At 44.4% G+C, this 144,179-nt stretch overlaps 2 protein-coding genes and 1 long non-coding RNA gene across 5 annotated transcripts; 1 reads left to right on the top strand and 2 right to left on the bottom strand.

The window, feature by feature from the left end:
* Positions 1-8,468: 8,468 nt before the first annotated feature.
* B4GALNT2 (beta-1,4-N-acetyl-galactosaminyltransferase 2) lies at positions 8,469-37,583 on the top strand. Its single transcript, XM_033170708.1, has 10 exons — positions 8,469-8,632; positions 13,218-13,355; positions 18,696-18,802; positions 20,384-20,421; positions 21,962-22,142; positions 29,172-29,258; positions 31,361-31,548; positions 34,042-34,182; positions 35,090-35,309; positions 36,955-37,583. The coding sequence occupies exons 1-10, from the start codon at positions 8,523-8,525 to the stop codon at positions 37,164-37,166; spliced, it is 1,422 nt and encodes a 473-aa protein (XP_033026599.1). The 5' UTR covers positions 8,469-8,522; the 3' UTR covers positions 37,167-37,583.
* A 13,100-nt stretch (positions 37,584-50,683) lies between these two features.
* On the bottom strand, positions 50,684-51,732 carry LOC117059184. Its single transcript, XR_004427897.1, has 2 exons — positions 51,519-51,732; positions 50,684-51,485 (listed from the first exon to the last, which is right to left on the bottom strand). It is a non-coding gene; the product is annotated as an uncharacterized LOC117059184 (long non-coding RNA).
* A 5,224-nt stretch (positions 51,733-56,956) lies between these two features.
* On the bottom strand, positions 56,957-128,105 carry IGF2BP1 (insulin like growth factor 2 mRNA binding protein 1). 3 transcript variants are annotated; one of them, XM_033169582.1, is made up of 15 exons: positions 127,776-128,105; positions 125,989-126,049; positions 87,061-87,118; positions 86,179-86,230; positions 84,645-84,708; positions 81,257-81,538; positions 79,857-79,991; positions 79,291-79,413; positions 78,650-78,785; positions 65,810-65,932; positions 65,438-65,554; positions 64,250-64,324; positions 61,766-61,897; positions 59,491-59,604; positions 56,957-57,332 (listed from the first exon to the last, which is right to left on the bottom strand). In XM_033169582.1, the coding sequence occupies exons 1-15, from the start codon at positions 127,948-127,950 to the stop codon at positions 57,240-57,242; spliced, it is 1,740 nt and encodes a 579-aa protein (XP_033025473.1). In that variant the 5' UTR covers positions 127,951-128,105; the 3' UTR covers positions 56,957-57,239. The 3 variants fall into 3 exon arrangements, with proteins under 3 accessions (XP_033025473.1, XP_033025474.1, XP_033025475.1); XM_033169583.1 differs by having other exon boundaries at positions 65,810-65,926; XM_033169584.1 differs by having other exon boundaries at positions 87,070-87,118.
* Between the last annotated feature and the right edge of the window lie 16,074 nt (positions 128,106-144,179).

Below are 144,179 nucleotides of genomic sequence, written 5' to 3'. Positions count from 1 at the left end.
AAGCCGCTGAAAGGGGGCGGGAAAGGAAGACAAAGCAGGCGCTTTCAAGTGCCTGCTGTGTTTTCCTCCCCCCCCCCTTCAGCGGCTTTTTTCGCCACTGGGCTCCCTGGGCAGAGCCGGGCGGGGCAGCGAGGAGGGGCGTCACGCCAGCCAGAAGTGTGACACCCCTTGTCGCTGGCCCAGGACGGAGGCGTCGCTCCGTGTGCATGCGTCATGACGTCATGCGCACGGAGCGACGCCCCGCTCCCGGGGGTGCCGCTTGGCTTGCCGCCCCCGGCAGCCAAGCAGCTCGCTACGCCCCTGGCTGCACCGATCTTCTTGGTACAGTGGAACCTCGTTTTCTGAGCGTCTTGGAAGCCGAATGATTCGGAACCCGAACCCCCAAAACCCGGAATGAATGCTTCCATTTCTGAACGCGCCTCAGAGGTCGAAGGGCTTCCAAGGCGCGTTTCTCCATTTTCTTAATGGAATTTGCTGGCCACCCATTGCGCCTCGGTTGTCGAACGTTTTGGAAGTCGAACGGTCTTCCGGAATGGATTACGTTCAACAACCGAGGTTCCGCTGCAACAAAATCCAGGCAGATTTGAGCGACACTGATTCACCCCGTACACTGTTTTTCATAGAAACACAATTCAATATACAAAAATTAAAATTCGTGACTGCCCTGTTGCAGGCTAAAAAAGAATGGCTGTATATTGCTGGAACACGCTCAGAAGAAACAGAAATAAATGATTCAGGACGCAAAAGTGTGTTTTATATAATCAACTTTTTATTTGTGTTCTTTGTATATCGCATTTTTGTTTTGTTGCCATGGTCGATGGCTGACGCAAATAAAGATTCATTCATTCATTCAACAGAAATAATTGTGTGAGAGAAAGAGTGTTGTGGCCCACAACAGGGTCAAGAGGCCTCTGCAAGTAGAGTGTTGATTTTATAAGTAAACCCAAGATAAGTACTGCTTTTAGTCCTCAAGTGGTACGATGAGTACCCCTTACGACAGTTTGTTTTCTTTGGATATTATAATGCTGTGTTGAAACTTTTAACACCACCACAGAAAGCCCCAAGTCTTACATTTTAACACTGGATAATTGTTCTGTGGTGGGTGGTGGTGGATCTAGGGACAGCTAATTGCAACATCGCAAGAAAATTACTTCACCAGATCTTCCACCAGGATTAAGGAAGAGTTAAGCCAAGGGTGATGCGAAGTTTGCTTCTCAAAATAAGAAATAATATCTTATTTTGACAAGCCTATGTATTAGCAATGACCTGACCCTGTTTCTGCCATTCATCAAACCCTGCATTAACAAAATGCAAGATCAGCCGTTCTGCTGTTAACTTGCCAAAATATACTTTAATGTGAATAAAACTATTAAAAATGTTCATTGTTCATTATATCTAGCACTGCTTCTGTAACCACACCTTTTCCGAATATTTTTTTTTATATAGCTTTGGAAGCAAAATCCTGTAATCAGATAGCTGGTATCCTTACATTACCATAAACAAAACTGTGAATAGCTTTGTAAGTATTATAACTCTTAGTGTGGAATTTGTTGAATTAGTTATAAATTATAAGTATTTCAACAATCTCCACATTAAGAGGAGTGTTAAGTAAATTTTTTGCTTCGATTTCTCAAGTTACGGTTACGAAACAGGCATGCTTGCAGTTGAGTGGCACAGAGCTGAGGTCTGCTGAAGACCTAAGGATCAAAATTCATGTGACGATGAAACAGCGAGTCACTCACCTCACCAAGTGACTTTCATAGAATCTTAACGACATAGAATTGTAGAGTTGGAAGGGACCCCAAGGGTCATCTAGTCCGACCCCCTGCAACACAGGAATCTGGGCTAATGCATTTGGGTCGCCATACCAAAAAGGTCGGGGAGCACTTCTCTAGCCCATAATAATAAGAGGTCCAAAATTAACCCTATAATGTTTTAATTAAGAGAGAGGTTTAAAAAAAAACAAAAGAATGTGTGAGAAACTACAGCCATGTCTCTGAAAGTCACAGTTCTCTGTTGCATGACTAGTTATACAGTGGTACCTCTGGTTAAGTACTTAATTCGTTCCAGAGGTCCGTTCTTAACCTGAAACTGTTCTTAACCTGAAGCACCACTTTAGCTAATGAGACCTCCCGCTGCCGCTGTGTCGCCAGAGCACGATTTCTGTTCTTATCCTGAAGCAAAGTTCTTAACCTGAAACGTTATTTCTGGGTTAGCAGAATATGTAACCTGAAGCGTATGTAACCTGGAGCGTATGTAACCCAAGGTACCACTGTATTTTAAGTTGGGTTTGGTTGCACACAATAGAAGCCTTCGCAGGATCAAAGGCAGCCAACTCTCTTTTGAAACACCACTTGTTTTCCCTATTAACACATTTTTAAGGCTGAGATATCAGCTTCAACATCAGATTGTCGCATGAACAAAGAACCAGGAATGGAGATAAAATAGCTCAGCAATGCACAATGCTGTAGGGAGTGGGGGAGAGGTAATAGCGGTGAAATAAGTGTTGGAGCAATCCTAACTCTGGCCAGGCAGCATCGCAGAACACCATAACTGCTACTGCATCGACTGCCCCCCTGCTCATGCTGGCTGGGACAGAAGGCAAGGGATGGGTGGGCAAACCCTTGACTTGCACTATATTAGAGTCAGGTCAAGTGTTGTCAAGTGACAGCAAAGTTGCTCAGCAGATCCTGCTGGGCCAGTTCAGCCACTTTGAACAATACCCGGAGTTAATGCCATGGGAAATCCTGCCATCCGTACTTCTGCCTGCCCTTTCAGTGGGTGGCATGGGATTCAGGTGAGGCAGCGGTGCCACGTTGTAATGTGTTGGCTCTCTTGACTTGCTGTCGTTGGAATCGGCGAATCAGCACTCAGCCAATGAATAGTTTTAAACCAGAAAGGTGTATGCAGCCTAGATTAATAGGGGGCTGTTGGCACCCATCTGTCTCGAAAGACAATGGAATTTTATATCCAGGAGTGAAGTGAAACTGAAGTGACCTTTCAATTGTTTACAGAGGTCCTCAGCTGCCTCGCTGATGTGGTCCAAAGGAAAGCAGAGCATTGTGTTTGGCACCAACTTGGCTCGGGCAACTTTGTGACTACATAGCACTTTTCCCTTGGCAAGGTGCTCCCGGGTATGTTCAGAGGCTGCCTCTTCTGGCACCACCCATAGCTAATGACTGATACCAGTGTCCGCTTTACTTTACCGCAAGACACTTCTCATGGTATAGTGCTATTGGAATCTCCCTGCCCTGGCACTCAGCAGGCATGGATTTATTGAGTGAAGAGTACAAAGAAGTGGGGGGGTGGCACTTCAGGCTTTCAATATATCTGCTCCGTTTGACTTCAGCCCCACAGGCACACTCCTCCATCAATGACAAATTACACCAATTAATTCAGCAAGAATCACTGTGGTTTCTTAAAGGGCAACACCCCAAAGGGCGTGCCTCGAATCTGTTAAGTCACCACCACCATAAGCAGTCAGGCAATACATCTCTTCTCTTCCTTACCTGCAAAAAGAAGCTAGCCATTTACATAAGGAGTGGTGGTGGAGATGCTGTGGCATCATTTGCATGTGTGTCTTGGTGGTGCATGGGTATATCCCTGAATCAGACCATAATATCTCAAGGACCACTTCTTTCCATATGAACCTACCCGGACCCTGAGATCATCTTCTGAGGGCCTCCGTGTGCCTCCTCCTCGGGAGGTCCGGAGGGTGGCAACTCGAGAACAGGGCCTTCTCTGCAGTGGCTCCCCGTCTGTGGAATGCTCTCCCCAGGGAAGTTCACCTGGCACCTTCATTATACACCTTTAGGTGCCAGGCAAAAACATTCCTTTTTAACCAAGCCTTTTGGCTGACCTGATTTACAGTCACCATTGGGGAGGGGGTACCATCGCGGTCACCTCCTTGGACATGTGCCGCACACACACACACCCCACCGTCCCAGGTGCCACGCCCCTGCGGGCGGTGCACCACACCCCCAGCATGCAGCCATGCCCCCAGGACACGCACCAGCCATGCCCCTGCCTGCTCTCCGCCCCTGGTGCCGGAGCATGCAGCTTCACCACTGCATGCAATGTGCCATCCAACCATCTTAGGGACTCCACTCTGGATTTGTGTAGGGTTTACTCCTGAGCCTTTTCTTCTCCCGAAGATGCCCCACAAAGCAGAGGGGGTTTAGGATCAGATTTTTCCTTCCCCTAGATGGACTGCATTCGCAGATTGACAAGTGTGTCGCCATTATTCTGAGTGCCTGGGCAGAGTTGATATTATTGTTCCTGACTGGTGGAGACAGATGCCATTTCCCCATCTTTTCAAAGTTTCCTAGTGTGCTTTTCTGCTGCCCTCCTGAGCTGGGTGGACATTGGGTACTCTGGCTATTTAGTAGTGGTGTAGCAGGTACGTAATGCAAATACAGGGTTGCTCTCTTAGTTAACTGGAATTGAGGCCACTGATTATTATGGTGAATACCAACCTTTGGACTCAAATCCCATTTAAAGGAGATGGATGTAGCTTTGCAGATTAGACCAGGATCTTGTGGGAATGTTCAGGGAGGCAGGAGAAGATATATTGTTTAATAGTATCCATCCTAACTTGTGTTTGAAAGTTCCTTTACTCAACAGAGTTTTACATTCCCCTTTTAAACGCACAGCAGATAGCTGGTTGCATTCTCGCTTAAGCCTCTTAATATTAGATTCCTGGTAATTCCCTTATATCCTTCTTAAAAAGAATAGACACGACACGATCTAGTGTAAAGTATATAAAATATGTTTACTCACACATTCAGTTCACAGATGGATCCCTGGAGGCAGACTTAGTTAGAATATATACATGTGGAACTACCCCATATGGGGGTTAGCCCCAGTGACTGCAGACTAGCAGTTACTGCAACTCACACGACAAAAGCAAGATGCTTGTCTTGCCCTTTTGTTACCTGGGCAGGTAAGGTCACGCCCACCTCTAGTCACTTGCTAAAGGAAGTTTGTCCCAGCCCAGGAGGAAACAGGAAGTTCTGGCTGGCTGGACCAAACATCCCCTTGCATGTCCACTCTAGGAATGTTATAGTTGCCTGCTATCTATGTATCACATCTCACAGACATCTCTGCAAGTTATCCAACACTTTATTTAACTTCATTATCCACTTCTTCAGTGTCCTCTTATTTCCTAATCCAAGGTTGCTTTAACCAGATGACCCATTTATTGAGCATTTGTCCTTACTTGTTTGCAACAAAATTTGTAGGGATGTTAGAAGAGGTCAGCTATTTATTGCACCTTCATTCTCATTTGTTTGCACAGTGATCATACAATGTTGTGTCATACAAGTGTTATCCCACACTTTCCAGTGTGTTGCCCTTATCGCAAAAACACCATTTTACTTTCCTGCCTGAGATCTACTTCATTTAGGTATAAAAAAATATTTACATAATGGTATATTATTAAAAAATTGAAGTGGCTTACAACAGCAATGTTCATATAGGGAAAAAAAGCCATATCAAAGTTTAAAATCAATGACCATCGACTAACTATTAAGGCATGTTCTTAATTGCCTGCATAAGCTTGGCAGCATAGAAAAGTTTTCAGCAAGGTGTTTAAAGGTGAAAACGGACAGCATTTGCTGAATCTGAATCTTCTTCTTCTTTTAATAACATAACAACAACAACAACAACAACAACAACAACAACAACAACAACAACAACAACAACAAAAAGGATGAGAAGAAAAATTAAAGAGAAAAGTTAAGGTAAGAAAGAAGTACATAAAATAGGTGGGTGATAATACACTTTTGTGACTTCCCCTCACCAATGCTCATCAGTTTTTCATTCAAGTTCTTATTTACATTGCAAATCATGTATCACTACATTATTTCTTTTAGTATACTATTGTATTATATTATCAAGACAACTTTACGAGCTTAGTCTAAGCATATCAGCATGTCAACTTTAGAGCAGTGTTTACTCGTGTACTCTTCGAACCATAACCATTGTGACCTTAATTTCTGATGTGTTTGGTATCTTATTGCCGCAGTTAATTTTGCCAGTTGTATAAATTCTGTTAATTTATATAGCCAATCCTCTATTGTGGGTATATAATTTCTTTTCCAGTTCTTTGCAAGGAGCAACTTGGCTGCTGCAGTTGCACAAAAGAATAATTTTTCCCCTCTCTTGTGGCATCTCATCTCGTACTGTACTCAGTAACTGCTGAATCTTCATTGCACAAACTGAATTTGCCAATATGCGGCTCAGTCCCACCTGGAAACACCCTAAAAATACGTTTCTAGCTAGTGCGAGTAGAAAGGGAGGTCCTATAGTGGGTTTCTTGCAGACATCAGGTCGGCCACTGTGAGAGCAGAATGCAGGACTTGAAGTGGCATTGGCTGGATCCAGCAGGCTCCTACGTTCCCACAGGTGTTCAAGGTATTGAGTCACAACAAAACGTAAAACTTCTGTGAGATTAGCTTGCAATGTGCATTGTCTCAATAACATTATTTGCCACACCTGGGGATGGGTTGGGTTGGAGACTCACAGGTGCTTAGAGGCTACATCCCTGGGGCTGGAGGTGGAGCATGTTATTCTTTAGTAGGAGATGCAAGGATATTGTTCTGATTGACCCGTCTTAGTGGAGGTGAGAGGTACTGTATATGCTTGGCTCTTGTCCAGTGGGGAGTTTTCTCAGAATGAATGCAGGTTGTTTTCAGATCTTCCAGAAGTTATGGAGGTGAGTGGCTTTTGAAATACTTATGTGGCACTTGGTGTTCTTTATGCAAAAATAGAAGAAGAGGAAATAACAGGAAGGGCTCCAGTTTCTTTCCAATATAAGTGGATTTTTAACTATGAGGAAATGCAACATTTTCACTTACCTTGGAAGGCAGTTACAGGTGGGGAGCCGTGTTGGTCTGCCATAGTCGAAACAAAATAAAAAATTCTTTCCAGTAGCATGTTGGCTCAAGCTTGAGTGGTTCTTTGTGATGTTATACTAGCCAAAAAATCCCTTACTTTGGGACATTTTCTTAACTCACATTAGTTGGTGTCGCCATGTATCTATTGTACGCTATCTGATTGTAAATTAAGATACAATTCAGTAGTGATATAAAAGTGTTGTAATCATATTATTAGCCTGCTGTGTTGCTTTTGGGTTGTCATTTGTGTTGTATAGCTGAATGAGGAGTGGGCTGCTGTGGTGGGGATATTTAAGAGCTGCAACTCTCACGAATTGAAGGTTGGCTGAAAACACAAAGTCCTGCGGAGAATGATGCCCATTTGCCTGGAGACTTTTTTGCATACAGTCCCGTTTTCTTGGCATTTGAGACTTCAGCTGGAATTTGGAATTGCAGAGAATATCAGGCGCTTGTTTTACGTGTTTAACTTTAAAACTGCTGGTTTTCCCGTGTGGGAGGTTTTATCAAACTCAGCGATGCATAATAATAATAATAATAATAATATTTATTATTTGTACCCTGCCCATTTGGCTGGATTTCCCCAGCCACTCTGGGCGGCTTCCAACAAAAATCAAATACACTTTCTGAGATGCATAGAAGTTGCTTTCGGGTCTTATCTTTGTTTCCCTCTGCATGTTAAACAAAGGTGAATGGCAAATATCTTTGACTTTGGTTGCATGTGGTGGGAGAGGCATGCACTGCTTGTATAATGCATACACATAACGATCAGAAATTACGCATGTAAATAGGATCCGAAATGCAGTTTTTGCCACATGCAGGTTACCATTTTCTGGGTATAAAAGAAAATGTTATTGTGACTGCTTGTAAAATTTAAAATGATTCCTTTTCCTGCTTTTATGAAAGTCACCTCAAGACATTTTGGAGCTAGAGGTGGGAAATCAAATGGCAACTTCTCCTGCTAATTTAATATGGGGTTATGCACAATAACTAAGCGGCACCCAGGGACATGGAATCAGTGTAATGCTCCTATTTGTATTTTCAATGTATAGGGAATTTCCAGATTTCGATAGGAGAAATTGTGGAGATTTAGAAAGGAGAAATTGTAGGACAGCAGTACTTTAAGAGCACCCAATGAACAAGGAAGAATTAATGCTGGCACAAGGGCTCACAACCCATAATACGCGGGATGGTATGGATGAACCATAAGTAAAATTCCAAATGTGAAGGTTGCAAATATTCTGAAATGCCAAGAGTAGTATTCTGAAATTTCAGACTTGCCCCCCCCCCCATGGTGTTGGAATTGGTATGATTATTTGCATACTGGCTTATAAGAACATACAAAGGATAAGTATGTTGCAAACTGCATTTTCTTATTTGCATTGTCAGCTTCCCAGCTGTGACTGCTTACCTTTTAATCTGCAAAAAGGTGAGTGAATTCTCAGGAACCAAATTTATGACATTGTATGCACTGCAATGACAAAGAGTATTGTTACTTCATAAGAACATTTAGCTGAACAGTAAACACTGGGCTGGCTTGGAAACTGATCCTGTGCTCTTCCTTCTTACAGACCCAAGTACATCTGTGTGATAATATTCAGTTTATGTGTTGTATTCTACGTCTCCGTGATGAAAGGGAAGCTAACCGAAATCAAACTGGAGTGGGGTGAAACTCCATTGTCCTTGAAGCTTTTGCCAGAAGAAAAATACAAGTCCATGTTCTTGTTTGATGGATTTTGGTAAGCTCTGCAAACGCAATTTCTCATTTTTAAAAAGGTTTTTTTTTTTCTTTTTCTTTTTTAAAGGCATGAGACCAGGGAAATCCAACTCTTCCTCACTTCTGAATCCCAAATCTTTCAGCTGAAATGTTGCTTTTCACTGTGTGATTAAGCCAATGCTGGTGCCAGGCTATTCTCCACCCTAGGCAAGGCTAACTACTTGTGACCACGCTAATCCCCCCCCCCAACTTCAGTTTTCAAAACAGGTGTCTTGTTAAAAAAAGAAAAGAAAAGCACAAAACCTGAAACTGCTAAATTTAATTTAAATTGCAAGAATAAGTAATGCAACAATCTTTCATTATATTTCTCAAATGCAAAACGAAATGTTTTAGCACACAGATCATTTTGAATAGTCTTGTGAATTGTGATGGTTTCTCTTTTTTTTAAATCGGCCACAGCTCACTAGAAAAATGAATACATTAAAATAAGATTAAAATGTGACTAAGATTTAAAATTAGGTGCATTTTCACTTATATTTGGGAGAATTTCATCAGAAATTTATAAAATATAACAAAAACTGCACACATAAAAAGAATTCTAATTGTGGATTACTTTAAAAACGATGATATTCTTCAAAATATAAAGTAAAAGTAAAATATTATCAGAAACAACAAAAACTAATTGGTATAAAACTGTACCCCTCAAAGGTCAGTACTGCAACCCTCTGAGTTCTACATCATAGGCACCAACCGTGGATGAAGCTGTTATATTTACTAGGTTAAAAAGGCAAAGGACCCCTGGACGGTTAAGTCCAGTCAAAGGCGACCTAGGGGGTTGCGGCGCTCATCTCGCTTTCAGGCCGAGGGAGCCGGCATTTGTCCACAGACAGCTTTCTGAGTTGTGTGGCCAGCAGGACTAAACCACTTCTGGTGCTGCAGTTGCTACTCAGAATGGTGGTCTGTGGACCGGCACATCAGCTGCTGGTTCTTGGCAATTTTACCACAACCCAGGTTGGATGGGATGCTTAAGAGTACCAGACCCTGGCAGTTGGAGGGAGGCGGGGTTGAGAAACACTGATTTACTAGAAAGGAGGAGCACTTGCTTCAAACTTGCTTCAAAGGAATAAGCTGTTACACTTCTACAGTACAGTTAACAACTTATTCCTTTAAAGCAGGGGTGGCCAACTTCCAAGAGACTGTGATCTACTCAGAGTGTTAAAAACTGGTAGTAATCTACCCCCTGGGGGGTTCAGGTCAAAGTTGTTGAGCTTTTTTTTTACGAAGGAAAGCCCTGTTTTGGGGGGTTGACATAAAAGTTGTTGAGCTTCTTTAGGGAAGAGGAAAGCAACATTGAGCTTTTTTTTAAGGAAGGAAAGCCCTGTTTTTGGTGGTTCAGGTCATTTTAGGGGTGCAGGGCAAAGATGTTGAGATTTTTTTAGGGGAGCCAAAGTTTTTTAGCTTCTTTGGGGGGGGGAGCCACTGATCTACTGGTGAGCTACCACAGACATCCAGTGATCTACCGGTAGATCACGATCTACCTGTTGGACATGCCTACTTTAAAGCAAGTTTTCAGCCCATCACAAGTGCTTCGGGCCTTCCTCTTCCTCCTTGGTCAGCTTGTTTGTTTTATTATTATTTTCAAACTTTATTAAGTCAAAAACACAGCTCTGACTCTCAGCTTCTGCCTCCCAACTCCTAGCTTGCTCTTGGCTCACGCGGCCGCTGGCTTTTGTCCTTCTCACTTCCAGCCAGGTGAAGGAGGGACACTTCAGAAGCTTCCAAATAAACTTGCTTGACTAGTTCAGCAATGGAATCCTCCATTCAATTTTAACCTTTCCTAGTTCCGGGACTCCGGGGAATTGGAAGGGACTTTGGCATCATGCAGACCACACACAGCCTTGCCCCAAAATCGCAGCAGCGTCATAAAATTGTTATTGACGTCCTTGTTAGGCAATAGTTTGTGGTGATGGATATGCATCTGATAAGCTCAGTTTGCCAGTTGCTCCCTGGCACATTAGGATTTTTATATTGGCTATCATTGGATCGACGGTCTTCTAAGTGACTCCTATGCTCTTGTTTTGGTATTAATATTTTATTGAAATAATGTCAATTATGAAGATCACATGTAAAAAGTGATACGGGGGGGGGGGGAATAAGGAAAGAAAAAATAACAAAAATGTGTAGAAAGGAACAATATACAAAAATGCAATGTAACGTACTCCCATACATTCTCATATAAATATATATAATGTTATTATCCTAGTACTTATGTAGAGAATAATAGTCTACTACACTCTGTATAAACTCATTCCAAATGTTGTCGTATTTATCCAAAGGCTACGCCTGTAAGTATAAGTCTGTTCATAAGTTGCGAGTGTTGTCATATAGACAATATATTCCATATCCTTCTAACTGAGTTAGTTGTTTCCAGAATCGCCTGGGATTTCAAATATTTTGATCCTAGTATTGTCCAACCAACCAAAGGTATATTCTAGGGTTGTCCACGTCAAAAAATTAAGACCAACAATGGGTTTCTAATATTTTATACTTGGCATAGTGGTGTAGTTCCAAATTTTTTAATTTGTAACTGCATTCTCTGCAGGGATATTCTTGGTGTTATTGAGCCCCAAAGACATTTCCTAAACAGGCACTTCATCTTTTGGAAATATGATCCAGATATAAAAAACTGGAAGTCATTTCGGAATATAAATAAATCTGGGAATAATACTCATTTTGAGAGCAATCACCCTTGCCCAAAGGGTAAAGTTCAATGACTCCCACCTATCAATATCTGAAGAAACCTCTTTTATTAATTTATATTACCTGTGACTGTGTTGTGCATCTCTTGGTATTAACATACCTAGATATTTAATAGATTCGGAACAAATCCGGAATTTATGCCAATACCTGTAGGTCAAAATCTGATTACACATTCATTCAAGGAATAGCGACTCCTGTGCTGTTCTTGTTGTGATTGGGAATTTGTAAATATTGTTCGTGTATTTTTGTTTACACTCAAAGCTGGTTTGGAAACCAGAGTTTTCAGTTCTACCAGATGGGAGAAAAACATTGTCTGGTGCCCAGTATCAGAAACAAAAGGGCTGGAAAGGAAAAGGCAAAATCTGAAAAAGATGGTGCTTTTTTAAAAAAGTGTCTCCAGCTACAATTAAGCAAAAGTAGTTCCAAAAACCAAACTGAGACTGAAACTGAAATGAGTTTTGCATACTGCCTCAAAAGTTGAACAGTTTTCAGAACGTAACTTGGCTCTAGAATATGAACCAAATTAAGTCCCTTCTGGGTTTCTGCCAAAACCCAATTTTAAATTGACCAATCTGTGGTGGCTGGGGGGGGGGGCAGAGGAGCAGATTGTGAGTGAGCAGACTTCACTCTGGTCCGCTTCAAAGATTTAAAAGGGGGGCAGAACTGACTCGGGCAGTGCAGTCAGCCCCGAAGCATCACCCACTCAGCCCTCCCTCTAATTGTATCCTTCCTTACAGGCCAACCTTTCTCAGTGTGGTATAGTGGTTAAGAGCGGTAGACTTGTAATCTGGTGAACCAGGTTCGCGTCTCCGCTCCTCCACATGCAGCTGCTGGGTGACCTTGGGCTAGTCACACTTCTCTGAAGTCTCTCAGCCCCACTCACCTCACAGTTTGTTGTGGGGGAGGAAGGGAAAGAAGATTGTTAGCTGCTTTGAGACTCCTTCGGGTAGTGATAAAGCAGGATATAAAATCCAAACTCTTCTTCTTCTTCTTCTTCTTCTTCTTCTTCTTCTTCTTCTTCTTCTTCTTCTTCTCCTTCTTCTCCTTTCCGGGTTCATGGGTGTTGCTATGTTCGGTTGATGATTGCTGTTTTTTCAGAACCGGGAAGGAATTTTCCCTGCTCTGCAGGTTTTGCCTTCCCCGTAGCAATTGTCACAACTTTGGCAGTTTTAGGCCTTGGGCGGAAACCTTTAGTCCAACCATCGAAGGGGTGGTGTGGTGACTTTCTCCTTTTGCAGCGGCGATATCGGGGTTCCCCGTTAAAGGGGTCTTGAGGGGAGTCTCTGACCACAAATGCACAGCACTGAGCCATAGAACTCCCCTCAGCAACACGGAAGGGGGGCCAGCTGTGTAAACACACAAAAAGAACTTGTACTTTGAACTACATTGATCCTGCCACTTGGCCTAATTTTCTAAACAAATGTGATGGCCACATGCAACAAATTTTGGTGGGATTTTGGTGGACTTCCACAAGAAAATCATAAAAGAAAATTCTCCGTCTATCTTTCTACACGGAGAGTCGCCAATGAAGAAATTAACAGCCAATAGTTTCAGACTTCCCTGTCAAAGAACTGGGTGGGGTTTTTTGTTGCAAACTGTTCTTGTAGCATTTCTGGAATATAAAAATATGTATTTAATATAGGAACATTTTTCTTAAATTATTTAAGTTTTATACTTTGTGGACAATTCCTTTTATTTTATACAATTTCAAGCATGGTTGGGTCTCCTTACAATGTAAGATGTTGTGCAGCTACTCACAAAAAGTAACTTCATTTTATATTAATGGCCCATAACTCCCCCCCCTCCTTTCTCTCCTGCCTGCCCCTCTCCAACCCTGTCCAAAACAGGCTAGGACCAAAAAACAGCTGCGAGTGTGTCGGAGCCAAAAAGCTGACAGTCTATCAGTTGGAGAACTATATTGATAAGGATAAGCTTGCTGCTGTCACAGAAAGACGTGAAAAGGAATTCGTGGATTATCAGCGAAGGTAATGTTAACTTACCCACGTGCACAGAACGGCATTTTCAATAACTATACAACATAACTGGAAGGGTTGTGGTGGGTCATAAGGCTTATCTTCATGGATTTGACCAGGGATGGGGAACCTGTGTTCACCCGCCCTCCCTGCTGAAATATGTTATTGTACTCCAGCTCCCATCAGCCCCAGCCAGCATGGTTGATGTTCTGGGATGGGGGCAATCACATCTGGAGTGTCACAAGTTCCCCATATCTAGATTAGGCGCAAAAAAAGGTGGTTGCCTCCACATCAGATTATTAGAGGACCACGCAGCAATTTCCCAAAAGTTTCAGTTCCTTGCAGTTATAATTAACTTGGTCTCCCATATAAATGCCACTTTCCCCAGCAGCAACAGCATCTCAAAATAAAACCTGGACCACAGTTAAAAAGCCTCTTGAAACCAACCTAGTTCTATGAGGTTCATTTGCGCTCTTCCTTGAAACAAATGCTCCTTTACAAATGGGTGTCCCCAAATCAAAATCCAGTGGCTATCATCGCATCTGATGACATTCAGTTCTAAAAGTTAGTAGTACTAAAAGTTAGTTTGTCATGCTTTTGGATGCAAATTCCCACCATCCCCAACCAACCAACGTTGAGCAGAGATGATGGGAGTTGTAGTGCAGAAACATTTCAGAGTGCCACAAGTTTCTAGAGATGGGAAGGCCTGGAAAAAACCGGAAAAATTGGGGAACCCCCCCCCCGGTTTCCCCCCATTTCCCCCAAAGCCTTTTTCCCCTTGGAAAATTTGAAAAAAATGGTTTGATATAGTTTGAATATTCCACACACTATTATTATTTTCAATTTTCCCTGGAAAAAAATGGCTTTGGAAAAAGACAGAAAAAACCCTGTCTCCCCCCCCACCCAATTTTTCCGTCCCCCCCCCCCCAGGTCTTCCTGCACCCACACTTTGGAGCTCCCTGTCGACTGACACAAGGCAGGTGCTCTCACTGTACTCTTTCTAGCAATAGCTCAAAGCATTTCTGTTAGGGCCAGCCCATCTGAACATGTAGAAGCTGCATGTGATTTACTTCCTTTTAACCACTGCTGACTTTAATCATCTTTTGAATACTCTTAAACACCTGCTTTTAACTGTGTTTTAATGTTCTGTTGTATATTTTTGTAAACTGTTTAGAAAGCTCTCTTAACATCATGTGGTTTATAATATATAATAACAAATTCAATTTAAAAAACACACACTCATTTTCCTTTCAAACAGAGTTTGAGCCTTAGTGCAACATTCTATTCAGTAACTGGATGTTGGTTACCTCTGGGCCTGGCATGCAAAAAATTTGCCTTATGCTTTGCCCTGGCTGTCCTCAAGTAAAGATGGGAAGGCCTGGGGGGAGGGGGAACCGGAAAAATGGGGGGGCAGGTTTCCCCCCATTTTTTTCCAAAGCCATTTTTTAGAAGTCCATGAGAAAAATGACGAGGAAGAAAAAAATGAAAATGATAGCAGTAGTTCAAAAAATGAGATAGAATAAACTGCATGTATATGTTGTGTCTTCTTGTTTTTTGTTGTTGTTTTAAAAAGCACTACTCAAAGGGGTAGACTTTCTATGGAGCTTAAATATTCAGGTGGACCTCAACTTTATTTGCTGTTGGTGCTAAGGGGCAAATTTGATTATTTTTTATGTTGATGGTTTCTTGCTTTTTTGTTGCTTTTGAGGGAAAGGGGGTGGTTACCTGTTTTATTGCAAGCATAATACTTTTATATACACTGTGTTTCATGCAATTTGTAAAACTATTTCACACTGAACTCCCCCCCCCCCAATTTTTCCAAAAATTTCATTTTTTTTCTGGGAAAAAACGGGGTGAAGCGTTTTTTTTTTTTTCTCGCGGCTTCAAAATTTATGGAAATTTTACATCTCTAGGTTTCCCACCCCTGGTTATAGGGGAACTCTCCAGTTGGCACCAGCAGGGGCAGGAAAGGAAACAGAATGGAAGGAGACATGCTTGAGGGAACTGAGATAATGGAGAAGATTTGGCTTAGTTCTCCTTAATTACACACCCCTTTCATTATTATTATTTTAATTAATGAACTTTTTTTGCAAATTTATAAAGAAAGAGAAAGCAGTGAAAGGGGGAAACAGGGAGAGGAAGAACCCATTGGTTTGCAATAACAAATACAATTAGCATCTCTAGGTCCATCTTAAGTTACACATACAAACTGATATATGCCATCCAAATGTCTTTATAGGTAGACAAGTGAAATTTAGGTGGCATGTAACAATGCTTTTTATAAACACCAATCCCCACATATGTGCGGCTTTCCAAGGGTCTGGGTGCTCACTCAGGGTTTGTGTTTCCTTTTGAAATGAGGCACAGCGGAGACCGGGGTGTCCTTAGTATATATGGTTTATTTACACACATATACAACCTAAGCCTACGATGGAGGGGCTTACAGCGTTACACCCAGGAGTGTTCCTGTTTCTCCCATTCCTGCAGCCTTGGATTCCAACTACTGGCCCACATCGCGTCCTGACTCCCCACCCCCTCTTCAGCTTGCTGTGTTTACCGAAACACACCTTTTCACATTACAGTAAAACTGTAATCTTAAACCTCTACTGCTACAGCTGCTGCTGCTGACTTTTGTCTCTGCTAAAAAACACAAAGCTAAGGGAGGAGGGGCCACACCCCTTTGCCATCTCAGCTCATGACTCATCTGCCTGTTTTTGTTCCCTTCCAGTGGACCATTTTCTCCCAAGCAATTTCCTGGTAGGGGACAGGAAACGTGACCTGTATTTTGACACGGTTGAATTCTGTACCTGGCAGCCCATCCAAGCATTGGTTAACACCCTCTAGATCCGGCACCATTAGAGTGAGGAATCAAGCACTCATCATACCCTCCAATGAAAATAGGGATGTCCTTGTCACGCAGCGTAAATTAATAATGCAGAGTTTTTCCGTGAATGAATAAGAGCTTTACTGAGTTAAAGTGAACTTCTTCATAAACAACATGGTTCCAGACAGTTTGACTGAGATTACATACAGACTCTGCTCACAACTGAGGCAGACTGACTCTGCCTGAAATCTTACTGAGAACACAGAGAGAAAATGGCTGCTACTTATAAGGAGAATGAGTTACATGTCAGAGTGACTCCACAGTTAGCAGTTAGGCCTGAATAACTTTAGTAGGCCTGAATGATTGTGCAAGTCCCAGCACTTCCCAGCCTGCTTTGCTGCTTCTGCTCTCGTGTCTTTGTCACATGACAGTCCTATTACTTTTACTATTTTACTTTTACTATTCCCCATCCATCTGACTGGTTTGCTCCAACCGCTCTGGGCAGCTTCCAACATACATAAAAACATAATAAGACATTAAACATTAATCAAAATTGAACATACCCTATGCAGGTATGTTCCCTTCAGATATCTTCTAAAGGTTGTCTAGTTACTTATCTCCTTGACTCGAGGGTTGCATAACTCCATACCTTCCAACATTTTTGGGATGAAAATAGGGACGACTTAAGGAAATAGGGGTGTCCTAACCGCAGGTGGCGCTGTGGGTTAAACCACAGAGCCTAGGGCTTGCTGATCAGAAGGTCGGTGGTTCGAATCTCCACAACAGGGTGAGCTCCCGTTGCTTGGTCCCTGCTCCTGCCAACCTAGCAGTTCGAAAGCACACAATGCAAGTAGATAAATAGGTAACACTCCGGCGGGAAGGTAAATGGCGTTTCCGTGTGCTGCTCTGGTTCGCCAGAAGCGGCTTAGTCATGCTGGCCACGTGACCCAGAAGCTGTCTGCAGACAAACGCCAGCTCCCTCGGCCAGTAAAGCGAGATGAGCGGTCGGGGTCCCTTTACCTAAGGAAAAACAGAATCAAATTCCAGAATCAAATCAGAAACTGGGACAGCTTCTGTAAATCCAGGACTGTCCCAGGAAAATAGGGTTTGCACAATTATACCACTTTAAACAGCCATGGTTCTCCCTCCCCCCACCCCCCAATTCTGAGAGCTGTAGTTCATTAAGGCTACTGAGAGTAGTCTGGAGACCCCTGTTCCCCTCACAGAGCTACAATTCCCAGAGGGATTGATTGTCAAATCACTCCCTGCACCTGACATAATGAAACACATTCTAGAAGAAGGGATGGGGGAAGGATAATACGGTATTTAACCACTAGATGTTGCAATCTAGTTTGACTTCTTTTGACTCCACACTTTTGTGTGTTTGCCAGAATGTATCTACATCTTTCCTTCTCTCTGCTGTATGAGAAATGTGCAAGTTCTGTTTGGTGCTTATGATAGATTGGAACTTGTCCCAACCTGATGCAGCCTACGTTCCTTTGCACTGAGTGAAAAAAGCTAAAAAGGTAAAGGTCCCCTGGGCAGTTAAGTCCAGTCAAATGTGACTACAGTGGTGCCTTGGGTTACAGACACTTTAGGTTACAGACTCTGTTAACCCAGAAATAGTACCTCGGGTTAAGAACTTTACCTCAGGATGAGAACAGAAATCTCGCGGCAGCGGGAGGCCCCATTAGCTAAATTGGTACCTCAGGTTAAGAACAGACCTCCAGAACGAATTAAGTTCTTAACCCGAGGTACCACTGTATGGGGTTATGGCACTCATCTCGCTTTTAGCTGAAGGAGCCGGCGTTTCTCCACAGACAGCTTTCCGGGCCATGTGGCCAGCATGACTAAACTGCTTCTGGCGCAACGGGACATCGTGACGGAAACCAGAGTGCATGGAAAAGGCCATTTACCTTCCCTTCGCAGCAGTACTTATTTATCTACCTGCACAGCCATGCTTTTGAACTGCTAGGTTGGCAGGAGCTGGGACAGAGCAACGGGAGCTCACCCTGTCTCGGGGATTCGAAACGCCGACCACCTGATTGGCAAGCCCAAAGAGGCACAGTGGTTTAGACCAAGGCACCACCTGTGTATAAACTAACCTGAAAGTAATTTCTTGAAACAGTATGCCTGCAAAACATCATATTTTATGTCGCTAACCATAGTTAATGTGTAACCTGCCTTGCCTTGTGAAATACTGTGTACAGATGCATTTTTTCCACAAATCACCTTCAATCCTACTTGAGAAAAAGAAAGGCCTGGCTGTGTTTTAAGTTGTCAATTTCTACGCAACCTTTCATTATGATCTATAGTTGGACCGAGTTGCTGTATTTTGACACTGTTCAAGCCTGTATGTTAATTATCCCAGAGAAACCAGGGCCAGTTGCTCTGCTCAAAGTGTGTATTTCGGGCAGGGGGGATATTTTTTATTTTATTTTTTAAACAGACCATTTTCTTACCTGTGATTCCCCCACTCGCAACATGGCTTCTGAAGACTCGAGTCCTGTCTCTTTGGTTTTACCTAGGTATCGCTTCAAGACAAAAGATGTCCTTATTGCTCAGCCAAACACTCCTTTAAGCTATCCAATTCAAGGAGCTGAGGTGATGCCTTTGCACACCATGGTAATTCCAGGTATGTTAACAGACGTAGCTGAATGACATTTGGAAACATTAAACAGTTAAGGAAGGTTATTGACCTAAGGCAGGGGTCAGCAAAGTTTTTGGGGGAGGGGGCCGGTTCACCGTCCCCCAGACCTTGTGGTGGGCCAGACTGCGTGCGGGGCGGAGGAGGCTTCTCTCTCTCCCTCTCTCTCCCCCAGCATCTTTCCTCTCCTCCCCTCCCCCTGCCTACCTATGCTGCTGCCATTGGGCTGCTCGCCCCTCTGCCACCTCCGACAGCCTCTGCCACTCGCAAGGGCAGGCACAGGAGCCACGGTTGGGAGAGGCGCTGCACTGTGCTCTGCCAACCATGGCTCCTGTGCCTGCCCTTGCGAGCGGCAGAGGCTGGTGGTGGCACTGGAGGGACCAGTGGCCCAAAAGGGCTGGCTGGCTCCGGAGAGGCGCTGCCCAAAATGGCACTCAGCCAGCTCAGCCCAGTTCCCTTCCTCCACTACTCAGGGTGGGGAAAAGCCGGGAGGAGGCGCCGCGGTGTGTGAAAGGGAGAGGAGGAGGAAATGGCGCTGGGGGGGGGGGGAATGGCACAACCGGGGGGGGGGGACAAACAGATTTCCCGATCCACAGAATGCCCGCGGGCTAGATCCTGAGGGCAATTGGGCCGGATTCAGCCTGCGGGCTGTAGTTTGTCAACCCCTGACCTAAGGCTTTAGCTGGTTCTGTACTGCAGAAGTTCTAAGTTGACTAGTTGACATTTCACTTGTGTAAGGTTCGCGTGAAGGTGCTTCACAAGTAACGGAGCAGGAACCCAAACACTCTTTTGCAGTTTTATTGTGCAAACTATTTACAGTGCAGAGCTACAAAAGGCATGTCTGTCTCAGTCGCTGGCAGAATCCGGGAGTGGCCCCTTCCGGCTTCTCCCCCAGCATAATAACTTCGGCACCCCAAGTCTCCTACCTTCCTTGCATTTCACCCCTCTGTGCAACTGAGGTGCTGGAAATGGCGTGCCTCCCTCCTGACCTGCTGGGCGAGGTGAGTGCAGGGTCTCAGCAACATCCCCAAGCCCTCTCCCGGCCAAGCTCCCTGCTTGTGGCTTCTGGCTAGAAGAGGCACTGGGGTTCTCAGTGGCATCCCTAAGCCCTCTCCCCGCCTGGCTGGTTCCTTCCTTCTCCTCCCTACTGGAGGTGTGGCGGTTTTCCCCGTAAGGGACCCTCCGTTCCCCTCAGCGGGCCAGGTGACAGTTCCCTGACAACTTGGTATCAAGGAGACCATAGACAGGGCACCCATACCATGTGTGTCTGTGTTCCTTAATATTGAATAAACATATCATACAAAGCCCTCTGTTTGGTGTCCGGTTTTAGGTCCTCTTGGCAACTAAGGAGCCTGTGTTTGGCAAACTGAGGCAAGAGAGTGAAAAATTAGATGAGCAGTTCAAAGGTCACAGAAATGCTTGTGTTTACGAACCGAAATGTTTTGTTTCCTTTCAAACCTTTGGACACAGTGGCCTGTAAATCAAGCTTTGCTGGACTTGCATGGGTGTGGGGAACAGAAAATTGGAAAAGTATTAATGTCAGACCTGTGCTTGCTTTTGTTCTTGAAGGGCTTGGTTTCCATGGAGCAAGTACAGAAAACCTCCAGGTAACTTTGTGTTTTCGTTATGTTTTTCATTATATGCTCCCACTTTCTGAATTATCAGACAATGCATCTGAAAGAGTCAATGCATAACAATGGAATGGATAGCATGGTTGAGATGGTGTCTGGTGACAAGCATGGGACATACAAGACTAGTAGTCCTGTTTCCTAGGCTCTGAAACCTGGGTGGGTCTTGAATGTTGTTTCAGTTTCCCTGAGAGAAGCAGGCATCCATGACCCATCTAAAACATTTTGTTGCCCCAGAAAGAACATATTCTTTATTCCACTGCTTTAAAAAAGAGAGAGGGGGAATATTTCTCAAGTAGTTCCTTTTCACATTTTAGAAATGGGGCTTCCTTAGGACAAAATAGGTGGCACAAAATAAAAATGCCTCCACATGGAAACGCACCACCGCTGGTGAACACCCAGCTCACAAAGCTTACTCACAGAGCTCTCATAGAATCATGGAGTTGGAAGGGACCCCCAAGGGTCATCTAGTCCAACCCCCCACAATTCAGGAATCTTTTTTAATAATAAATTTTATTAGTTTTCAATTACAAGCATCCAAATAAGCCTCATTATATCCATATCAAATCACAATACCAAATCAAATATCAAACATCAATTAATCAACTTTCCAATTGTATAATTTTGGTACTGCCCCCCCCCACGTGCTAGAATTACAGGTTTGATCATTTGTTTTAATTCTGCTTCCAAAATCTAATTTAATCCAGTTACATTCAAATCAAAATAATAATCCATATTCTGCAAGTCAGGAATCTCAACTAGATCATCCATGACATGTTGTTGTTGTTTAGTTGTGTCCGACTCTTTGTGACCCCATGGACCAGAGCACACCAGGTACTCCTGCCTTCTACTGCCTCCCGCAGTTTGGTCAAACTCATGTTAGTAGCTTCGAGAACACTGTCCAGCCATCTCGTCCTCTGTCGTCCTCTTCTCCTTGTGCCCTCAATCTTTCCCAACATCAGGGTCTTTTCCAGGGAGTCTTCTCTTCTCATGAGGATCCAAACTCTGCTTACAAACCTCCAAGGAATAAGTCCACAACTTCCCAAGGGAGTCTGTCCTACTGTTGAACAGCTTGCTGTCAGAAATGTCTTCTGATGTTGTGTTAGAACCTCCTTCCTTGTAACTTGAAGCTATTGGAGTTCTGCCCTCCAGAGCAGGCCTTGCTCCATCCTCCATGTGACAGCCCTTAAGATCTTAGAAGATGGTTATCATATCTCCTCTCAGTCTCCTCTTTTCCAGGCTAAACCTACCCAGTCCCTTCAGCCGTTCCTCATAAGGCTTGGTTTCCGGACCCTTGATCTTCCCGATCGCCCCCCTCTGCACACATTCCAGCTTGTCAGCATCCTTCTTAAATTGTGGTACCCAGAACTGGACACCCCCATGATTTCTGACCTTCTGTTTACTCCCATTTCCTGATGATGTCCATTTGTGTATCACCTGATTTAGATGAAAATGGAGGGGTTTTATTTGCTCCAAATACTTTTTTGCCCTTTTTGGGGGGGGGACCCAAAATCTCTAGGTGATCCTACAAGCTTCATTTGGTACTCTCAACACCCTGGCTGATGTATCCCAAGACGTGGTAGGTGGGCGAGGGGAAAAGAAGCTGAACATCTCTACTCCCCATGTGAAGCTACTGAATTACATCCTGGAACACATCACGTACACGAGCACAGAGTATCTACTCGATGTGGTGGATCTGGGTGAGTTGGATTGCTTCCGCGGGACAAGCATTGATTGCCCCTTGACTTCACCAGCCTGAAACCCGTGTTACAATTATTGCAAGACGCTTGAGCAGCTTTCTGGCCATTTCCCCTTTTGATCAAATGCCGCAAGGAGGCAGCGAATTATTATCTTTTTAGATCTTGCTTTATTTCTTGATAAAATGCTTTGCGATTTGGAAAAATGGCGTGTCCTCCTCGTTTTTAAGACCTGGGGGCGGGGGGGGGGGGTTGAAAAGGTTTCATGGAATAATATTGCTGCCCAGTCAGAAATGACATTTGAGATGCTTGATTAAAATAGGCACCCTCTGAATAGCACTGAAAGCAGAAAAAAGATAGATTCCTGCATTGCAGGGGGTTGAACTAGATCCCTTCCAGCTCTACAATTCTTTGATTGACTGGGTGTGACCATAATTCAGTGATGGGGAACATGCTTTGGGTGTGTCCTGGCATTTTTAAAAAGGCTTAGATTTGCAAATGTATGTAAAAAGGTAAAAGGTAAGGTAAAGGACCCCTGGATGTTTAAGTCCAGTCAAAGGCGACTATGAGGTTGCGGTGCTCATCTTGCTTTCAAGCCGAGGGAACTGGCATTTGTCCACAGACAGCTTTCCGGGTCATGTGGCCAGCAGAACTAAACCACTTCTGGTGCAACGGAATACTGGGACGGAAGCCAGATCACATGGAAACGCTGTTTACCTTCCCATCGCAGTGCTACCTATTTATCTACTTGCACTGGTGTGCTTTCGAAGTGCTAGGTTGGCAGGAGCTGGGACAGAGCAATGGGAGCTCGCCCCGTCGCGGGGATTTGAACCACCGACCTTCTGATCGGCAAGCCCATGAGGCTGTGGTTTAAACCACAGCACCACATGTCCCTTATAAGTATAAGGAAGCTTCCAATAATAATGCGAGGTTAATGGTTGCCTTGTAACCTTGGTGGCATATGGTTGCCAAAAGATAAAGTACCACATGATGAGAACAACATTATTGTTTTAGGTTTGTTTTATGGCTCAACCAATAGAACACTGCTAATTACCGGAATGCCTGCCAGAAGGAGAAAAGGAGGTACAAAGAGAAAAGAATTGCGTAATTGGCACTCATAATTCTTCTAAAACAAAGAATCATTGAAAAGCCAACACAGTCTTTCTCAGCTCAAAAACAGAGCAAATTGAGGAAACAAAGCAAACAAAACAAACACTGAGTACCGGTAACAATGCTAGGGGAACCCCACCCCCCTTAAGGAGGATGGCAACTACCCAACCCCCCCCTCCTCCCAGAGAAAGTTAATCCGTTCAAGAGGACAAGAGCAGGAGCAGGAGGGGTTCCTCCCACTCCTAACGCTCCTAACGCTGACCCACCCATGTCTCTAGAACAGGGGCCAGCAACCTTTTTCAGCTGTGGGCCGGTCCACCATCCCTCAGACCATGTGGTGGGCTGGACTATTTTTTGGGGGGGAGAATGAACGAATTCCTATGCCCCACAAATAACCCAGAGGTGCATTTTAAATAAAAGGACACATTCTACTCATGTAAAAACAGGGTGATTCCTGGACCATCCGTGGGCCGGATTGAGAAGGCGATTGGGCCACATCTGGCCCACGGGCCTTAGGTTGCCTACCCCTGCTCTAGAACAAGACATTAGAGAAGCCTGCTTTCAGCCGATCCCTGATATGCACCCCTAACAAGAGATCTGCATGCTGTCTGCAGAAACTATGGTTCTGGTTCTCCAAAGACTGAATGAAATTCTCACCAAAATAGTTAACACCAAGAAACAATAAGCACTCCCATCTCGACTCATGGAGATAAAGGATATTCTATGGTGGTCCCACTCTCTCCGCCCAGTGAGGGTATTTAAGGATGAAACAAGGAGGCAACTGGTCCCTTGCATAGAGTCACAGCTAATGTGGACAAGGGAAATTAAGTTTAATACTAGAACAAAATAAAATAAAATAAATTCCTTCCAGTAGCACCTTAGAGTTTGTTCTTGGTATGAGCTTTCTCATACCAAGCTCATACCAAGAACAAACTTAGTTGGTCTCTAAGGTGCTACTGGAAGGATTTTTTAAATTTTATTTTGTTTTGACTATGGCAGACCAACACGGCTACTTACCTGTAACTTTAATACTAGAAATATTAACTGCCCGAAGGAAGAAAAGAATTCTGTAAGTCTAGAATTACAAGACCAGGAGACATTGTGGCCAGGAGACGTAGAAGGATATTAATAAATAAGAGATTAATAAATAAGTATCAAAGGGAAAACAACTGATAGTGGTAGTAGGATTATACGCACCCAATGGAAATAAAACAATTTTTTAATAAACAAGTGGAAGAAAGATTGTTAGAATATATGGATGAAGAAATAATAATGAGTGATCTTAATGAAGTCCCCTCATTAGAATGGGACAGAACAAAAAAGAGATACAAAAAATAAAAACGGAAGATTGCCAAACACCTCCTTTCAAATGGCAGATATGTTAAATTTGATAGACATTTGGAGACACAAAAATCCAATAGAAAAACAATTCACACATTTCTCAGAGGTTAAAAAATCGTCAGGAAGGATAGATGCATTTTGGATTTCAAACAATTTAGTAAATAAAGTTAAAAAGACTAATATTCAACCAAGGACTATTTCAGACCATAATCCGGTGACATTGGAGTTAGAGAATAAACAGAGTGGTAATAGGAGATGGAGATTGAATGAGAAAATATTAAATGATTAAAATATTGTGGAAAAAACACAGCAATTGTCAAAGGAATTTTTTGAGTTAAATAAGCCACAAGATAGATATAAATACAAGATGGGATGCTAGTAAAGCATACATCAGGGGATATTATATACAACAAATGGCAAGGAAAAAGAGATTGTATGAAAAGAATCTAGAAACAATAAAAGAAGAATTGGCGATCAATGAAAAATTGTTAGCAAAGGATTCTAAAAATGGGGAAATAGTAGAAAAAATTAAATTGTTTCAAGCAGGATATTCATTTATGATAAATGAGGCAATACAAAATTAAATTAAATGGTTAAGACAGAGATAATTTGAATTTGCAAATAAACCCAGTAGAATGTTAGCATGGCAGTTGAAAAGGAAACAAAAGGAGAGTTTGATAGATCAAATAAAAGAAGGTGGGAAAATAATAATTAATCCAGATGAAATAAATAGAATTTTCAGGATATATTATAAAAATTTGTATAAAAAAGGGGAAGAGTCAGAAAAAGAAATTATAAATTATCTCCAAGGGAAACATATACCTAAGATTGATAATGAGAAAAAAGAATATCTAAATGCTCCGGTCACAATTCAGGAAATATGTGATGCAATATCAAAAATAAAACTTGGTAAATCACTGGGTCCAGATTGGCTCACTGCCTTACATTATAAAAAGATGAAAGAGGTGGTGGCAATTCCATTAAAAGCATTAATAAATAAAATAATGGAGGAAGGAAATATCCCAGAATTGTGGAAACTGGCCTACATTACTGTAATTCCCAAACAAGATAAGGACAGAAAAGAAATAAACAATTACAGACCAATATCCCTACTAAATAATGATTATAAAATATATGCAAACATCCTAGCACAAATAATAAAAAGAATAATGAAGGAAATCATAGCTCAAGATCAAACCGGGTTTATACCAGGAAGAAAATCGAATAGCAATATGAGATTAGTAATTAATGCTATAGAATATTTAGATTGGAATCCAGGGAAACAAGCTGCTTTTGTTCTAGTGGACTCTGAGAAAGCGTTCGATAAGGTATCTTGGACGTTCCTGGAAAAAGTAATTGAAAGAATGAATATGGGAATAAAGATGATAATGGGATTAAAGGCAATATATCAGTCCCAGAAGGCAAACATAATAATCAATGGGGGGTTGACAGATTCCTTCAAAATTGAAAAGAGAACAAGGCAGGGGTGCCCCTTATCCCCCTTATTATTTATTATGGTATCAGTGGTATTAAATCAGGTAATTAGAACAGATAAAGAAATCAAAGGAATAAAATTAGGAAGAGTAGAGTACAAATTAAGAGCATATGCAGATGATCTGATCGTCATGGTAGAGGACCCGGTAGAAAGTATTAAAATGTTGATGGAAAGGATGGAGGAATTCGGTAAGGTAGCGGGGTTTAAAATAAATAGAGAGAAAACGAAAGTAATGACAAAAAATATAGATGAGATAATTAAAAGGAAATTGGAACAAGATACAGGGTTAAAAATAGTTAGCAAAGTGAAATATTTGGGGATCAATTTAACAATGAATAATATAAATTTGTTTGAAGATAATTATGAGAAAGTATGGAGAGAAATTAAAAACAATTAGAAATGTGGCAAAATTTGAAATTATCCATGTGGGGGAGAATTTTGGCAATAAATATGAACGTATTACCAAAATTAATGTTTTTATTTCAAATGTTGTCAATAATATGGAAAACAGTTTGTTTTGATAAATGGAGAAAGGACCTATCAAGCTTTATTTGGCAAAGGAAAAAACCAAGAATCAAATATAAATTGCTGACAGACGATATTAGGAGTGGCGGTTTCGGCCTTCCAGATTTAAGACTGTATTATGAGGAATGCTGCCTAGAGAGGATAAAAGACTGGATAAATTTAGAAAATAATAATATTCTGGATCTGGAGGGTTGGAACTGCCGATATGAGTGGCAGGCATATTTGATCTATGATAAGGTAACAGTGCATAAAGAGTTTCTTAATCATACAATAAGGAAATTCCTATATAAAATTTGGATGAAGTATAAATGGCTATTGGAGCCGAAAATACCAAAATGGGTATCACCTCTGGGGGCCATGTCATTAAAGAAAAGTAATTCAGAAACAAGATGGCCAACATACCAACAATTAACAGTGGAGGTAGAAGGGGAGATTAAATTAAAGACTTATGAAGAAATAAAAAATAATTGTAATACTTGGTTACAATACCACCAATTAGTACAGAGATTTAAACATGATAAGCATAAGGGATTTGAGCAAAACATATCCAAGTTACAAAGTGAAATAATACAACCCAAGAAAAAGGTTATCTCCAGGACATATAAATTATTACTAGACTGAGAGCTGAAAGATGAAATGGTCAAAGAGGTTATGATTAAGTGGGCAAGCGATATCGGCCATGTAATAGAATTGGATAGGTGGGAGAAATTATTTAAGAGAGATTTGCATTTCACAGCATGTTCTAACAATAAAAGAAAATATGCTTAAGATGTTGTATCGATGGTATATAACCCCAGAAAAAAATATAAAAAATCAATCTAATTTATGTTGCAAATGTAAAAAAGAGGTGGGTACATTTTATCATTTATGGTGGGGATGTAAAGAGATAAATAAATTATGGAATGAGATATATAAGGAATTAAAATATATATATTAAATTACATTTATTTAAAAAAAAAACCAGAATCTTTTTTATTAGGTATTATATCGGATGAATTTCCTAAAAATAATATAAAGGTTTTTCTATACGCCTCAGCAGCGGCGAGGTTATTAATTGCAAAAAAATGGGAGAGAAAATCCCAACAATATTGGAATGGAGAAGTAAGATGTGCGAATTGGTTGAAATGCCAAAATTAACAGCTAATATTAGAGGTTGCTCCAATCAAGAAATAATAAAGGAATGGGAAGGAGTGAAAGATTATTTAAGGGTATATTGTTCAGATATTGATATTCTGGCAGATTTGGTATAAATCGAGCAGGGGAAAATATTAAGGGGGGGGGAAAGGATTTAGGATAATGATAATGGAAGCAACAACACAACTAAAAAAGATAGTTAAATATTGTGTAAATAAAATCATGTATTGGTGAGGGGGAGAGGGGAGGGGAGGGGGGACAATGGGAATGGGAAAGATAATGTATTTGTTTTTATCTATTCTTTTGTAAGATTTGAATTATGAATAAAGTTTATTTTAACTCTTTAAAAAAGAAAGTCCCGACTTAACCTCCTTCTGCTGGGCCTGTAAGACAGAGCTATTCCGCCTGGCCTTTAATTTGAACTTAGCTTGATCTTTTATTTCCCTTCTCTTCCCCCCTCCACTTTTTATGAAGATTACCTGCTCTGGGACCTCACAGCTAATTCTCCCCTAGCCTCTTCACTGGCCCAAGTAAGACTAATTTAGCCAGATAGCCTTGGTGACTATCTAATGTTTATTGGATGGATTTCCTCAATTGATTTTTGAACTTTGAATTTTATTGTTATTCATGCTTTTATACTGTAATTTATGCTGCTTTTATGTTGTATTACAATTAAGTGTTTTAAATTTGTTGTTAGCCGCCCTGAGCCTGGGTTTCTGAACCGGGAAGGGCGGGGTATAAATAATTTTTTTTATTAATTTATTAAAAGCATGAATAGGAAACCTGTGACCTCGGGTGCTGCTGGGTTGCAGTTCCCATCACCTCAAAGTATTGGCCAAGCTGGCTAGAGCTGATGGGAATTGGGAGTCCCATATCACCTGGAGGGATGCAGGTTCCCCACCCCTGCCCTAAAGGAATTACTCCATTGTTTTTGGCCCAATTAAACAGTTCTCCTCCCCAATATAACTGCTCACTTGCCCCGTCATCAAGGGTCAAAATAAACAGCCAGTGTTTCTTTTTCAGAAGGCAGCCTTCTCCTGCATTCACTTCTCACATGCTGGTTTTGTACCTTAGAATCACAGAATTATAGAACTGTAGAGTTGGAAGGGACCCTGAGGATCATCTAGTCCAGCCCCCTGCAATGCAGGAATATGCAGCTCTCCCATACGAGGATCGAACCTGCAACCTTGGCCTTATCAGCACCACTCTCTAACCAACTGAGCTATCCAGACTGATATTTTAAAAGACATGGGCATTGTCTGCCAACATACACTTAAAACAGAAGAGTAGGTGGTCTTCCACTACTGTTGGAGTATGGCTTGCATATTCCTACCGGTATAAATTGGGGGTTTATAGTCCAAGTGCCATCCGAACTATGGGAGCAAAGAAACTCACAACTACCAACCGACCTATCCATTGCTTTCTAGTGACATTTACCATGGGGACTCATCAGGTGAGGTTTCCTGTGACCATCCGGCAGCCGGGCCTTCCTAAGCTGTTTGACCCAGGATCAGGTGAGCCTCTGATGCCGATTCAAATAGCAAAACCATGATGATGTAACACCTTTATTGGCTCTCTTAAGCAGAGATGGGCAGAAGGTAGATCTCTGGATGAGTTTAAGCCAAACAGCAAAGGTTTCCAACACCTAATCCTGAAGAACAGCAAGAACAAAATAATGCTTCCACCTACTGCCTCGAATCATACTGCTGAAATGACGGGAAGCAGGGGTAGTTGCAACCTTTAATGGATTTCTCTGTGGAAGGACTGGGAGCTCAGTTCTTGTACTCAAAACAAATTCCCAGGCTCAGAGTTCCTTAATGCTAAATATATGTCCCTTGTAGGTGGGTCTTGGGGTACTAGCAGAAAAACAAAATAGTTGATGTACAGTAAGCCTGGAGTGGTCCTAAAGATATACTGCAGCTAGACTGGTGACTGGGAGTGGCCACCGAGACCACATAACACCGGTCCTGAAAGACCTATTGGCTCCTAGTATGTTTCTGAGCACAATTCAAAGTGTTGGTGCTGACCTTTAAAGTCCTAAATCAGGCATCCCCAACCTGCGGCCCTTCAGATATTTTTGCCTACAACTCCCATGATCCCTAGCTAACAGGACGTGGATAGGGATGATGGGAATTGTAGTCCAAAACATCTGGAGGGGCGGAGGTTGGGGATGCCTGCCATAAATGGTATCAGCCCAGTATACCTGAAGGAGCGTCTCCACCCCCATCATTCACTGAGGTCCAGCTCCAAGGGCCTTCTGGTGGTTCCCTCACTGTGAGAAATGAGGTTACAGGGAATCAGGCAGACAGCCTGATAAAGGGTGCCTGCCCTGTGGAACGCCCTCCCATCAGATGTCAAGGAAATGAACAACTATCTGACTTTTAGAAGACACCTGGAGGCAGCCCTGTTTAGGGAAGTTTTTATGTCTGGTGTTTTATCATGTTTTAATATTCTGTTGGGAGCCGCCCAGAGTGGCTGGGGAAACCCAGCCAGATGGGCGGAGTTTAAATAATTTATTGTTGTTGTTGTTATTATTTATTATATCTTTGTAGAAAGATCAAATAGAACACCTCAGTGCAGACACAAACATTTTATGGTGGGGCTGGAGTAGTCAGTGTGGTGCCTTGCAAATGTTGGACTACAACTATCATCATCCCTGACCATTGACTTCACTAGTTGGGGCTGATTTGCCCTCCAACATTTCTCCGATGAAAATTTGTTGTTGTTCAGTCGTTCAGTTGTGCCCGACTCTTTGTGACCCCATGGACCAGAGCATGCCAGGCACCCCTATCCTCCACTGCCTCCCGCAGTTTGGCCAAACTCATGCCAGTCGCTTTGAGAACACTGTCCAACCATCTCATCCTCTGTCGTCCCCTTCTCCTTGTGCCCTCCATCTTTCCCAACATCAGGGTCTTTTCCAGGGAGTCTTCTCTTCTCATGAGGTGGCGAAAGTACTGGAGCCTCAACTTCAGGACCTGCCCTTCCAGTGAGCACTCAGGGCTGATTTCTTTAAGGATGGATAAGTTTGGTCTTTTTGCAGTCCATGTTCTATTCCATAAGAGTAATTATTATTATGAGCAGCTCCCAACATATATAAAAACATTAAGCATTTAAAAACTTCTCTATACAGGGCTGCCTTCAGATGTCTTCTAAATGTTCTGTAGTAACTTATCTCCTTGGCTTGGGAGTTGCATAACTCCATGCCCTCCAACGTTTCTGTGGTGAAAACAGGGGTGGGGAAAGCAGGACTTTCCAGGATCGGATCGGATCAAATCAGAAACCAGGACGGCTTCCTGTAAATCCATACTGACCTTGGAAAATAGGGACACTTGGAGGGTCTGGGCTGATGGAGGGCACCAAATGGGCTACTTCTGTGGTAGGGAAGAGATGTTATTTCAACTCTGCAGAAAGTGACCTAAGCAGGCACCCAGAATGAAAACAGTGGTTCAAGAACAGAACCTTCAAGGAAGAGGCATCTTCTCATCTGTGGTAGGAAATGTTTCTACTTGAATGAGAGGCTGAATACAAGACTCCTAGAGTACAGCAGTGGGAAACAAATCCACATGGGTTGTTGAGTGTGTTGGCTCACTCTTCCTTCCCTTTCTTTGTCCCTCAGATTACAACGTCAGTAATATGGTGACCATCACAACCAAGACTTTCTTGCGCTACCACAAGCTGAGGGTCCTCCTTGAGAGCATACGGCAGTATTATCCGAATATGAAGGTCATTGTGGCAGACGACAGCGAACACCCCGAGATGATTCAACAAGCCAACGTTGAGCAGTACATTATGCCCTTTGGAAAGGTACCTACCGACACATGCAGATGTGGCTTCTTCCGCTGCTGAGAGGGATTTCCCAGCTCCTGGTCAAGTGAGCCAATCCTGGACCCTTCTGACAGCAGTGTGGCAGGTGACATGGAGAAGCTCGATGGGCCATGATGTATCCTGGGGTGGAGAACCAGGTGGGCCTCTAGATGTTGCTGGACTACAACTCCCATCATCCCTGACCATTGGCCATGCTGGCTGGGGCTGATGGGAGCTGCAGTCCCAACAACCAAGCCAGATAGCTTGGTCACTAGAGCAGGCATAGGCAAACTTGGCCCTCCAGATGTTTGGGACTACAACTCCCATCATCCCTAGCTAACAGGACCAGCGATCAGGGATGATGGGAATTGTAGTTTCAAAACATCTGGAGGGCCGAGTTTGCCTATGCCTGCACTAGAGCATGAGGCTCATAATTTCAGGGGGTTGGGCTAGATGACCCTCAGGGGTCTCTTCTAGGTCTACAATTCTGTGATTCTAATAAGCGCTATAACGTTGGGGTTCCCTACCCCAGGTGTATGCTGAACTTCTAGACTTTGTGCCTAGTTCCTAGCTATTAAGAGAGACGATGCCCTCCTGTTAGCTAAGGATGATGGGGAGTTGTAGTCCCAAAACATCTGGAGGGCCGAGTTTGCCCTCTAAGGGCTTGTGAAACTCTCCACATCCTTGCCCTCGACTCCTGCATTCTCTTTTTCTCAATGCCCCCTTTTGTTCCATCATCTTCTAACACCCAGAGTCCAGGGCTTCTCATTCTCTGAACAGTACAGTGGTATCTTGGTTCTCAAACTTAATCCGTTCCAGAAGTCTGTTCCAAAACCAAGGCACACTTTCCCATAGAAAGTAATGCAAAATGGATTAATCTGTTCCAGACTTTTAAAAACAACCCCTAAAACAGCAATTTAATATGAATTTTAATATCTCATGAGACCATTGATCCATAAAATGAAAGCAATAAACAATGTACTGCAGTCACACAATCAATCAATCAATCAATCAATCAGCAGTCAGAAAAACGAAACAAACAAAAAAACGAAACAAAATGAGCCGCAAAAACAGACAAACCTCAGCGTTACACTCAAATCAGAAGTGTGACGCTCAAATCAAAACAGAAGCATGGCACTCAAATTGGAAGCGTAACACTCAAAACGGAGCACATTCGGCTTCCGAAAAAGTTCGCAAACCAGAACACTTACTTCCGGGTTTGCAGTGTTTGGGTTCCAAGTTGTGTGAGTACCAAGGCGTTTGAGAACCAAGGAACCACTGTATTTTGGTGTCTTCTGTGTCCCAACTAAAATAGCTGAGAACACTTAGGAGAAGAGAGGCAATATGGAAAGAGGATCATGCCTGGCTGGGGGAGAATACCTTTCTCTGCTTCCCTCCCTAGACAGGGCCATTTGCCACTAACTGCCCTGTGAGATGGAGCAGGAGAGAGTGTATGCGTTGAGTAAAAAAGAAAGAGACCCTGAGCTTATTTGAGCTGAACTGTCCACACTTTTCCCATCCACCTATCTCTAGGGCCAGCTGCCACCAACTATTGCCCTGTGAGTAGAATCATGAAAACTTACATTTTTATATTGCTAAAAAAAAATGCTGTTTATTGAAATACTTGGATGTTAATTGTAAGCTGCGTTGGAACTGGTTTTTTTGGACTACAACTCCCATCATGATTATTATTATTATTTATTTATTTCATTTCTATACCGCTTTTTATTTTTTAGAAAAATCTCAAAGTGGTTTACAGAATATTAAAACATCAATAAATCAATCTGAAGAAAGTCAAATATAGAGTATACAGTCAAAGCAACATAATTAACAGAAAACTAAAATATTACCTTAAAGATTTCAAAATAAAACATTACAAAGGAGAGATCAACTACAGAAGACATATTTAACATAAAACAAAGTTAACAAAAAAAATCTTAAAACATTAAAAAAAGCACATTGCTAAGTGAAGTCAAATATAAAAAGCACATTTAAAAAAGACGATAAAATGTTATCATAAGCATGACATGGCTGTTTGGCAGGCACAAAAAGATGGGTCAAAGAATCCAATAGTTAGGGTTTGTTGTAAGGCATAGCAATGTCCCTCCATTCTCACCATGCGCCTCTTTAGTAGAGCTGGTGAGTCTGGGCCCCGTCTGCTACGCCAGGTGGAAAGGGCCTTGCAGGGAGCGGCCTTCGTGACTCACAGCCAGGCGATACCCCTGGTCTCTAGCTAGCAGGACCCAATGGTCAGGGATGATGAGAATTGTAGTCCAAAACAGCTGGAGCCTTGCAACATTGGGAAGGCCACCAAGAAAGCCTGTCCTAAAGCCTTACATGGAAACATCAGGTGTAGCACCCAACCGACAGGCTGAATTTTATGCAGGGGGTGGAGGCAGATATTCTGCTGTGGAAAGAGCCCCCTAACACAAACACACCACTGACATAGCTGTTCTTGTTGCCTGATGCTCCTTTCTGATTCACTTGCATCAGGGCTGGTTTGCAGGAAGGAACCTGGCCATCTCTCAGGTCACAACCAAATACTACCTCTGGGTGGATGATGATTTCGTGTTCACCGCAAACACCAAGATCGAGAAACTAGTGGATGTGTTGGAGAACAGCAACTTGGATGTGGTATGTATTATTTTGCCATGTCGTCCACTAGCCTCCCAATCCAACTCTGGCCACTGGGGATTTTTTTTTTTTTACTGCATTCCTAGAACAAGCCACACAACTGGAATGGGTCTGAAAGGTCAACGGTTGCTCCTAACAACTTTTTGGTCCCTTCCTGAATCCATTTAACACAGTGTTTTCCAGACTTGGATCGCCAGATGTTTTTGAACTACAACTCCCATCGTCCCTAGCTAGCAAGACCCAGTGGTCAGGGATGATGGGAATTGTAGTCTGAAAAGAGCTTGAGACCCAAGTTTGGGAAACACTACTCTAACAGATTCAAGGAGGCTGTGCTTTTAGGTTGCATCTGTAGCCCAGTTAAAGAAATCTTACACCACAATCCTGTGCATGTTTACCCAGAAGCAAGTCCCACTGTGCTCAGTAGGTCTGGTAAGAATGTGTAAGATTGCAGGCCAGCTAATTGCATGCATTTAATTGCTCAGCGAAATCTGTATAAATTTGTACATGGTTATGAAAATGGCCATTCGGAAGCATATTTCGTTTTCAGAGGTTGCATCCATGTGTCACAAGCAAGCATAATCTTTGAAGACTCATTTCCATGTGAGAATATCCTGGTATCTGTAGTCTGTCCAGATTCTTTTAGAAATAATTGCCAGTTTTAATATGTAACCAGCTGTCCAATTAATTGGGTGCATGTTTTAGTCCAGGGATGGGGAAGTGTTGGCCCTCCAAATATTGCTAGACTCCACCCCCAGCCAGCATGGCCAATGGTCAGGGATAGGGGAATTGGAGCCCAACAATATCTGCAGCTTCTTCAACCCTGCTGTGAAAAGGACTCGGTGTTTTAATGGCAGCAGTACCATGGTGAAATCTGTTAAGTGCTGATTGGAGCCTTTGTGGTTTATAGGTTGGAGGCAGCGTTGGTGGCAATGACTACAAGTTTAAGGTCATCTATGAGGAAGGAGAGGACAGCAGCTGTCTGCACATCCGATATGGCTCTTACCACCGCTTGAAAGGCTTTCCCAGCTGTGTGGTCGCCAGCGGTGTAGTCAACTTCTTCCTCGCTCGTACTGAGGAGAGCAGGCGTGTTGGGTTTGACCCTAAGCTGCAAAGGGTGGCTCACTCAGGTAAGGCCACATGCCCCACCCACTCCATAAACCTCCAGATTATAGTGCTAACATTGTCCCTGGTGGTGCTGTGGTCTAAAGCACTGAGCCTCTTGGGCTTGCCAATCAGGTCGCCGGTTCAAATCCCCGCCCGTGACAGGGTGAGCTCCCATTGCTCTGTCCCAGCTCTTGCCAACCTAGCAGTTTGAAAGCACACCAGTGCAAGTAGATAAATAGGTACCGCTGCGGTGGGAAGGTAAATGGTGCTCTGGTTTCCGTCACGGTGTCCCGTTGCACCAGAAGCGGTTTATTCATGCTGGGTGCTCTGGTTTCCGTCACGGTGTCCCGTTGCACCAGAAGCGGTTTATTCATGCTGGCCACACGACCCGGAAAGCTGTCTGTGGACAAACACTGGCTCCCTCGGACTGAAGTGAGATGAGCGCCACAACCCCATAGTCGCCTTTGACTGGACTTAACTGTCCAGTGGTTCTTTACCTTTTACCAGCGGAAAGTGAGTAGGTCTCAACCTGACGTCACCTTACAGTGGCATAGTTTGGGGGGGGGGCAGAGGGGCAGTTGCCCTGGACACAAAATTTCAACCCGGTGCTGCCTCAGTACAGCTGCTCGCTTCCATTGTTGGTATTGGTTTAAAAGTGGCTTCTCCATGTGAACCAGGAAGTGACCTCGGATCGACTTTTCTTTTCTCATCTCTGTGGCTGCAGTGACGTCGGCGCCATTAGGCAGTTGGACATGCATGGGTACTCCGTCCATTTCCCTCCCTCCCACACACACCCGGGTACTGGCAACACATGCTATGCCACTGATCCCCTGTGGCAGGTGGGTGTGGTTTGGAGGGGAAAGGCCCCATGGGCCAAAAATGAGACTTTTGCCCAAGCTACAGACTCCACCCCGTTTGAAACCCTGTCTTTTTGACAAGCTTATTTTCTGGGCAAGGCCAGAATGATCATTTTACAAAATGAGTTTCCTGTCTTCCTTTTCATAGAATCATAGAGTTGGAGGGGGGGCATGCAGGCCATCAAGCCCACAACAAAAACATCCCCAAGAGATGGCCGTTGAGCCTCTGTTCGAAAGCATTTGACAAGGCTGGCTTGCTAAGTTATCTTATACCAGTGGTCACCCATACTCCCTAATACACAGGCATCTGAAAGGGGGTAGCCTGCACAATGCCCTCTACTCTTGGCATGGCCCATCGTAAGAACCTAAGAAAAGCCTGCTGGATCAGACCAAAGGCCCACCTAATCCAGAATCAAGTTCACACAGCCAAGTTCATGTGGCCAAGACCTCTGTGTGATCAGGGGAGCAGATTGCATGGAGGTGAGGGCAGCTGCTCAGCTGTAGAGTTCATGTTTGAGACATCTGTTTAATGTGTGGGTTGGCTAGGAGTTGCGGCCCTGCTCCATGCGCTTCCTACATGCAGAGAACCAGTATGAACAGAGGTCTCTCGTTCAAAAGTATGTCGTCTTAGTCATTCACTGCAGGGATGGGGAGCCTGTGACTGGTGTTGCTGGACTCCAACTCACGTAAGCCGAAGCCAGCATGGCCAATGGTCAGGGATGATGGGAGTTGTAGTCCAGCAAGAGCTGGAAGCCCAGAGGTCCTCTAACCCTAGTCGACTGACTTCTCTCGCCCCCAATCTTCCCTACAGAATATTTTATGGATGGACTGGGGATTTTGCGAGTCGGCTCCTGCAATCATGTTGTTATCGGTCACCAGCCACACGGCAGTGCGAAAGGCACACGAGAGGCTGACGTCGAGAAGACTTACGGCAGATTCCGGGCCAATACTCAGGAGCAGGTCCGGTTCAAACTGGCTTTACATTACTTTAAGAACAGGATGAAATGCTACACAAAGGCTTGACTGCCGTCTTTCAACTCTACTGCTCCCGAATCCTCTAGATGGCACCTTTCAAGTGGCAAATGGGCTCACCTGAAGGGACTCTCGATTATCTTGAACAAGCAACTGACTGGAGCCACAAAACCCACTGAGTGAAAACCAAAGCTCTTGCTTAGTATCATCTTTTGTGGGACTTCCCTGTTGGGGGGTTTCTTGCAACAGGACCATACTGTGAAATGCGTTATTTGAAGTGCCATGGATCTCCACAATCAATCTCTTCTTCCACTGAAAATGTATGTGTGGTGAGACGGCGCCCATTTTTGTTATCTACTCTTGTGTAATAGGCAGTATATGGAAGTTGTATGCTGTGCTAAAGTGGAATTTAATTCCTCTACGGACTTTAACCCTGGCTGTTTATAAAGCCAGATCAAACCATGAAGCAAACCTTTCCTTTCCACTCTGGGTTTTTATTTCAGGTTGCTTTTTAAATTTTTATTTTTTTTAAATGCAACAGGAGGCGGCTGTGTTGAAGGGAGTCCAAACCCCTGGTCCTCTTGGAGCATAATTATCAGCTAACTGGGTTGAAAGCGATTAAAAAGCGAGTCAGCTGTGGGCTGACTCCAGTGGGGACAACCCCAAAGGGGGAGACACCAAACTGAACCACTCAGACATGGGGCAGGAACAAGAACCCTTGGTACATTTTTGTGCTAGACAGCCTTAATGATAGAAGGTGGAGTGGAGTTTGGGGCAGCATCTGGGTTCTGAGTGAGAGTCAACCCCTGGTGCAAGTGGGAAGGTTCTTGGCTAAGGAGGGGTAAGGAGCTGGTTTGGGTGAACTTCGAGGTGGTTAGACCCTTTTGCACTTTTCACAGGGCAGTTGTTCACTTGCATTCGGGGCACAGTATCCTCCCGCAGAGTAGGGTACTATTATTTTTGTCTCCTTTGATGGAGTTGAGCAGTTGCGTTGGAGTGAAGAAAACCAAACAAAAGACAAAAGTCTGGGTCAGAGGGAACAGGTAGGGAAGATCCAGTGGTCTTGGGGAAGAGAGCTATGGAAAGGGGAGTAGGCGACATAGTCATAGGAAGAGTGGGAAGCCAGACTCTGGATGTTGATTGTCCGTTAGCTGCACCCCCAGTAGACTTCAGTACCCATGCTGACCTGGTGACACTGTTGGCCCACACCAGGCGAGTCCACAAAAGAACAACTCTCAGCCATGCTCTGATCATGGCTGAGATGGTCTACCTGGTGCGTGTTACAGAAACCCAGGAGGGCAAGCAGGTGGCGGCGGCTGACCCTACCGAGCTTTGTCCATCTGTGTATTTTGTGCAGCACCAGTCAAGGTCAGAGGGACAAGGCGGCACACTGCTCTCATCCAGAAGTCCTGTCATTCCCAACACGAGGAAAGTCCCTCAGGGAACTCAATGTGAACATTCGTACTTTGTGTCTGGCACAACGGGGATTTTATCTGCACTATCCTGCTGCCCAACCACCTCTCTCTCTTGAGGCCTATCTCTGGTTTGGTTCTGGACTTCATGGCTTCCATGAAAACCATGGAGCAGTTATCAGTACAATATGCACCTGACATATGCCATAGGTTATATACCCTGGGTTTGGTTTTTGCCACATAGGGGACTTGAAAGGATCTGGAGAGTGGGCAGCAATCACCCTATTTTCACGTGGGCAAATCGCTTTCTGTTGTGGGTTGGTCTGGCTGTGATTTGTCCCCACCCACAGGGCTGGGGGACCAGTAAAGTTGGATGCAGATGGAGTCTGAGGTATTCCTGAATGATTTGGAGGAATTTTCCAGGCAGTATGACTAGTACTCCTGTCAAGGCCCTCGTTTCAGTGGAATACTGAGAAGGGAGAGAAGGCTATCAGCACAATCACTCCAAAGCTCCCTCTCTGACCACAAATAGTTCAGGAATTTGTGGTTCTCTGAGGCCCTCTGGGCAATGAAGCAAGCTAGACAAAAACGAGTGCAGGTTGTACAAGTCGTGGCTTAAATCCGACCACATAGAGGTGCAAGTACACAGCCTCACCTTTCATGTGCCTGTGGCAAAGAGCGTATATGTATCTCAGTCCCCTGTTGAATCGCTCAGCAGAGCTGTCTAGAGACTGTTAAATTCGTTGGTACCTCCTCATTTGCAATGGAGCGCTCAGTAGCCTGCTGTGAAAAACCTGCAAGGTTGGGAGATCCCACAAGCAGCACTGTTGTGGAGTAGGACCAATTCCAGCTGATGATGGCATGGACTGGACACCTGTGGCTGAGTGCATACCCTCTTGAGCTCAGCCCATCATGTGTGATAAAATCTAGTAGGGATTGACTCAGTGGGTACAGGGAGTGGTTAATTACAGGAGTTTTGCTCACTGCCTTGAAAGGGATGGTGAGAAGGCCCCCTTGGAGATACCCTCCTGACTCCAGAGCCTTTAGAAATATTACCGAGCGGTCTCGTATTATTCCCTCCCTGTGCAAGGCGATTGGGAGAGCGGTGGCTGGCCAGCTGCAGCAGGCCTGGAGCGAGGGACGCTGGTCCCGAACAATCTATTTGCAGACTTGCTCCCAAGAATGGTCTTTGGGATGCTTTCTCTGAAATGTTCTAACCCTACAAAAAAAGAGAGGCATAGCTTTTATGGGGTGATCGGAACAGACTCAACTGAACCATAGTTAAGAAGATGGACTTGGTTCAGCCAAAGCAATAGAACTGTAGCCCTAGTCAGAGATTGTCAGTGATAATACCCTGATCAACTTTTTTTGGGGGAAGGAGGAATACCAAAGTCAGAACTTCACACCCTATTCCCAAAGTGATTTACAGTGGTACCTCAGGTTAAGAACTTAATTCGTTCTGGAGGTCTGTTCTTAACCTGAAACTGTTCTTAACCTGAAGCACCACTTTAGATAATGGGACCTCCCACTGCGCCGCCAGAGCACAATTTCTGTTCTTATCCTGAAGCAAAGTTCTTAACCTGAAACGTTACTTCTGGGTTAGCGGAGTATGTAACCTGAAGCGTATGTAACCTGAGGTACCACTGTACTGGCACTATGGTTGCAGCTGCTCAATTGGGATAGGCGTTTTACATGCAGCCATGGCTTGTCGGTTGCAGTTCCCCATCAAACTCGGGGAATGTATGTTCAGAGATGCCCTTGGTCTGGAAAGGTTCCCCCACCCTACCTTACAGGGTTGTTGTAAGGATGAAAGCACACGAAAAGCACCATTAATAACAATTTGAATATTAAATCAGGGCACAAATTAAAATATGATTTTTCCCGTTTTATTAAAAAAAATGAAACAGTGGAGTAAAGCAGTTTGTGGCAATAACCAAGCTGGAAGTAAAAATGGAGCTAGCAGTCCATCTGTAGTTGCAACTTTGGATCTGAGCCAACTAACCTGCCTCATGCAATAGACAAGGAGTCTAAGAACAGAAAGGGGAATTGAAAGAGAAAAGATTAAAAAACAACTTTTTTTTAATACAGTTGACCAAAAGGGAGGAAAACAATTGTTAAGAGCACAGCCTTTCAGATTTAGTCTGAATTTGTGATGATTTCAATGGCTTAGAATAAAAAAGAGAAAACAGTGGACACTGTTGTTGTTGTTCTTACATGTCCTTATAATATTGTACGACAGACAGATTTTTTTTCCAAATTCACATAACCTTGTTGCATATACATTTGACTTGTCATAAAATCATTTTAACAACCAATCGCTCTGAAGGAAGGTAAAATGGGACTTACACCCAAGTACCAAAATAGTTTTAATACAGGGTCTCCAGCAAAGTAACTGAAAGATGTAAACTTCTTGCTGTTGCTTTTTTCACACCTGAGATGGCTTCAGAGAAAGATTAGAAACATTCACAAGGTTAACTAAACTAACCTTTCCGTGTTCAGAGGCAGCATTTCTGATGCTGGTGGCAAAACAACAGGTGGCTGGAAAATGAATGTCATTCCTCGCTCTGATCTTCCCAGAGCCATCTAAGTTGTTACTGTTGGAATCAAGACTGTTAGCCTAAAGCTGGACTTATGGTCTCTCATCCAACAAAACAATTCTTACGAGTCCTTCCTACCCCACCCCACCTCCCAGTTCAAGTTATTTCGATTAACCGTTGACACAGATCTAGTGAGATGACTGGTGCGTGTTCAGTACCCTCAAATGAGGAAAAGATTTGCAAAAGACTATGCACTTGTGGATCTAAGGCACAATTCAATCAATCACTGCTGGATAGCTGTCTCAACTCTGGTGTCAGCGCTTACGCTAAGAACGTGGAAAGAAAATGGGAGTGGGGACTTACGATGGGGTTTTGTTAAGAAAGAGGAGAAATGAGTAATCAGGTTGTGCATTTAAAACAAAGTCATAAAAGGGGGGGATGAAACAGTTGAGGTTGCGGGGCTCTTACAAACTAACACACACTTTAAAAACCAGGGTTAATCAACTTGTAGAGGTGAGTTGGGTAATGCAACTTGGTAGAACACCAGCTGCTGCCCAAACAGCATTGTTGTCAAACTAGCTAGTGACTGTGAATTGTTTCTCAATAGAGAAACTGCTTCCCAGTCTCCGTCGCCTTTACCTTCCCTCACAGCAAAGCAGCAAGGGATTATTTTGCCACCGTTTTACAGACGGACGCTCGAGCAGCCGCGATTCTCTGTCCCGGCAATAAACGCAATCTAACTTGTAGAAGCCACAGAATTGGTGGTTTCCTGTATGCACCTATCCTGCTCACTTCTGATGCTTCTGGGCTGCACACATACAGCCTAAACACGCCCCACACCCTGCTCCCATTGTTCTTTGGATCTGGGCCAGCAACTTATCCCAGTGATTCCATAGCAGGAATCAAGACTGCGGCTTGCTCTGCGATGCGCCCATTGGAAACATGTCGGCCACACCAAGCATCTTTTACCTGCAAACACACCTTGCCTCTAGCCCATCATTCCACAGCCCTCTACAAATTCCACCAAGTCTGCTTTAAAATGCAGAGAGCGCCCGTAATTTCTAGTTCATTTATTTATTAATTAAGCAGAACAATATTTCTTTGGAAAAAAAAACAACAGAAGTATTTTTCTCCCTACACTACACAGCATGTTGTATTACCACTACCCTATTTACTTTTTTAAAAATCTATTGGTGCTAAGAGGTAGATAAACAAACATGAATTGGTTATATTCATTCATATTATATGTATATATGGTCATCATGCCCTTTAGGCTGGCATGACATGCAGCTCAAACAGGCACTTCGGGGTGCTGCTTGGTAACGCTGGCTGAGAGGCTTGGGGAGGTGGGGGGTGGCGGCACCAAACCTGAACTAAGCCAAGGCACGGGCTGGTGGTGGTGGTGGTGGGGGGGGTCTTTTCCCTCTTCCATCATGAACATGCAGTGCACGGAATGACCCTGATTAAAAGAGAGAGTGTCAGATTTAAAGAAGCTGTGACTTAGGATTCCTATTGCTGGAGAAATGCTGGACCAGGGCAGGCATTTTAAAGGCTAGAAGTGAGCTTTCGAGTCCCACATAACTCTTTATTACTCAGGCATCACTGTTTTAAAAGCAAAACTGGAAGCAGACGTGCTAGGGCTAGACCATGGGTAGGCAAACTAAGGCCCGGGGGCCGGATGCAGCCCAATCGCCACCTCAATCTGGTCCGTGGGTGGTCTGGGAATCAGCATGTTTTTAAATGAGGAGAATGTGTCCTTTTATTTAAAATGCATCTCTGGGTTATTTGTGGGGCATAGGAATTTGTTCATTATTATTTTTTCAAAGTATAGTCTGGCCCCCCACAAGGTCTGAGGGACAGTGAACCAGCCCCCTGCTGGTCCAGCCAAGTTTCTGCTTTTTGGAAGCAGACAGCAGCCCTGATCTGGCTAACGGCATCCACAGGTGCAAGTAGGATTTCATATCTAAAAAGGGTGCTGCCGGTGTTCAATGGGTGTTCATACCGCCAACTAAAAATGCGCACACAACCTCAAATACTCCACCCCTACATATTATGCACTCTTTGATTCTGCCACTCTAGAACAGGGCAACTGTTTAGATTTCCGGACAGCTAAATCCTGGTCGAGATGGTTCCATTTCTATAGGCACAACCAGGAAATTAATTGTGTATTCCCTTTGCGATTACAGAATCAAAGAAGTAGAAGGTATTGCTCCATGACCTGCTCTGTTTGGCCACTGCACTACCCTTGGGAGGCAGATAAGGCTAGGCCAGCTTATTATCTTCAGTATAAGGATATTTTGAAGGGAGTAAGTGGGTCCTTCCCCCCGCCTCCCGCTTCAGGATATCTGATAGTTGCTTACAATTTAAATCAAGACACCTGCACCAAATGGTTCTTATATTGTATGTAGGCAACAAAATGCCAAAAAGACGCCAGTTTCCCTGAAAATTGTGCAAACCAGTCATTCCATCAAAAAGCACATGCCTTGGGGGGGGGGGCTATATATTGTAGGCAGGGACCAGTGACAGGAATCTGACCTTCTCTCTAACACTCCCCATAGCTACTACTTAGTTTACCGTCACTGCCATTCCAGCTAGACGTGCTTCGTGTTTTGAATGCCATTCGTATCAAATCGATCCTTGCCGGAAATGGCTGCCCTCTTTTGCCTGTACACCCAACTGCAAAGATAATTTAGCTTTCAAAAAGTCAAATGTGTAAAAAGGTTCTGTAATTGATGACAAAGATGCAGGATTCAAGTACTGTACAGATTTAAAGGAGTGAGAAGACTAACACTGTATTATTATTATTATTATTATTATTATTATTATTATTATTATTATTATTATTATATTTTCAAGAGGGTTGTGTAGCCAAAATTTAAGCCAGGGTGTGAACAGAACAAATGGTTATGTACCATTGTATTTTGCCTATTAGAAAGCAAGTGATTCTCACCCTTTGCAGATTCTTACCATCAGCTTCCAGTGTGTTTAAGCTGAATGATATGGGTTTTTTGGGGGGGGGAGGGTACTCTCCTGCATAAGAGACACCATTTGCATTCATTCTTACTATGGATGCTTGCTAAAACATCACTTGAATGGTCAGCTTCCTCTGGGGTTCCACATGCACACAGTGATTTAAGCTACTGATGAGTAAAATATGGCCTACACCCACATCATCTGAATCTTCCCTGCTTTCACAAAACATGGCCAGACGTTTTGCCTCCCACCAGTTCTGTTCAGTATAGAACTACAGAACTCCTGGGTCAATTCTCAGCTGGCTGTTTGCATTTTCAGTTGTTCCTGGGCTGAAAAGCAGGATGCACCGACACTGCTCCCTAGATATCAAGCCGTCTTCCCAAGGAACTTAAGTCAAGAGCTGTAATGTCTTCATGTTTTCGAGTTCTTCTGGGGGGAGCTACAGATAAAGGGGTAATGGCTTTCCCCCTCTCTTCTCCAGGTTTGGTGCAGCAGAATCCAGCTTGTTGCTTCTTGAAGGTATTAGAAAAACTCTCTGATTCAAACAGGAGGCTGGGGTGTGTCTCTCTGTTTATTAACATTATCATAGCACATGGCTTGGAAGCGTCACCTGCTAGCGACTGGCTTATTCGCACTGATGTTGTAACTGAACTATGTAACAGTTAAGAGCCTTTCAATGAAAAGCGACAGAGGTCATGCCTGCATGTGCTTCTGTCATATGAATCAATTCAACTGTGAAATAAGAGAGGTCTATTATGGTCTAGAGAGCAGTGTTTTCCAAGCTTGGGTCTCCAGCTGTTTTTGGACTACAATTCCCATCATCCCTGACTGCAGGATCTGCTGGCTAGGGATGATGGGAGTTGCAGTCCAAAACCAGCTTGAGACCCAAGTTTGAGACTCAAGGAAAGGACAGAACAAAGGCACAGGTTCTTAAAACTCGAAGCCCCTGTCCCAGGATGGATGTAGCCTATGACTTGCATATAGGAAGTCCCAGGTTCAATCTCTGGCATCTCCAGGTAAGACTCCTGCCCGCAACCCTGAAGAGCTGCTGCCTGTCAGTGTTGTAGATAATTATGTCCTAGATGAACCATTGGCCTTAATTGGTGTAAGGCAGCTTCCTAAGTTTTTGTATACCCTGCCCCACAAATCCATGCCAAGCAATGCCAGCTGCCACAAGTGGAAAGTAATCTCTGAGCAGCTATGGCTAACGTTGCCGATTTTCAGAATAACACATCCCGGTCATGAAAACTGGTGTTCCAGCTTCTACCGCAGGAGTTTCCTTGTTGCAGAACTTCTAAAGTTCTCGAGAGAGCAGAATTCACAGGTGACATGCTTGCTCATGAGCTTTTGGGCTACCTGCCGTATTTTGGCCAGGCAGCGCCACTAAACCAGTTTTACTGGATCCCACTGCACCAGAACTAAAGTGAAGGGTAAGAGTTTGCAATGCAGCTATGGCAAAAGTTAAGAGAAGCCACCATTCCACTGCTTAAGTTATCTTTACTACTCTTCCTTGAGGTAGCTGTCCCAATTTAGGGGGAAATGGTGGTAGCCAGAGGATCCTAGCATTCTTTTTTTCATCATCTTCAAGGCTTATGTAGGGAAACAGCCTCAGAGCGTGGATAATTCATTCTCTCTCTCTCTCTCTCTCTCTCTCTCTCTCTCTCTCTCTCACACACACACACACACACACTCTTCTAGAATTCATATCTTACTGTGAACTTTGAGGTAGTATATGCATGTGTAAATTTCATAGCTATTAACACCTGTGTATCCTCCAAGTAATAAAGTTATGACAGAGCCTCTTAAATTTCAAAAACTTTTTGAAAAGCCAAATTCATATCTGGCACACATCTTTTTAAAAAAGAAAGACCTTGTTTTGTTCCCATCTTTCGGGGGGGGGGGGGGGAAGCCAGGTCAGATGAATGACTCTGGGATCATTATGACCGCCCGAGTCTAATTCCTCTTCACGGCTATGGGTCTGGATTCCAAAGCCTTGTTTTTTAATTCTAAAGCAAGTTAAGCAACCATTTTTGGACATGCCAGTACTTCTGGGTGACCTAAGACTTGGGATACCTTGAGAAATCTTCAGAAGGCATATATGGGGGGGGGGGGGGAGAAGAAGAAGAAGAAGAAGAAGAAGAAGAAGAAGAAGAAGAAGAAGAAGAAGATCTGGCCCTTGGACCAGATTCCATTTAAAAACATTCCAGATTTGGTCCTAAGAGAACCGAAGTGTGAGCACAAAGTCAATTTTCCAAAACAGCTGTTAAGAGTTCCACTGCACCCCGCTACCTTTTGAACTCCACATGGAAACCCCAACCTAATATTAGCTGTAGTGTAGGCTGTGAATATTCCACATATTCACTAAGAATCTGGAAGGACACTCTCAGGTTTCTAGACCTCCTGGCACTGCTTAAATGCATGCTTTAAAAACAACCACCAGAAATAGCCTGGGTGGAAGTTCCAATGGTCATAGGGTTATTTGCTTTTCACAGCTCCCTGCCTTGCCCTGATCGCCCCTAAGCCATTTATGCCCCTGGAGTCTTTAAGTTTCTCCACCACCCCATTCCTCCTCTCCAGCAGGCCTTTAAAGGTAAGGAAAAACCAAAGCAGCATGCCAATGAATTCCATTTATGTCAAATTCTAAGAGAGGAGGCTCGTTCTTTCTCAATCGGTCCTTCCCCGTAGCTGGTGGGCATATGGCAGAGGGCGATGGGCCAGTAAGGATATTCTCCCACCATTGTGCAAAGGCTAGGGTGCCTGAACATGCCTGATACCGAACCCCAGCACATTGCAGAGGATGCTGGGGCACATTCTAGTGGGTGCACACTATATTTGCAGGGGGTACTTGCTAGGCATGACCCCATTAGTGCCCCACATTAAATGGAGAGCGCATCTTAGAACACAGGTCCCCCCACCTCAGTGCAAGGTAAGGTGGGTATTAGCAATCAAGCCGTCCCTTGGGAAATCTTGTCGGCCTCTTTTGAGCCCTCCAAGTTCCCCACAACACAGCCTGAGTGAGGTATTTATACCAGTTTAATTTGCACAAGGCTGGATGAAGATATGAAAGGCTTCATCCACACTCTTCATGTTTCAAGAACTGTAGCTTGTTAAGGGTGCTGAACATTGTTAGGAGACCCCAACACTCCTCACAAACCTACAATTCCCAGAGTTCCCAGGGAAGAGGGGTTGAGTGTTAAACCACTATGGGAATTGGGGTCTTAGAAGGGTCTCCCATCAATGCTCAGCATCTGTTAACAAACTGCAGGGTTCTGTGCCTGTTTAAAAGCATCATCCTCATCTCCAACATTTTCTGGTGGAGCTGAGAGCTCTTTGATTAAGAGATTTCTAGGCCCCTCAAATAACTACACTTCCCAGGGCGCAATGGGCTGGGAGAAGGAACAATGACAGTTACGTTGGCTTGGATTTGCAGTTGTGTTGCGCTAAAAACGACATTTCCTGTTCTCTTAAGGGTCTGTTGGTTATGCCCATCAGACTTTTAAAATAGACTTGCTTCCTATCAAGTTTAGAAGGACTTCGGGTTACTACATGCCCCGCTGCTTGTTCTCCAGGATGATGTGCAGATAAAAGCCAAGATGCATAGCAGCACTGAACAAGCAGGGGATGTCTTCACCTCACACTTGGAGCAAAATAGGATGCACACTAAACAATAATTAAAATGGCAGTGAACAGGTCAAACCATGCTCTTGTGGAGTCCCAATGCACCTAACTTTCCAGGTTAAGCTCACAGTGATAGGCTGAGGTATTAACGTAACCAGCAAAAATAATTTTTAATTTCCTCCCTTTGGGAAAGGAGTCCTTTTTCCTTGTCTTGCCAAGTAGGCTTTTGCTACACAGAAAACATGTTACAGATTTTCTGCGTACTGTCTCCGAGCCATTTTCAGACTGCTCGACGGTTAGAAAGAAAAAAATAACCAAAAATAAAAGTAGTTTCCCAAGCTACTCACGTTACACAATCATGTTAAACCCATATTTAACTTTTGACAATGGGTGGGAAATGGCTGAGGGGTCCTATATTCCCAGCACTCTTTCTGTCAGAGAGCTTGTTCAAACATTTATTTTTATTTTTATTTTAAGAGAAGCCAGTGGGATTTTCAGCACTTTCCTGGCTGTTTACCAATCAGAGTTTGAGGTAAAGCTGGGGTTAGTACTTTGGGGGAGAACACAAAGCCCTCAGTACCCCATTACGGCTACCTCAGCCCCATTTTTGAAATAAAAAATGATTGTAGCAGGAGGAAGGAATCAACTTGAGGTCCTGGGGGAAGAAGGGGAGGAACAGGCAGATTGAAACAGCAAATAGGCACCAGGTCCAAGGCTGAATATGTCAAATTCTCATCTCAACTGAAGCCACGAACACAGTCCTAGTATGTTAGAAATTTGCGGTGGCTTCTCCTTCCCAGAAGCTGTAAAACTGGGAGCTGTAAGTCATCGAACAAAAATTTCAAAAGCGTTTGAGGCAATCCAAACGACAAATGTGGACATTAAAGAAAGAGAGGCAAAACTCTGTGCAAAACTCACAATTTGGTGGCGGGGAAAAATGCCAGGCCTTAGTGGCACTCCAATGGCTGTGCATGAACAACCACAAAAAACAAGTTACTGAAAGCAAAAACCTTAACATTTTACCAGCTTTGTACAGAACTCTCGTCACTGCAATATCTAGTCGTCATCTACGTTTGATAGTTAAAAACAGATCCAGCACGCGCGCCCCCCATCACGTACAGAAGCTCCCATCTTCCAATCACAGCCTGTTAAAACTATCATGGAAGTTTACAGGATCCCTGCATTGCCAATGATTTGAACACCCAAAAGCCAGGGTGTTGAAACTGCCTGATTCTGATGGTTAATTCTATGCCTTTTTGGAAAAGGGCAACCACCCCACCCAGAACAAACATTTATCCATTTGTCTAGAATTTTTTTAAAAAAACTGCACACAGCAACAATTTGACTCCAAGAATGTTGGGAGAGGGGTGGGAGTGTGTGCCCCCCCACCTCTCCTAAGATTGCAGTTTGAAACAAATACCCAAAATTGCTTGCTGTTGACAAACAAAACACCCACTTTATTTGTCATGGCTGATGTCTGAATAATAATCATTAAAAACTGGTCTATGCAAGTCTGTATTAAAAGCAGAGAAGTGAGAGATTTATTTATTTTTGAAAGAAGGAAAGTGATTTACCACCCACCCACTTTCTGTAGGGAAAAGAACAGATGCGGGGGTGATATTAGGGGCGACCTAGGGGCCCCTCTGCCCCAGGTCTTTTGCAAAACACCCCAGATTCCCTGACCCTCCCACCTCCTTTTTAAAACTTAAAAGCGCCTTTCTTTTAAAACTTTGCTTACATTCTAATAAGTTGGCCTGAATTTGCATCTCTGCGTGTTTAAGCATATGCAAATTTGTGGCATGGCCCAAGTATTTTTTTTTCAGGATCCAGCAATGCCCCTGAATAGATAAGATGCATTTGAAACAATACTCTCATCCTCCCTTCCTAATTTTATAAACCATTTCTGGTTTCCTTTCCTAACAAGAGAGTATCTTGCAACTTTCCTAAGCTGATAAAAGGGGCCAAAAGAAAAAAGAAAAGAAAAACCACACCACCCCATAACATTGATCATGGGCTAACATCAAAGTTTTCCAGTCAAAAAAGCAGATTAGAGAGCCATATGGTTAGCTGTATGTGTTGTCAAAAGGAAAATCTGATACTACTTGGTGATTCTAGAAGCTGGGAATTTTGGGAGTTGTTCTTCTCAGTCTCTATAATCTCTACAGAAAAGGGTAGTCACTTTTTTTTTTAAAGAGCAAAGATACATTGAGCAGCCTCATACAGCAACCCTCAAAAACCCAGAATTCCCAGCTTATATGTGGGTAAAGGAGCCCCTTGGTAAAAGTATCTGTGTCAAGCTGGCCTCATGAATTCATTTACAACAGATGAAAATTACACATTCAGAGGGCTTTCTGCTCCAAGTGCAATGGAGAGTAGCAAACGCAACTTCCTTTAAAAAAAAACAAAACCCTCCACACAAACCTTTTCAAATAACGTCAGTTGGGGTTGCGCTTTTTATCCTTGAGAAGGTACAAAAACCACACCGAAAATTGGCTCCCATTTCTTTTTCTTTTCTTAAAAAAAATAACGGCCTGCTTCTCCTCAGTAAAACTGAGGTAATCTTTGTAAAATATGTCACAGCACCATAGCGGAAAAGAGGGCCAAATGTTTACAAGGTCAAGAGTTGGGTTCTGATTTCTAAGTTTTGTTTCTGATCTGCATAGCATCATCATCAGCCTCCGAATCATCGACTAACTCAAACCTCCATTTTGATTTCTCTGGTTTTGCTGCAGTGAAGGTTGAGTTTATGCAACCAAAGACCCTCAATTGTGTGGTGCCCTCTGGTTCCCTCACCTGGTCACTTGTATAAATTAAGAACGGTCTGGTCCCATGAAGCTGGGGAAGCTACTATCTCCCTAGCCTAGACATTCAACCATGGACCAGCTGTTTTCAAAGGACTTCTCTTTGCATTTTATTGCTAAAATGCCATTATCTGCGCAAGCAGCAACACTTACTGATGGAAAACATGGCTGAGAAATCCCACATTTGTAGGCCAAACAGCAAAATCCATTGATATCCAAATCCAGACAGAATAAACATGCCTGAACTTTAATCCAAGTAACCAACCACAGAACTACAACCACCTACATTGATCAAGTAAACTCACCCCAACATCCAAATTAAGTGAATTTAAATCAGGACCAGACTCTAGACTACAGTTTGGTGTTTCTCTTTCTTATATATGCCTTTTGGAGTGTGGTGCGTCTAATCACACAAATTTTAATGATTTGGACACTGTAATCAAAAGGTGCAGATCCTAAACCAGCCATATTTTTGAAGGGCTGAAAATTATTATTTGATTCTCGGAGTAAGGCAAAGACTGAACTGTCGTTTTTAGGGGTGGAGAGAGATCTGCCATCTTTTCCGCTACGTCTGAAGTCTCTGTCGTTCTCCATAGAGAGCTCATAACACTGCCGACCTGCATAACAACTTCTGGCTCATAAGAAATTATGAAACTTAACTTCTCTTTTCATTAAAAAAATAAAATATTCAAGACTATCAGCTTTTATATAAAATATCAGCAAGCCCAAAAACAAAACAATTGCTGAGGTAACTTCATACCTTGAGGTAGCTTTTTTCCCTCCACATTTTTCTCTCATTTTTCTTTTTTTCCTATTTTCCCCGTCCTTTTCCCTTAAAACACACAGCAATGCCTGACCTTCCTGCACACGTCTCTTTGTTGGAAGGCATAAAAAGGACAGAAATTGCTTCAGTGTAAACAGCAAGATCCATGCAGCCGCTTCGATCTAAAATTCAAAGTTGTCAGTCAAGCATTAGGAACGTGGAAAACACATTGGAACTGGATTTGCCTGCTGTCACTCAACCCAAACCTGGATCTCAAGGCTTTTTGTGGTGGGACAAACAGGCCCAGTCCCAAAGGTATTGGTTAAACCTGGACATCCAGCGAGTCAAATTAGAACAGAAGTCTTGTCTCTGCTAATATAGATGTGCATTGCAATGCAAAGATGGCTCTGCCCCACAGAATTCTTTTTCTCTGCCCTTCTTTCAGAGACGGCAAAATTTGATCCAGCATGACCCTAAACGCATGCTGATGTCAATGTGCTTGGCTTAAGATCAGGTCTATTATTTCTATGCAATTTTATTCCCAAATTGAGAGAGCTTAAAACCCAGAAATCTTGATTTCCCCAGAATTTGCACATTCAGATTGAAAGGTCCATTGCAGCAGCCTCTGAATGGAATTGAGATCCTTGGACATGATGTTCCATCCATGTGAGAAAGTCATAGTTTGCTCTCTGCCCTGGATACATAATGATTCCTCCTGGGCTAGTTTTGATGTCTATGCTCACTACTCAGAACTGCCCTGGGGATGACAGATGTGCAAGAAAAGACGGAATTTGTAAGCAGGCTGGTACATTGCCTTTCCCAGTTGCCTCTGCAAAGGTGACTTGGCAGCTCGTCCTGCTCTTTTAAGACTAAGCAACATCGGGTGTGCCATGACAATGGAAATCCTATGCACTTACTTGGAAGAAAGAGCAACTGAACTTGAGTGGAATTGGCTTGCATGTAAACCTGTGTAGGTCCCAATCCTATGCACACTGACCTGGAGCTAAGCCCTCTTAGAAGCTAGTGAGTGGGCAGCGCTTATTCTACATGGCGGGGAGTCAGGCCTGCAGATCTTTTAGGTTAACAGGGGAACATAAACACACACAGAAGCATAGTTTGGATGATACTGCTGCCAATCCATTTTGAATCCAAATTGCAGGAAAATTAGCACTGGATCCACCTGAGTTTGAAGCTCTCTGGAGCACTGTGGGGATTGGGTGGGTTTTCCTCAGGGGAACAGCGAGATTTAACCCATCAAGTGCCTGACTGAATGCAGAGACAAAACTTTGTTCGGTAATCTGGCTGCCAGGCAGGCAGTTTCCTGTCCTTCACAGATACTCACAAATCCATTGTATTCATATTCATATAACACATTTTTCTTTCTTTCTTTCTTTTTAAAGTTCGCGTAAGAGTGACTGGGATCAGTAACCACATTACATTCTTCTGATGTCTATATTTGGTATCGCCTCATAAAGACGCTCGACATTCCTGTGGCAGAAAATATCTCCCCCCCCCCTCCCAAAATTAAGTCATTCCAATTCTCAAGAAAAAATTACTTTTGGTTTCAGTTTTAAACCCCCCCTGGTTTTCCCTCCCTTCCCTACCCCCAGATCGAAATCCAAATATAATGTTGGCTTTTTTGTTCATACTGGACTCCTCCATTTCCCTGGGAGCGGGATTCAGACACATTGGTTTGTTTTCTACAGCAGTACCCGGGGCGGGAGGTAATTTAAACCTGGGGTTCAAGGTCCTTGATATTGCTATCCTATACATGCACACCTAGGAGCAAGTCCCATTGAACTAAATGGGACTTACCACTGAGTAGACATGCACAGGTTTTCACCATGTAAGTCCCCAGGGTCACTCATTTCAAACATATGAGTTAAGATTAAGGAGGAAGCCATTTGCCCTGACCCAGAGAAGATGATCAGTGTGGGGACTTGGTCTACTGGATGCAGAAAAGGACAAGAGACCTTATCCAACAATGTATGGAAAAGCTCATTAAGGACCCCTGCATGCAAAACAACCACAGTTCATCCACTGGCCCCTGTTATGGCAGCAACACACACTCGGCTTTCGGGTTCTCTGGATCAGGGCAGACATTCTTTCCCTTCTTCTTCTTCTTTTTGGTATAACTAAGCGCTGAGGTTCCTTGAAAGTAGGGCAACGTGATACCAAAAGTGATAAGAGATGGAAGCTCAACAGGTGGAGCTCCCTGGCCGAGATCTCTCCAAGCAACGGAACACTGTGTTGGGGAGGAACTTCTGAAACCCTGACCTGTTCTGGAATTAACCAAAGAGGATTTGGGGATCGAATTCTCATAGGCTGGGTGGGTGCCTGAAATCATGGGATTCTGGCCTGAGAAATTTTCGCCAACATGTCAACCAATTTCTTTTCTTCTGTTCCACCCCAACCCCAAGGGTGTGGTTTTAAAGCCAGGCTATGACTCATGTGTCATGCAATCTAAGGACCTGTGTGTATTTAAAAGAACACAAGAACCCTCCATTGATCTAGCATTGCTATGTTGTACAAAGACCTTTTGGGGGTTTTGGCCATCAAGGACAGAAGCAGGAATTCCCAACGTGGTCTCTGTGTGACCTCTGCTTGTCTCCACTGTGCCCCCCGGGGCACAAGTCCCCTAAGCAGGGACAGGCCCATGAATACACCCTCTTGCCACCCCACCCAAGGCTGCTTCTGTGCATTTAAGCCACCAGCTGGCTACAAGTCTACCCTAGAGCAGGAGGTAATTTGCCAGAGGTGACGGGGGGGGGGGCAACTATAGCTTCTGTTCAACAGAACCTAGGAGCAGATGGCTATTCCCCAGGGGACTGCAGTCGGCTTTGCTCCATAGCAAAGACCTTGACATCCATTTAAAGTCTCTAGGCAGGGACATTCCAGAGAACACTGCATAGGTTTAAGCTGCAGTGATTTCATTAGGATTTAAGCATGCTCAAATTTTTCTCTGGAGAGTGTCTGGCTAGTGTGAGAGGCATGTCAACTGCAGGCAGAAGCATAAACCCTGAAGTGTCCCTTGGAATTGCGGGGATTGTGTGCGTTTGAAACAGGAAATGGGTTTTATTTCATTTTCGTTTGATGTGGTTTGGACTGCAGCATCAAAATTTACACCCACAAATTCAAGAGAGTGGCACTGGAGCCTAAAATAACATTTCTTAAAAACAAAAAAGACAAAACCGCCTTACCTCACTTACCCATTAGGTTAAAAAAAATCGTATGTTTTCTGCAAAAAATAACTCCTGCTCAGCCATATCTGCTCTTCTCTTCATGACTAAAATTTGGTTTGCAACATTGGATTTTTATAAGAATCAGATGGTGTGGGGTTTTTTTTTTTTTAACCACTAAAACCCCAAGTTTGGATGTTTCGTATAAAAAATCTGTCCCCCTCAAAAAAAAAAAAAAAGGCTGAGTGAGTCAGATCAAGAGATGCTTCTGCTATTGCAGGAAGCTTCTCTGGGTTAAAGCCATAGCTTCTTTTTTAAAAAAAATTGAACTGGATATATTTAAATCTGGTGACTTATATTTCATGAGTATTCTAATTTTTTGGGACACATTCCCATGATTTCTGTCTTTTATCAGCAATGTTTTGCGATTCACTCCACCAGGACTCCTAATTAAGTATTTGCTGACTTTGGTGGATTAAAATCTTGACATGCTTCCCCATTGCTTGATTTTCTAATTATTTCAATACTTTCCCTGTCTTAACAAATGAAAATACCCAGGGCAGTTGGGGGAGGGGAAGAGAGAGAGAGAGGGAGAAAGAATGCACTTATTTCCTTAAATAAGGAAATTGGAGACTTTTCAAGTTATCTGGCTCAATTCAGATACCACACCAAATACATGGTTAACAGTACAATCTTATATGTGTTTACTCAGAAGGAAATCCCACTGAGTTCAATAGGGCTTACTCCCAGGCAAGCGACTAAGGGATTGTGGTCTAAGGAAACTCAACTTTGGTTTGACATACAGTGGTACCTTGGTTTGCATACGTTTTGGATTACAAACACGTCAAACCTGGAAGTGCGTGTCCTGGTTTGCAACCTTTTTTGGGATTACAACCCATTTTATTTTTTTTGAGGCCCCATTGGCCTAAGCGTGCCTTGGGTTACAACCTGTTTTGGTTTACGAATGGACCTCCGGAATGGATTATGGTTGTAAACCAAGGTACCACTGTACTGTCTGCCCTGACATGTCATGTTTTGTAATTTATCTAAATTGCTGGAACATAGCTACAACCCTTTCTCCAGCCCTGGAGGTCCTGGCACAGAAGAAATGGAAGCAGGAAACAGACAAGTAGCTCTAAACCATCATTTCTCTCTATGTCGGAAAGCTCAAACCATCGTGTGGCTTTTCCTTTATTGCTACTATAAACCATGGTTTGGTATCAATGTTTGAATTAAGCCATTGTGTGGTTTCTAAGGGGGAGACTTCTGAAAAGACAGGGTTATTGCCTTGTTTTCCCTCCCTACGTCTCTTTGTTTTTAGGACAACTGGGATTATGAGGCGGCCAATTGAAGGAGAACCAAACCCTCCCCATCAGTTGACAATTTCTAAGAAAGAAGGGGTGGAGGAAACCTTAATATGTAGTTAGAATTCTATGCTGTCTCTCTATATATATTTAAAGTGACAGGAAACCTCTCAATGGCATGTGTGTGCCATTGGGATGAAAAGTTGGGAGCTGGTTTTACTTTTAGGGCAGGTATACACAGCTGAGGGTGCATGGGTCCAGATAACACTCAGCCTACCTGTGCAACCCTGCAAGTCATCTTTCCCCACATGGTGCCCCCCTCAGATGTTTTCTCTTCTATTTCCCATCAGGCCTAGCCAGCATGGGCAAAGGTCAGAGGTTGTGGGAGGTGTAGTCCCAAAAAACAACACCTAGGGGGCGCCAGGTTGCAGAGGCCTGCTGGGAGTCTTAACTAGGGGCTGCAGCAAAGTGACGAAAAACGTGACAAGTGGGGCTTGCAGAGCAATTTTCAGTTCTGGAAACTGGTACAGAGCAGAGCGTCACCAGAAACCTAGAGATGAAAGCTGCCATTACCAAGCAAGGTGAAGTTGTGGGATGGAAAACACGGCAACTCCACTTGCCTTGGGAGTCGGGCTGCTTTCCTGATGGCAGCATGGTCAGCCGAAGCATCTTCTCCCGGGTCAAAACACTTGGCAGCTCCAGTTATTTGGGCACACGGCCGCAGCAAGAAGAAACTCTGACAACCAGGCCTCACCGAGTTCCACAACCACCAAATCAAACAGAACTGGGGTCATCCCAAAACCAGGTAGAAAGGTTCGTTGGATAACCCTAGAGAATCTGGTCCCACTCCATTTTCCTTCTCCCGCTGACTGGGAAAACGAATGTGGCTTTTGTTTTGTTTTTCAACGTGGGGATGTTGAGGGCAGGTAAGTTTCCCAAATAAATCCCTAAAAGTGTTTTTGATTGGGGGGAGAGGGGGTGGGATTTACATGCCTTTGCTCCGCCCTTTGTCTGGTAAAAAACATAGCAAACTGCATGGGAGAACACTCCCGCCCCCTCAAGCTACTTGATTGAAACAAAGACTGTGGGATCCGATTAGGATTTTTCTTTTCTATTGGCCAATCCAATTCCCCTCCCCGCTCCATATTTATGTGTGTATATATAAATATACATACATACATACATACACATACATACATACATACATACATACATACATGCTGCATGCCTGAGGAATACACACACATACACACACACATATATATATTATATATACACACAGCATGACCGAGGAGCCAATCGCACACTGCCTTTGGCTAGTGAGACATTAAGTCACCCGTCTACAAGAAAGTTACTAATGCCCGCCTACGGTAAACTGATTCCCAGCCACTCTTAGGGTTCTGCATCAACAGCTCATCACTCTTTTGGCTTGGCTTTGTTTCATCCGTTGTCAATGTTGTCCGTTCGTCCATCACTTCCTCTCTCTCTCTCTCTCTCTTTTGTTTTCTCTTTCACACACCCAGGGTAAAGAAACCTCCTATTTCCTCCGTGTTTGCGTCTGGCTGTTCTGCCCCTTCTGATGCTGTTGTTTCACCTGAGCGAGGATATCGCGTATTTTGCGTTGTGCCATCTGGCAAGAAAAGGATTTGGGGAGGGGGTTGAGAGAGAGGGCAAACAGATTTATAACAATGGCACTGGCCTGATATGGTGGATCAACCTTTCCTGACTGGGTGAACGCCAGATGTTCTGGACCACAACTCCCATTACCTGTGCTGGCTGGGGCTGACAGGAGTTGGATTCCATTGGAAGTCGAACGTAATCTGTTCTGGAAGTCCATTTGACTTCCAAAATGTTCAGAAAACAAAGGGCGGCTTCAGATTGGCTTCGGAAACTCCTGCAGCCAACCGGGAGCCACAGAAGCCCTGCCCGAGTTCCAAAGAATGTTCGCAAACCGGAACACTGACTTCCGGGTTTGCGGCGTTTGGGAGCCAAAACGTCCGAGTACCAATGTGTTGGTATGCATCCAAGGTATGCCTGTATCTGAAGGAGTCAACAGTTCCTGAATCTTCCAGACTGGAAGTGGCATCTTGAGGTGCTGGAGAGTTGTGTAATACCGAGCCCTAAAATCCACAAAACCAACTTGGATTGAAGCAGCTGTTGGGAGCAGAGAGCCACCTCACTTCCTTGTCCCTCCCGTTCACATGAAATTTAGGCACTTTTATTTGTTCAAACTAATTGACCAACGTGAGATCTGAGGAAGGAAGGAGGTAACACCTTCCCAATGTTACGTGTATAGCCCCAAACAACTTGGGTCCCAAATGTCCAGTGAATGCCTGCTCCCATTGATTTTATTTAAAATTAATACTGAAACACATTTATTTAAATAAAAATTAAAATTAAAAAATAATTAAAAAATTAAAAAAATGCAGTAGCACCTTGTTCTAGTTTAAGCTTCGTGTGCATGCACACTTCCTTCAGATACCTTCTTCGTATCTGAAGAAGTGTGCAAGCACACAAAAGTTTATACTAGAACAAACTTAGTTGGTTTCTAAGGTGCTACTGGACAATTTTTTAAAATTTAGTTTTATTTCGACTGCATCAGACCAACACGGCTACCTACCTGAATCTACATTTATTTAAAGAAAAGGAAAAAAGAATGCCCCCTCACCTTCTAATCTGGCTCATGATTTCAAGATCTTCATGTAAGTACAGTCAAACCTCGGTTGTCGAACGTAATCCGTTCCGGAAGACCGTTCGACTTCTGAAACGTTCGAGAACCAAAAACTGAAAGTGGAAGCCTCAATACAATAGGGAAACTCACAACGGAAGCCGCGTCAGACGTTCAGGTTCTGAAAATCGATCGAAAACCGGAGCAGTTACTTCCAGGTTTTCGGCATTCGGGAGCTGAAACGTATGATAACAGAGGCGTTCGGGAACCGAGGTTGACTGTATGTGTGTGCATTTTCCACCTTGGGGCCTTTGCGGGAAGGGAGGATTATAAATACACTCAAGAAATAAACAAACCAGGGCTTATTGTGCCTGCCACACTCATTTGCACTGGGATGAAGCAAACCATGGTCCCTGGCTTAGCACCACATCCAAACCATGGTTTGCAATTGAATTCGTTCTCAACAAACCACAGTCTGTAGCCAAGGTTTGCTCTTGGTTTTCTGGAGCAACCAGCAAGATCCCAGGTTCAATCCCTGACATCTGGAGCTTGGGCAAAGTATGTCCCCTTATCTGAGCCCCCAGAGGTTGCTGTCAGTCAGTGTAAGAAATCTTAGTTTCTGCTCCTTTACAGAAAATCCACTGGCCATTTAAATTGCACATAGGCTTCCTGAACATAACACAAAACAATATTTAAGCACTTAGGCTCAATCGCTTCCTCTCTTACTTGGCATGCACCAGATTCCTGCTGTTAGTTTAAACCACAGTGATTGGAATAAGCCAGGTTCAGAAACCAAGGGTTGATCTTTGCTTGTGTCAATAAACTATAGATTAAATGAACTACAAATTGTCCTTGCTGGGTGTAACAAACTGTGTTTTTAACCTGGGAGTGGGTGCTTCTGATACTGCTAAACCAGCTTTTTCCAAACTGATGCCCTCCAGATTTTGTTGGGACTTAAATTTCCATCATCCCTCACCAATGACTACGCAGGCTGGAGTTGATGGGACTTAAGTCCAACTAGAGTCCAACACTATCAGGTGGGGGAAGTCTTTAGTCCAGTTCTTATTTAACCTCTTCCACCCATGCCAATATGGCAAGAATGATCTATTGTGGCCCCTACCTGGCTGGCGTAGAAGTGTCCGATGATTTTGACAATGACTTGCTCATTCTCATCGGGAGTTTGGTCCCGCGGGACAACTACTTCTGCTGCTGTCAGGTTCTGCAGCTCATTGACCTGTCAAGTGGAAAGACAGTGAGGCTTAATTGCATTTTTATTTTATGAAACGAAGTAGCCCTAATTCAGTTTCCCTGCACTGCTGCTGCTCCTGCAGTCCAGCTTCACTCCACTTTAATAAGGCTAACAGGAGAACTTCAAGCTTGCCTGTGCTCAATGTTAATTTAAAACCATCTTATTCTGTATTCTGTAACTTTAACCCTATCATTCCCTTCCACTTACTCCTGCAGACTCTTAAAAATAAGACTGGGTTCAAAGGTAACCACGCTTTGCACTAACCATAGTTAAAACTTCATGGTTTGTGTTTCAGACGTGCAAATTATGGTTTCACAGGTTTCTTCCTCCTTCTACCTCCCCTCCCCTAATATTTCTGGACGCTGTTCTAAACAGTACCCTATTAGGGCATAGCATCACCCCAAACAACGGTTTTGTCAGTGCAAATGTAACACCACATACTGTTACGGTATGCCCAAACCACAGCTGGCAATACATTTCCAGGCATGACTTCAAATCATTGCTTGCTAGTCACTTGCATGCCCCTTTTTGTCAAGACAGTGTTGATTCCGATATTATAAGAAACTACGGTCTGTCATTCTGTTTCTGACAGAAGCAATAAGAAATCACTCAAACATAAAAATCAAGAAAGAATGGGATTGTTTTAAAAATTAACTGTGTAAGTATGGTTCCCAAAGCAATACTTAGATGTGCCTAGAGTAAATTTCACAAAACAACAACAACAGAGGAAAGATATTATATAAAGAGAAGGATGAAAGTTTGCTAGAACACAGTACAGTGGTACCCTTGTTTTGAGTCCGGGATCTGTTCCAGAGCCCCGGACGCTCAATGAAAGGGACGCTCGACAAAGCACTGCTCTGCGCGCATGCGTGAGCGGTTTTGAGTTTCTGCGCATGCGGCAAACCAGGAAGTAACCCATTCCGGTACTTTCGGGTTTGCAGTAGACATTCCACGAAATGGATGCTAAACGGGGAGGACTCACAACCAGGTGCTACTGTACAAAGATAAGGAATTAAAGAGAGATGACAAAGCTGTAAAGAGGTAGGGGGAAGTCAGCTATTGTATTAGTGAAATGAGATTGGATAGAAGAGTGAATAGATTATGTATGTTATATACATTAATAGAGAAGAAAATATGATGGTGGGGGGAAAGAAACTATGGTCTGGCTCTGCAAACCATGGGTTGATGTTAGGATTCAGCCTCTTCTATACACTTATGCAAAAGCCAACAGACAAACACGGTAATGAAAGCCCGACATAAAATACACAAAAGCATGAAAGACACTACAATATGAACTACGAGAATATTATGAAAATATTTAAACTAGAAATTATTTATATTAACAAATAAGACTGAAATCACATAAAACATGTATGCAAGTATCTACTCGAAGGCATGATCTATGGCTTATTATCAAAATGATCAGCTCTGAAGGTGCAGAGTTCGATGTGCAATATTTATATACTGTAAAGTGATAGTGCAAAGTCTCTCAGACGGGTGGCTAGCTTGTGTATTGCCCCTTTAAATGATTCCTTGCCTGTTTAAATGATTGATGGATTTTTTTGTATTTAAATTTGTGAAATCTTTAGTTTGTATCAGCCTTTGCTAGTGAAATGAACCATTGAAGTGTTGGAGTTGTTTAGTCAGGGTTACTCTTGTATACCTCTTGGTGAGTATTTCAAATTTATTATCATATTATTTCAACAAGCTTTATGTAATGTTGATAGAATGCACTATTATTATTATTATTATCATCATCATCATCAAAGATAAAGTCCGTTCCTAGATGAAACCGTACCCATGAAACAAGGGACAAGCTAGCCACCCGTCGGAGGACAGACGAGGACGCCTGAGAGACTTTGCACTATCACTTTACAATATATAAATATTGCACATCGAACACTGCACCTTCAGAGCTGATCATTTGGATAAGCCATAGATCATGCCTTCAAGCAGATACTTGAATACATTGTTTTATGTGATTTCAGCTTTAACTTCTAGCACGCTTGCAGGCTCTCAATAAGTAATAACCAATAATAATCAAACACCATCATTTTGAGAGACACTCCACGCTCCATCTTGGGTCATGGCAGTGCCAGTGGTCTCATCCCAAAGCAGGCGTCGACAGCCCTGACCATTCACTTACCGTTTTGCCTCCTTTGCCAATGACTCTTCCTGCAGCCGAAGCGGGGACTCGGATGTGTGTCTCTAGCTTCACTTCTTCTTTGGGGCCAAAAAAGTTTTCTTCTTTAAGTTTGCCATAAATCCGCCCTTGAGCCTGACGGGTGGGGAGGAATGAAGAGACCAGGAGGATATTAATCAACCAGTTCCAGGGACATCCCAGGCCTTGTCCCAGCCCCAAAGACTTAGCGCTGGTTATACAGTCGAACGGAATCCGTTTCGGAAGTCCGTTCGGCTTCCAAAACGTTCGGAAACCAAAACACAGCTTCAGATTGGCTGCAGGAAGCTCCTGCAGCCAATCGGAACCCGCGGAGGAGACGTTCGGGTTCCAAAAATAGTTTGCAAACCGGAACACTCACTTCTGGGTTTGCGGTGTTCGGGAGCCAAAATGTTTTGAGAAGTAAGCTGTTCGAAAACCAAGGTACGACTGTATTTTAAAACTGTCAGGGACAGGCTGGATGGGGAGGAGTGGTGGGGGCTGCCAGCCCAACAGCCCCCCAGGAAGGGCACTGAAGATGACACCTTAGAGCATGCAGCCTGGTGGTGGGAAACTGAGGAGCAGTCAGCAGATGGGACAAGCTGGGAGCTTATAGAAACAGGAGACTTGAGTGATCAAGGAAGGGTCGGAAGGAGGCGAGTCCTCCAGGACAGGATTGGAAGCTGAGAGTCAAAGCGTGCGACCAAAACAGTCCCAGTCCTGCTGACTCTTCTCCCCACTTGAGGAGGGTCCTGCACATTGCTGAGCAACAGGCCAGACAGGCCCAAAGGAGGAGCCCACCCCCAGGGGCGTCGCAGGGGGCGGGCCGCCCCTAGGTCAAGGGGAGGGGGGTGACACTTTGGCCGGCCCCTCCCACCCCACCCTGCCGGGCGGACCCGAAGGGGGGGCATGTCGCCTTTTCCCCCCTCCAGGGGCTATTTTTCGGCGGGGGGGGGGGCCGACCAGCGAGGGGGTGTGTCAAACTTGTCACCCCCTCCTCGCTGACCACCGCCCCCCGCCGAAAAAAACGCTGGGGGGGGGCGGGGGAAGGAAGCAGAGCAAGCGCTTCTTTTTGCCCTTTCCGCCGCTTTTTTCGGCGGGGGGGGGGGGCGACCAGCGATGGGGTGTGTCAAACCTGTCACCCCTTCCTCGCTGGCCACCACCCCCAGCCGAAAAAAACCACTGGGGGGGCGGGGAAAGGAAGCAGAATAGGCGCATTCAAGCGCTTGCTCTGCTTCTTTTTGCCCTTTCCGCCGCTTTTTTCGGCGGGGGGGGGGCCGACCAGCGAGGAGGGGGTGTCACGCTTGTCACCCCCTCCTAGCTGGCTACCACCTCCCGCCGAAAAAAAGCCTCGGAAAGGGGAAAATTTCCCCTTTCTGCATGCACGTGCATCGTGACGTCATGATGACGTCACGACGCGCGCGCCGTGCCCCTCCCCCAGGGGGGTGCCTCTGCGCTGCCGCCGCCCCCAGCAGCGCAGAGGCTAGCTACGCCACTGCCCACCCCCCTCAGCACAGCCTTCATCTGCTTGGGAGGGATCCAGAGTGAGAGGCTAGAGGGGAGGGGCACGCCTAGAGCTTAGTGTCAGCAACACCTTCATTGAGTAAGTTGCTGTCTTGTTGCTCACTGAGAGCTCCAAGGCGCTTTTAAACAGTCTATTCTTATTCTTATTTTTTTGACAAAGTAATAATCATAAATAAATAAGAATACAAATGTGCACCCCACCACCGAGACTATTCCATTGTAACTATCCAACCTCCCAAAATTTCAACACCTCTTGCGATGGTTTGACCCCTTTCCGTTTTAACAGTACAAATCCTACAAACACCCTCCATATCTCCTCAAAATCATTTCTCCTGCATGTTCCCTGTCTTACCTTAATGGCACATGCTAATTTATCATTAATAGCTATATCCCACACCTCTTTCTACCAATCTTGCATTTTATATTCTGCTTGCTTCTTCCACTTCCTAGCTAGCATAATTTGTGCAGCTGTCAATAAATGTGTGAGCAAGTCCTTCCTAGCCTGTGAACTTTCCACCCCATCATAAATTGATAATAATGCTACCTCTGGACTTTTGGTCAGCTTTAACCCAGTGATTTATGTTATCTCCTTAAACACCCTTTGCCAGAAAATACAGTCCATTCTTCGGACTGTTGCCTCCCTTATTGAAATGTGAATGGTAATCTCCTCAGGGCAGAGACCTCTCTCTCTCTCTCTCTCTCTCTCTCTCTCTGCTTGTGTTACTCTGTAAAGCATTGTGCATATGGATTGTGACATAATAGAGGTGATTAAATAATGATAAAAAAACCAGTAGCGGCAACATCTGGTTCTGCAAACTGTTCTCACAGTGACCAACTGGGTGCCTGTTTGAAACCTGCAACAGGGCCTGAGAAACGGCACTCAGTAAATAATGAAGACAATGCTTGTAATCATGTGGCCACTGATCTATAAGAAGGGAGGAAAGAAACCTTGAATTGGGCTTCTGGTGGTCCAGTGATTATCACCATTCGCACTTTGGAATCTGGCGTCTCTGGAGGAGCAATCTGAAGGACACAAGAGGAAGAACAGAAGGGAGAGCCATTTATCAGCAAAGCCCCATTCATTCCCCATCCCTCCCACTACTCCCAAGATACGGAGTTCAGACTGAACTGAGCCAAAGGATGATCCATGCATTCCTGATGGCAATTATTGTGATTGTTATTTATTAAGACGGCATACCCTACACCTTCCTCCAATGGAGCCCAGGGCAAAACAGATACAGAAATAACAATAACTGCAACGTCAATTAGGGAAGGGCCACAGCTCACTGGTGGAGTGCATGCTTTGGTTGCAGAAAGGTGGTCCCTGATCATATTCCTGGCATCTCCAGGTAGGACTAGAAAAGCCTCTCCTACCTGGAAAACAGCTGATAGTCCATGTGGACCAGGGGTGGGGAATACTTTTGGCCCCATGGGCCAGATCCTTCTCAGTATTGGCCTCACATGCCAAACCTGACAAGTAGGCAGGCTGTCTTAAAGCACTTTGCAAAAGGGCTCTTTGAGGTAGCCTCACGATTCTCCTTTAAGCAGGCAGGCAGCGGGCAGGTACCTGCCACGTGCAAGGCGTGAACCAAGGACAAAGCCTCTCTGTTCCTTTCTTATTAAATTATACACTGTTTTCGTTCAGGATTTCTTTTCTCTGTATTATTTACTTGACTTTGCTAACAGGGGGGTGGGAAGAAATAACAAGAATTTTGCATCACTCTTGGCAAACTGGCTGTGCCTTTGTAAAAAAGATTTGCCACACATTTTTAAAGAACCTAAACTCTCTAGCATAGCAAGCAGAACAGACAGTGCTGCTAAGTTGCATCAACACGAGTGTAATGGCATAATCCACTGGGAAGCTCCCCCATGAACCAAATGATGTAGATTAGGTTGGTTAGCTCAGTTCGTGCTGATAATCCCAAGGTTGCAGGTTCGATCCCCGTATGGGACAGCTGCATTTTCCTGCATTCCAGGGGGTTGGACTTTACAACTCTATGATTCCAGGTTGCTCTTCCACAACTCCCCTGAAGTTCCAATGGGACCCTGGGGTGCCTACTTTGTTTTCTAGCACTGTCATGGCTTGCATCAATCAACAAAACCAACAATAGGGATTAAACAGAATGGAACGGGCACCTTGATGGAGGCACTTGCGAATCTGGAGAGCTGTTTGATGTGCTGTCCTTTCTTGCCGATGATCGCACCCACAGCCTGGGCAGGAATGAAGACGTGGACTGTCTCTTGCTCAGGAGGCTGCCGAGATAAAAGTTTCTGTGATCACCAGTCAGTATCAGTCAAACGCGATATCCCAAACTACTAGGTTTGAAACTGTTGTCTGTCATGCACCCACCATTGGCTGATTTGCTATGATGTCACAGAATGTTTAGTGCATGGGCTTGTTTGTTTTGGCAGAACTTGCATGTGATTTTGTCTGAAACTCACACACGCTACAGGAAAAGGAAAGCTCTATGCTAGTGCATGTTTTGTGTAGGCTGAGTTCAAGCTTACCAAAAAAGAGCTGTATGGGGCTGCACCAGAGACACTACTTGGGGGAGGAGGCACTGCATTGGAAGAGGCAGGAAAGAGGCCAACGGCAGCTAGGTTCAGACCAGGTATCAGGTGCGACTGTAGCTAAAAGAAAAAGAGAGTGAGAAAATATAATATGGCAAGCAAAATATTCATTTCTACATTTTTACTGCGAATTCGCTGTCAGCACTGAAACACTTCTCACAGTGCAGAGGTTTTGCCTTACTTCCTGCAAACTACTTCAATCAATTTGTCCTGGTTTAGACGGCCAAGAAAGCAGCCGAAGGCTCTGTGTAATAAACTTCTGCACCCATGGAAACAAGTTTGGGCACAGGTGGCCTCTGTAGAGTAATTACGGCACCAAAACACACTTTAGCACATCACCACTTTCTATTATGCACCCAGGTTTCGGTGCATCGATCAGCTACTCAAGGTAAACAAAGACAAACTGTTGCAGCCCCAAAGCAGTGAACCAGACACGTTTATGAAGCACGGTGCACCATAAGCTATAAAGTGGGAGTGAAGAACTGGGAAGCTCCCAGCGAAATCTCACTTTGCTCTTGGAATTCCCCAGGTGACATTAGGCAAGCCACTGTGGTGCAAATCACACAATTTTGCAATCAAGGGCAACACTGCAGACTTGTAGGCACTGGACAGCCTCCTTTCTTCATTCCATTCTCCCCTCCTACACTTCCTGCTCCTTGCTAACTACAGGTGAAACTCAAAAAATTAGAATATCGTGGAAAAGTTCATTTATTTCAGTAATTCAACTTAAAAAAGGTGAAACTAATATATGAGATAGACTCATGACATGCAAAGCGAGAGATGTCAAGCCTTTATTTGTTACAATTGTGATGATTATGGCGTACAGCCGATGAAAAACCCAAATTCACAATCTCAGAAAATCAGAATATTGTGAAAAGGTGCAGTACTCAATCCATAACACCTGCAAAGGGTTCCTGAGCCTTTAAATGGTCTCTCAGTCTGGTTCAGTAGGAATCACAATCATGGGAAAGGCTGCTGACCTGACAGTTGTGCAGAAAACCATCATTGAGACCCTCCATAAGGAGGGAAAGCCTCAAAAGGTAGTTGCAGAAAAAGTTGGGATGTTCCCAAAGTGCTGTATCAAAGCACATTAATGGAAAGTTATGTGGAAGGGGAAAGTGTGGAAGAAAAAGGTGCATAAGCAGCAGGGATGACCGCAGCCTGGAGAGGATTGTCAGGAAAAGACCATTCAAACGTGTTGGGGACTTTCACAAGTAGACTGAGGCTGGAGTTAGTGCATCAAGAGCCACCACACACAGACGGATCCTGGAGATGGGCTTCAAATGTCGTATTCCTCTTGTCAAGCCACTCCTGAACAAGAAACAACGTCAGAAGCTGTCGGAACACGTTGCACGGATCCGCCATAGGATCCACATTTATTTATTTTGTTTAATGAAGTTTTCGGGAACTACTTTTGGTATTACTACGCGCGAAAGTAAGAATGAATAGTTTGGTTCACCAATGAGATTAATCCGCCTTTATTTTGTAGTTCCGGTCATGTTCAAAGTTATTAATGAGCGTTAAACTTGCTTCCCGCCTTTTTGGAGGGCAGCAACAGTGATTTTATTGGTTGAGGCATTGATCATGATGTCACGTTTGTTCCTAAATAAAAGGCTGAGGCTCCCCGCTTAGGCAGGTTCATTCACGTTCTTCTTTAGTTCTTTCAGTTGAAGTCAGGGTTTAGTTTAAGGGTATTGGGAGCGGGCTGGATGGGTTGGATGGGTTTTTCCTTTAGTTAGAGTTAGATCGCGGAAGATCATTCGGTTTAGCTTTAGTTAGGCTTCTTTTAGATTTAGCCTAGGGCTAGGCTTGCGGAAGATATTTCGGTTTTAGTTTTATTTAGTTAGCCTCGCGGAAGATTGGGCGCGCAGGGACTTTGAGCTTAGGAGAACTTAGCTTAGGGGACGAGCCTACGCGGGTTCTGCCAAAGCCACTAAAGATATAACCGGTGTCTGTCTTTCTTTGGGGCAAAAGGGGAGTAAAAGGTTTAAAGTAATTTTTTTATTTTCCTTGAGTTAATCTACCTATTCAGATTCAGGGTATCTTCTATTTCTCGAGGCAATATTTTGGTTAGAAGGCAATTAAGAACTCATGCACCTTCGGAGTCATTACCCGGCTTACTCAGTTTCCTTCGGATTGTGAGACTTGGCCGGCGCCCGTGCTCAAAAGCACGCGGAACGCTGGCCGCTTTCCCCGCTACTGGTACCTCGTGCATGAGCAGTCCAAGTTTGTGCACGAGGAGCTCCAGCACCCAAACCCCGACAAGTGGTGCCCCTCTCTGAGGCGAAGCAAGTCGGAATCGCTTCCACGGAGACTCCGGTTAAAGGCAACATATCGGAAGTGGCTTGGAAACAAACGTTGAGAGGTGAGGTATAACCGCCCGGTTCATCCAGGATTTCGCTGCAGTAGCGCAAATCCACCGCTTGCCCAAAATAGAGTAAATTTTGCCCCAAGGGGTCCCCGGGTAGAGCGGCAAGGAGTTTAGCTTAAGCCTACGGGCAGGTAGAGTCTTCCCGAAAGCCCACGGGTGGGAAGGGTTTTCTGGCAAAAGCCTACGGGTGCCAGGGTTTTTCGGTCAAAGCCTACGGGTAGGGCCGGTGTAAGCCTACGGGCAGGGTAAGGTCTTCCCTAAAGCCTACGGGTGGGAAGGGTTTCTGGCAAAAGCCTACGGGTGCCAGGTTTTTCGGTCAAAGCCTACGGGTAGGGCCGGTAGCCCCTAGCAAAAGCCTACGGGTGGGGGCGGAGGTTTTCTGGCGAAAGCCTACGGGTGCCAGGTTTTTCGGTCAAAGCCTACGGGTAGGACCGGTGTCCCCTAGTAGAAGCCTACGGGTGGGGGAGGAAATTTTTTGAAAGTGTTAAACATGGGCTCCTCACTCTCAACTGCTCAAATAAAGTTCTGTGAAGATTTATTGTACCTTTTGAAAAGAAATGGTCACCCTGTCTCTGAATCAGAAGTAGAGCTTTTAGTTAAGACTATTGGAGAAGTCTGCCCTTGGGTTCCTAAGGAGGGAACGAAAGATTTAGCCTCATGGGAAAGGATCGGGTTAGAATTTATGGCCAACCCAAAAATCGGAATTCCTGTACAATTGGTATGGAGCAAAGTAAGAAACTGTTTTCAACAGATCGCTCCAAGAAACGTTTTGCTTGATGGATCTGTAAGTTTTAGGAGTGCTGCTCTTAATAGTGCCCCTGTGCTGCCGCTTGCGGTTGTGCCATTTTCGGCCCCTTCGCAGCAGCCAGCTCAGGCCTCGTTATCGTGCACGCACTCGCCCTTGTCCAATTTGTCATTGCCAGCTTCGTTGCCGCCTGTGCCGGTGCAGCAGACGCCGTCGGCCTTCCAAGCCCCGCCGCGGACTGCCTCGCCGCCAGTCGCTCCGCAGCCATCGCAGGCCTTTTACCAGCCAGCGATCTCAAGTCAACAGCAGCCGCGGACCTCGCTTCAAGCAACGGTCCCGCTTCCTCCATTGCAAGCTGCGCTTTTGCCAGCGATCCAGCAGCAGCAGCAGCAAGCAGCTTTTTTGCCAGCAAACCCTGCTGCCCTGCAGGCCGCATTCAAGCCAGCAGCTCCAGTTTTGCAGCAAGCCGATTTCCAATCAACAGCAATCCAAGCTTCAATGCAAGCTCCATTGAGGACAACAGCATCCTTGCCTGCAGAACTACAGCCTGCTCATCCAAAGTCATCATTGCCAGCTTACTTCAACGCCTCGATGCAAGCAACACAGCATCAATTTGCCAACCCTTCAGCACCGCCGATGCCAATACGGATTTCAGGACAAGAGCAAAGCCAAACAGTGATGATCCAGATGCCAGAACTTGCAGTACAGAGTCAACAACCTTATGCTCCAACTTCAAGTCAGCCATCTTGTCTTCATCCGACTTCAAGTCAGCCATCTTGTCTTCATAGTCAACCATCTTCAAGGCATCCAGATGTCAAAGACTCTTTAGCACCATCTAGTGGCTCATCATTTGGAAAGCATCAAGAAGATTTAAACTCACTGATGCCACCTACAGATCCAATAGCAATGCAACCTATTTGCAGAACTCAAGCTTTGGAAGCAGCTTTGGGACAAATAGACTTTAGCGCTGATCCAATGCACATCTTTCCAGTGATTCGTGCCAATGGAGGACAACCTGCAAGATATCAAGCCATCCCTTTTGAAACGCTACGTGAACTACGAAAAGCCATACGTGAAAATGGACTTCAAGCTCCTTATACTAGAAGCCTACTTGAAGGACTGTCTACTAGCCGACTTCTGCCATCTGATTGGAAGTTGATACTTCGCACCTTCCTATCGCCTACAGATGCTCTTCTGTGCCTGCAAGAGTGGAAAGAGGTAGCAGCCAGACGTGCAACACCACTCGCCACAGAAGATATGCTCACAGGATCAGGACATTACTCCAACCTCAATCAACAGCTAGCCATACCCGATGCTGCACTCGTCACCATAGCGGACATCGTGGTCAAGGCTTGGCGCAGATTACCCAATCGCACAGATGCCAGCTCAGTATCAGGATTCGCTGCAGTTAGGCAAGGTCCAAAAGAGCCTTATGGGGACTTTGTGGATCGCCTGATTGTTGCAGTGGAACGCCAGATAGAAGATCGTCATGCCAGAAATATGCTGACAAGACAACTTGCCTTTGAAAATGCCAACGATGACTGCAAGAATGCCCTAACAGCAGTTGCAGCTCGTCCAGATGCCACATTGACTGAGATGCTACGCGTCTGCCAGAATGTGGGCACCCACTCCTACAAAGCACAACTTTTGGCAGCTGCAGTACAGATGCCGCGTCAAGACAGCTCTACGCCAGTCAAGAAGTGCTATGGGTGTGGAGGCGATGGACATTTCCGGTCGCAGTGCACGGCAACACCAAGGCCTTCTGCCAAGCCACCAGAGAGATGTCCCATCTGCCAAAAAGGATTTCATTGGGCAAATGATTGTCGTTTGAATCCACAAAACACATCACCTACCTCATCTCCAGTTCAGGGAAACGGTTCTGCGGGCCGCGCCCCGGCCCCGGTAAAATAATAGGGTGCAAACTCAAGAACATCCTGAAGGTCAACAATACCAGAAAGATGAACAACGCTACTCCTTATCCAGGTCATCAGGAAAAGAAGGTGATCCAGAAAGATGTCTACTCTTCAGATGTCCAGAGAAAAGATGTAACTTCATCAGAAATTCAGGTTCCAGAGATTTCTTCGTCTGCTTTACCTATCCAGAGAGTTCCAGCAGGTAGCACAGCAGTCAGCTCACCTCCTGCTGACCTCTTCTCAGTTCCTGCTAATGTCACCCCTACTTCACAGCAAGCAATCACAGTCAAGTCTCTGACGACAGAATTGCCTTCAACATTGAAGAGACATCCTACTGAAGTCAACCTTGCAGCACCTGAGCTTTATTCACCTTCGAGTCAAGGTCAACCTGTCATTGAAGGACATTTGCCCTTGATGAAACAGCAGTATCCAAGTTACAACCCAGCTGATGATCACTTCCAATGTAGTCAGAGAATGCAAGTGAGTGAGCCAGCTCCCTCTTGTGGAAGCTCAAGCATCACTCCAGCTAACAATGTCCACACCTTTGTGTCACCTCCAGCTTTTAAGCTCAGCTCGCAACAACCAAGCAACTATCAGGAACAACAGCTTCAGCTACCTTCTGTCAAGAAAGAAGCTCCAACTTGCCAGTTTAATACACAACTACCTGAATGCCAGCAAGTTCAACAGCATCAACAAATTTAGCTACCAGAAGAACCTCAAGTCTGCCAACTCAACGCAAAGCAGCTTCAAAATTGCCAACTTCAACAGTGCAAGAAATCCGAAGCCAGAAAGATGTCTTCAGACACTGCCAGTGAGGAACAAGAAGAGGCTTCTGTCCCAGGTATACCACTCCTCCTAACAGAGGACTGTTACTTTTCAAATCCATGGTTTGCTCAGCAATTGCCAACATCTATTTGTGGTCCATTCCCAGACACTTCAATTTGTCTCATCCTGCCTAGGATGGATCGTCTTCCTGCTACAGTCACGTTGACTGCAGGGTTAGTCCGAATTACAGATTCCTCACAGTTGCTGATTCCAGGATTTTCAACTGTTCCATGTGTCCTAACAAAAGGTTTGGAAATTGCCAGACTCTATCTGCTTACTTCCACACCTACAGCTCCTGTGGACTCTCTGCCTCCTCAGGCAGCAATGGCGCTAATCAAGATTACAGAGGAACGCCCTCACCTCGTCTTAGAAATGGGTGGACGCAAGGTCAAGGGTCTTCTTGATACAGGCGCAGATGTCACAGTTATCGCCAGAAAGGATTGGCCTGACCAGTGGGCAACGACTGTCACCCAGGAAGTCTTCGGAGTCGGAGGTTTCGAACCCGCCCACCAGAGCGTACATCCGATTACCTTCCAGTCAGACTCAGGCTCCATGGTGCAGCTTCGTCCACTTGTTATGGATGTGCCTATCACCCTTTGGGGTAGAGACTTATTGTCTAAAGCAAGAACTGTTATCCATACACATTTTTGATGTGGGCCTTTGCATCAGCGCCAGTACATGCTCTTCCACTCACATGGAAGGAAGGACCCCCTGTATGGGTCGACCAATGGGCGCTGACGTCAGAAAAGCTCGCTGCAGCAGAGGCCCTAATTAAAGAGCTGCTACACCAGGATCGTGTGCAACCCTCTAATAGCCCTTGGAACACTCCAATCTTCGTTATAAAGAAGAAAAGTGGAAAATGGCGTTTACTTCAAGACTTGAGAAAGATCAACGAAAGAATTGTTCTAATGGGTCCCCTTCAATGTGGACTTCCTAACCCTAACCTCATTCCTAGAAACCATCAGCTTGCGATCATCGATCTCAAAGATTGTTTCTTTACTATCCCACTAGCACCTGCGGATCAAGAAAAGTTCGCTTTCACCCTGCCTGTGTTCAATAACACCAGGCCAGCTTCCAGATATTCTTGGAAGGTCCTCCCTCAAGGAATGGTGAATTCACCGACTCTCTGTCAGAATTCCATGGATAAAGCTCTACAGTTGCTTCACTTAGAGCATTCTTCAAGCACTCTTACATCGTTCAAGTTTTCCCTTGCTTTAATGATCCAATCGCCAACCATGGGACGTTCCTTGCTATGTTCCGTGCTGACTTTTGCGTGGGCATTCTGTTGGCTGGTTTTGATTGGTACTCACCATATCTGCAGATCGCTGCCATCACTTCCTGCAGCATACCTACTTCCAACCAAAGACGCGAACCCCTTTCACCTGCTCTTTGTTACTCTCCACCTTGTTGCAAATATGCCCCGCATCTCCCCCAGGTATTCTTCTGGACTATTTTTTCCTGCATCAGCCAGGGACTCTTCTACAGGCTCTTTGAGTCAGTTCCTCCCGGTTGAGACTGAATATCTTTTTTCAGCATCCATGAGAAGTCAAATTAGGTGGCCTTTGCGTGGTACTTGCCAACCTGCATCTTCGACGGCAGCCCCTTGTTGCTTAATCCTTCTCAGCGGAGGACTGTCCTTGCTTCTGCGGAAGAAATCCATATTTCCCCACACCTGTTTGTGTGTTCAACTCTCATTCTCCTCTTAAAGGCACGCTGAACGAACCTTGCGTGAAATTCGATACTCCCTTTTCATCGCAAGCCGTGATGTCTAACTCTGGTTGTTAGCTACTTGCTAACTTCTCAACTTCTTGTCAAGTACAGTAACTCTTCAAAAGTGCTCAATAGAAAGCACCAGTTCAGTTCTGGGCAGTGTTGCCTAATCCTCCTACTGCCTAGGCCTTTTGTTTGCCTCTGGGCGGCCCTTGGTTCCTGGCTGCCTGGATTTGTTCCAGTTTCACCCTTTCCTGCACTCACTAGCAGATCAATCTGATTTGCTTGCTTAACCTCCTTTCTTCCACAGGTGTTCTTGTTTCTTCAGAACTCGCTGTCTCATGAACTTTTCCTGTGCTTCATGAACTTTTCCTGAGTTCCAGAACTATTTCTTCTACGTGGTCGTGCGTAACCTGAGTAGAAGACGCCTGGCAACTCATTCATCGTCTTCATCTTCCTCTCCAGCACCTTTTGCAGTTCTAAAACTGTCCTGTACTTTTTATTGTATTTACAAAAATTGCATATTCACTTTTGTATGCTTCTTGAAATATCCGCCTCGCATGTTACATGTGTTTTCTCTCTTAGCTTGATAATCAATGATATGGGTGTATATGTGTGCAAAGCCTTTCTGCAATGGTTTCCACTTAGAGCATCACAATTTTGATGACATGGAAATGTTTGTGTAAAGTCTCAGTATCGTCTTTGTGCAGTTCTAGTCATAGTCATGTTTATGCATACATGCTTCATTTTAATATTTTTAAATCTCCACGTTGTGTTTGCAAAAGTTGCAGTCTAAAATATGCACCTCAACGTTTGTATATCTTATTTGAAATGCCTTCCTTTGATCAAAGAATTGGTCACTCTCGGGTTTGTTCACTGCATATATGTCAAGTCTGGTGACACCCCTAACGGTAGGGTCTGGTTTTCCTTCATCTTCCTACCCTCATGGTACCCCCTTTCGAAAAATCCCCCTTTTATATGCTACCTTTTGGCAGTAAACCAGGTTCCCAGCTTTTCCTTCCACTCTGTTTCCTGCTGTTGATGGGAGACCCTTATGTAGGTGGCTTAAATCCTCTCTCATGGCTGGGAGACCTTTACGTAGGTGGCTTAAATCCCCTCTCTGGAATCGAACCCTAGTTCCCCGTTACCTGTGGTCGCTATGGTGAGCTCAGAATGTACCATCCTGAAAGTTCCCTCGATTCTGTAGCCCCTGAGCCACGAACCTTTTAATTTTCCTTATCCATTTTATCTTTGCTTTCCAAAACAAAACAAAAAATAATTTTTTAAAATGGGGGAGGGGTCTGGGTAGGCGGTGAAGACCCAGCTCTAGTTATATTTTACTTTTGGTCCCGGATCGGGACCTTTCTTGTGTTTGCCTAGTCGTTATCCATTATTTTTAATTTTGGACCCGGATCGGGTCCTGTGTTTGGGTAGTGATTTGTTGATTTACGCTGCACGCGAAAGTATATGCGTATTCATCTAATTACAGTGTATCGAATTGATCACTTCTTATGTTTGGCCAGTGGTTTGTTATTTTCATAGCATTTAATAGCTGCATATTTGTATAAGTGCTTCATCATATTGAAAGGGTGTTTAAATACTTGTGTCAGTAATGTTGGTAACATTTATGTCAAAGTGAATGTTTATGATGTCTTTAACCTTCCTTCCTTTTATTTAACCAAAACAAAAACAATTTAATTTAAAACAAAAAAAGAAAGTTGATATGTCGGAATACGTTGCACGGATCCGCCATAGGATCCACATTTATTTATTTTGTTTAATGAAGTTTTCGGGAACTACTTTTGGTATTACTACGCGCGAAAGCGAAAGTAAGAATGAATAGTTTGGTTCACCAATGAGATTAATCCGCCTTTATTTTGTAGTTCCGGTCATGTTCAAAGTTATTAATGAGCGTTAAACTTGCTTCCCGCCTTTTTGGAGGGCAGCAACAGTGATTTTATTGGTTGAGGCATTGATCATGATGTCACGTTTGTTCCTAAATAAAAGGCTGAGGCTCCCCGCTTAGGCAGGTTCATTCACGTTCTTCTTTAGTTCTTTCAGTTGAAGTCAGGGTTTAGTTTAAGGGTATTGGGAGCGGCCTGGATGGGTTGGATGGGTTTTTCCTTTAGTTAGAGTTAGATCGCGGAAGATCATTCGGTTTAGCTTTAGTTAGGCTTCTTTTAGATTTAGCCTAGGGCTAGGCTTGCGGAAGATATTTCGGTTTTAGTTTTATTTAGTTAGCCTCGCGGAAGATTGGGCGCGCAGGGACTTTGAGCTTAGGAGAACTTAGCTTAGGGGACGAGCCTACGCGGGTTCTGCCAAAGCCACTAAAGATATAACCGGTGTCTGTCTTTCTTTGGGGCAAAAGGGGAGTAAAAGGTTTAAAGTAATTTTTTTATTTTCCTTGAGTTAATCTACCTATTCAGATTCAGGGTATCTTCTATTTCTCGAGGCAATATTTTGGTTAGAAGGCAATTAAGAACTCATGCACCTTCGGAGTCATTACCCGGCTTACTCAGTTTCCTTCGGATTGTGAGACTTGGCCGGCGCCCGTGCTCAAAAGCACGCGGAACGCTGGCCGCTTTCCCCGCTACTGGTACCTCGTGCATGAGCAGTCCAAGTTTGTGCACGAGGAGCTCCAGCACCCAAACCCCGACAAGAAGCATCTTACCTGGGCTAAAGAAAAAAAGAACTGGTCTGTTGCTCAGTGGTCCCAAGTCCTCTTTTCTGATGAGAGCAACTTTTGCATCTCATTTGAAAACCAAGGACCCAGAGTCTGGAGGAAGAATGGGGAGGCACACAATGCCAGATGCTTGAAGTCCAGTGTGAAGTTTCCACAGTCTGTGTTGATTTGGGGAGCTATGTCATCTGCTGGCGTTGGTCCACTGTGCTTCATTAAGTCCTGGGTCAATGCAGCTGTCTGCCAGGAGATTTTGGAGCACTTCATGCTTCCTTCCGCAGACGAGCTTTATGGGGATGCTGACTTCATTTTCCAGCAGGACTTGGCACCTGCCCACACTGCCAAAATTATCAAAACCTGGTTCAATGCACATGGGATTACTGTGCTTGATTGGCCAGCAAACTCGCCTGACCTGAACCCCATAGAGAATCTATGGGACATTGCCAAGAGAAAGATGAAAGACATGAGACCGAGCAATGCAGAAGAGCTGAAGGCCGCTATTGGAGCATCCTGGTCTTCCATAACACCTCAGCAGTGCCACAGGCCAATAACATCCATGCCACACCACATTGAGGCAGTAATTGATGCAAAAGGGGCCCAAACCAAGTACTGAGTACATATGCATGCTTCTACTTTTCAGAGGTCCAATATTGTTCTATTTGCAATCCTTGTTTTGTTGATTTCGTTTAATATTCTAATTTTCTGAGATTGTGAATTTGGGGTTTTCATCAGCTGTACGCCATAATCATTACAATTATAACGAATAAAGGCTTGACATCTCTCACTTTGCATGTCATGAGTCCATCTCATATGTTAGTTTCACCTTTTAAGTTGAATTCCTGAAATAAATGTACTTTTCCATGATATTCTAATTTTTTGAGTATCACCTGTATAGTCAGTGCCGTTCATGGCAAGTTATGGTGGATGTGAATCTTGGAACAACTGTTTGCACTCCACTTCAAACCATGTCTGGAGGTAAGGCACTAAAACCTTAGATTGAAAATTCAGGCTTCACTGCATACTATGGCTAGCAAAAACCAAGGAGGAGGGAGCCCAGGTGCAAGATGGAAGAAGTGGGAACTTGGAAACCCACAGAGGTGCTGCTGTTTACCAAACCATGATATGACATTGGCCTGGTGCAGATATTCATGTTCCAGCTTAATAATCCAGGTCGTGCACGAGGCAGTGCACATTTGCACATAACCCCTTTGCTGCGGCTTTCCTCCTACCTTCACATGAGTTCAGGAGAAGACAGGAAGTTGCAATCAACCACAGCTTCCCGTTACCTTCTAATTGGGAACTGTGGCTCATGGCTTCCAAGCAAGCCAGGATCAGAAGCCAGCTTTAAAACACAGCTTAAGGTTGACTTATGCATCCTGGCTTGTTTGGAAGCTATTAACCATAGCTCCTGCTTTGCGTGTTAACAGGAAGCTGCGGTTAACTGTGGCTTCCTGGCTTTTTTGCTCACTTGTGCAAGGGGAGAATCAAAAGGGCTGCCCATTATGTGCATTGTGTACATCAGAATTACCGTATTTTTTCGTGTATAAGACAAGGTTGTTTAAAAAATTTTTAAAATATCAAGTTAAAATTTGGGGCTCATCGTATACACGGGTAGCGCATCAGAGGGACATGTTATATGTTGTTTCTGGGACCCGGAGACCGTCTGCAGCTATTGGGTGTGTTATTGGTGGCTGCGTAAAGGGCTGGGCTTGATTGGCTGTCGCTGCAGCAATTGGCGGCTTCTGCCGGCGAGGTGACAGTGGATTGTTGGTGTTAGCAACGTGTGTAAGTGAAAGTGTAGGTCAGGAGGGCGAGCAGTTTTTGGCAATCCCCCCTTAAAAAAGCTGAAGAACTCTGGGCCGCCACCACCCCAAAGCTCAACAACTCTGGGCGATCCTCCCCACAAAATGCTCAACTCAATAACAATGCCTATCGAATATTGTTAAGATTACTGCAATCTGAACATTCAAAAAGCCCTATGTCAATATTAAATATTTTTTTCTGCTGCTACTAATTATATTAATAAATTGGTGGGTTCATTTGCAACCAACCTTCTGTTTCAGGGCCTCTACTTCAAATCAAGAGAAATGCATATATTCCTTCTTAAAAGTTATTCCTCCACCTGTCATTTAGCGGCCTCTCTTTTGACCAGTTAACTTATTATGATGTTGCAACCAAGTTTGCAAAAGTTTCTAGTACACAAGAATTTCTGTCATCCCACCAGCCTATCTGCACCCTACTTTATTTGTCATATCATTATAACCTGTAAGAGGAAAAGAAAGTATGGCAGGGAGGAACCAATGCTATTCAAAAGAACGATGCAGAACCCAATGCCTAAGATTTAAGATTCCCAAGTCCACAACCGACTAGGTAACGGCTTTTGAAGGATAACGTATTCATACAGAGCAGCTGAATGGATTTCGGAGCCTTTTGATGGAAAGCCAGCGATTCCCAGAAAGATAGCAGTAGCTCTAGATGGGCTGTCTTTAGAGCTTCTGAATGCCCAGAGAAGGTGCAACATAAGCAGACTCACACTCATAGCTGCCACATCGTTCTCATAGGCTTCTCTCACTTTCTTCATGATCTCTTGCTCTGCTTTGCAGCAGTTCTCAATGGAGCCTTTCACAGTGATGGTCCTTTCAGGGTTGTACAGGGTTAAATCCTGCAGCCTGAGGAGGAAAGGAAGCATCAGCCTTTCATGCAAGTGTCTCCAAATCCTTGCCCAACTTGGAGCAACATGCATAATTTCATTTCATTTTTGACTGCTATTTTGTGAAAATCTGGTACAGTGAAAAATACGACTTTAAAAAAAAAACACCTTTTTTTTTTAAGTGAGTGCACACAGGCAACTAAATGCCTGTGGGCATGCCCACAATGAACCTCAGGTTTCCAGGACTTAGGGTGGGGAGGGAAGTAAATAACTAACTAAGGGGAGAGGACAACAACACACGGTACAAATATACCCCTTGCCCAATAGTATTGGCGGGAAACTCTTGAGGTAAATTATGAAGGCATAAAATAGAAAGTGCTCCTGTGTGGATGGAGGGAAGCACAGATTCAGCACTCCATAGCGCTCTAGTGTGAACACAGCCTAATTTGAACACTATGCTTTAATATAAAAAGGGACTTGAAACGAAAGGGGGTGAGGGGATAGAAGGGAGAAGAAAGCCTTACGAAGAGATGGTGATCTTTGTCTCTGTGTCCTGCTCCACCTTCTTCAAGTTGCGGCCTTCTTTGCCGATCAGCCGTCCCACAAAGTTGTTATGGGCTAGTATTTTCAGGGGCACTTCATCAGCCCTGCGTGGTGGGGGGGAGAGAGTTGGGGGGAAAGTGGGGAAATCAGAGCGTTGGACTCCCACATTCTGACTTGTTCCTGAGGTAAATTCCAGGCCACCTCTTACGCTTTGGGACACCAACCCCTGAACATTGGCTCCCAGTACGTTTCCGAGCACAATTCAAAGTGTTGGTGCTGACCTTTAAGGCCCTAAACAGCCTTGGCCCAGTATACCTGAAGGAACGTCTCCACCCCCATCGTTCAGCCTGGACACTGAGGTCCAGCTCTGAGGGCCTTCTGGCTGTTCCCTCCCTGTGAAAAGTGAGGTTGCAGGGAACCAGGCAGGGGGCCTTCTCGGTGGTGGTGCCCACCCTGTGGAACGCCCTCCCATCAGATGTCAAGGAAATAAACAACTATCCAATAAGCCAACGCCACACTTTGTGCCAACGATAGCCCACAGCCTTACGTCTTGGTGTCTTTTGCCTCCTTCTGCATGATTTCCAAAATCATCTTGCAAGCGGCAGAACAGCCCTCTGGGGTCGAATGGATACTGATCGCTTTCTCTGCTGCCCCAGCGTTTTCCTTCCGGTGCACGTCGATTCTGCAGGGAAGGGAGAGAAGATCCAGCTGCTTGAGTAGCAAAACTAGGAAAAGGAGGATCACAGCATGCGCCCGAAGAACCAGAAACCCAAAGTCCACCCAACAGATGCTTCAGAAACTTGACTCCCCTTGGCTGCTCCTCCGCCTCTGCCCAGGGTGCCCATCTTTCCTACACACCTCACAATCCTTTACTTTTCCCCTTCCATTTCCATCTTGTCAACCTAAGGAAGATCTGTAAAACTCCCTGGGCAAGAACAAGGCCATTTGTAGGGCTTCTTAGACATACGGTAAAGGAACATTTCCACAGAAGTAATTTTGAATCTCGAACAATGGAGCTCAGGGACTGGGACTGAGGTGGCCTGCGTTAAAACTCCTCCTCAGCCATCAAGCTGACTGGGTTAGTTCCTGGGCTAGTCCCGGTCTCTCAGCTTAAGCTACGTCATGTGGCGGCAGTGAGTGGAAAGGGAAACAGGAAACCGTTTTCTTAGAGAAAGGGTAGCACAAAAAACAAAATAATATATCATTTCCCAGTGGGTTGGGTCTCCATGAGTCAGGTAATAATGTGGAGAACATTTGTACCTCATAGGGTATGGCACTCCACAAATGGGGGACCATCACCGAAAATACCCTGTAGCGGGTCAAGAATGTGTGCACATGTGTGTATACACACACTCCGCAAGTATATATTATATAAAGACACATACACACCCTTGCAAATAAATAAATTTCCCAATGTGCCACCCTTAACAGCACCCACATCTGCAGCCTGAGGTGCCTTCTAGGCCCAAGAGCAGGCATACTTTTGTTCCCTGAATCCCAACGCAATCCCCTTAGGCCTCTGACCTGCCTGTCTTAACAGCTTAAATCCTTCCGGTCTATGTTTCCACCAGAGCATACCGCAAGTCGTTTTATTTGCCTAGGGAGAAGGACAAGATGGTGCCTCCCATTCCATATACCAACTGGACTTGCAGCTGATTCTTGGCTTCAACAGTGGCAACAGGACAGGGCCTTCCACTCTGCCCAAGTCCTGCAGGACATCTGAAGGGATGCGACACAGCTTGCCTGGCGCACACACCACTGTGCCTTCCAGCACCTCACCCCAACCCCCAAGCATCTGAGGCAGACGTCTCACTCTGCCCAACGATAGGGCCGGCCTTGTGTCCCATGCAGCATCTAGCACACTCTTGTCAGCGAAGCAGTACAAAGGTGTGGCAGTAAGCAAGTGAGGTTTCTATGGAAACACTTGCTAAGCTAGCAGGGACTTACTTGGACTGCGTCTGCTTGGTGATGTTGCGGATGGTGGCACCTTCTTTGCCAATGATGGCTCCCACATACTGGGTGGGAACGAGAAGGCGGAGGGGAATGTCTACCGGCTGCTGTTTCACGGGTGCTCCTGAAGCCACGGGTGAACCTTGCCTCGGGGCGCCCCGCGATCCAAAACCCCCTCGGCGCCCATTCTCTGCACCCTGCACAGTTTGTTCATCGGGGATGTAGGAGACCTTCAGTGCGTGGTTTTCCAGTTGGTGCCCATTAAGTTTCATAATGGCTCTGAAGATAAGACAGACAGATACACACAGAGAGAAGCCACTCAATTAACTCTACTTAAAACTAAAATCAGCACATCTGCAGTCAAAAGAACTGTCTGGTTAGTTAAAATCTGGATGTGAAAACTGTGTGCAGTTTTGGCAAGGACCACTCCTCAGCTTGTCCTGAGGTTTTAATCCCCAACCAGCTGACAACTTTTCCTTCCCTCACAGAAGCTGGACTTCGAACTACTCTCTATTCCATGCCACCACCACACCAGCTCTGCCAATTCACACACCAGAGGCTTCACTATGAGAAGCACCACATGTTGTATTATTATAGTAAATAAAAAAGGGGTGGAGTCATGGCAAGGCCGATATATAAAGCAGCCAAGAACATACAATAACAAGGCCATTTTGAAAAGCCGGAAGGTTCCTCATGCATCTGCCCCTCCCCCGAAACCCACAAGCCCTCTTCCCTCTTCCGATTGCCACAGCTGCTTGCTTCTCATTTCCAGTGATTTTTAAATTTTATTTATTTTTTGCTCTTCCCCTCTCCTTATTCACTTCTGACAAAGGGAAAGGGAGCTGATATATGGGCAGTTCTCTCCCCTCCACCACCATTAATTTGAAATGGCTATCAGTAATGGCATTTTAAAAAAATCGCTTCATACCCTGACGTTTTTTATCGCTACATGTAAGATTTTGTCAAGGTGTACATTTCACATTAAACTAAATGTGATGAAACGGTTTTGGGAGGTGGAATGAATAAATAAATAAATATTCTGTCATATATACACACACACATATTTTCCCGTCTATAAGATGCCCCCATGTATAAGATGGCCCCTATTTTGGGGGACACAGATTTAAGGAAATGGGGGGAGATGGCCCCATGTATAAGACATGCCCTAATTTTTGACATTATTATTTAGGAAAAAAACCTGGTCTTATGCACGGAAAAGTACTGTGTGTGTGTGTGTGTGCGTGTGCGTGTGTACATGCATACACGCCTTCACTCTCTGGCCTTGCTTTCTTAAGGCATGTTGCAATCCTAGATCTCTGATGAGTTTACCTCAAACAAACAAACAAACAAACTTCTTTGTTTATTTATTTGAGGTAAACTCATCAGAGATCTAGGATTACAACATGCCTTAAGAAAGAAAGGCCAGAGTATAATTTTAGCAATGGGCTGCAGTTCCACAAAGCCACCTATAGATGGGGGTGTTACCATTAGCAAGGCCACATTATGGGACAACCTGATAACACATCCCAGCATCCCAACACATGGCGGCAGCGGCTGCTACCTTTAAATCCGATACTGCAATTCTTTTTTTCTTTTTCTTTTTTAATGCTGCTGCAAAGCCTGCTATTTATACACATTGCATCATGGCAGGTTCCAGTCAGGAACCCTTCTTGTTGCTTTTGAGATGCTCCTGTGCTCGGAGTTTGGTGAGGAACTGCCATGTTTCTGCTCAATAGCTTTTTACAAGCCCAGTAATGGTCACCCAAATAACTTCCCTGTGGTGTTCTTCTGGCACTATCTCATGCTGCAGAAAGCCAACCATTGCTGAGGTGGGAAGAGAGCTTTAAACCTCCCTGTCCACTACAGTGGTGCCTCGCAAGATGAAATTAATTCGTTCTGTGAGTGCTGCCGTCTAGCGAAAATTTCGTCTTGCGAAGCACCAAGGGGGGAAGAGCGGTTTGACGACAAAAAAAAAATCGCAAAAAATTTTCATCTTGCGAGGCAAGCCCATAGGAAAATTCGACTTGCGAGTCAGCCTTTCGCTAGCGAATGCCTTTCGTCTAGCGAGTTTTTCGTCTAGCGAGGCACCACTGTATATGGAACTTGCTGAAATGACCGGGAAACTCCGTGACCAGAGGGACGACGCAGTGGGAAAAGAATGGAAGAAATTTAAAATGTATTTGAAAAAATATAGTAAGATTGAAATTTAGAAAGAACTTGGAAGAAATGTTAGACTGCAGATTTAGAATTATGTTAAGTGTTAATGAAATGTGAAATAATGAATTAAGAAAATAATTTAAGAAATGGATAAGATTTTTTGGAAAATATGGTTGGTACAATGTAAAGAAATTACTAAAGATGAAGGACAATGAACGCAGGTAGGGTAGACGTGAGGAAGTCAAGCAACAATGTTAAGGAAAGAAGCAGTTTTTAACAAATAATTTTTTGTTTTTCATTTTTGTATTTTTGTAGCTTGTATAGTTTTTGTTTTAGTATTTGTGGCGTGTTTATAGTTGCTGCATTGGTTTATTTTATGTGGTTTTTTGATGTTTTGAAAAGTGTGTGTGTGTATATGTATATATATATGTGTGTGTGTGTGTGTGTGTGTGTGTGTGTATATGTATGTGTGTGTGTGTGTGTGTGTGTGTGTGTGTGTATATATATGAACATAAACCTCCCTGTCCAGCCCAGTACTCTCATGGGGAGGCGAACCACCCCCCCCCTCCAGTCATCAGATAGATCACCTCCTTAGCTGACCTGCACAGATCAATTGAGGAGAGGGTTGTTTGCCTCAGTTTGGGAGACTAACTCACCACTGTCACACAACCCCTGAAAATGTGGTCCCCAGAAGAGGAAGAAAATGTTACTCAACTGTGTTACAGTCTGAACATTGCTTTGATATCACTTTGTGTGTGTGGGGGGGGGGATGAGACATATAAATGCACTTAAGTAAATACAGTGGTACCTTGGTTTAAGAACAGCCCTGCTTACGAACGATTCAGTTAACGAACTCCGCAAAACCAGAAGCAGTGTCCCAGTTCGCGAACTTTACTTCGGTCTAAGAATGGAATCCGAGCGGTGGAAGGGCGATGGTGGTGCGAGGCCTCATGAGGGAAAGCGCGCCTCGGTTTAAGAACAATTTCGGTTTAAGAAAGGATTCCGGAAAGGATTAAGTTCGTAAACCGAGGTACCACCGTAATAAACAAGCCACAGACTTTGCAACAGAAATAAATTAAGGAGGCAGGCAGCAGCGAGTGCATTTTGGGTTATTTTTTTGTTTGTTTGCCAGCTACAGAATTCGAAGCCCTGCGCAGAATTGTGAACACACCCAAGGACCACTTCAGATAAAAATTACAAGCCAATAAGATACTTTAAAAAAACTCACTGTCTGGTCTGTTCCCGGTTGGAGTAGGTGACGTTGACAACCGCCGTCTCACTGTCAGTATTCACTTGCACGAGGAGGAAGAAGAAATCTCAAGTTAGCTAAAGCAGGCACCCATATCATCGATCAAAATAACTCTGTATTAAACAAGCTCCATCCTCACCACCCATGAGAGAAAGCCAGGGCTGGAGCTTAAAGACATTTGTTGTTGTTTTTTTGCAATTCCCAGCAGATTGGGCCACAGGGATGGTGTCAGGGGGCGGGATGACCAGGCACCTGCTGAGAGCCCTGGGCTCACAAGGATCCACACTGAACCCTGCCATTTCCTCTAGGTATCGTGTGTGGCATTCTTGCTGCCCTTCAGGTCCCATTGCACCTCAGCCCTGGTGCTGTTACATATACGTGTCTGAACCCGCACACATGTCCAGCACTCACGTGTATTCATACATGCATACCACAAAGAGGTTTGGGATCTTCTACTAGAGTTATAACGTGTCCGTTTACGAATATGCATTTCACCCGTAAACATATGCCACAAATTCTGTCATGAGCTGAGTGCATGCAACATGTTATGCTGGAACCTCACACCCTGAGATCGCTACGTGTAAGGAACAGCAGTCCAGAAATCTGGTAAATAAATAATTGGCAAAGGGGTCGGAAGGCCACCTGTCAGGTATTGAGTCTGCTGAGATTCCTGCATTGCAGGGGGTTGGACTAGATTCCCCTCAGGGTTCCCACTCTACAATTCTATGACTAAAGGTTTTTTTAAAAAGGTAAATGACCCCATGACGGTTAAGTCCAGTCAAAGGCGACTATGGGGTTGCGGCGTTCATCTTGCTTTCAGGTCGAAGGAGCTGGCGTTTGTCCACAGACAGCTTTCCAGGTCATGTGGCCAACATGAATAAAACACTTCTGGCGCAACGGGACACCGTGACGGAAACCAGAGCGCACAGAAACACCATTCACCTTCCTGCCACAGCGGTACCTATTTATCTACTTGCACTGGCGTGCTTTCGAACTGCTAGGTTGGTAGGAGCTGGGACAGAGCAAGGGGAGCTCACCCCGTCACGGGGATTCAAACCGCTGACCTTCTGATCGGCAAGCCCAAGAGGCTCAGTGGTTTAGACAACAGCGCCACCTGCGTCCTCAAAGAACTCAGGCACAGAAGGGAAATAGCTGACATGGAGCATTGGACCCCTGCAATTTCTGGCAGGAAGAAGCCTCAGCATTGGCCAGCTCTAGTATATAAATACTTGGGAGCCTGACCTGCTTTTGTCTGATCAACAGACAGGTTACTTGCTGCTGTCGGCCTGGAGCTTGCAGCTCAAGGATCTTTAACTGGAAGGTCTAGATACTAGCCCTAATTCGGCCCTGTCGCCCACAAGTTAACAGCCATCAAACAGAAGCCTTATCTTCTGAGCATGCCCAAGAGGCCCAGTGGTTACACCCTATTTCATCCATTGCCCTGGTCTGGTTCCTGTCTTTTGCCCCAAGGCCCACCCATATACATTCTCTGAAACGTCTCAAGGGTTCTTACCTTGTTCACAGTTTTCCACAGTACCATACTGAGCTAGCAAACCATCCAGAACCTATTCAGATGTGGAAGAAACAAAAAGAAGTGGTTTGTGGGAGAGAAAGAAAGAGGAGGAGTTAACACTGAAAATATCACCAAAGGTAAAAATCAGGAAAGGAAGCGCCAAAATGAAGGACAAAACGACAACAGCCCACAGGAAATGAAGACCTCACCTGCATTGTACATTTAAAGTCATGCCTCCCCCCCAAAAAAAAACACCCCCTGGGGAGTCTGAAGCTTGTAAAGGGTGCTGTGAGTTGCTAGAAGACCCCCCCTATTCCACTCCCAGAACTACAATTCCCAGAGTTCCCTGGGAAGAGGGATTGACAGTTAGACCAATCAGATAATTGTAGCTCCATGTGATGAGAAATAGGAATCTCCTGACAACTCTCAGCACCCCTAACAAACCACAGTTCCCAGGATTCTTTGGAGGGTTCCCTGAGTGTTTAAAGAGGCAAAGTTACTTTCTTAAATCTTTACTGAAGATGGGGCCGAGGTCTCAAAGCGGAACGCAAAAACCTGAAAATGTACTCATACTGTATGCAAACCTGCTATTGTAAATAAACGTATTTTAGCGGTTAGATTAGCTAAGTAGCATGCACCATTGTTTAGGAAATGCATGCGTTGCAAGAGGGAAACTCCATTTAACCTGGTCTCTTTCCTTTCGCTCCAGAGGAATTCTTTTCTTTGCAATGGAAGGGAATCGGAAAATCTAAGAATCTCCATTGCTCTGCCCCATTCACACATCTCAAAGTATCCCAAAGCTCACTCATCCAGCGTGCAACTTCCAGTTTGTTAAAAAGACATTTCAAACACAGATGCTAAGACTATGCACTTGTCAGAGACCTCACTTACCTCCCATCGTAACTGAGGGGGGATGTTTCTTATCTGAATTTTGCGGCTCCTAAAACAAAGGATAATTATTTTATAATTATTATTATTAATTTAATTTCTATACCGCCCTATACCCGAAGGTCTCAGGGCGGTTCACATAATTTTAATTATTGTACAGTAGGATTAACAGCTGATAAGGCTCCTGCGACCTTAAACATCTTTATGACATTCAACAGATGAAGCTTTCCTCAGTCTTGATCTGCAATTGTGCCAAAAACCATTTTTAATGTTTGTTTTGAAGATTTCGAGGCTGCCCTATGAAGGAAATTTCCGCTCTGAGCAATTTACAAAATTAAAATACATTTCCACGTGCAAAAATCAAATAAACAAAAATTCCACACCTCCACACACCCAGGAACAATAATCCTGTATTAGAAAACCAGTCTGAAAACAACGCTACAAGATTCTCTAGAGAGGACCTCAAGGCTGCTCCCTGTATACTGTAAAAGAAGGCTGTCTACAGGTTACAAAATAGTAAGAAGCTAGAATGGATCTGGTGCTTTCAATGTTTGCATGCCCATGCTCAGTGCCCATGAACTTGTACGGTGTGCTCCAGACCTCTGCAACAAACCTATTAAGATAGTCTGCCCCCAGAGGCTTATGGACTTAATTGGCTTTTAAAAGACTCTGGAAACTCATTTTACAGATAAAAATGGCTCGCGTCCAACCCAACGGGCTGTATGCATGGCTGGTCCTGCACCAGACATGTCCAGTCCACCGCCAGGTCATATCTGGTCAGATAAGGAGAGCGCTACTGTTGCCTGTTGCAGGCAGTCAAGATACTCAGAAAGACATGAACCATCTCCCTCCTTCTCGGGGAAGAATTACCAGCTACTTTAAAAGGACTCGGGCTGCAGTCAGAATTCGAACCGTCATCACCTAAACCAGGAGAACCAGGACACCATCAGCTAGTTTCGAACTCAGCATGGGTTGGTCAGCTAGGTGAGCATATCTCGCCAGAGTAGTACATGCTGTGGTTATCTCCCGCTTGGGCTATTGCAGTGCTCTCTACGTGGGGCTACCTTGGAAGGTGACTTGGAAATTACAACTAATTCAGAACGCAACAGCTAGACTGGTGACTGGGAGCAGCCGCCGGGAGACCATATAACACCGGTCCTAAAGGATCTTCACTGGCTCCCCGTATGTTTCAGAGCACAATTCAAAGTGTTGTTGCTGACTTTTAAAGCCCTAGACAGCCTCGGCCCTGTAGACCTAAAGGAGCATCTCCACCCCCCATCATTTGGCCCAGACACAGAGGTCCAGCTCCAAGGGCCTTCTGGCAGTTCCCTCACTGTGAGAAGGGAGGTTACAGGGAACCAGGCAAAGGGCCTTTTCAGCAATGACACCCTCCCCCCCCCCCCCCGTGGAACACCCTCCAGTCAGTTGTCAAGGACATAAAAAAATACATAACTTTTAGGAATCGTCTGAAGGCAGCCCTATATTGAGAAGTGTTTTATGTTTGGCGTTTTATTACGTTTTTATATGTGCTGGAAGATGCTCAGAGTGGCTGGGGAAACCAAGCCAGTTGGGCGGGGTAGAAATAATAAAGTTGTTGATGTTTGTTTGTTTCGAAAGCATATACTCATCTATCTGGCCCAGGCACTCATGTATTAAACTTCTTTGTTTGCTAATTCCTGTCTATCTATAAGCAATCTAGTTCCAGTCTTTGCAAGGGGACAGAGACAGATTTGGTCATTCAGATAGACAATTTACTTGTAGTCCTGGACTGAGGAGGTGCAACAAGATTGGTCTTACTAGGCCCCGATACATCAGGAAGCGCTGCTGGGATGCCTCAGGGATTTAGCATGGATTAGAGGCACTGATATGCAGTGGTGCTAACCTCTCCAGGCATGCTCAGAAGACAAGGCTTGGCTAATTTCCGTTTGATGGCTGTTAACTTGTGGGCGACAGGGCCGAACTAGGGCTAGCATCTAGACCTTCCAGTTAAAGATCCTTGAGCCGCAAACTCCAGGCCAACAGCAGCAAGTAACCTGTCTGTTGATCATACAAAAGGAGAAGGTCAGGCTCCGGGTATTTATATACTAGAGCTGGCCAATGCTGAGGCTTCTTCCTGCCAGAAATTGCAGGGGCTCAATGCTTCTGTGCCTGAAGGCGGCTTTCAGTTCTTTGAGAATGCGGGTGGTGCTGTGGTCTAAACCACTGAGCCTCTGGGGCTTGCAGATCAGAAGGTCAGCGGTTCAAATCCCCGTGACGGGGTGAGCTCCCGTTGCTCCGTCCCAGTTCCTGCCAACCTAGCAGTTCGAAAGCACGCCAGCGCAAGTAGATAAATAGGTACCGCTGTGGCAGGAAGGTAAACACAGAGTTTCTGTGCGCTCTGGTTTCCCTCATGGTGTTCCGTTGCGCCAGAAGCGGTTAAGTCCTGCTGGCCACATGACCCGGAAAGCTGTCTGTGGACAAATGCCGGCTCCCTCGGCCTGAAAGCGAGATGAGCGGCGCAACCCCATAGTCGCCTTTGACTGGACTTAACCGTCCAGGGGGTCCTTTACCTTTACCTGCCAGCTATTTTCCTTCTGTGCCTGAAGAAGGCTCTGAGTTCCAAGCAAACAACTATTTCAGCTTCTAACAGAATGCAATACACATTTTGGAGTAAAGTCAACAGGAAAAACAGGAAGAAAGGGGGGGGAGGACAGGTCGTTTGGCAACAGTCTGAACATTGTTGACAAATGACCAACCGTAACAGGTTTGACCTCCAAAATTCACGTCTCTATGTGCCACATTCTGCATCTGCCATATATATACATGTAAAGCAGCATCTAAACAGCCATGGCTTCCCTCAAAGAACCCTGGGAATTGTAGTTTGTTAAGGCTTCTGAGAGTTCTTAGGAGACCTCCCCTACTATTCCCAGAGTGGTTTAACCATCAGTCTCTCTACCCAAGAACCATTGGGAGTTGTAGCTCTGTGAGGGGAAGAGGGGTCTCTTTACAATGCTCAGCATCCTTAATAAATTACAGTTCCATAGATAGATAGATAGATAGATAGATAGATAGATAGATAGATAGATAGACAGACAGACACAGATATGGGGGAGAGTCATGACAGTTAAAGTGGTATGAAAGTGCTTTAAATGTACAGGGCAGATGGGGCCTTCTATTGGCCACGTTTGCATATGACAAAGAGCCTTGGCTTAATAAACCACAAAGTGTAGAAATCCCAGTCATTCGCATTTCGGAATCTTCCCTCTGCATAAGTATGATAAACAAACCAAGGGGGGATAACTTTAGTGTTACCTCCAAACCCGGATTACGAGTTGTTCCTGGGATTGCCTGCCAGCCATAACCAAGGTTTGCTGCTGGTTTGTGAATCCTAGTTTGTCAGGGAGAAGCAAGACAAAACCCTGGGCTTTGGAAGAAGAAGAAGAAGAAGAAGAGTTTGGATCTGATATCCCACTTTATCACTACCCTAAGGAGTCTCAAAGCGGCTAACAATCTTCTTTCCCCTTCTTTCCTCACAACAAACACTCTGTGAGTTGACTGAGGCTGAGAGACTTCAGAGAAGTGTGACTAGCCCAAGGTCACCCAGCAGTTGCATGTGGAGAAGCGGGACACGAACCCAGTTCGCCAGATTACGAGTCCACCGCTCCTAACCACTACACCACACTGGCTCTTTGGAGATAACATTGCACTTTCTTTTCCTCATCTGCTTACCTGCTCATGCCATCGGGACACTTGCACGGTATGGCTTAATCCGCAAACACGGTTTCAACGATGACTTCTCCAGTAACTAATGATAGGATACCGCCTTATTATCACCACCAAAATGCACATTTCTCATTTCATATACTGTATTCTTACATCATAAACACTGGGAAGCTTGGGATGGTACCACAACTCCCGTTCTAATTTGGGCATTTCACGTCGGATCCCTAATTTTGTGAACAAAAATTCTAATTGATTATTTTAAATTCTATCTGGGGCAGCAGCTGCTGCTGCCACCACAAACCATGCCCACTTTGTGCAGCAGTTCCCCCAGCTTTGAATGTGAACAAGTGGCTCAACCTGGTATTAAATTATTCCGCAAGGTGGATTATTGGACAGCTGTTCCAAAATGTTGGGTCATCATAGCACGAGCCGAAAGAACATCCATCAACCAAACCAACCCCATCCCCCTTGCTCCCAGAGTCTCCTGGCTTTTACCACATCCTGTAGGAAAACCCCGAGACATCATATTCTGTCTCCTAATGCTTCCAAAGTCTTCGGGATCAGAGTCCTCCGTCTCCTGTCTGACTCTCCAGAGCATTCTGAAAATCGCATCCATCGGAAGGAGATGGGGCGAGCAAAATTACACTCGGAGAGCGTCAGTTTGAATCTCAGGGGGTCAATAAAGAGAGAGAGGATCTCTATAAAGAGCCTAAGGGCTGTCTATAAAACATGCTCTCATTTTTAATGGCTGGGAGAGACGGGAGGCCGAGAAGAAAGAAATTAAAGAAGAGTAACGGCAGCGGGGAATTTTAACAAGCGAGCCAACCCGAGAGCAACAAGCAGACACCTCTTTTCCCGATTTTGCTCCTCCTCACGACTCCTGCTTCCCAAAATAGAATCTTTGGGAATTTTCAGAGCCAAAATTATCCCATCCTTCTGCAGCAGCTGCCACATACAAGTAAAGGTGGAACATTTGACTTTCTGGACATTCCTCAATTCACCAAGCAGCTGCGATCTAGGGATGGTGACATGCAAATACTGTAACAGATCTGTGGCCATGCGATCACTTGCTATCTTCTGTGACTATTCTCCATGTGCAAATCGTATTTTATCTATTTTTTTATCTTTTCTATTCAGTTTTACATTATGCATTCAAACACTGATCATAATCATCAACATTTAGGATTCCCTGAATCCCTTAAGACTTCCCTCTACCCCTCCATGGTTTCCATTATCAAACATTTTCTACCGCATCATATATTTTCTCTATTTTTCTTAAAATAATCCATTATTACCTTAGTTTTTAATACAATACAGTGGTACTTCAGAAGCAGAACAGAATCCTTTCCGGAAGTTCATTCCGACTTCCAAAATGTTCGGAAAACAAAGCGCGGCTTCTGATTGGCTGCAGGAAGCCCCTGCAGCCAATTAGAAGCTGCGTCGTATGTTCGGGTTCCAAACAACATTCGCAAACCGGAACACTCACTTCCGGGTTTGTGGTGTTCGGGAGCCAAAATGTTCGACTCGCAAGGCATTCGTCACCCAAGCGTTAGCCTACTCTAATCCTGCCAAAGTTTTTAGCTGTTCATATTTTATCTATCTGGGTCTTTCCTCTGAGCTCCTCAGCTGATCCACCCACCCTTCTCAATATCTACGCCCAGGGAACACGCAACTCCCTTTGCGTGGACCATTTACATGCAAGGTTCAACGACCTCAGCACTGATTCCCATTCTAATTGCATTCTTCATGTGCTACAGTTCCTTACCAATAGCGGTTAAACCTGTGAAAAAGAGAGGCACTGAGCTCAAGCAGCTCTGGAACTTGAATCCCCAATGGGTAGACTGGTCAACAGAGGTAAAATATTGCCATTTTACAGATGGGGAACCGAGACCATAATAATTAAGAGATTCCCGCCGAGCCAGAGCTGTTAAAATATGTCAAATATGTTAGGCATCAATTATACTAAGTTTTTTGGGTGTCACAGGCAAATATCACTCAAGCATAGAATTGTAGAGTTGGAAGGGGGCACAAGGGGCATCTAGTCCACCCCTTGCAGTGCAAGTGGAACAATGTGCAGTGCCCAATGTGGGGCTCGAACCCATGACCCTGCGATTAAGAGTCTCATGCTCTACTAACTGAGCTATGGTGGATCACATGGTAAGTCCTGGCCTACACTATTTCCATTTACGGGAAAACAGCACCAACATGTTTTTGACGATGCAAACAGGTGCCCAGGACTCTTTCAGCGCTGAAGCAAGATTCAAACTCAGGCAGGAACAGGAAAACTCACTGCCTTCAAGCAATGAGATGGACAAAATTACTCACTAGACTCTTTACAGATTTAGGATTCAAAAGCCTAACATGCTCTCCATTGGATATAAATTAGTTGCAAAGGGTTATCTTAAAGTGGTATTCAAATTCTGGTGTGTGTGTGTGTGTGTGTGTGTGTGTGTGTGTGTGTTTTAGGGGAGCTGGTGATGATGGCATGGTCAGTGGCCAAGAAGGCTGATTTGACAGGGAAAGGAGGGAGCAGGCAGGTGGAAAACTGGAGTTGGAATGGAATAGTCGTACGTTCAAATTCTGAAGCGCGGCTTCCGATTGGCTGCAGGAAGCTCCTGCAGCCAATCGGAAGCCCTGTCGGACGTTCCACTTCCAAAAGAATGTTAGAAAACCAGAACACTCACTTCCAGTTTCCGATCATTCGGGAGCCGAAGCGTTCGACTCCCAAGGCGTTCGGAAGCCGAGGTATGACTGTAATTGTATCCTGGAAAGGGAAATGGCTGGCTGGAACCCTGAACAGGAGCTTTCCACATTCCCACCTCATTATAGCTCAGTTGGATCAAATGCAGTGCTGGTAGCACTAAGGTTGCGGGTTCAATCCCCATAAGGGACAGCTGTGTATTCCTGCATTGCAGGGGGTTGGACTAGATGACCCACAACATCCCTTCCAACACTGTGATTCTTTAGTTGCAGGTCCCACCTGTCTGTGTGTGTTTTGTGTGTACAGACAGGCATTTAAAATGGCTTCCCCCCACGGCAAAGGAAAGGTTAGCCGAGTTTAAAGACTGCTTATATTGCCGAAGATCCAGTTTTTAAAAACATACTGCCATTTTCCTCAAGTGAGGATTTGCTAGCTTCTCTTGCCTGTGATGAGAATGAAAAGCCTCACAGTTTCACCCTGAAGTACACAAAGCTTTCAGGCGGCTTTCAGAAACAAACTGGGAACCAAAGGCCAGCCTTCGAAGGGTCTTTTTTTTTTTTTTTTGTCCAAGAAAATCTAGAGAGGAAGAAAGGAGCAGCTTACTACGTTAACAAGGAGGGCACATTTCAACTAAATCTTTTACTTGATTAATCGCACTGCTTAAATTTGATTAAAAATAATAGAAACAGGGGGGAAAGAGAAGTCAAAATAAAAAAATTTTAGTCCTATACAACAGAGTGCAGAATTTAAGTTTCTCAGCTCAGGTTTTTGCACAGCCTAAAAGATGTCTGGCCGAACTGGCTGAGGTAGGAATTGGTTCGACACATGTTTTCCTCTATCAACTTAAATCCCTCTGACCCCTTCCTATAGTACAGCATTCCTTGCATTCCAGACTCCTTAAACAATGGCTCCTCCATTCATTTGGGGACATGGAACAGCATTCAAGCAAGAGATTTCATTACAATTTCCATCCCCCCACCAAAAAGGGGAGGGGGATCAAAAATGGGACAAGACCCCTCCATTCCAATGAGAAACACATTTTTGGTTTCCTTTTCATTTTTCATTTTCCACTGGAGATCCTGGCAGAGCTACCCAAAGTCACCATGGTTTGGGGTTGTTGTTTTAAAAATAATAAAAAAATACAATTAATCGTCTGGGTGCCCAAAGACGGGGTACATCTGCATAAGTGGAAAAAGCAACAAAATGGGAAAAAAATTACCGGTAACAGCTCAGAAAAACCAATCCCTTCTAAAAGGGCAAGGCTTGGAACTGGGAATTCCTTAATATTCTGTGTGTCTTCGTTTTGCAATTTGCAATGTATGTTAAGTACTTATTGCAAGTACAATAAAATACAGAAACACAAAGAATAAGGAACCCTAGTCACCAAATAAAGAAAATTAAAAGAAAAAGAAAATTGGGGTTCCGCTTGATTTTTTAGCTTGCTCAAATGAGTGAGTCAGCTTTGCAAACCACACACATTTGGTTCAAAATTCCCATTCGGATCTATGTGCCTCAGTTGTGCTTTGTGATATGCCAAAGAGATGGTAATCCTTTGGGAACTCTTTCCTATGCAGGGAAGAAAAGAGAGCATTTTATACATGTCTGCTGAAAAGTAAATCCTTCTGAATTCGAAGAGATTTCCTCCCCAGGTTAAGTGTTTACTTCATTGCAGCCTTAGGCTCTGTGGACTTAAAACCACATTGACCATAACAGCAGGTCATTTACTACTGAGCCTAGGGCTTGCCAATCAGAAGGTCGGTGGTTTCAATCCCTGCGACAGGGTGAGCTCCCATTGCTTGGTCCCTGCTCCTGCCAACCTAGCAGTCTGAAAGCACGTCAAAGTGCAAGTAGATAAATAGGTACCGCTCCGGCGGGAAGGTAAACAGCATTTCCGTGCGCTGCTCTGGTTCGCCAGAAGCGGCTTAGTCATGCTGGCCACAATACCCGGAAGTTGTCTGCGGACAAACGAAGGCTCCCATGGCATATAGAGTGAGATGAGCCCCGCAACCCCAGAGTCGTCCGCGAGTGGACCTAACGGTCAGGGGTACCTTTACCTTTACTAAACCCAGCAGTGCTATCAGGGTAGGGCTTTGGAGCAGACATGTAGCAGAATGAACAGGAGCCCCACCTCCAAGTATCAGCAGCAACAACAGACAACACGGTAATATAACAGGATGTATAGAAATAACGTAAACCGTGAAAGCCTTCAATCCTGTTGCACGTATATAGAGGATTGAAGGCTTTCACGGTTTACGTTATTTCTATACATCCACCTCCAAATATTGCATATAGACTTGTCACATTTTGAACAGGTGAAGTAATATAAATGACCATCGAAAGAGCTCTGCTTTGGCATAAGACTATTACAGTCATACCTCGCGTTGCGTCCGCTTCATGTTGCGTCTTTTCGCATTATATCCCACGGCAACCCGGAAGTACCGGAACGGGTTACTTCCGGGTTTCGCCGACCGCGCCTGCGCAGAAGCGCTAAATTGTGCCGTGTGCCTGCGCAGATGCAGCACTTCAAGTTGCAGGCATTTCACGTTACAGATGGGCCTCCGGAACGGATCCCGTCCGTAACGAGGTACCACTGTAAATCCAGAGTGTAAAATGACCTAACCACGCCAATGGGTAAGTCACAGTGAGCACAGGGGAGCTCACTTCCAAGTGAGCATATATGCCATTGTGCTGTAAGGCAAGCCAAGCCTTTGTGAACATGCTCTTAGTGTAGTTTGAGTAGGGCCAGTCTGTAGCCTACACTGTCTGATTCCCTCTTCCCCCCCCCCCACCAATGGTAGCAAGAAAACACTTCCACGCTGGAGCTATGAAATTATTCTACTACTACATGGCCAGATTAAGCATGCACAGCAGCACCAAACCGGTTAACAGGTGTGCCAACAGTGTTCGAAATTAGCCAGGCGCCAGGTGCATTTTGCACCTGACTATTGGCTACTTGTGACCAAGTGAAGATGCCTGGGTGTCAGGATGACGCCTGACATCTCCATCACCTGGAAGTGCATGCCTGGGGATCCTTGGATTGGGACTGTTTTCAAACTCTAATACCCTATCCTGTAGAATTATATGAGTTATATTTTATCTGCACAATCAGAATGAATTTCAGGAACCACATTGCAGTCACCGTTAAGAAAAAGAGGTTGGAATAGGCCAATATATATGTAAACTGTCCCTAGATTGAGTGACTTTTCTTCTTTTAAGTTCTCAAAGCTCTTAACCTACCTCAAAGTTGCCAACTGAACAGATGCTTAACTGAGAATCAATCATAGTCAATGCTTCATTTGAAAATTACCTTTATAGAGCCGTCTTGCCCCAAAATGGCAACTAGACATTCCGTTTTGGCCACTGCAACCTTGGTTGAAGGAGCCATTTGGCGCCTAGCTTATATATCTGAGTTTCTAGCACTGTGTGCCAAACCAGAAGCGATCCAGTGAGTGGTCTGAACCAGAAACAAACAGGGATAAACAATTTTAGTCCACTCTGGGACAAAAAGGCATGGGGATATAGGAAGGTGCTTTATACAGAGTCAGAACAACTGGTCCATCTAGTTCCATTCTGTCTACACTTGCTGGCAGCGGCTCTCCAGGGTTTCAGGAAGGAAAAGCTCTCTCAGCCCAACCTGGAGATACCCGAGATCAAAACTTTGGCATGCAAAGCAGAGGGCCTTCTCGGTAGTGGCGCCCGCCCTGTGGAACACCCTCCCATCAGATGTCAAAGAGATAAACAACTACCTGACATTTAGAAGACATCTGGAGGCAGCCCTGTTTAGGGAAGTTTTTAATGTGTGACATTTTAATGTATTTTTAATCTTTGTTGGAAGCCGCCCAGAGTGGCTGGGGAGACCCAGCCAGATGGGCGAAACAAACAAATTAATAATAATAATAATAATAATAATAATAATAATGCTCTGTCACTGAACTACGAGTCTGCCCCATGAATCTCTGGTGCTGTAACATTAGATAACAGGTCAGCTTCAAGGCAGCCTGCCACCTGCAGGCACCGGACTTCACATCCAGCTGTTCCAATGCTCCAAAGCCTCGTCTCTTTTGGCCATTTCTCTACAAGCATCTTAAAGATTGGGTTGGAGCTACACCTCCGCTGTGGATGGTTCTGTTCCAAGGATGGCTTTGGTGCAGAGAAAGCTGAACTGTGAAAAAAGGGAGGTGGTATTGCAAGCAAATAAAGAGAGCTCAGTATGGTTTCTGCAAGTCTCTCTTTTTGTGTGTGTGTGAAGGAAACTGAGAAGTCTGAAATAAGAACCATTTACTGTACTTATCTGGTTCTGAATGTCTCCAACAGCAACGATCATGAACAAGTGGCCACATAAATCTCTTTTTCAGTCAGTCAGTCAGTCAGTCAGTCAGTCAGTCTCTCTCTCCCTCCCTCCCTCTCTCTCTCTCTCTCTCTCACACACACACACACACTTACTTTTGTTTTACTCTCAAATACACTAGATTCTAATCTGTCAGATCTAGTCAAATGATACTGCAGGAATTTAAACTTAAAAAACCAACACATGTATGCTGCATTCCAATTGCACCAAGAGGGATGCAATTGTCCTCGTTTAACTGGGAAATTTTGAACAGGACTGGCACATCCCCAGCGTTGGGGGGAGGGGGCCAAAAACAATGCAAGAGGGTGTGGATTGTGCCAGGCATCGGGGTTGGCAAAGGATTTTGTAACAGAGGGGGTGGGGACCGAGTTTGGGGTTTTTTTGTGAGGGTGAAAGATTGATTCGCCACATGAAAAAGGAACTAAAACGGACATAAAGCAACATGGCTGGAAGAGGAAGTAGTAGTTTATCTGGGTAGTCTGAATTTGGCAGATCGGAGCCCATGTTCTGGCCTTCTGCCATGCACAAAAAACCCTTATCTCATGCCAACCCCTTGCTCCTGACTGCTCCATCACGGCATTCCTACAGAGTGCCACAAAATTAGTTTCTCCTTCCTTCCTTCCTTCTCCCCCCTCCACCCAAACGTGCTAACTTATCCTCAGCGTTACGGCAGCTGGGCAAGGATAGGATTGCAAGTGAATCCCATATGCTGGCGTAACTCCAGGTTGTGACAGCTTCACGATGGTATCGCTTCAAATCAGTGTGTTATGCCAATGCTGCGGGGGTGGGGGGTGTCAGAATGGGAGGGGTTGGTACACGGTGAGGTAGGAGCTGAGGATTGGCCAGCTTAGCTGATATCCTATGCTCCCTCAAAGCTTACTCCCTCCATTCCTACCCCGACCCCCAAATGTGCACACACAGAAAATGTTTGTTGTAATGCAGGGATCAGCAAACTTTTTCATCAGGGGGCTGGCCCACTGTCCCTCAGACCTTTGGGGGGGGCGTACTATATTTTGAAAAATATAAATACCCTGCAAGCCGGTCCCACAGCTGCCTCCGGACCTGGAGGAGGAATGCACTCTGCACGTGCTCAGCAGCGCGTCTCGGTGCCGCCCACTCACTGGCGTTGTTGACGAGCAGCAGCCGCTTTGTCGGCCTGTCCCCGCAGAGCTCCCAGGCGGCGTGCACCACGCGCTGTGGCCCGTCGTCCAAGGCCACACCGGCGGGCAGGCGGCGCACGCAAAGTGCCAGGCAGGCAGCGCACCGCTCGCCCTCCAGCTCCAGCGCTGTCACCAAGCGAACCAGCAGCAGCAGCGCCGAGCCGGGCGCCAGGTGCGGGGCCAGCAGTTGCGCCAAGCTCTGGCTGAAGCCCCATGATGCACCCGTGGCTGCGCCAGGTTTACCTCAGCGCGCGGGTGGCAAGGCTTTGGATTGGCTGTAGGAACTTCCTGCAGCCAATCCGAAGCCACAACAGCATCGCCACCCACCCAGAAGCCGTGCCAGCATCGCGGAAGTCAGTTCCTGTGTGGCAAGGCGTCCGCAGTATGCGGGGGCTGACAGAGCGGGCAGGAGGGTCCACGGGCCGGATTTACGAGCCTGGGGGGCCACATTCAGCTCCCGGGCCGTAGTTTGCCGACCCCTGTTGTAATGCAATAACTGGGGAGAGCCCCAGATACCAACATAATCTCCTAGCCCAGGGACTCTGGAGGACAGAATGGCAAAAAACTATGCACTTGTAATAATAATAATAATTATCATCATCTCTTTATTAATGGTTTATTAAAAACCATTCAAAACAAACCATGTGCGTGAGATTTGTGTGCGACCGCATATACACGTAGCACCGAAAGAAATCGGTTTAAACTGTGAAAAGGCACGAAAACGGCAAAAGCGGCCCAAAAAGAGCGGGGAAACTGCCAAAACGGCACAAAAAGAGTGGTAAAATGGCTAGTAATCCCATGAGCCTTTGCACCAACATTTGAGGCCTGTGGAGAGTTGGGAGTTTGAGAAAGAAGGTTTGGAGGGAGGGGATTGCTGTGGAATTTGGTGGATTTTTGTGGATTTGGGGGGGAGGGGGAGAGTCTGGCAGTTTAGAGGGTGTTCCCCACTATATGCCATTTCACATATAGTATACGTATAGTACCCGGGAACATACCCCGCCCCCGTGTAAGTGGGGAGACGCCTGTCCAGACACAACGAATTACAGACACAGGAATCAGGCAGGTCCTGCAAATATACTCCTCAAGTGTTGAAGGGTGGAGCAAAGAGGAGCACACAACAGAAACTATATGAAGATGTAAGATGCACCTCTGTGGAAAGGGAATTTCACAACTTAGGAAGCGTCACATGGAATGCCCTCTTCTGGTCTGCCAGTACCCCAAATGTCGTTCTGCAGGCAAAGCGGACACTCTACCACTGAGCTATGATCCTTCTCCCACATAGCTACAGACAAAGCATATTCTCACTTCCCTTAAAATACGTGGATATTGCATACTAAGCACCAGTCCCTTACTGGGGGGTGGGGGAAAGGAGAAGCTGGTGGGCACACTTCCCAATTGCAGTAAGGGAAAAACTCCTGTTGCTGAGAAACCCCCAGATGCAAGCAAGTCTCCACCGTGCATTTGAAAAGGGCAATAAAAGAGTGCAGCCACTTTTGCTGGTGGACACACCAAACACGGGGTCCTCCCGCCTCACGAGCATCTTAAGAATTCTTTGCTGAGACACGGCAGACCGGAGAATCAGTAGCCCCTCTTCAGGACTTCACGATTTGGACTAACTTTATAGCCTCGCTGCATCTCCACTGCTGCCCCAACTGCCTTCCACAAGTTGGGAGGGTGATCTTCTGATTCAATGAAGCCTCATGTGTTTCTCAGAACCCTGAAATATCAGGCACCCAGAGGGCTCCTCAGTTCATAAGATCACCCTCCAACTCACGGAGGGCAAGTGGAACAATGTGGGAAGGGACCAAACTAAGAAAGCAGGTGCCGAATTAAAATGCCCAGTGTTTTCCCACACTGAGGGTGCCACAGAAAGTTGGGGGGGGGGAAGCCACACAGGGACTCACGCGACATGGGGCAAGGGGGCACACGTGTTCACAATTTAACGATGGTTCAAATTAGACTGTGCTGTACCGTGATGTGCAAACAAGGCCTTTAAGCAAGAGAACGTGCTCAGGAGAGAAAAGGAGACAACATGTGGGAAGAGATGGATGGGGAGGGGTGTGTATGGAGAACAGATTAGCAAAGACTTGAGCGTATTGTGATCTATCATAAACCGGACTTCGAAAAAGGCTCCAGGTTAGCAACAATCTGATCAGAGGAAATTCTTCATCAAAATTCGTATGTAGCGGTGAGCTCTGAAACGCGAGCTAACCCCATCCTCCGAGCCTACACGTTGCCATGGAAAGTTAAAATAAATAAGCATTGCTACTTTTGATGCCAGATGTAGTGAGGGGGCGTTTTTGCATGTGCAGCGTGCAGGAAATATATCAGGATACACCAAGCAGCAGCGGCTGGGAGGATTCCCTGAGAACCTGGCAAGGCAGCCACCTCTCCCTTTGCCCTAGAGGCAGAAAAGGGCAGCGCTGCAGCCTAGAGGGTAGCACACAATCGGATCTTGCAAAATCCAGTGCTGCGTGCAAAAGGGGTTTGCCTGTGCTTAGCATTAGTGGTGGTGGGGATCAATACTGCACACCCTTAAGAGGCATTCCTTTCTTATTACTCTAGACATGCTGAAAACAAGTTTCAGGGCTGTGATCCACATGGATGGAGGTATATGGCTTATAATGGAACCTGAAATAAATACGACTCCCTTGTCTAAAAATTTAACGTATCGTTTGCACCGCCTTCGGTTGGGTTTCCCAGGCAGTTTGGAGCGCGCATTTTCTGTAAACATACACACAAAAAGTTATTCAGGCAGGCAAGTTAAGCCTCTAATCATCTCATGGAATACCAGCTTAGTTCTACAATGCCAAGATTGCAACTTAAAATGCATATACAGTGGTACCTCGCTAGACGAATGCCTCGCTAGACGAAAAACTCGCTAGACGAAAGGCATTCGCTAGCGAAAGGCTGTCTCGCAAGACGAATTTTTCTATGGGCTTGCCTCGCAAGACGAAAAAATTTCCGTGATTTTTTTGTCAAACCGTCCCCCGTTGGTGCTTCGCAAGACGAAAAATTCGCTATATGACAGCACTCGCAGAACGAATTACTTTCGTCTTGCGAGGCACCACTGTATATATATATACACACATACATACATACACATACCAGATGAAATGAGCAACAAAGAGTGTATTTGCTATGAACATCAGCTCACTTGGCTAAAGCAGGCATAGGCAAACTCGGCCCTCCAGATTTTTGGGACTACAACTCCCATGATCCCTAGCTAACAGGACCAGTGGTCAGGGATGATGGGAACTGTAGTCACAAAACATATGGAGGGCCGGGTTTGCCTATGCCTGGGTTAAAGCAATGATTGCTGCCTCCCAAGCAAGCTAGGTACTTTGGTCAAGTGGAAGGGAGCTCCTCTGGGCTGTTGCAGGACAAGGAGAAGAGGCCTGCTGATTCCTGAGCATGCAAAACCAACATCAATGCCCAACTCAAAGGAAAATGGCATCTCTGCCCTTGCATGCCATGCAAAAAAAGAAAAGAAAGAAACAAGCACTGCTACATGGCGATCTGGAAGAGACTATGCATCCTTCCTCTGCCACTTATCAGCTGAACTGATAAGAGAGGCTTCAAACTTAACTAAGGGTAGCAAGATGGAGAACTTACAAAGGTCACTAGGGTGTCCTTCTAAATATGGTGCACACAAGATACTCTTTGGGCCAGTTCTGGAGGCAAGGTATTGTTGTCCAAGGTTTTCTTCCATGTGCCACCTCCAATGGAGGTTGGGAGGGTGGCAACAGGAGAACGGGACTTTTCTGCACCCAACATAGAAGCCAAGTAGGCTGTTACTTCTCCATCTCTCTTCTGCTGGCTAGTAAACATCTGTGCAGGATGGAACCTTTTTGTGGGCTCGTTGACAAGGCTGGGAAACACTCAATGGGAAAGTGGGGAGTTCATCTGAAATACCCATCTCAAAATCTTAAAAAGCAAAGACATCACCTTGCCGACAAAGGTCCGTTTAGTTAAAGCTATGGTTTTCCCAGTAGTAATGTACGGAAGTGAGAGCTGGACCATAAAGAAGGCTGATCGCCGAAGAATTGATGCTTTTGAATTATGGTGCTGGAGGAGACTCTTGAGAGTCCCATGGACTGCAAGAAGATCAAACCTATCCATTCTCAAAGAAATCAGCCCTGAGTGCTCACTAGAAGGACAGATCCTGAAGTTGAGGCTCCAGTACTTTGGCCACCTCATGAGAAGACTCCCTAGAAAAGACCCTGATGTTGGGAAAGATGGAGGGCACAAGGAGAAGGGGACGACAGAGGATGAGATGGTTGGACAGTGTTCTCAAAGCTACTAACATGAGTTTGGCCAAACTGCGAGAGGCAGTGAAGGATAGGCGTGCCTAGCGTGCTCTGGTCCATGGGGTCACGAAGAGTCGGACACGACTGAACGACTGAACAACAACACCCATTCTCAGCGTATCAACCTTAATGAGCTCCCAGGTCCAGGTATGGCCGGGTGCAGCTGCTATCCACTTTGTATAAGTTCTGCCTGTGCATTAACATGTGCAGGAGAGACTCGTCCCATTACTCCATCACTAGGCAAAGCTCGTGATACAGGGACTTTTCCATGATGGCACATTGGCCAAATGCATCACTTGTAAATTGGCATGTGTGTGTGTGTGCGCGTGCTCCTGTTTTATTGTAAGCTGCCTCTTGCATTTGACAGATTTAACTGCCTGAGTTGATTTTATCGATTGTAGTTTTATGAGTATTTCATGTCGTTCCTTGCCCAGGGTTCATGAATCTTGATGGAAGGGTGGGGTATAAATTTAAACAAGAAATATATAAATACCACTCCTCGCCTCGTATCACTCTCTACACAAGCGAGCAATCACCCTCTGGCCAATTTAATAAGATTCTGCTTAGCGAACAACTTTGTCCTTGTGGAATGGGAGAGAGAATCCAAATAATTTGTATAGGGAGCCCAAAGAGAGTCTGACTCTTCTTTTATTAAGAACTCAACCAGGAAGATCCACTGGAAATGGTTATTTTTTTCTGTTTAATTGATTACATTACTCTATTTGTATTAGTAGTTAAGTGAGCTAAATCCCTTCTACTGTCAATACAAATTAAGGAGGAGACGGTAAAGTAAAGACTTCCTTTTGGTCCCTCTGGAAATTCAACAGTATTCTATTTATGCATTTCCTTCTGTGTCTTATCAAATTTCACCGGTCTGTGGCTGCAATGCATTTATTCATTTGTTTGTCCATTCAGGACAAGGATGCTTCCCATTCAGTGCCAAGCAGCCAACAAGGAACCTAAGAAGTGCCCTGCCGGATAATGCCAGGGGCCCCCATGTAGCCCAGCTTACAGGGTGGGCAAGGCCAGCAATAGGTTGATGAAGAACCCCTACCTCTCAATGCCATGAACATAGTGCTTCAGAGGGGGTACAACCAGGCACCAGGCGTGTTTTGTGACTGGTGTGAGTCTAATTGCAGCCAGGTTGCTCACCAGAGCAAGACAGTTTGAGCATATTACAACGATCCTGGTTTGACTGCACTGGCTACCAATTAGTTTCCGGGCCCAATTCAAAATGCTGGTTTTGACCTATAAAGCCTTAAAACGGCTCAGGACCGCAATACCTCAAGAACCGCCTCTTTCTATATGAACCTACCTGGACCCTGAGATCATCTTCTGTGGCCCTCTTTCGTGTGCCTCCTCCTCCAGAGATTCGGAGGGTGGCAACATGAGAACAGGGCCTCCTGTCTGTGGAATGCTCTCCCCAGGGAAGTTCGCCTGGCGCCTTCGTTATACACCTTTAGGCACCAGGCAAAAATGTTCCTTTTAAACCAGGGCTTTGGTTGATCCCATTTACATCCTATGCCCTTTTAAAATTTGTTTTTTTTTGTGAAGGGGGGGCTATTGGGTTGTTGTTTTTATTTTATTTTTTATGTATTTTGTGGTTTTATATCTTGATTTTGTTCTGTGAATCGCCCTGAGACCCCCCAGGTATAGGGCTGTATATGAATTCAATAAATACTAATAATACTTGCGACCACGTGGTGATCTCTGAATGCCAGGTTGGCGACTGACATCTCCACCTGACTGACCTCATTTATTCCATTTATATCCCAAGGAGTACATGGTTGACCCCCCTCCTCAGTTAAACCCTCTTCTTTGTCTTCCATAATCACGGTTTTAGCAATGAGTCCTTAAGTGATTGTGGAGGCCAATTCTGGATCCACACATCCTTCCACAGTGGGGACATTGGTTTCCGGGGGGGGGGGGGGAGTCGATCACGGTGTGGATTTGCCAAGCATGCCTTCCTCTTAGCATGTTTCTCCCTTGCGTCCTGAGTTCGAGTGTCTTCAAAGCCCATGACACCTTTGGTAAAGGCTGTTCTCCAACTGAAGCGCTTGCAGGCCAGTGTTTCCCAGTTGCCAGTGTTTATACTACATTTTTTACGACAACCCGGTGAGGTAGGTTAAGAGGCTGTGACGCTGACTCCAAGGTCACCCAGTGAACCTCATGACTGAGTGGGGATTTGAACCCTGATCTCTCGGGTCCTAGTCCAACGCTCTGGCCACTACACCACACTGGCTTCCTAGAGTACTTCTGCTATGGGGCAGCTATATGAATTAAGCAGGTAACTAAATATGGGGAAAGCAAAATGTCACCTCAGAGAAGGATCTGAAATATTTTTTCCTCAAAGCTTGAATTTTGATTTATTCTGGATTGTTTTATTTGATGGTTTAATGTGCTGTAAACCGCTTTGGGTTCCCCTCCTCTTTTGAAATATAAAATGATGTAGAAATGAAATTAACAAGAAAAAAACTCCAGGGTTATGGGGGGTGGGGGGGGGAATGGCAGCTAGACATTCCATTGCAGCGACCATGTGTTTAAGGTGCCGTTTGGCAATTAGCTTATATATCCGACACTGTTATATACTGTATAGACATACAGTAAATATATCAAACAGGGAGTATAAACATACAGAACAGGCCCTTCACTGAGGAATCAGCCAACCAACAGTGTCCTCATCAAATCCATTATGCACTTCAGACACCATTTTAGAAATATCCATGGGATCGGATGGAAGTACAAAAGGCAGAGAGCTGAATATTATCAGCCCGATGAGGACACCTTAGCGCAATTCTCCAGTCAACCTTCCCCAGTGGTTTTATGTACAGTGTTATAAACAGTATGGTGCAGTGGTTCCAAGTGCTGGACTAAGACCTGGGAGAACACGGTTCGAATCCACACTCGGCCGTGAAACTGGGTGATCCTGGGCCAGTCACTCACTCTCGGCCTGACCCGCCTTGTAGGGTTGTTGTGAGGATAAAATGGGGAGCAAGTGGAGCCGGGTACGACACGTTGAATAAGAAGTTAAGATGCAAACTTAATTTCCCCCAACATGCCAAAGGACCATTTCCCTATTTAAATACAGCCGTACCTCGGAAGTCGAACGGAATCCGTTCCAGAAGTCCATTTGGCTTCCGAAACGTTCAGAAACCAAAGCACGGCTTCTGATTGGCTGCAGGAAGGTCCTGCAGCCAATCGGAAGCCCCATCGGACGTTCGGCTTCCAAAAGAACATTTGAAAACTGGAACGTTCGACTCCCAAGGCGTTCGGGAGCCGAGGTACGACAGTTAGAGCTCCTCCACACCCTCCCTCTTTTCTTCCGCCTCCATCCAGCCCCTGCCAAAATAAATCCAAGTCTGTTGATAAGTGGATCTCGGGGGCAGACTTTTAACGCATGTCCCTTTCCCCCCCTCCCAGCGTGTACAATGGCTTTCTTCACAACTTCTGACAACAGGTGTCCCCAACGGCTGGGATCGTTCTCTGATTAGGCTGGATTTTTTTAACCGTTAAGTTTTGGACATTCAAACTATAGGATCCTTAACTGATCGGTGGGTGTTTAAGAGAAGTTCAGTGCCAATTGCAGCGTGAAAGGAAAGCGACCGGCATTTACAAACAGAAGGCGGGCGGAGACACACACACACACAAAAGCAGTGAGTCAGCTGCGATCAGCATTCATAGGAAAGAACTGGAGCCTGCCAGCTGCCAAGTTAGTTTTACTGCAGGCCATTGCATGTTGGAAGGAACGAGAGGCACCGGCGCGTGTGCTGCGGGAGCAGCCTTGCCAGGTTTTCCGAGGGAGCTCCTCCCAGGCATCAGGGGCAGTGTTTAGGAAAGGAGGGTGGCCAGCCCGCAGCCATCGGATGTTGCAATCCCACAGGAAGCCACGGAGTTGCCCGGACTTGGCAGGGCTCTGGGGGAAGCCAGCTGCAGTTGAAAGGCGGGCACGTGCCAGGCTGAAAATCCCATCCACGGCACAGAACACTGCGATCTCTCTCTCTCTCTCTTTTATTCTCTCGCTCCCCTGCGAATAAAGCCAAGTTTCTCAAAGTGTGAGGCCGGCTTCCCGAAGCAGAGGCAGCCAGGCAGCTCAGAGGAGGACAGCTTTCGGGTCCTCTCTCTCTCTCTCTCTCAACCTGTTTGGATGGGAAGGGGGGGGGAGGTGTATTTTTTATATACAGTGGTTCCTTGGTTCTCAAACGCCTTGGTACTCAAACAGCTTGGAATCCAAACACTGCAAACCCAGAAGTAAATGTTCCGGTTTGCGAACTTTTTTCAGAAGTCAAACGTGCTATGTTTTGAGTGTTAAGCTGAGGTCTGTCTGTTTTTTGCCATTTATTTTGCATTTTTGTGGCTCTTATTTTGTGACTGTGTGGAACCCAGTCGAGTTACTGACTGACTGATCGATTGTGTGACTGCAGTACATTGTTTATTGCTTTCATTTTATGGATCAATAGTCTCGTTAGATAGTGAAATTCATGTTAAACTGCTGTTTTAGGGGTTGTTTTTAAAAGTCTGGAGCGGATTAATCCGTTCTGCATTACTTTCTATGGGAAAGCGTGCCTTGGTTTTGGAACGCTTTGGTTTTGGAACGGACTTCCAGATCAAGTTTGAGAACCAGGGTACCACTGTATATATGTGCCTTGATTGGCCTAGGAAGTGAAGTGCTCACCCATGTCTTTCAAAGGAAGGTGGCTTTTATGCGCATCTTGCAACAAATTGTTGCAGCGCACAGCACTCCTGTCCAGAGTTCGAGCCAGGCAGTCATGACAACGTCCCAAATATTCTCCATTCCCCTAATTCCAGGTTTCCAGTTTTGCACAACGGTATTTCATGGACACTAACCATGTTGAATCATAAATAGGCAACCAGGTGGGGTTTGAGCAGGCAGCGGTGGGGGGAGATTCTCCCTAGCCTGATGATCACAGACTTGAAAGGAACCGCAAGGGTCATCTAGCCCAACCCCCGGCAATGCAGGAATCTTTTGACCAACATGGGACTCGAACCCACCACCCTCGGTGTAATTATATCTCTCTCTTGTGTGTGGCTGGTGCTGTTTTAGCTACCTAAAGATCAGCGCTTGGGAGGATGAGTTCACTGTTAATATATCAACATTTTCCAAATTCTTAAATTCTTCTACCCCACTCTTCTAATCTAAACCATGGGTAGGCAAACTAAGGCCCGGGGACCAAATCCATCCCAATTGCCTACTAAATCCGGCCCGCAGACAGTCCGGGATTCAGCATGTTTTACATGAGTAGAATGTGTCCTTTTATTTAAAATTCATCTCTGGGTATTTGTGGGGCACAGAAATTCATTCTTTTTTTTCCTTTCAAAACATAGTCCGGCCCCCACAAGGTCTGAGGGACAGTGGACCGGCCCCCTGCTGAAAAAGTTTGCTGACCCCTGTTCAAAACTTTATACTCTTTTCTCACCCAAACTCATCATTCTGGTAATTCCTCAGGAGGAAGTACCAAATTCAACCTCCCCACCAAATTTAAAATCCTGATGCATCGCATTACAATCGCTTGTTCTATATATTATCTTTATTTAATTGAAATGTTTCGATACCACACTTTCAATTTAAAACCAAAGATAGCTGCACGGCACTTTTAAAAGTTGCCATAAAACCAGCGCACGTATAATAACTCTCGTAAAAGCAGTCGACCACGGGAAAATTAAGAACAAACTGGTATGAACTGCCAGCAAAGGCATGGGAAAATAAATGGGTTTTGGTTTTTTTAGCAAGTGCTGAAATAGTGTTCTCTCCTGTAGCATTCTACACTAGCGGTAGATTCCAGGCCAGCCTTAAGGTACAGCCCTATATAGAGCACAGTAGCGCCACCAATCCAGTGAATGTTTCACAATGGCAAGGCTATCCCTGGGAAAAGGTCTCCTAGCCTCTGTCACCACCTGCGGCTTCAGCTACAAGATGGCTCCCAGAGAACTCCCAGCCTATAAACCAGTGTTAGAAACTCAGACATACAAGCTAATCGCCAAATGATACCTTAAACCTATGGTTACGGTAGCCACAACGGAATGTCTAGGTGCCTTTTGTTGCAGTGAATAATAATAATAATAATTATTATTATTATTATTATTATTATTATTATTATTATTATTATTTCTATACCACTTTACAGTCATACCTTGGTTGTCAAACTTAATCCGTTCCAGGAGTCCGTTCCACTCCCAGAACCATTCGAAAACCAAGGTGCGGCTTCAGATTGGCTGCAGGAGCTTCCTGGACTCAACCAGGATCCACAGAAGCCGTGTCGGACGTTCAGCTTCCAAAAAACGTTCAAACCCAGAACACTCACTTCCGGGCTTTCGACGTTTGGCAGCCGAAATGTTCGCCAACGAAGCGGTTCAACAACCAAGGTATGGCTATATATTTTAAAGGGGGGGGGGAGAATCTCAAAGCAGTTTACAACACATTAAAACATCCAATAAAACAATCCAGGATAATAATAATAAAAAATTCAAGCTTCAGATCCTTCTTCTAAGACTAAGTGACACTTTGCTTTCCCCAGTCCTCAACCTGGCATCCAGAGATCTCCCCTGGTCGCAATTGGACCCGTGCCAGTCGCAAAACGCACCTGGCGCCCGGCTAATTTTGAACACTGGTGAGAACTCACCCACCCTCATTTCCCCAAGCTTAGAGGTTTCCTCGTCAGTTGCTCTGGGCTTTGGGGAGAGGTCTCTGAGCACCACCGAACCCCAGAGCAAAACTGGCCGGCCAGCCGCTGTTAAGTTAACATGAATTTTGGAAGGCCACCAAGACTTGCTGAAACGTGAAGACCACTATGAAAAAGCGGGCATGCCAAAAGGGTTTTAACCATCAACACAATCCTCCTTAATCGGGCAACGAAGGTAAGGGAGGGCTTCCACACAAGGATACAAATGGGATGAGGCGTTGTGGGCTTGCTGGTTGGGGTAATCCTGGCCCCTCTACACATTGCACACCTAGAACAGCAAATCCACACACGCCATGTCTGTATCTGCAAATGGACTTTAAAGTCTGAAGGTTTGGGAAGCCTGAGTTTCACTTACAACTTTGCAGCCAGCCAGGCTGACACGAGTAACACATGCATGCTTTGCTACTTACTAAAAGTGAACCTGCGACAAGATCCTCCCCTCCCATTCTTGTTTCTGCCACCGCCGCGTGTTATTTCAGATTCACTGTGCCCCACCTCAAGGTGCTGCAAATGCAGCCAATTCACTTCGTCCCTGATCATGTCATGGCTCTCGAGTGTCAGCTGCAATAAAACAAATGACCCATTTCCTGAAAGAGCAAAGGGCTCTTGGGGGGGACCCTCCTCCTACTCACCTCCATTAAAAAACAAAAAACAAACTTGAGCTTTGCGTGCTGCGGTTGCCTTCGTTCTTCCGAGTCACTGGACTTTTATGAACTAAGTCGGAATTTCACAAGCGCACGGTGGAAATCCACAGGACCCGGTGTTGACAGAAGCCGGGCAAGGAGATGAAGGGAGATCTTGGGGTGGGGGATGTGGGACACATCACACAGGCCATGAAACGAGAAGGGGTGGGTGCTATAGCGTGGTTGGGGAGCAAAACCAGAAGAGGGGTGGACCGAGGGTCAGTGCCTCACATTTTGCATGCTGATTGAAAATAGCCAGTCCAAGCTGCGGTCCCAGGGCTGAAATGAATACTGGTGGTCTGACAGCTGATCCCAAAAGGCTATGTTACAAGGTGACAATAATTCACCGCACGGAAGGGATCCGATGATTAAGCGTAGCCATTAGCCAGTCACCCAGGGTGTTTACTCTTCTGGGCAAGATCTACCACCCAAGCCACCCCAGAGCAGGTGGGGTGCTTTCTCCCCACCACCACATTTCCGTGAGATGCGGAAAACCATGTGCAGTCAGCTGCAAGGCTAAAATAATGGGTGATGAACATTCCTGGCTGCCCGAGATTTGGCTTTAGCCATTTGCAACATGCTCCACATACTGCGACATTTGTAGTGTCGTACGTGTGTGGGTGGTTGTTGCTTGTTTGTAGCACGGAGTCCGTGTGACATTCCTCAAGGAAGCCCACCTGTTTGGAAAGCTTCCTTGCCTTTTTCGAGCAAATTCCAATGCACTGTTGCTGAGAAAATGGGAGGTTCTTTCCCACATACAGCCGTACCTTGGTTCTCGAACACCTTGGAACTTTGCTCCCGTTTTGGCTCCCGAACGCCGCAACCCAGAAATGAGTGTTCTGGTTTGCGAACGTTCTTTGGAAGTCGAACATCCGACGAGGCTCCCGCAGCTTCCGATTGGCTGCAGGAGCTTCCTGCAGCTAATCAGAAGCCGTGCTTTTAGTTTCCGAACATCTTGGAAGTCGAACGGACTTCCGGAATGGATCCCATTCTACTTCCAAGTTATGACTGTATAATGAGGCTGTTGCGATCAAGAAGCGCTCCCTGGGACAGAGTCGAGCAACCATTGCAGGAATCTACTGGCTAGCGCCTCATCCCTACAAGAGACCGCCGAAAAAGACTCGTCTTGAGGCAAATTGAGACGAGGTCCCTTGCCAGCTTCGCCACAGACAGTCAGCTGAGGCCAACACCCAAGGTAATGTCTGAAGATTTGAGAAGCTGCCATGGTGTTTCTCAGCACTTTCTTTGAGATGAGTCAGTTTCAGCTCCCATGAGTCACCCCTCCAAGGAAGGCTTCATCCAGACTTTAAAAACCAACAGGGCCCCATCCTCGCTCTAGCTCCATTAACCGCCACCACAGGGCAGGGATAGGGAACCCGTAGCTATCCCAGTACTGTTGGGCACCAGCTCCCATCACTCCCAGACAGCATAGACAAAGATTATTGGACATGTCCAACATCTACAGGCCACAGGTATCCCACCTAGGCACTAGTGGTTGTTTTTAAAAGTTCCTAGAGCAAAATATACTTCAGGAGACTTAGGTTTGGTCAAAATAAAGCACAGTCGTACCCATAGCTGTCAACCTTTCCCCTTTTTTGCGGGAAATTCCCTATTATAGCATTGGGAAACAGCAGGGAGGGTTGACAGCTATGGCCTTGGAAGTCGAACGGTATCCGTTCTGGAAGTCCGTTTGACTTCCAAACATTCGGAAACCAAAGCGTGGCTTCTGATTGGCTGCAGGAAGCTCCTGCAGCCAATCAGAAGCCACGGAAGCCCTGTCAGATGTTCAGATTCCAAAGAATGTTCGCAAACCGGAATGGACACTTCCGGGTTTGCGGTGTTTGGGAGCCAAAACATCTGAGCACAAAGGCTTTTGGGATCCAAGGTACAACTTTATAAACATCCAGAGTTAATGCTAAATACATTACTTCTGGTAAATGAGAGCCACCATAACTAATAGAGGGCCGTGACAATTTGTGTCCAGGGCTCTTTAGATTCATCCACCCATGTAGTGCCTGAACCCAAAGGGGTGCACTGGTTGACAGATGTGAAATATATTGGCATTATTTTCAGCTTTCCTACCCCACTACAACGGTCCATTTAGGAAGTTGAGATATGAGCTCCTATTTTCAGCTTTCTTGGGAAGTACAGTAGAGCAGTGTTTTTCAACCACTGTTCCGCGGCACACTAGTGTGCCGCGAGATGTTGCCTGGTGTGCCGTGGGAAAATTACTTTATATATAGTCAATATAGGCACAGAGTTAAATTTTTTAACATTTTCTAATGGTGGTGTGCCTCGAGATTTTTTTCCATGAAACAAGTGTGCCTTTGCCCAAAAAAGGTTGAAAAACACTGCAGTAGAGGATCTCTCCCTCGTGTGCTGTTGACTGCACTGCAAGAAGGTGAAACTGAATATGAACTACTGCTCAGATCAACAAAAAGCTGATTATTATTTTTTTAGCAAATTTAAAATTAGCGAATGCTAAATCACCAGAACAGTGGCTTTAATTGCTTTCGCAACTACGTATTTCTTTCGACTTATTTTTTTTAAACAAATGTAGTGAGCTGTTTTATGGACCCTTGTATGCGGGTGGCGCTGTAGGTTAAACCACAGAGCCTAGGGCTTGCTGATCAGAAGGTAGGCGGATCAAATCCCTGCGACAGGGTGAGTTCTCGTTGTTTGATCCACTGCTCCTGCCAACCTAGCAGTTCGGAAGCATGTTCAAAGTGCAAGTAGATAAATAGGTACCACTCCGGTGGGAAGGTACACGGCGTTTCCGTGTGCTGCTCTGGTTTGCCAGAAGCGGGCTTAAGTCATGCAGGCCACATGACCCAGAAGCGGTACGCCGGCTCCCTCAGCCAGTTAAAACGAGATGAGCACCTCAACCCCAGAGTCGTCCGTGACTGGACCTAACGGTCAGGGGTCCCCTTACCTTTACCTTTTATATTGCTGCTACTCCTTACCTTGGCAAAACCTGCGATTTCGTTATTACTTATCGTCGAAACAAATAAATGTATTCATTTATGTTACCTTTGAATCGAGATTTTGGATTACCTCACAAAGGCAAACCATGTGATAAGAGCCTGTTTAGACTGATGATCTGGAGAGGCTCGAGGGCTGAAAACCGAACCTTCCAGGCCCACATCCCAAAACTGCATCTGCTTGGCTACGTTATAAGACAAACTATCTACCAACCTAAATCTAAACCTATTAATTGCAATAACAGGGAAAAGAAAAATCCACGTTTGACTGATCACCATATTCCGGATCAGGACGCAATCCTGTCCTTCTGGGAAGCAGTTAGTTGTGACTGGCCAGCTAAGACTCTGGTGTGTATGTCTGGGTGGGCGCATCGAACATCGATTGACTTTTCCATTTGTGATGCTTTACGTATTTCCCCACTTGCTCTCATGCTGTAACCAGTTGCTTTGCTCACCAATTGACAAAGCTTTTTGTGACGTTCTAGTTTGCTATCTGGGCTCTATGGATAAAAATTCCAATACCCAAACCCTTTCCAGGCCATGTCCAAGGTCTTTTATATTAACATATAAAAGCCCTGGAAAAACTTGGGAACTAGACTGCCCGAAAGACCACCTGCACCTGTAAGATCACTTAGATCAGGGAAATTTTTACTCCTGACATCACACCCTACTGAGTATCACAGGGCAGTGAGCTGAAATGGGTGTTTCTCCTATTGCACCTGTATTTTGGAATGTCCTTCCCTCTCTACCCATACGTGAACCAGCAATCACAGGTTGCTTTCAACGTCTTCACTTTCCCTGACCCATCAGACTGGACACTATTTATGTGTTTATGACCCATGACTTCCTGTGTTATTCAATTTTAGATAATCTTTTATACTGCAGTTTTATTGGTTTGGGGCTGCTTTTTTGTTTTAACAATTTCGATTTTTTTTTAACTGTACACTGCTTAGAGGTTTAAAAAAACATTTAGTTGCTTATAAATACTATATAATACTTTGTATATATTTTTTTAAAATAAAAACTTGCAGTTGTTTGCATTTAGGCCATGGTATGCTTTGCAATTACAGTATAAACCACACATCCTTTCCCTCTTGATTTGTTTTATTGTTACTTAATACATTACATAGCTGTCTTCTTTACCAATTGTCACAACTTACTCTTTTCTCTCTGTTTGCAAACAAATTGTTCTTTTTTTTCCTGTGACCTGTTTATACATTTAATTACTTTTAAAATATGCTGATAGATAGGCAATGCAACCCAGAAGTCTCATTCATCTGTGCCGAATGAACGTGGCTTTGAATCCAAGCAATACATCTTAATCGATCTGAAAATCTGGTTGGGAGTTGTGTTCCTTTGGCCTCTAGCCATTCTCAACTTGCTAGATAGTGGAAAACTACCCAGAAAGAGTAAGCCCAGGGGGGGACTTCACTTCTACTGCTCTCAGATTTTGCAGCTCTGTGTACACAAACTTGCACAGACTGTGTCCCAAGCTCTACATTAGCGATCTCAAACTTTGTCCAGGGCTAGCCTTCCTAAGTCAATAATGTATGCTCTCCATTCATATCATTTATTGACAATAGTGCAGTAATCTCCGTCTGTCTCAGTCACAGCAGACACTATGGAAAAATGATCTTAAGGCTCTGAGCTCCGGTATGCGCTGTGAATGTGAGCTTAAACTGTAATGCAAAAGGCTTTGCAAATCTGTTTTGATGTCATATGGATGACTGCATACAAGACTTAACAACTCCACATATTTGTCTGGCGACTGGCAACTCTTTACAATTTTTCCAAATCATTTTGAGTTTAGAATGGTTAACTGAAAGTCATTAATTTCTACTATTGTGGTCAGGGCAAGAAGCACACTGTGTGTGTACACTCACTGAATGCTAGCCTTCCGTAAGGTAAAGGCCCCTGGACAGTTAAGTCCAGTCAAAGCGACTATGGGGTTGTGGCGTCATCTCGCTTTCAGGCCGAGGGAGCCGGCATTTGTCCACATAGTTTTCCAGGTCAAGTGGCCAAGTGTGGTGTAGTGGTTAAGAGTGGTAGACTCGTAATCTGGGGAACCGGGTTCGTGTCTCCACTCCTCCACATGCAGCTGCTGGGTGACCTTGGGCTAGTCACACTTCTCTGAAGTCTCTCAGCCCCACTCACCTCACAGAGTGTTTGTTGTGGGGGAGGAAGGGAAAGGAGAATGTGAGCCGCTTTGAGACTCCTTTGGGTAGTGAAAAGTGGGATATCAAATCCAAACTCTTCTTCTTCTTCTTCTACTGGCACACGGAGGACCGTGACGAGTGACAGAGCGCACGGAAACACCATTTACCTTCCCTCCGCAGCGGGTACCTATTTATCTATTTGCACTGGGCGTGCTTTCAAACTGCTAGGTTGGCAGGAGCTGGGACAGAGCAACGGGAGCTCCACCCCGTCGCAGGGATTGGAACCGCCGACCTTTTGATCGGCAAGCCCAAGAGGCTCAGTGGACTTACGACCACAGCGCACCCGCGTCCCTTCCTTACAGGAACCTGGACCCATGTGCTTGGATGGAAGGGGGCAGGGTCGCTGGTAGGATCCTTTAACACAATAACCCGGAGACAGCTAAATTTGGCATGTGGTGAGAGGCCAGGGGTTCTAAACAGAACTCTAGCAACGGGCCTGGGCACCTATCTGTGCCACAATTCTCTGTAACCTACCAGTTCAGCAAAATCAGGTGACACAAGGAGCCAATAGGATTCCACCAGAAGTTATAAAGCTGCTGGCTCTGGGCTGGCTCTTCAGTCTGAACAACGTGCTGGTCAGACACACATTATTAAGACTGCCCATCCTCACTTGGTCCAGGGTGGATCTGATTTAAATCAAACTTATTTAAATCACGATTTAAATCACTAGTCAGTAAGACTCTATTTAAATCATTTTTATTTTTTTAAAGAAAGACTCATTCTTGCTGGTATCATCTAATATTTAAAACCAGATGAAGGTTTCGTTTTTGGAATAATAAATTTTCAGAGTAGTTTTTACAGTTATATCAAAAATTACTGATTTGGTTATACTATTAGAAATACACAGACAGATAATTATGAAATTATTGTGCGGCTTAATAAGTTGAACTGTTTATATTTGGACAACTTTTCTGCTGTACTTTATTGGAAGGAGAAAAATAATTTCCTTAATAACAATTTAAACATTTAACTAAAACAATAACATGATAGCATATGTATCCATGTTTGTTAACTGATATGTAGTTAAACAATTTTTTAAAATAAAATAACCCAGACTGAGTTTTAACACACATGAAAACTTAAAACAAATCATTATTTCTGATGAATAGCCTGTTGGCGTAGAATGATAACTTAAATAGACAACTCCTCTTTAGACAGATTTTTCTCCCAAAGCATTTCATTTTAAAAATCCGATTAATTTTTTTTTAAATCTGATTTAAATTTGAAAACTCATTTGTTTTTTGTTTTTTTTAAAATATCTTGATTTTTATCCACCTGCTTGGTTACACTGTGCACCTTTGCATCACTAGCCCTGGGTACCTACAGGCATATCTCTAATTTTTCTACCCTCTCTTTTTCTTTGCCCCTCCCCCTTTTTTCGTATTAGGTGTTCAAATTAAACCACGCACCAGGTGCATTTTGTGACCAAGTGAAGATGCCTGGGTGCCAGGTTCATGGATAGTTTTCACACCACTAATACCCCACCCTGTAGAATTCGATCAGTTATATTTAATCTGCACCAATCAGAATGGATTTCAGGAACCACATTGCTTTTTCTGTGCAGCCTGAGCAGGAGTTGTCACCATTAAGAAAAAAGGTTGGAATAGGCCAATATATGCGGACGGTCCCTGGATCGAGTGACTTTTCTTCTTCAAGTTCTCGAAGCTCTTAACCTTGCTCAAGGTTGTCATCTGAACTAGCCAGATGTTTAACTGAGAATCAATCACAGTCAGTCCATCATTTGAAAAATAAGACTTTAGAGCCGTCTTGCTCCAATATGGCAACTAGACATTCCGTTTTGGCAACTGTAACCTTGGTTTAAGGAGCCATTTGGCTCCTAGCTTATGTCTGAGTTTCTAATAGCACTCTCTACATTTTTTAAAATTAATTTATTTCCCTCCCCACACCCCACCTCATTCTTTCCTCCTTTCCTTTTTAATGTTAATAGAACAATTCTATGTACATATATGTTGTAACGGATCAAAAGAATATATGTGAAGAAAAGCTTACCTGTGAGATTCAAAATACTCCTTAGACATAAAATTATGCACAACTCAACTATGTTGGAAACCTTTTACCAGCAAACCTCATGCACCACTTCTCAGTGGAAAATACGAGATATCTGAAAGATCTGCCTTTTTGTTAATACAGTGGTACCTCTAGATGCTAACGGGATGCGTTCCAGAGCCCCGTTCGCATCCTGAGCAGTCCGCAACCCGCAGCGCTGCTTCTGCGCATGTGCGGGTCGCGATTTGGCTCATCCGCGCATGCACGACCCACCGAACCTGGAAGTAACCCGTTCTGTTACTTCCGGGTTCAGCACGTTCGTAACCCGTGCCATTCGCAAACCCACAGCAAACGCAACACGAGGTACGACTGTACACATACTAAAGCCACAAACCTCAGAAACACTAAAGGAATCATAGAATCATAGAGTTGGAAGAGACCACAAGGGCCATCCAGTCCAACCCCCTGCCAAGCAGGAAACACCATCAAAGCATTCCTGACAGATGGCTGTCAAGCCTCCGCTTAAAGACCTCCAAAGAAGGAGACTCCACCACACTCCTTGGTAGCAAATTCCCACTGCCGAACAGCTCTCACTGTCAGGAAGTTCTTCCTAATGTTTAGGTGGAATCTTCTTTCTTGTAGTTTCACATGCATTGCTCCGTGTCCGCTTCTCTGGAGCAGCAGAAAACAACCTTTTCACCCTCCTCTATATGACATCCTTTTATATATTTGAAACATGGCTATCATATCACCCCTTAACCTCTCTTCTCCAGGCTAAACATACCCAGCTCCCTAAGCCGTTCTCATAAGGCATTGTTTCCAGGCATTTGACCATTTTGGTTGCCCTCTTCTGGACACGTTCCAGCTTGTCAGTATCCTTCTTTGAACTGTGGTGCCCAGAACTGGACCCAGTATTCCAGGTGAGGTCTGACCAGAGCAGAATATAGTGGTACTATTACCTCCCTTGATCTAGACGCTATACTCCTATTGATGCAGCCCAGAATTGCATTGGCTTTTTTAGCTGCTGCACTATCCTTCTACAGCTGTCTTTTAACCACTGGGCTACTCTAGCCCTCTAACTGACCAGCTCTCTAGATTCTTACTCTTGTTTGTGTTCTCGTAGTTCTCCTTAGAGATAAGTCAAATTATTTCTATTTTGCTGATGGGGATCTCAGAATGAGAAATAGTGACTTGCCCGAGACTATGCAAATAGCAGGAATCTGACTCTCAAGATTCCTCAAGGCGATTCTGTATCTATTGGCTTCCAACCAATCTTGTACAGGTTCATGTAAACTTTTTCCCCCCAGCCCAAAGCCAGGTGAATTTGCACAGCTGAGTTAGTCGTCTGGAAGGTTCAACGCAAGGCTGGATCATGACAAAACATGTTTTTGATTCAACTTCTTTCCTAAGACTGTCAGGGGCAATTTTGTCATACATACGTATTCTGTATAGTTGGGAAGGGGGATCAGCAAAAGCCGCAGAAAAAGAAATGAGTCTATTCAGACCTAGACGAAATATTTGTCTGAATTCATCCTTCATCCCAGAGGAAAAACATGCCTAAATCCAATGAAATAAACGAGAACAGGGCTTAAATCTTAAAGATTTAATGGTGACATGTCCTGCACACACACTATGCATTTAAAGAACTTTGTTTTGCTCCAAAGAATCCTGTAGCTCATTAAGGATGAGAATTGTAGTTCTGTGAGGGGTATACTATGGTTCCCGGGATTCTTTGAAGTAAAGCAATGTGCTTTATACATACACTCGTACCTTGGTTGTCGAACTCCTTGCAACTCAAACGTTTTGGCTCCCAAACGCTGAAAACCAGGAAGTGAGTGTTCCGTTTTGCGAACTTTTTTGGAGGCCAAACGTCTGATGCAGCTTCCGATTGGCTGAAGGAAGCTCCTGCAGCCAATCGAAAGCAGTGCCTTGGTTTTCGAACAATTTCAGAAGTCGAACGTACTTCCGGAACGGATTACGTTCGAGAACCAAGGTATGACTGTACTGTATATGCGAAGCCTGTGTACATCTAACGTCTTACTAGCTGCTGAAGCATAAGTTGATTTAAATCTTAAATCTGAATCTTCTTAGTTGGGTTGTTCCATTAATCAAGCGTCCAGCAGATGTTTTTAAACACCTTTGACTACAGACTTTAAAAAACTGATATTAAAGAAAATTCTTTCCAGTAGCACCTTAGAGACCAACCGAGTTTGTTCTTGGTATGAGCTTTCGTGTGCATGCACACTTCTTCAGATACACTGAAACATCCTGGCTTATTCTAAGTCAGAGAATTGCACACGACAACAGGATCAAAGAACCATTTGGCAAATGCTGTGCACCCAAGGGAAGACCTGGGGCTAATGTTCCTCAAGCAGCAAGCACCCTACCCGTGCTGCAAAGTGGGGGAATCGACTGCTCAAAAAGAAAAGGGTACAATTCCCCTGTCCTGGGTAAAGGATCCTGGTTTTCAAAGTTGTGCCTCGCCAATGCACAAGTACCTTCCTCTCTTCATAGATGCAGCATCTTAGACCCCAGGAATCACAGATACTGCCATTGAACTTTACGTGGTGTAAAGCTGAAAACAAATCACAACTAAGAAGCTGCACTTTCTTTCCCCAAATCTTTAGCATGCCATCTTTTTAGAGGACTACAATTTGTAGGTATCGCAACTTCTAGAACCAATTATCATTCCACGCCTCTTCTAAAGCAAATATTTGCTGCTTTGTTCCAAGTGTCACTACACTTTCAAGAAACTCTGAACTTTCCCACCAATGCTTCCCCCCTTTAAAAAACAACAACACAAAAGTTCATTAAATTTAAAAGGGCATGCAGTGCAATCTGTATTTGTAAACCTGCACATTTCCTTGGAGGCAAGCCTCACTACGCTCAGTGGAGCTTACTCCCAGGTAAGTGTGCATAGGAATTAAGACTTAAGAAACCTTTTGTGGTGTCGCCAAGGGAAACACATTCAACTCTCAAAGTCAGCATGTATCTGCTGAGCAGGCTGGTTATTAGCTACCAATAAATAGAACCTCCTCGAAGGGATCTTGGGATTGATTCTCTCTCTCAAATTTTTAAATGCTAAATTTGTCTTGTTTTTTCAAGAATCTCTTCCATTTTCCAAACTTTCCCAACTGTTTGCAGCCACAATTCTGAAATGCATCCATTTTTCTGGGTATTTTGGGAAGTTTGGGGGAAAGGAACACATAAAAAGGGGTGGAAGAATGGGAGGCATTGATCATTTGAGGTATGTTTCCCTGCAAATGCAAAACAAGAATTACTTGTGAATTCTCCTAAACTTCTATTTTTCCTTTATGTAAAATATGAACACTTTTCTAACCAGTGAAAAACTGCCCAGTTCTTTCCCTCTTCAGCTGAAACGGATAAGAACTAAATAGGTGCTTAGAATTCTACTAGGCTGCACTTTCCCTGAGACTAAGCCCTACTGAACGCATTGGGACTTACTTCTGAGTAAAACGCATAGGTTTGGACTGCCTATGCCTCTCTAACTTAAAAAATTTCAACCAGGAAGATCCAATTAATTGCTCAAAAGGTACCAGGTCCAAGCTGAAGGCAAGACATACTTCTTTTTTTCAAGAACTTGCATTTATTTACAGCACAAAAAAGCAACCCAGTATTAATTCAGAGCATCTCCTGATCTCCCTCGTGTGAATCTGCAGTGTGCCATGCAGAAAAAGTCTGCAGCATGGGATCAACAGAAACGGTCCAGCAATTCCATGTCACATGTTCACTAGCCATTTAGGGGTAACTGCTTCACACCAACCTTTCCCCATTTTTATTGCCTCTAATGATACAGTGGGGCTACTTTTGGGGCAACATCTTTAACTATATGAACAGTTCCTGGACTGGAAACCAGCCAATATTGCAAGAGAGATTTTAAGTCTACATGTCATTTCTGCCTCTCCTGTCCCAAACACCCGTTTACTTTTATGAGTTTACCTTTATACCCCCAACAGTTCACTAGGAAAGACACTGTTGCCTGTAACCAAAAATACATATATGAAGCAATACCAAACAGGTAAATCTACCAAAATAGGTATGCAAAAAGCAAAACAGAACCATTTTGAAATAGTTTAAGTGAAAGCTTTTAGCATGATTCCAACTTTCTTTTCTTTTGATGCAAAACAAGTGTAAAGTTAACCCTTTTGCTGGGAACTGAACAGTAACAAATTAAAGCAAACGTTTCGTTTTTTTTCTAGATTCTCCCATTAAACTTAAGGCTGCAAACCTCTACACATAATCATCCTGGGAATAAGCTCCATTAAACTCAATGTGACTTCCTTCTGAGTAGGCATGCATAGGATTGCCCTGTTAGTTCCTTGTTTGTTGTAAGGATAAAAAGCTCACAAACACATGATCTTCAGCTAAATTTGTGGAAAGCTAGGCATCTGCTACACTGGGTCTAAGCTTTCACACGTTCTGCTAAAAAGAGCCTAACTTAAGACACTGCACGTGTATTGACGAGATGCCTTCAGCAAGTTTTCTCATAATTCTGCAGAAGTTAACAGCAAACAACAACAAAAATCCTAATAATTAATAAGTGTGCTACTTTTGTGAATAACTGCCTTAAAACCATCACATGCAACATGTCCCTATTAGTTAGAATTTTGACTACAGAGGTATAATCACGGTTTCCTTAGTTACTAAATTTCATTCTCTCTATGCTAGTCACTTCCAGTCTTTCATATTTGGAATGTTTGCTTGATGGATTCACTTAATTTTCCCTCCTCTCCTTCTTATCCATTCACATTTGTCCTGGTCCCCCACCCCCCACCCCACAATCCTATCCACTTCAATCTTTTCAGTCTGAGACAACCCCACCCCTAACCTCCAAACATTTCTTAACATTCTTGAGTCCTTAAAACATCTTCGAGGTTGTTTTAATTAACCCTTTCCACCACCAAAGGAATTTGCTGACTTTTAAGGAACAAAATTGGAAAAAAAAATCACCCATGTCCTTTTTTCAATAAAGTTATAACTGAAAACACACACGCCAAACACACAAAGTCTTCTTTAATACATATAAATCTACACTCACGTTGCAACTTGGGAGTGCTTTCTTGTAAGTAAATTCCCTTCCAGTCAATGGAACTTTTAACAAGAATGTCAATATGGAGTAGAGATATTGCAATCCCAGAAAGACCCAACAACACTTCCCATTAAGTAAGTGCTTTTTACTTGTATGTAGCTCAGTTTTCTAAGTAGGAAATCGCAAATTTACTTGTCCATCTGTTCATCTCCTATATTAGAAAATGTTAACTCTGCGCTTGGTATCTCAACTCGGTATTCGTTGAGCTTCCTTTTTAAATAATCTAACATCCTGCAACAAACCAATTCATAAAAAAACTATCTGAAATCATTCACAATTGTGGTGGAGATAAGCCCTTTTAGATATATCCAGGACCAACCATTTTTACAGAGGCCAGTAGCACACCCTGCATGTGTTTTAATTACTATTTAAGATAGCCAGGTGGCAGAGTTTATAAATGGTAGGCATGCCATTGTCAATGTCAGTGTAGATTATAATCATTCCTAGAAATCATTCCTTTCAAATCTGAGTATTTGGGTGGCAACTTCTAGTAAATGAGGCTCAAGAAAAAAGCCAAGCTTTATTTATTTTAAACTGTGGTTGTACTTTATTTAAAAAAAAACAAAAACTGAAAGGGTGCAGATCAGCATGCCTCTGTTTGGCTAGAATTTTCTTCCACTTAAAAGGTGAGATTTTTTACAGATTTGGAGAGAAGGGGAAAACAACTCTCACAGTTATTGAGACTATGCTAATCGTATTAATTAACTAGTTGGGAATCATCCCAAACAAGAAAATCAAGTCTCGATACAAGTGAAAGAAAACACCCTAACCCTGTAAAAATTCAAGCTAGCAGAGTATACATTTTTTATCAATGGGAAAGTAATCTTGTATGAAATAAAGGCTCTCCTTTCTTGCCCTTAATACCTTGCCCAAAAGATTCAACATTTTTACTCTCACTTCTATAGGAAAGAAATGCAAAATCCCTGTTGGGAAACAATTAAAGTCACTTTATCACACATCCTGAGCACAAGGTTAAAAATGTATTTTAAGGGAACCTACAAATAAAATCCTGGCATGCAACAGATGACGTCAGACCAAGTCTTGTAAGGAAGACTTTGAAAACTCCAACATGGCCACTGACTTTTAAGAAGGCAGATGTTTAGATGCATGGAGGTGAAAATATACCCCAGTGATAAGAAGTCTGGGATCAAGTCTACTACCAGTACTACCAGGTTTAATTTTTCTTCCTACTTACACCCATATAACCACAATGTGCTTTGAATTACAAAATCTTTCAAGTGATTAATTTGTAGACTTCTTAGCAATTACTTGGCAAGAATTAGAGAATCAGCAGCTCCTCAAAACCATCAAATTTCTACACAACTGATAGGCTTTTTGAAAGCACTGAACAGGAAACAAGAATAACCAAAGTTCCTTTTCTCTCCTTCCAACACCCAATCCCACTCCCAAATGTTTATTTGCTTTGTTTCATTCTAGAATTGCCTGCCCCAAAATCTTTCTCCCAATTGTCATTTTAACCACAGCTACACTGTGTACCATGCCATAAAGACAGTTGCAAGCACTATTGATCACCCCATTACACAAGGCCCATGCCTGTTGCTACAATAAAATAAATTATCGAATAGGTTTCGGGAGCCTTCCAATCCAGAGGGAGCGCAGGAAGTCATTCATAAAAAAGAAATGTTATCCTCCATCAGCACATTCTGCTACAAGTTTGGAAGTCCAAGATATCCACACTCCCCAAAAGGAGAAAGAGAACTTGTGATGTGAATCACAGAACAGAATATATTGAACTATATAGTAACAAACATTCACATTTCATCCCACCCCCTTTATTTTTTAAACAACTGTCTGGAAAACTCAAATTCACACTGAATTCTGGTGGAATAGCACATTATGATGTTTATGTCTCCTAGATTTCACAGGAATGAAGAGTAATTGTAACTATTCTCTGCACCATGTGATTTTTTTGCTTCACCATGCCTATCCAAAACTGCCATTTTTAATCCAGGCAACCAACCCATTGTACAAGCAGCAAGTAGCCTACACATATTGAATATGTTAATACCACATTAAAGCATGATGAGATAACTACATCTCCACCAAGGTGTAAAGTTTGAGAATTATTCACAGGGGCAGCAAATGAAAAAACAACAACAATACATTATTTTCATTTCAAGAACCTGGACCAGCTTGATTAATTTTAGAAGGGAAAATAAAACAAAGCATTAAAAGGTTGCCATTGCAGAGGAAAGTCTGTTCAAGTAGGTATTTATTCACAGTAAACGGCGCTGAAATTTTGCAGAAGAGCGCCTCTGCCTCCCAATTTTCAAATTCCCTCTGAATATACTGAATTCTGATTTTATCTCTTTTCCCTCTGGTACTTTAAGGGGGCAATCCTATGGCAAGATCCACCAGGATGGGCTGCTTAGGATACAGAAGACCATCTGCTCAGCCAGGCTCAAGGCCCCCAACCCTGGCTCAGCTGAAGATACATCAGAGTAAGTTGCTCAGTCTGGGTCATCTGGATGAGTTGAGGCTTGTGTAAGTCTCCCCAAAGGGGGTGTGGTGGGGGAGGGACCAGAGATAGAGGCTTAGGCAGAATCCTAAACCCATTTGGCTCAGCCACGTGATCTGGCAATACAGTGTAAAAGCACTATTTAAAAAGTTTTCCCTCTTTCAGGATAGCAGCAGCCCCACTGCTAAACAGGGTTTGGATTTGGTGTAACTTTATGACAGCTTAATTTACACCAATTTGCCCCAGCTTCTTGCATAGGATTGCTCTGCAAAAGTAACACTACGTATTTGGATTGGGGGGGGGGAGGGGTTGGATCAAATTAGTCACCAGAGTTTTGTTTTCTGCTTCTCTTCAAAATAGTTTCCTTTCAGAGCGGAGATTGAAAATGCTAATACACCTAGATTTGTCTGCACAACTCTGGGGAATTTTTTTTTTTTAAAAAAACCATGGTTTTCCTTCTTTTCCTTTAAGCAAACATGGAATTTCTCAACATGGAAAATTTTAAAGAAATTAAACAACTGGATTACCTTTGCTTTTTAGGTACTGAGTGTTCAATCTCAAGTTGTTTTCCATGCAGCTCCACTTTGCCTAAAACACAAGTGTCTTTTTTTAAAAAAACATGTACATAAGGAAACCTGGACACCATTCTCACGTACAGCTCAACTTCTGCTCCTATCCCTCATATTTTAATTCAGTTTTATTGGGGAATTTGGATTGCCTTCACCAGAAATCCCACTGCCTCGGGAGTTGCGTTTTCCTCTGGATAAAACAAAAAACTGGATTTCAAATTGAGGGAACTAAACAATGGAAGAAACCAAGAATGGAGGTTTCCCCATGGCCCTACTTTTGCACATTCAATTCATTCCTCCCCTTCACATGCTGCAAGATATGTTTAATCACAGGAAAGGCAATTTTAAGATTTGCAAGGCCTCTTAGGTCGATTTACTCCACCTCAACTTGTTCGGCTGTAGAAGCACTCATGCTTCATCTATTTTTTAAAAAAAAATAAAAATAAGAAAATCCATGAAAACTGTATTCAGCTGGGAAGAAAGAACGTGATGGGGAAACTAAATTCTGATGTGTTCCTTTCCAGTAAGGGGGCAAAAGACGTTTGTTCTCAGCAAAAGTCAACATCAGCTTTGCTTGCTAGTTCCTCTCTGCCTCTCTCTTCTCAATCTCTTAGCAGCATGGCGACCTTCGCGCTAATACACACACCACATGCCCCAGGAAAACCAGTTTAAAATCAAATGGCCAAAGTCCAACACATCCCATCTTCCCTCCCCACCTCCCACTTCCAGAGCAGCCCCTCTCCCATCCCACAAAGCACCTCACACTCTTTTAAAGTACAAAAATAGGGCATTTGATCCCATGGCAAAACCCAAATGGCCTTGCAAGACGAACCACCGAGGCCAGGGGGGCGGGTTGATCATGGAACTCGATTTAAGGGAAAGGGGCTTAATATTTTGATTTGATCCCCCCTTTCATCTCCAGGGAGAGTGGGGTTGATTTGTGGGAGGGGGGGGCGTCCAAAGACCTCCCGGGAGCAAAAGAGAAAAACTGTCATTCTCGCCCTTTTTGTGTGAGCGTTTTCACGTTGCAAGGGGTTTTGCCAAATTTTACCTTTTTTTATATAGGTGAATGCTGAAAAAACAACGACGACGATTTATGGGGGATCCACTATGTTAGAAGGGGAAATATTCTGGGTGGGAGGGAGGAAGAATTCAAACAAATAAAGGAATTTTGCGAGCCTTCTAGAAATCCGCTGGAAGCAGATGGAGAAATCCTAGGCCCTACAAGTTGTGTATTATGCTTTCTTTAAGAGAATGAAGACACACAGAGACATATATATGTAGCCCTTGGTTCTCGACTCGGGGTCAGAGAGACAAGGGGAAGGGGGGAGCAAAGCTGTGAGTGTGTCCCCCAACTACCCCAAGTTGCATGATGGGAGGGTAGTGGGGGAGAAATACGAAACGAAAGTGAACTTTCATTGATGACACCCCAGAGGTAGAAAAGAAACAGGGCGGAAGAAGCACGAGTACCGGAGAAGTGTGGCTGAACGCATCTTTGCAAAACCACATTGTGTGGATCTTGGAAAGGGAAGGGTAAAAGAGGGTCGCCAGAACTGGGAGAGCTAGGTAGTTACTGTTGCTGCTGTTGTTGTGTTGTTGTTTTTTTTAAGTGTTTGGATCTATAAATTTAAAAAAAAAATCAAAAAAACCCCACAAAAACAAAAAAAACTAAACCCACTACGGCTTGAGAAGGAGAGAGCGGGGGGATGGGGTGGGGAAGAGACAAGAGAGATCCATTGGCTTACCAGAAAAAGTTTCGATGGCTTTCATGGCCCATTGCTCATCTGGGCAGTCGACAAAGGCGTAGCCAGATTTCACCAAGAACTGGCCACTGAAGGAGATCTTGTGGTCGTTGAAGACTTTCTCCAGATCCGCCGGAGTCACGTTCTCGTTGAGGTTCCCAATATACAGCTTGTTCATGGCTGATGCGTTTTGCACAAAATGTGGGGTAGGTCCAAAAAGGGAGGGAGTCACGGGAGGTGGGAGGGAAAAATATTATCTCACACACCGGGGTGGAGAAAGGAGGGCGATGGTAGTTGGGTGGGTGTGAAACTTTCAACAGATTCTTTAAAAAAACAAAACAAAAACCCTACCTCTTTTTGGGGGAGGGAAAAGTTTCTTATTCAATCTTGTAGGCCCAGCAAGTTGGAAAAGCCTGTTATTTTGGTTGTGGGAGGAAAGGTGGGGGTGATCTAAGAGGAAAGAGGGGGGGAAATGTTCCCTGTTTGACGGAATCAATGGGGCTGGTGGGGCTGGATGCAACTTGCTATGGCGGTCTTGGGAAAATGGCTCTTTTTTTTTCCTTTTCCAGCGGCCCCCCAACTCCTTTTGAGTCGCAGCTCATGTGTCACACTCTCACACACTCACACACCACATAGGACGTCTCTGAGGCTGAAGGCAGCCTTTGGCGCCGCCCCTAAATAAAATCGACCTGGAAAAATGAGTGAAAATGTTTGCAAGAGGAAGCCACGTGGTGGAGCCCCAAAAAGGGACCACCCCTCCGAGGGGAGGGGCGCGCACGCACCGACAGACGCGCTCATGTGCAGAGGCGCGGCAGCTTTCCATTGCTTGCTCTCTCTTTTTTTTTACGCCCCCAACTGCAAATACTACTGTATTTTATTTACATTTTGCCCATCTTTCCTTCCCTCCCTTAAAAAACAACAACCCGTTTTCTCCATTTCCTTGTAGAAATTAGAATCAAAATCTGTGTAGGACCGACTCCTCTCTCGCCTCCTCCCCACCCCACCGCTTTTGCTGGAGGGCTGCGACAAGACCCAACCCCATGGCGACCCCCTCCTCTCCCCCTCCCCCCTCTCCCCCCAGCCGGTTCTCCCACCCCCCCCCCTGAGCCATGAGCTTCTTAAAGAGTTTGAATGAGATTTTCTGGGTGTAAACTTAATCAAAGGGCGTCTGGCTCGCCCCAAGGAAGGAGGGCGGAGGAAGGAAGGAGAGCAAGCAGGCGCGCAAGCTCTGCGCGCGCGGTGCACCCGGAGCTTCGCTTGCCCATCCGCACGATTTGGGGATCGCCTTAGGAAGGGGGGGGATTTTGAAGGGGGGAAAGGCGAAGATGACCAGATGCGATCGTGGGGATGGTGAGCATGGACGAGAGCCATATTGGAATTTGGTTTGTGTGAAGAGTTGTGGAGGCATTATTAGTGCAATAATAATTGTAGAACTACTACTGTTGAATCCCCAACACACACATAGATATAGATATATATAATAGTAAGTTATATATGCAGATGATAGATAGATAAGATATAAAATGGAAACGTCCTGTGGGTGGCTGTGATACCGCAGCACACCATCTTCATTTGTGCATCCCGCGGGCCAGAAAGAAAGCTTCACACGTTTGCGAACTTTAAATGTCACGTTAGCGTTTCTTAAGAAAATGTGGCGGTGCGTTGGAAATGCACAAATCTGAAATGGGCACTTCTCTTTCCATCCAAATGGTGCTTCTCCGCAAACATAAAAGCATTTAATAACCACAATAATAATCATGTATCAACCCTGTTAGAACTTTCTGAAATAATAATATAATAATATAATAATAATAATAAAATATAATAATAATAATAATGTGTGCTGACTAGGCAGCAGCTCGCTCCAAATAGATGAATGCAAACGCAATGCCGCTCTCCTTTGCCATGCTACTTTTCGATGAGTTTTCTTCCCAAACATTTGTAGGTTTCCTCTTTTTTTTTTTTTTTTTTTTTGGTTCGTCAATAAATACTTCACATATCAGCAAAAGGGCAAGTGGAGTTTAGGATCTAGGAAAGGGCGAGGGCGGTTGTTGGACACGGTGCCTGCAATATTGCGCGAGCAGGCATTTGGTTCCATGAATGGACATCGGTGGGAAGCCATCGAAATTAAATATATATTTCTCCACCAACCAAAAGGGCGCCGATTGGACGGCTGCTTCCGCTTAACCCTTGTCTCGCACGAGGCAACATGTGCGCCCCGTCTCCCCCCCCATCCCTCTTCCTCTTTTTAAAGTCGTCCTTCCATGTGCGTTCTTTTTGGGGTGGGGAAGATCTGGATCAATTTATTGAAATAATGGAGAGGGGGGTAAAGTTTGGTTTTATTGCCCCTCCGCCCGATGCTCTAGTTTAAAACCCTGGAGATCTGAGGGAACCTCCCCTCCCCTTATTTCTTAACGGCCCGATCCTACGGCACGCTTACTCGGAAGTAAGTCCGCCCTGTGCGAAACGGGGCATGGATAGCTAGTGGTGCGCCTTTGGCGAGACGAGCGAAGTCGCCAAAATCTATTTAAGTCACTTTCTGCAGGGATCAGCAGCCGAAGGATGGTTTCCTGAGCAGGGAGTGGGGGACAAAGGGGAAGATGGTGGCTCGCAGCCCTTTCCCACCCGCCTCCCCCCCTCACTTTTAATGCCTCCTTTCCCGAGGAGGAAGGGGGTGAAATTAAAGTGTGTGTGCGCGCGTAATAGCTAAGTTGGCTGTGAAGAGGCGCCAATTGTCCCTCTGCAACGCTGGTCCCTGCCATTATCCAGGAGGGATGGGGGCGGAAGGTGGTGGTGGGGGGAGGAATCTTTAAAGCATGCCAGTCACAACCCACCAATCCAAGGGAACTCTGGGGGGCGGAGGAGTGGGTGGGAGGGAAATGGGAAGGTGGGGGATGGGGCGGGAGTGGTGGCCTCGCCGGAATGTGCTGGCCCTTTAAATGGCTGCTGGGGGAGTGTCCGCGTGTGCATGGCCAGAAAAAAAAAGGAAGAAAGAGAAAAAAGAAGCCGGCTGGAGCAGAACTATTTCGTTCGAAAGCTTGCATTGCAGAGAGTTGTGAATGAAAGGATTTGAGTTATCAGCATCAGCACCATCAGGTTTCTGATTCCAAACCCCCCCCCCCGGTTTTCCTTTCTTAAGAACAAACATTACTTTAAAATGCACACACACACACATTTCACACAACGTGAAGTGAGTGGGAAAGATCGATTCTCTTGATCGAACGAGAAATGTGAGGCCCACCACTGCTAAAATTAAATTCTGCTCTAGAAAAATACGTACTTAGCCATTTTAGTGGGGGAAATGGTAGTCGATAGACTTGGATCTTTTTAAAACATTCCGGAGATACATTATTAGCAAGATCCACGTTGTGTGTAAATATAAGCATAATCCCCTAAATGCCACGTGTTTTCTTACACCGAGATCTTCCGTAGCCATTTATTTGTTTTTGAGCCTTTTAGAAAGTCAAGAGTGACCCGCCAGATCAGGTTTCGATTGCACCCCAGGTCATGTGCTTAAAATGAAAACCCTCCTTTGATTAGTTTTAAAAAGAACAAACAAACAAAATCGTTCCAAGGAGATAAAGATATATTAAGAATATTTAAACTTGTTTTCTCTTGGGGGTTGTTCGATGGATAGATGCTATCCAATGCTAGAACAGAGCAATTTTCAATTCCCTAAAAACATTTTAATTACGTTTTTTTTTACTTCAGAAATGTCTATGAACATGATTGTTTGGATAAATCTTGAAAACTAGCAACTTTCTCAACCCAATCAAAAATATAGAACAGAATGAAGTTTATATATTCACTCAGGTCCAGTAGGCAGACCCTTTTAAATGTACATCAACATGAAAACACTGAGATCCTATCTTTGAATAAACTTCCAAAACCACCCTTACCCTCCTGATTAAAATCTCAAATATTTTTCTATCATTCATTGTTCCCTCCCTTTAAAGAACAGTTGCTTGTAATCAAGAGAAATTTTATCTACATGCCTGTTGGTCTTTTCAACTGCATAATCTAAGCTATCTTTAATTGCTTTTGTCAAACACAAGTTACTAATCTGTATTTTAAAAAATACACACCGGATTTTAAATGCACAGACAAAAAAGTACACACTAGAGGAATACATATCCTAATTTAAAATAAAAGTCATTTATACATGCTCATTTAAAATTCTTGATTGTTTTGGTTTATTTTAATGTGTGTGCACCATGCATTTATTCTGAAGTCATTGCATATATTCTGAAGTCAGAGTGAACAGCCTTAAAACAATCTTAACATTTTGACCCAAATGTGTAAAACTGTTTCTTAAAAATTAAAATTCATATATAGATGTCAATTGCAAAAGCTTATGCTGCAATAAATTTGCTGGACTTTAAGATGCCTAAATACTTATTTTTCAACCAAAGAGGAAAGACATCAGTTTTGAAGGGAAAAAAGTCAGTGTCTCCTCCAAATACCGGTACATGATATTTAGGGAATGCTCAGAAAAGAGGCAGCTAAAGCATTTTGGAGGAGGAGCAGAATCAATCTGTAGTCATTCAGAGCAAAAAAGTAGCACAGAAAAACTGGTGGGAGGCTTAAAATTCGACCACTGCATATTTTAGTGAATTAAAATCCCTCCTCCCCTTTCCTTTAATCTCCCCCTTCCTTAAACAGCAATGTTGCCACTAACTGAACCAGAACTCCAGTTTGGATACTACAATCAATAAAAATATTTCACTCTTGTCCTCAGTTTAATTCAGGGTTTCCTCTCTTTCTTTCACAGTTATTTTAACTTGGTTACATTACTGAAAGTCCCTCTGGACAGCTGAAAGAGAATAGTCCATTTAAATGAGAATGCCTTCAAGTGGAAAACCCTGAGTGATTTTTTCTACTGAAGTTATTATTTTGAATCATTTTCCAATAGGATGTTTTCTCTCCTGGTTTCTTTTTATATCTATTCGTAATACCATCTCTCCATGTTGTCCCCATTGGTTTTCAGGTGTCAACAACTTATTTCCATATTTCATAAACATGGCATGGCTGTTATTATCAAAACTGCTTTCTCAACACCTTCACAATAAGCCATTAGGAGTTTGTCACAACCAATCAGCAATGGGGAAAGGTGCAAATTTATTACAAATCAGATATTCCTTCTTTTATTTTAGCTACTTTAACTGATTTTCCAAATAACTCTTAATTTCTAGCACGTTGCTTTCAGTTTTTGTTTTGAAATTGACCCACTGGAAGGTATAAATTCATCAACATTTTTAAAAAGTAACTTTCTAATTAAAAACATTTGCTGTGAGTTTGAGGGTAACATGTACACTGCATTAAAATACCCATTATATAAAACATAGTATTATTTGCTCTAATGAGGCATTTAATCTCTAACATACCTTAATGTTAATTTGATTACAAACTGAATTTCAACAATTCAGATATAAACAAGAAAGGAAGTGTTTTTATTAGGAAACTTCACAAAGACATTTTGTTTTACATTCTGCATGGAACATAAGGAGTTAATGCTTGGAATTTGCAGAATTACATCACTTGATTCTAGACATTTGTGAACACATGATCCCAAACATGTTTGTTTCATTTCAACTGGACTTCCAGGTACCCATTCTTAGGGCAGCAGTCTGCTTAATTCAAATCTCCCTCTTTATGGAATTGGTAGCTTTGTTTAATAGTCCCTCCCCTCCCCCCAGCTCCCTGCCCTCTCTCCATAAGTTAACAAAATTTAAGTCAACATTTGCTAGAACATAGGAATTGCCAAACCAAAAGCATCATCTAAAATTAGAACTGCGGATATTTTGTAATTAAATCAAGCTATTCAAATGTTTCAAAATAAAAAAGCAAGTAACTAGCAGAGCTTTTAACACCTTGAATAAATATAGTTACAGGTAGGTAGCCGTGTTGGTCTGCCGTAGTCGAAACTAAATAAAAATCCTTCCAGTGCATCTTAGAGACCAACTAAGTTTGTTATTGGTATGAGCTTTCGTGTGCATGCACACCACTGTTTTCAGTGTATCTGAAGGAGGATTAAAAAAAATTTTTTTTGAATAAATATGTCACTATAATAGGAAATCTCCCCCCCATGCCATCAACATCACCTTCTGATCTTCATGTTTTGCCACTAATTACAGGTTTTTGATTATACTGTGTTTAATAGGCTTGATTGCTGGTCAACTTAAGTGATTTTTTTTTTCAAAGAACTAGTTTGACTGCTCTAAATATCTGGGGAAAGTTTTTCTGTATGGGGCACATTCATTGAAATGAGGGCATTAAATCTCAAAGAAAATAAATGTGGACAGCATTCTTATCATTAAAAAGCTTTCAAAAACACGTTTCAAAGATCCCCTGCTAGACCATTGGGTAGGTCAGGACCCCAAATGCATGTTGTGCCGTGACTTTTGGTGGGTCAAAGCAATGGCACTGTCACAATTTTCTTTTTGTTGCTTAGCTTTAAAATGCAGACACACTTGGTGGGCTGGAAAGCAAGAAAGGAGCTTCCTTGTTCCTCATAGGAATACGGTAGGTTTGATATGGTTAAAGGCTTCATGCACATCATTTAGAGTGCATTCTGCCCCCCAGCAGAATCCTGGGAACAGTAGTTTGTTAAGGGTGCTTGGAACTGTAGCTCTGCAAGGGGCAAAGTACAACTCCCATGAGTCTTTTGGGGGTGATGTTTAGGCTACACTTCAAAACACAAAATTCCAACACTTTCACTGGCGTGGGATAAGATGGCATCAAGCTACCAAGCTTCTGGTCCTCATGAGATGCCACTAGAGAAACAGATTCTGTGACTTTTTACTCATTAACCCTGCCTGTAACCCCATGTTCACACATTCACCAAGGCAAAGAAATCCCCCCCCCGGTGCCAGCGTCCTGCTTTTGATCCACTCCCTTCTACCAACCTGTCAGCATCGGCTGATCTAAGCAGCGTTAAGTGTCCCTGGTGTATCTTCCAGCTTAGAGAGCCTGCCTATGTTATTAGCATCTTAACGCCTGCCATGATTTAGCTACCCCACCCCAAACCCGACAATAAACCTACCACAACCTTGTTTAATTTGTGGAAGTCCCAGAGTTGACAACGGTACGGTTTCGTGGTTGCGCGTGTCAGTAGCCTAACTGTAAACACGTGCGGCAGAATTCCTACAAGCATTTTTAGGGATTTCCCCACAAGCAAAGGGAAATGTAGGGAAATGCAAACGGGAAGGTGGGAATCTCCATTCTCGGGTACCATATATCCTTACATCGTTACGCTTAGGAGTTCTGATATGCCTCTGAAATGCAAGGCAACATCAACCCCTAACCTCCTCTCTTAATGTTTTATAAGTGCGGTATGTTTCCCATTATATGCATTGTATGGTGAGTTTATACCCTGTTTTACAAGCAGTCTGCTTTCGTTTGTGAGACAGGAGGCGAGGGCCCGGCGTCTTATCCAAAGTGGTCCAATATCCAACCCCCTGGCTGTTTTCTCCCACCCGGTGCTACTTGAAATGTCTGCGAGGAGAAAGGAACAACACAGAGTGGGGAGAGAGAGGAAAAAAGAAAAAGTCTGCGAGCACATCTGTGTTTTCGTTTGCCCCCATCTTTCTTTTGCTCATCTCCTGCACCGAAACATCAGCCGGCTGCCACCTGACGGCAAGCTGCTGTGGCAACGCAGCTTTCCCTTACGGGTGGGGTGACTGTCATCACATTATCAAAACTCCCTGTTGAGGTACATCCACGGCATGGCCAACCTGGGACCACACTAGACCTGAGGTAAATCGTGTGACTCTAAAGTAAACAGCAGGCTGAGGGGAAGCCACCCTGTGAGGAGAAGGGTTTCACTCTTTCCCTCCCTGCCACAGCCTGGACTAAAATCCCTCCACCCCACTGCTTGCTTTTCTAGGGAAGCCTCCATTGGTGCCAGTGGCTTTTCCTAGAAATGCAGAAAGCAGCTGCAGAGAGATTTCTTTTGAGGCTGTGCAAGGAGGGAAAGAGTTAAACCCACCTGGGTAGCTTCCCCCCACTGCTATTACACAAAAGAAGCATTTATTCCAGTGCCCAACATTTATCACCCGCAAAACAGAGCAGAGCACAAAGGCAACATCATCCGTTGTATGTCCCACCAGCACCCGGTATTCAGAGGTATACTGCTTCTAACATGCAGGCTCCATTAACTATCATCACACCAAGAACCACCAATAGACCTATTCTTCATGAATTTGCCTGATAATGTGTGTGTGTGGGTTTTTTTACCATTTAAAGTCACTATATCTGCATTCTCCAGTTCACTATGCATTATGTGAATAGTATGTCCTTTTCTCTGTTGAACCTGCTGCCAAATGATCTTCATTGGGTATATAATTAGAGAAAAAGCCTTATTTGTTCTCTTGGTCCCATTTGTAATGATATAAACCTTTCTCCCCACCAAACCATAAAGTAACTAGACACTTTAGCCTTTTTTATACAAAAGGTGTGCCAGACCCTTGATCATTTCAGTTGTTCCTTTTTCTGCTCTACTAAACATCGCTGCTGAGATAGGTCAACCAGAGAGCTGTATACAGTAATCTATCTGAACATGCATTGTAGATTTATATAAAAGCATTACCAATAGTGGCAGTTTCATTTTCAATCTCTTTCCCTATCATTCCCAACAATTGCTCCCCCTTTTTTTACTGCACACTTGAATTGGTGTTTGCACTGAGATATCCACTTTCCTAAAACTTCTTTCTTTATATCAGATTCAGTTTCTGGTTATATAATACAGTATTATTATTAATTTTCCCAAGCTGAATTAAGATTGCCGGAAGAAATATCAACAACCTCAGATATGCTGATGACACAACCTTGATGGCAGAAAGTGAGGAGGAATTAAATAACCTCTTAATGAAGGTGAAAGAGGAGAGCGCAAAATATGGTCTGAAGCTCAACATCAAAAAAACTAAGATCATGGCCACTGGTCCCATCACCTCCTGGCAAATAGAAGGGGAAGAAATGGAGGCAGAGAGATTTTACTTTCTTGGGCTCCATGATCACTGCAGGTGGTGACAGCAGTCATGAAATTAAAAGACGCCGGCTTCTTGGGGGGAAAGCAATGACAAACCTAGACAGCATCTTAAAAAGCAAGACATCACCTTGCCGACAAAGGTCCGTATAGTTAAAGCTATGGTTTTCCCAGTAGTAATGTATGGAAGTGAGAGCTGGACCATAAAGAAGGCTGATCGCCGAAGAATTGATGCTTTTGAATTATGGTGCTGGAGGAGACTCTTGAGAGTCCCATGGACTGCAAGAAGATCAAACTAGCCAGATGTTTAACTGAGAATCACAGCAACTAAATATTCCATTTTTGTGATTGTAACCTTGGTTTAAGGAGCCATTTAGCACCTAGCTTATATATCTGAGTTTCTATCCCTGTCTAGATATATGAATATGTTGTGTAGCACCATTCAGAAATACTGATCTCTGGAACACCCCACTGCTTCCTTCCCTCTGTTGTAAAATAAATAAATGACCATTCCTTACTGTCTGATTTCAGTATGCTAATCAGTTGCCAATCCTCTTGTCCCATCGTTGTTTAATTCCCGAGTTATTCCTCAGACATTTCTTTTTTTGGAAGTCCAGGTTATATGTCAACTGGATTGTCTCTGTCTACATCAGGGATGGGGAATCTGTTGCTCGACTCTAACTCCCATCGGCCACAGCCAGCATCCCAGGATAACAGGAGCTGCACTTAAGCAACTAGAGCTGAACATTTGCAGAAGGGTCATGGTTCAGTGGTAGAACATCTGCTTTGCATGCAAGAGGTCCCAGGTTCAATCCCTGGCATCTCCAGGCAGGACTGGGAGAAAACTCTGTCTGAAACCCTAGAAAGCCACTGCCAGTCAGTGTAGATATTATCAAGGCATATGGGCCAAAGGTCTGGCTCAGTATAAGGCAGGTTCCTAAGGTCCTAACGTGGAGAGCCACAGATTTCTCACTCCTTGGTTCATAAGAAGCTGTGTTATACGGAATTAGACCACTGGACAATCTAAGCTTAGTAGCACCTGCACTGACTGGCAGCATCTCTCTAAGGTTTCAGACTCTGCATTGACCAACAGCATCTTCTAGAGTTTCAGACAGGTGTCTTTCCCATCCCTTCCTGAAGATGCCAGGGGTGGGACCTTGGATGTTCTGCAGTGCTGTCAATTGACCTGGGAGTGGTTAGTTTGAGAGATCTGTACGGTAATTTCTTCTTCTTCTTCTTCTTCTTCTGCATCATCATCATTAATTACATTTGTATACTGCTCTTCGTCAGATGATCACATTGTCATTCGCAACATAAAATACAAAATCCCCTATATATATATATATATATATATATATATAATCTTACACTGTTAGTCTTCTGATACTAAGATGAGGGGGGCCAATGGTATCTAGGTTGAATACTTCTGTTAAAATTCCGTCATTTAAATTTTCTCAAATGTTTGAGTTTCATTTTGTGGGGAATTGTGCATCCCTGTGGATCCACGTGTGCAGGTGAGCAACAAAAAGAAATGTCTGGGTGCCTGGATTCAAAATGTGGGGCTTGCATACAGAGAGCGTCAGTAGCAAATTATTAAACTCAAAAAACGTTGAACAGCAATAGAACATTAGGAAAATAAATAAATAATGTTTTAACATAATACTGTATTAAAAACTAGATAAAACATCAGACATCAAAAACTTCACCAAACAGGACTGCCTTCAGATGCCTGAATATATGTTCCTTTTTATACCATTTGCAATGCTCCCATCTTTCTACCCCTATTGAAAGGAACAGACCACACAGTTTAAAATGCTTTCCTTACAGATTAATAGGTATGATACATGTGTTGTTCCATGCAGCTGCAAGGAGAAACACAGGCAGAACACTGTTGGGTAGCAAATACAGAATATAGTTCCAAACACTGCGGCAAGCTCAGGAGCAAGTTTACATGCCTTTCTTCATTACATGATGCACAGAGAGATGGAGAAAGGAAGTAGAAAGTCTTCACTTCCTCCCTCTCCAGAGGAGAGTGAGCGTGACCTAGCGGAGTTTGTGTAGCAATACAACTCTGTGGTCCTTTACCCCCTTCATGCACAAAATAACCCTATGTTTGCTAGTTGTATTCGACTGCAATCTCCCACACATTTTTCTGAACTCTCTAGGAATGGCATATGGCTCTAATTAAGCTCGTAATTTGGCAGTTAGCTCTAAAACATCCTCTTTTATCACAATTTTTTTCATACTGCTCTTCAGAACACTCCCACCCACAGCATTTTCCCCTTCAATGTTTTCCACAGCGAAGGTCGATTCGAACAATTAATCTAGCCTCTCCGCAACCCTATCCTGCATTGGGTTAATTGACCTGGTTAATTGAACTAAAAGATCAAGACCCCCCCCCTACTTTAAAAGTTTGGTTTTATCAGTTGTTTTAGAAAAGAACACATAATAACTTTAGAGAAAGAACTGTCTGGCACAGACTTTTTGGAGACTTAGCCAGAGCTAAGAACTCTTTAAAAAAAAAAAGTCAGGCTAAAGAGTAAAATATCTCATCATTCCCTCTGCTCAGTGGTGGCTGGTAAATGCTGGAGCTTGTATAGTGGTGAGCAGTTAGGAGGCAGAGGTGACTTTTTCTGGCATTCTCCCCATCCTCCTCCCTTGCAAGTATAGAGTGGGCACTTAAAAGTTATTCTCAAACACAAGCATCAAATATTTCAGACCCAGCCACTGAGGAGAAAAGTTGGACACCTAAATGTCTACGCGGAGGTGTACCTAGGCTGGCTTCTTGGCACTCTTGGCAAGGAGCTGCGTCACAGCCCCTGAAGCTGGGAGAGACCATGGACCAGAAACTCAAAAAGTTTGCTTTTTGTCTCTTTTCGCACTCCGCCAGTGACTTCCTCCCTCCCTGGGGTTGGGACTCCTCTGCCTTGCCTCCTCTCCTCCACCACCTGTCCCTCTGTCTCAGCCACTCTGAGACAGAGTGAAGAGGCACAATTTTTGCGCCTCCCTGGGTCTACGCCCTTGGTGGGGGCCAGCCTAACAAGCCCCTAGATATGCCCACTTCTAGGTGTCAGCATTATGCAAAAATGGGGAAGTATCCCTGGACGGTTAAGTCCAGTCAAAGGCGACTATGGGGTTGTGGTGCTCATCTTGCTTTCAGGCCGAGGGAGCCGGTGTTTGTCCACAGACAGCTTTCCGGGTCATGTGGCCAGCTTGACTAAACTGCTTCTGGTGCAACAGAACACCGTGATGGAAACCAGACCACACGGAAACACTGTTTACCTTCCTGCCACAGCGATACCTATTTATTTACTTGGCGTGCTTTCGAACTGCTAGGTTGGCAGGAGCTGGGACAGATCAACAGGAGCTCATCACCGTCGCTCGGATTTGAACCACCAACCTTCCGATTGGCAAGCCCAAGAGGCTCAGTGGTTTAGACCACAGCACCCGGCTGTGATCCCCCCCCCCCCCAGTTCTGCTTATACCAAGAGAAAGAGATGGAAAAGCAACCTGAGAGTTTTTGAATGAGAGGAAATGTATGGGACACAGGGCAGCTGTAGTCTAGCTTTGGATCTTAGAGTGCGAAAGAATAATGATAGGGCTTTGCTCTATCTTCCCCTTTCGATCTGCCTCCACCTCCAAAAATCCAGGGAGCAGTACTGCTCAGGTGGCCAAAATAGCACCTCCTATTCATAGGAGGAAGGCTTCAGCAGGCTTTCTGGAAACCCCAAATTTGCAGGAACTCCAGAAATACCCCAATAAAGACTGATTACGATGTCTTCTGAGGAATGGCTTAGGGAGCTGGGTATGTTTAGCCTGGAGAAGAGAAGGTTAAGGGTGGTATGATAGCCATGTTCAAATATATTAAAGGATGTCATATAGAGGAGGTCAGAAAGGTTGTTTTCTGCTGCTCCAGAGAAGCGGACACGGGGCAATGGATTCAAACTACAAGAAAGAAGATTCCACCTAAACATTAGGAAGAACTTCCTGACAGTAAGAGCTGTTCGACAGTGGAATTTGCTGCCAAGGAGTGTGGTGGAGTCTCCTTCTTTGGAGGTCTTTAAGCGAAGGCTTGACAGCCATCTGTCAGGAATGCTTTGATGGTGTTTCCTGCTTGGCAGGGGGTTGGACTGGATGGCCCTTGTGGTCTCTTCCAACTCTATGATTCTATGATTATGTTCATCATGCAGCCACAGAAAACTTTGGAGGAACATCAGAGTTCCCTGGGGAAAGGGATTGACCATTGAACCACTCTGCCAGTTGCAGCTCTGTGAGGGAAACAGGGGTCTCTTAACAACTCTCAACATTTTAAACTGCCAGTTGCAGCTCTGTGAGGGAAACGGGTCTCTAAACAACTCTCAACATTTTAAACTGCCAGTTGCAGCTCTGTGAGGGAAACGGGTCTCCTAACAACTCTCAACATTTTAAACTGCCAGTTGTAGCTCTGTGAGGGAAACAGGGGTCTCCTAACAACTCTCAACATTTTAAACAAAGGACACTTTCCAGAATTCTTTGAAAAGCCCTGGCTGATTAAAGTGCCATCACAGTGCTTTAAATGTTACGATTGAACATGGCCTTGGTTGAAAGCTTATTCCTATGTTCCTATGATGACCCATCAACGTTCCCCCCCCCCCAAAAAAAAACAGAGCCAAGGGGCGGGGGAAATGGAATAATAATAACAATAGTTATAGGAGCATTTAGACGGGTGTATAGCCAAACACTTCACGGTTGCCAGTATGACTTCCTTCCCCCAGGCATTATATTAAAAGGGCACGATAAGATGTTTTTAGAGCAATATTGTGTTTCCCAAAGCAAATCCACACACACACACACACACACCCCACAGCTGATAGGATGAAAGGGCAAGCGCTTGCTCACGCAGCCAGGTCTGTAATATGGCCAGATATTTATTTCATGCTATTAACTCCCCATCTCACAGTAGCACTTAATGAAGGAGAAGCAAATGCACAAGCAGTAGCACTTTGCGGAAACGCGATATGATATCTGGCTTGGCCTGAGGTGCAGCGCCTGGAACGCAGGCCATAAAGTCATTGGGCTAAACAGTTCCCATTAACCGACTACCAGCCTTGCTTACTGCGCCTAGATTGGCTATTTGCACATTGCTGCCGTTTCGCATCGTGGCATCATTCCAGTGTCATCTGGGCTATACCCCCCCCTCCTTATGCGCTGGGCATTCGTTTACTCTCCAAACACCTCAGGAAAACATTTTTGGTCCTACAGTGGGATAGGTAAAGGTAAAGGACCCCTGGACGGTTAAGTCCAGTCAAAGGCGACTATGGGGTTGTGGCGCTCATCTTGCTTTCAGGCCGAGGGAGCAGGCGTTTTTCCACAGACAGCTTTCTGGGTCATGTGGCCAGCATGAATAAACCACTTCTGGTGTAACGGAACACAGTGACGGAAACCAGAGCACATGGAAACACCGTTTATCTTCCCGCCGCAGCGGTACCTATTTATCCACTTGCACTGCTGTGCTTTCGAACTGCTAAGTTGGTAGGAGCTAGGACAGAGCAACAGGAGCTCACCCCATCACAGGGATTTGAACTGCCGACCAGTGTGGTGTAGTGGTTAAGAGCGGTAGACTCGTAATCTGGGGAACCGGGTTCGCGTCTCCACTCCCCCACATGCAGCTGCTGGGTGACATTGGGCTAGTCACACTTCTTTGAAGTCTCTCAGCCCCACTCACCTCACAGAGTGTTTGTTGTGGGGGAGGAAGGGAAGGAGAATGTTAGCCGCTTTGAGACTCCTTCGGGTAGTGAAAAGCGGGATATCAAATCCAAATCATCTTCTTCTGATCGGCAAGCCCAAGAGGCTCAGTGGTTTAGACCAAAGTGCCACCCGCATCCCTTTACAGTGGGGTACCAATAGTTCAAAGTGCAGCTCTGAAGCAGGAGTAGGTAAAATGGCAGGCTGCATGCTGTGTGACCCTTAGCGTTTAGGCACATGCATTGGTCACAGGTGCATTCTTTCACCAGTTGGAGTTTTAACTTCTAGCGTAGGGATGGGGCAGCTGGTGAATGTCCATTCAGATGTTCTGGATTTCAGCTCCCATCAGCCCTAGCCAGCATGGCCATTAGTGTCAGAGACAATGATAGCCAAATGTTGTCATGACATGTGGTCATGCTAACGATGATAGGAAGCCATTGCCAAAAGGTGCGTGCAGAGGAATGGCCACAGCTCAACAGTGGAGCATGTGTGTTGAACACAAGAGCCTAGGTTCAATCTCTGGCATCTTCCTACCATTATGGAATACTGGTGTTTGATATGATTTCAGCATGATCCACCTTCCTGTTCTGCATTTACAAAAATAAAAATTGAAATACATTTTAGTTTCCTGACAACCTAAAAGTGGAGGGAAATGGGGTGATATTGGGCGGTTCTTCTGAATGATCCAGCCTCCTGTATAGCCTTTTCCATCTTTGCTGTTTGCCTAGGAGAAATTGGGGTTCCCTCACAGGGTTCCCTAACAGCAAACTTCTTGACAGTTTTGCTTAATCTGTCCCACTACTCTGAGGCAGAGATGTTCTACGTAGCTATTGCTTCTATTTGACTAGGTGACCTGTTACTTCTGCTTGATGAAGTGAAAAATGAAACCACCCACACTATGTAGTGATTCTTGGGGCTTCATTAACTACAAACCCCAAAATCTGGGATCCCCTCAAAACTGGTGCCAAAGTTTTGCAGTCGCTTTGCAGCGAACCCCACACGTTTTGCAGGGCCCCACAAACACAGTACAGTGGTACCTCGGTTTACGAACTTAATCTGTTCTGGAAGTCCGTTCTTAAACCAAAACAGTTCTTAAACTGAGGCGCGCTTTCCCTAATGAGGCCTTCCGCTGCAGGTGCCCTTCCACCGTTCAGATTCCATTCCTAGACCAAGGTAAAGTTCGCAAACCGGGACACTACTTCCGGTTTTGCAGAGTTTGTAAACTGGATCATTCATAAGCAGGACTGTTCTTAAACCGAGGTACCACTGTAATTGATACAGAAAACCTGGGGGGGTCAAAAGGTAACCCCAGACCCAAAGTTGCCATTGCTCATGCCTTCACTGGGGAGCCCAGGAGCTGGGTGGAAGCTGGAATGGACAAAGACAAAGATCGTCCTGCTCCCGCCCACTCATGGCCAGACCCCTCAATGTGGGGGGCAAGCTGGCACCGCTGCCCCATAAGCAACCATATTCATGCATGTATAACATTTCCCTAATTTTCATCCCCCACATAACTTGAAAACTGTAATGCACAGGATATATGATTCACACCAACACCAATGACTTTGACATGTGAGATAATCCAGTACAGCAATTTTAATCAAAATCTGAAATAAATAAATAAATAAATAAATAAATAAATAAAAAGTGTGTTTGTTTTTTAAAAGTGGTGATCTGTTGTGGAACAACCCCACTGAAGG

This window comes from Lacerta agilis, chromosome 14 (assembly GCF_009819535.1).
Source record: "Lacerta agilis isolate rLacAgi1 chromosome 14, rLacAgi1.pri, whole genome shotgun sequence".
Classification (NCBI taxonomy): Eukaryota; Metazoa; Chordata; class Lepidosauria; order Squamata; family Lacertidae; genus Lacerta; species Lacerta agilis.
Note: the sequence above shows the minus strand (reverse complement) of the source record. Positions and strands in the feature narration are given on the sequence as shown.

Excerpts from the sequence above, each read along its gene's own strand:
- B4GALNT2 (XM_033170708.1), top strand. The coding sequence starts at position 8,523 with ATGAAAGGGAAGCTAACCGAAATCAAACTGGAGTGGGGTGAAACTCCA. Across the intron at positions 20,422-21,961 it reads CAAGTACAGAAAACCTCCAG|GTGATCCTACAAGCTTCATT; the intron begins GTAACTTTGTGT and ends CAAAATCTCTAG. Across the intron at positions 22,143-29,171 it reads ACTCGATGTGGTGGATCTGG|TGACATTTACCATGGGGACT; the intron begins GTGAGTTGGATT and ends ATTGCTTTCTAG.
- IGF2BP1 (XM_033169582.1), bottom strand. The coding sequence starts at position 127,950 with ATGAACAAGCTGTATATTGGGAACCTCAACGAGAACGTGACTCCGGCG. Across the intron at positions 65,555-65,809 it reads CCCCATACAGCTCTTTTTTG|CCTCCTGAGCAAGAGACAGT; the intron begins GTAAGCTTGAAC and ends TTATCTCGGCAG. Across the intron at positions 57,333-59,490 it reads GACACTTCTACGCCAGCCAG|ATGGCACAACGCAAAATACG; the intron begins GTAGGGGCCACA and ends TTTTCTTGCCAG.